The following is a 144,179-nucleotide window of genomic DNA, read 5'->3' as shown; positions in this document are numbered from 1 at the left end:
AATAACTCGAAAACGGAGCCAAATATCGAAGTGGTGTTTCCAAATCTAGTAACTGGTCATCAACTACTACAAGTTCCAAAATATAATCATCGAGGTCAAACGTCAAACTCGAAAACGGAGCCAAATATTGAGGTGTTGTTTCCAAATCTAGTAATGGGTCATCAACTAGTAAATGTTAAAAAGTACTGATCATCGAGGTCAAAGGTCAACATACTTAAAACCTAATAACTCGAAAACGAAGCAACGTATTGAGGTGCTGTTTCCAAATCTAGTAACTGGTCATCAACTATTACATGTTCCAAAAGTACTCACTATCGAGGTCAATGGTCAAATATTTAAGCCTTAATAACTTTAAACAAAACCTGTGTGACCTATTCAGTTTTGTACCAATCAGAGAGAAGTGAAGAATGAATAAATATGACTGGCTTACTTCGAGAAAGAAAGCAAAGATATTTCATTTTTAACTAGCTGAGAATATTAAATCATCTTGTATTATTTAAACAAACGAAAGGATAAATTTTATACCAATGAGAAATGCCATTTTATACCATTTTGTATTACTCCCATAAACGAAGGAATACCAGAAAAAATAAGTGAAGAATGAATAAAATTTAGATGGATTATTTTCTTTTGTACCAACTGGAAAAGAGAAGAAGAGCTACATTAACTAGCTCATTATGTACTGTTTAAACAAACGAAAATTGAGCATTATGTAACTTTTGAACTACTGAAATGTTCTATTTTTGTATCAATTAGAAAAAACCGAAGAAGGGTCATTTTAACAAGTTCATAATTTCGATGTTCTACTTTTTATACCAACGAGAAAAAATGAACTAGCTGAATATACGAAAGAATAAATTTAAGTGACCTATTCAATTTTGTACCAATGAGAAAAGTCATTTAACTGGCTCAGAATTTTACTACTCAAATAAACAATGGAGTATTTAGTTTTGTACCACCGAGAAAAAACAAAGAATATTGCACCATTTTGGAGTATTCAAATTAACAAAGGACTTTTATAATTTGTGTCAACTCTAAAAACGGCCATTTTGTATTATTTCAACAAACAAAAGAAAAAGCAAAAAGGACCATTTTAAACTATTTAAATAAACGAAGGCATAAACATGAGTGAGACCAGAGAAAAACCGAAGAAGGTCCATTTTAACTAACTGAGAATTTCTGTACCTTTTTGTACTATTTAAACAAACGATGGAATAAATTTGAGTGACCTGTTTTTTGTACTAACCAGAAAAATCGAAGAAGGTACCTTTATACTAGCTCAATGAACGAAAGAACAAATTTGAGTGTTCTACTTTTTATACCAAACAAAGAAGAACCATTTTGTACTAATCAAATAAACGAAAGGAAAAAGACCAATTTAACTAGCTCAGAATTTATATACGTTTTGTTTAGGTGTCCTACTTTTTGTACCAGCGTGAAATGTCTTTTTAACCAGCTCAGTAGTATTCAAATAAACAAAAAAAACCGAAGAATGATCATTTTAACTAGTTCAGAATTTCTGTACTTTTGTGCCATTCAAACAAATGAAAAAACCAAGGAGGAAAAGAAAAGAATTTATACTGACCAGAAAAGGCGAAGAAGGGTCATTTTATACCTTTATGTGCTATTTAAATAAACGAAGGAATAAATTTGTATGACTCGGAAAAAGCAAAATGTACCATTTTATATCATTTTGAACTAGTCAAATAAACAAAGGAATAGAGAAAAACCGAAAATGGATAATTTTAACTAGCTGAGTATTTTATACCATTTTGTACTACTCAGATCTTTATACCATTTTGTACCATTTAAAGAAATGAATATATACATACGGATGTTCTATTTCCTTTTGTATCAACGAGAACCATTTTTAACAGGCTTAGATTTTTATGCCTTTTTGTAATATTGGTACTAAACAAAGGAATAAATTTGTAATAACCACAAAAAGCGAAATCTCATTTCCAGGCCATGTTTTTACTATTTAAACAAACGAAGAAAGCGAACATGAACTCAGAATTTTATATCATTTTGTAATACTCAAATTTGGATGGATTATTTAGTTTTGTACCATGCAGAAAAAAGGAAAACAAAGGTATAAATTTGCACTGATCAGAAAAGCTAAGACATTTATTGGGGTGTCCTATTTCCTTTTGTACCAACGAGAACCATTTTTAACTGGTTTAGAATTTTAGGCCTTTTTGTAAAATTTGTATCAAATCGAAAAAAGCAAGGAAATACCATTTTTAAATAGCTCAGCATGTTATAACTTTTTGTGTTTTTGGTCTACCCAATTTAAACAAACAAAGGAATAAATTGGTGTGACCTATTCACTTTTGTTACAAGCAGAAAAAGGAAAGAATAAATTTCGGTGACCTAATCAGTTTTGTACTAAGCAGAAAAAAGCGAAGAAGGTAAAATTTAAATAGCTCAGTATTTATAACGAAGGAATAAATTTGGGTGTTCTACAGAAGAAAACGGGGAAGGGCCATTTTATTTAATTTTGTAGTACTCAAAATATACAAAGATATAAATTTGTGTGACCCATTCAGTTTTGTACTAAGCAGAAAATTTGTTGGTTTTTTATGCTCTACAAATAAACAGAGGAAAAGCAAAGAGAGACCATTTTATGTGCCTTTTGTAACGAAGAAACAATCCTGCTGCGAGTAGATCAATATGGCATTATTGCGACTTTCATTTTCGAATACATACGGATTAAGCCACTATGGCAAAAAATACTACTCTCTCCTTATGCTTTAGAAACCCGCTAGTAGGGCATCGATTCAGTAATCCATATTGGAGTATACCTTTTATACAACAAAACAAGCTTCTTAGCCCCACTCCAGAAATTAGAAAACAAATTCTTTCTTCTACGGTCTTCGGCAGCAAGATTCGATTCTCTCGATCTTCTGCTTTATCCTGCAACTCCAATAAGCATCTCTAAATATTCTTTGATGTGTAAAATTGGATCCACTCATCAGTATAGTGGTTAAAGATAATTGCTTCCCATCTCGTAATACCCTGTAAACGCTTGTGTGGACAATGAAGAAAATCAATTAGATAGTTGTCATCCACGGAATCATCGTTATTACAAATAGTGTTAATAGGCATGTTTGTAGATGTTCTGAAATTTTTCTATTGGCACATCCTAGTACTTCTTAATTATATCTTCCAAATACTGTACACCTCTTGCCCAATTAATTTAGCCTTAAATCTGAGAAATTGGATCGTATAAATGTGTTCGTAGAATGGCGGTGTAATTGTTATCTTTACTTAATAACTTTCTTAGAGATCATTATTGCTGGTAGACTACAATGCACCTTTAAAACCTACTCTCATTGGAAAAATAAACTGCACTATTACAGACTATTATAAGTACAGTATCGAAGTCTACTCCAACTAAGCACAAGGAGAAAGTAGTATTTTTTTGCCATAATGGATTATTCTGTATGTATAGCTTTATTGTGAGAAAAACCATTTGTTATTCTTTTTCACCAAGTTTCCAAATACCGCGAGGTCCAACAGATAGGTATCAGGAGATACCGCAAAAAGGCCAGTTTTACCACATCGTGTAAAGCAACCAAGTAAATCTGCAATCTGGATACTTGGCCTGAACTCGCACACATGATTCCAGAACTTTAATAACTCATCCAAAGTGTCCTGCGTTCCCCCATAGCGAAAGAAAGCTGTCACAGTATAACTATTACCCTTAGTTTTCATGGCAAAAAAGGTAGCTGATTGGAAAAGTGAACTGTGTGCAGTTAAACGAGTAACCAACGACAAAAAGTCTATCTTAATATCTACCTGCGATAAATGCTTAACAAATTCTATCATTTACCATTTGTTATAGCGACTATTAAACAAATATCTATCCATCAAATAATTGTCTACCACATCGTTATAGTGGGCATTGTGCTCAACAAAACATGGGTGTATACCATTATTCAACCGAAAATATCTAACTGTAGACCTAGAATAAGCGGGGCGACCATTACGTTGTACCACAGGGAAATGAAAAACTTCGGCCATTGTAATGCACACAACCAAGTATGTGTTAAAGGTTTTAGTCGTTAATACAAAATAAAGAAGCCAACAAAACTAAATATTCTACACCTTCTCGGTGGTACTAACTAGTACAAAATACTTAAATTCCCAGCTGGTACAAAATAAAATATTCGGTACAAAACTAAATTCCGTACATATGCCACTCAAATTCATTTATTCTTCCTTTTGACCTCTAAAATAATAATAATAATAATGATTTAAAATTTAATTTTCCATTTTTTTCACTCTCTCCTTATCTCTACTTAATTAAAAACTTTCGTTTCTACTACTACAGTATTTACCCATATGGAAATGTCTCAAAATTATCTATTCGTTTTCTTTTACTAGATGTGGATAATTTCCAAGTAAAGTTGCCGGATAAAGCAGAAGATCGAGAGAATCGAATCTTACTGCCGAAGACCGTAGAAGAGAGAATTTGTTTTCTAATTTCTGGAGTGGGGCTAAGAAGCTTGTTTTGTTGTATAAAAGGTATACTCCAATATGGATTACTGAATCGATGCCCTACTAGCGGGTTTCTAAAGCATAAGGAGAGAGTAGTATTTTTTGCCATAGTGGCTTAATCCGTATGTATTCGAAAATGAAAGTCGCAATAATGCCATATTGATCTACTCGCAGCAGGATTGTTTCTTCGTTACAAAAGGCACATAAAATGGTCTCTCTTTGCTTTTCCTCTGTTTATTTGTAGAGCATAAAAAACCAACAAATTTTCTGCTTAGTACAAAACTGAATGGGTCACACAAATTTATATCTTTGTATATTTTGAGTACTACAAAATTAAATAAAATGGCCCTTCCCCGTTTTCTTCTGTAGAACACCCAAATTTATTCCTTCGTTATAAATACTGAGCTATTTAAATTTTACCTTCTTCGCTTTTTTCTGCTTAGTACAAAACTGATTAGGTCACCGAAATTTATTCTTTCCTTTTTCTGCTTGTAACAAAAGTGAATAGGTCACACCAATTTATTCCTTTGTTTGTTTAAATTGGGTAGACCAAAAACACAAAAAGTTATAACATGCTGAGCTATTTAAAAATGGTATTTCCTTGCTTTTTTCGATTTGATACAAATTTTACAAAAAGGCCTAAAATTCTAAACCAGTTAAAAATGGTTCTCGTTGGTACAAAAGGAAATAGGACACCCCAATAAATGTCTTAGCTTTTCTGATCAGTGCAAATTTATACCTTTGTTTTCCTTTTTTCTGCATGGTACAAAACTAAATAATCCATCCAAATTTGAGTATTACAAAATGATATAAAATTCTGAGTTCATGTTCGCTTTCTTCGTTTGTTTAAATAGTAAAAACATGGCCTGGAAATGAGATTTCGCTTTTTGTGGTTATTACAAATTTATTCCTTTGTTTAGTACCAATATTACAAAAAGGCATAAAAATCTAAGCCTGTTAAAAATGGTTCTCGTTGATACAAAAGGAAATAGAACATCCGTATGTATATATTCATTTCTTTAAATGGTACAAAATGGTATAAAGATCTGAGTAGTACAAAATGGTATAAAATACTCAGCTAGTTAAAATTATCCATTTTCGGTTTTTCTCTATTCCTTTGTTTATTTGACTAGTTCAAAATGATATAAAATGGTACATTTTGCTTTTTCCGAGTCATACAAATTTATTCCTTCGTTTATTTAAATAGCACATAAAGGTATAAAATGACCCTTCTTCGCCTTTTCTGGTCAGTATAAATTCTTTTCTTTTCCTCCTTGGTTTTTTCATTTGTTTGAATGGCACAAAAGTACAGAAATTCTGAACTAGTTAAAATGATCATTCTTCGGTTTTTTTTTGTTTATTTGAATACTACTGAGCTGGTTAAAAAGACATTTCACGCTGGTACAAAAAGTAGGACACCTAAACAAAACGTATATAAATTCTGAGCTAGTTAAATTGGTCTTTTTCCTTTCGTTTATTTGATTAGTACAAAATGGTTCTTCTTTGTTTGGTATAAAAAGTAGAACACTCAAATTTGTTCTTTCGTTCATTGAGCTAGTATAAAGGTACCTTCTTCGATTTTTCTGGTTAGTACAAAAAACAGGTCACTCAAATTTATTCCATCGTTTGTTTAAATAGTACAAAAAGGTACAGAAATTCTCAGTTAGTTAAAATGGACCTTCTTCGGTTTTTCTCTGGTCTCACTCATGTTTATGCCTTCGTTTATTTAAATAGTTTAAAATGGTCCTTTTTGCTTTTTCTTTTGTTTGTTGAAATAATACAAAATGGCCGTTTTTAGAGTTGACACAAATTATAAAAGTCCTTTGTTAATTTGAATACTCCAAAATGGTGCAATATTCTTTGTTTTTTCTCGGTGGTACAAAACTAAATACTCCATTGTTTATTTGAGTAGTAAAATTCTGAGCCAGTTAAATGACTTTTCTCATTGGTACAAAATTGAATAGGTCACTTAAATTTATTCTTTCGTATATTCAGCTAGTTCATTTTTTCTCGTTGGTATAAAAAGTAGAACATCGAAATTATGAACTTGTTAAAATGACCCTTCTTCGGTTTTTTCTAATTGATACAAAAATAGAACATTTCAGTAGTTCAAAAGTTACATAATGCTCAATTTTCGTTTGTTTAAACAGTACATAATGAGCTAGTTAATGTAGCTCTTCTTCTCTTTTCCAGTTGGTACAAAAGAAAATAATCCATCTAAATTTTATTCATTCTTCACTTATTTTTTCTGGTATTCCTTCGTTTATGGGAGTAATACAAAATGGTATAAAATGGCATTTCTCATTGGTATAAAATTTATCCTTTCGTTTGTTTAAATAATACAAGATGATTTAATATTCTCAGCTAGTTAAAAATGAAATATCTTTGCTTTCTTTCTCGAAGTAAGCCAGTCATATTTATTCATTCTTCACTTCTCTCTGATTGGTACAAAACTGAATAGGTCACACAGGTTTTGTTTAAAGTTATTAAGGCTTAAATATTTGACCATTGACCTCGATAGTGAGTACTTTTGGAACATGTAATAGTTGATGACCAGTTACTAGATTTGGAAACAGCACCTCAATACGTTGCTTCGTTTTCGAGTTATTAGGTTTTAAGTATGTTGACCTTTGACCTCGATGATCAGTACTTTTTAACATTTACTAGTTGATGACCCATTACTAGATTTGGAAACAACACCTCAATATTTGGCTCCGTTTTCGAGTTTGACGTTTGACCTCGATGATTATATTTTGGAACTTGTAGTAGTTGATGACCAGTTACTAGATTTGGAAACACCACTTCGATATTTGGCTCCGTTTTCGAGTTATTAGGTTTTAAGTATTTTGACCTTTGACCTCGATGGCCACTATTTTTGATATTTCTAGTAGTTGATGAACTATTACTAAATGTGAAAACAGCATCTCAATATTTGGCTCCGTTTTCGAGTTATTGGGTTTTAAGTATGTTGACCTTTGACCCCGACGATCATTATTTTGGAACTTGTAGTAGTTGGTGACCAGTTACTAGATTTGGAAACAGCACCTCAATATTTTGCTCAGTTTTCGAGTTATTAGGTTTTAAGTATGTTGACCTTTGACCTCGATGATCATTAATTTTGGAACTTGTAGTAGTTGATGACCAGTTACTAGATTTGGAAACAGCATCTCAATATGTGGATCCATTTAAGAGTTATTTGGTTTTAAGTATTTTGGCCTTTGACCTCGATGACCACTAATTTTGGACATGTAGTAGTTGGTGACCGATTACTAAATGTGGAAACAGCACCTGAGTATGTGGCTCTGTTTTAGAGTAATTAGGTTTTATGTACTGTGACCTTTGACCTCGATGACCACTATTTTGGAACTAGTAGTAGATGATGACCAGTTACTAGATTTGAAAACAGCATCTCAATATGTGGCTCCGTTTCTGAGTTATTAAGTTTTAAGTATTTTGACCTTTGACCTCGATGATCAGTATTTTAGAACTTGTAGTAGTTGATGACCAGTTACTAAATGTGGAAACAGCATCTCAATATGTGGCTCAGTTTTCGTGTTATTAAGTTTTAAGTATGTTGACCTTTGACCTCGATGGCCACTATTTTGGAACTTGTGGTACCTGATGACCTATTACTCAATGTGGAAACAGCATCTCAATATGTGGCTCAGTTTTCGTGTTATTTGATTTTAAGTATGTTGACCTTTGACCTCGATGATTATTATTTTGAAACTTGTAGTACCTGATGACCAGTTACTAAATGTGGAAACAGCACCTCAATACGTTGCTTCGTTTTCGAGTTATTGGGTTTTAAGTATTTTGACCTTTGACCTCGATGGTCAGTACTTTTGGGTCAAATGGTAGTTGACGACCTATTACTAAATGTGGAAACAGCACCTCAATACTTGGCTCCGTTTCCGAGTTATTGGGTTTTAAGTACTTTGACCTCGATGGTCAGTATTTTTGGAACTTGTACTAGTTGATGATCAATTACTAAATGTGAAAACACCACCTCAATATTTTGCTCAGTTTTCGAGTTATTAGGTTTTAAGTATGTTGACCTTTGACCTCGATGACCACTAATTTTGGAACATGTAATAGTTGATGACCAGTTACTAGATTTGGAAACACCACCTCAATATGTGGATCCATTTTCGAGTAATTAGGTTTTAAGTATGTTGACCTTTGACCTCGATGGCCACTATTTTGGAACTTGTGGTACCTGATGACCTATTACTCAATGTGGAAACAGCACCTGAGTATGTGGCTCCGTTTTCGAGTTATTGGGTTTTAAGTATGTTGACCTTTGACCTCGATGGCCACTAATTTTGGGACATGTAGTACCTGATGACCAATTACTAAATGTGGCTCCGTTTTCGAGTTTTAATTTTTGACCTTGATGATCAGTACTTTTTTGATGACCAATTGCTAAATATGGAAACAGCACCTCGATATGTTGTTTCGTTTTCGAGTTTGACCTTTGTTCACGATGGTCAGTAGTTTGAGGACATGCTTATGTCATTTCTGCTATGTTAAAATGTTCAAATAGGGGTTGAAAAAGTAATCATAAAAGGGAACGAGTTCACCCCCTAAAAAGTGTTCATAAAAGGGAACGATTCTTATGTATTATCTGCTCTCCTATGTAATTTCAATTAGAGGTGGAAAAAATGGTCATCAAAGAGAATGAATGAATACACCCTCTAAAATGATTATCTGTAGACCGTGGGGTGTTCGATTGTAATCTTTGCTAAATAAGGGTTGGAATGAGTTACGTATTCTTATGTCATTTCTGTTATGTTAAAATAGGGGTTGAAAAATATGCTCATAAAAGAGAACGAGTTCACCCCTAAAATGGAGGCCTGCTATGTTATGTAGTCTTCTGCTCTTATATGTGTTCGTAATCTTATGTTACCTACTATGTTAAAATAGTGCTATGTGTTATCTGCTATGTTCAGAATAGGGGTTGGAAACGAGTAAACCTTTGCTATGTTATGTGTTCGTAATCTTATATGTTATCCGCTATGTTAAAATAGTGTTATGTGTTATCATCTCTTCTATGTGTTCGTGATCTTATGTGTTATCTCCAATGTTAAAATAGGGGTTGAAAAATATGCCCATAAAAGGGAATGAATACACCCTTGTTATGTTACGTACTCTTTTGTGTTATCTGTTCTGCTGTGTGTTATGTAGTGTTATGTGTTATCTTCTCTTCTATGTGTTCGTAATCTTATGTGTTATCTCCTATGTTAAAATAGAGGTTGAAAACGAGTACACCCTTGTTATGTTACGTACTCTTATGTGTTATCTCCTCTGCTGTATGTTACGTAGTGTTATGTGTTCGTAGGGGTTGAAAATGGAGGATGTTGTGTGTTACGTAGTCTCAGTGTAATTTCTGAAATAAACCATGTTCTTTTATTAGCTGTGCTATGTGCTATGTTAAAATAGGGGTTGAAAAAGAGAACGAGTTCACCCCTTAAAATGTGCTCATAAAAGAGAACGAGTTCAATTTGCTCTTCTGTATGTTCGTTATGTTACGTAGTCTGATGTTCTGCTGTTTGTTCATAGGGGTTGGAAAATATGCTCATAAAAGGGAATGAGTTCACCCCCTAAAATGTGCTCGTAAAAGAGAACGAATACACCCCCTTAAAAGTGCTCGTAAAAGGGAACGAATTCACCCCTAAAATGGAGGTCGTAAAAGACCGTGGGCTCACGGTGCATGGTGGTCATTTTCCCAGGGGCTTGTGGGTTGGCTAAAACTGGCCCAGGTCTGATCCAGATCGATCCATTTTCTACTACTGGCTGTCTAAATGGACGTCGTAATGAGCGTGAAAAATGAAGGAAAAAAATCGCCTGTGTAATACAGAAAAGCTACCCGCACGATCGTGCGGGTTCGGGCGGAAAGGGATAGAAGCAAATTTTTCACCAAAAAAGTGAAATGTTCTTTGGACACTATTTATTATTATTATTATTATTATTATTATTATTATTATTATTATTATTATTATTATTATTATTATTATTATTATTATTATTATTAATTAGTTTATTTTTGTTTGTTTCTTATTGCTATCAATCTTGTTACAAGTGGAGTGAGATTTTCTACCGTACTATGGTGTAGAACATTAATGAGAAAACTATGGCCCGCAAAACAGACGCGGTCCCCCGAAAGTTGTATCCGACACAGTACAGGATTCCTAACATTAAGAATGAAGACACGGGCTGCCATGTTTCTTATATTGGTTCACTTGAAGTATTTTCTTTCTTCTATGGCTTTTTCGTTAAAAAATGCCCTTAACTTGTATAGAGTAATAGCAGAACCTCATGGGGAGAAAATGTTTTAATAAATATAAATCTGGAAACTTCCATATTCAAGTAATTGCTCCATTTCCCTCTTAGGAAGTGGAATTATCGGAAACGCTGAAACATGTGTTCGATCATTTTTAATGAAAAGTTTATACACCGAATTTCACGCTATCAACTTTAGCAAATCTTCACATCTGGCATTTTCTGAATAAAGAATTGGAAAATTTAACATTGAAGCAATTGCTCTCCTTTTACAATTTAGGAGAGAAATTTTGAAAACTCTAAAACAGTTGTTGATGAATTCATTCAGTTTTTAAATCAACGCTTTTATGCACTGAACTTGGCATCTCCAACTTATAATACAGTCCCTGTCCATAAGACCCGTAGGAAAGTCATGTCTGACGGCTGTTCTCTTCAAATCCTGTTAGTACATGTCTAAACAAGTGTAAATCACAAGGGTAGACTTTTTGACTTCTGGGCAGTTTTTTTCTACAGGGGCGTAATCCTAGGGGGACTGCGCCCCTTTTGAGTTGTTGCCGACTTTTCTTAAAATGATTGTAGCTGCCATTGAGATTGTAGCAGAACAATGAATGAGGGTTGTTTTCTTTCTAAATAGTCCACGATATAAACCTAGGTATAGATTTTTGGCGTAGCCATACAAATAGAGGGGTAAGAGGGGGACAAAGTCTAATTTTGGTTATTTTTTTAAAAGCCTGTTTTTATTTTCTTTCCATAATGTCCGAACGGTGATATTTCGTGTGACAACGATTTTTTGGCCAAGACTTACAACAATCCTCTATACAAGGACGCAATTTTTGACAAAAATCTTCCAATAGTTATCTCCACAAAAAATGTAATATAGTCAGATGCGCGAAATTTTTCAGAATGTAAACTTCCGTGGTTTCGTGTTTGCTTCACTACACACGTTGCAATTCTAATAGAAGTAGAAAATTATTAACATTTCGTTGTATAAACAACACTGATAATGTTCTGTATGATATTCCTGCTCCAAAAAGTACATTACGTACAAGAATATTTCTATGTATTAAGTGGCTTTATTTGTGAAGCTCTTGCTAACTATGGACAACTTTGTTTTCATTTGGTGAAGTAATAATGAGTTTCAATATAAAATGTCTCGAATTTTACCTCTAACATAGAAATTTTGTCGTATGTGAATTTTTCTAGGTTTTCTTTACAGCAGCTACTAGAAAGGATGGAGACAAACATACTGATTTAGTGTGCCTTACTGCCTGCTATCTCCACTTTAAAAATTCTGAACTAGTTATGGCATCAAGTGTGAAAAGTTCTTTACGTGGAGTGAAATTAACACAAGGAACTAGTGGTGATTTTGACCTTACAAAATGTGTGATTTCCCAAAAGATAGACAAAGATCACAAGACTACAACTTTAGTAATTTGTAGAAATAATATAAAAATGCTGCTGAAATCAGGCAAGATGAAGTGTTGCAGAGACTTCGTTCAATGGATTCTGAAGTGGAATTTGTGTATCATTGCGATAATACCTGCTACAAGTCTTACACACTGAAAAATCTATACTTAAATTACAAAGAGATAGTGACGCTACGATTCATGACTGTGAGGATGAAGAATCGGCAATTAAACAATCTACAAAAAAGCTACGTTCAGACACACTATCCCGTACAGAACCGTTATGTCAAAAAATCCAGTATGTAGTAACATGCGTAGTGTGTGTGGTCTTAATAAACACGCAGGCGTCAGGCAGAAGCACAGGATTTGTGAAAGTAACCGAGCTCTTGTCTTCCTCGAGGAAGCAGTGTTTTTTAAAGGCGATGTGTATACTGAACTTGTGATCTAGAAGATGAGTCGTCAGTTTTTAGAGCAGACATATTATCATAAAATATGCCTAGAAACATACCTTACTAAATTCAGAAGAAGTTCACAGGAAAACAAAAGCACTGAAAGAAAGTCACCTAAAGAAGAAATGAAAGAACTTTCACCTGTAATCAAAGAACTCCTGGAAGATGGCTGCGGTGTGACTTTGTCATAAATACGAGATTACTTAAACAGTAAAGGGAAAGGAATCGTGAGAAGCAATAAAGAGGTCAAGCATTTTTTCTGAAGATTTTTGGAACTACGATTAAATTTTCTAAACCTACAAAAACCAATGTGTCTCTTACTGCCTATTCATCAAATTTGACTACCGAGAAACTAAGACAGATCGTCCGGAACCACAATGCTATAAGACATGCCGGAAGATTAATAACAAACGCCTTCCAGTGTTTCACGTTTATGATAGAATCAATTACTTGAGGTGGGCATCCATGTATTTAGAGCAGATGCGAAGCTTGGAATTTCAACATCCACAAGTTTTTGAAAAATTCATGAAAGGATCTTTGTAGTCCAAAGAACCACAGGAAAATTCAATGCGGTTGGCTTGGACATGGCACTGGAGCAGACGATAAATAGATCCCAAAAATCACAAGGAGGAATAATTGGCCAAATAAAAGAAAAGAGTACGTTGTTGAATGGCAGTTAATCTACCACGAGATTCTTGAAATAAGAAATGCTTTTCGGTCATTAATAGGCGTTGCAGTGGATGACTACGATCTTCAGATACATTACGAATTAGTAGGGAAACAGAGTGAGGAGATTGAAGCAAACATCCAGATGATGTGCTCTTATATTGAGGATACACAAAATCCTTGTGATACCACTGGAACGATGAAACTCCAAAATCTATCGACAAATGAACTTGTACCGCCACATAATGCAAAATCAATACTTTCCTTTGCTGCAAATGGGAATGCACTTTATCTTGAATTTAGGAATGAGAGGTTTGTTTCCAAATCAAAAGCACTATCTACCCCAATACAGCAAGTGAAGTTGCCATCTTTCAATTCTGTTGGTTCACAAGATGCAAAAAATGATAGGTCTAATTCAGTTATAGATATCATCCATGCGCAAAGACTTGTTAATATTTGTAAGGAGAGAAGCATGTTATTGAGTGACATTTTAAGTTATGATATTTTACCAGTTACAACATTGGTGGATAAAAACAGTGCAGCCATTAAACAGCAGAGATCGGATTTGCTGACTGCTTTGATAAGGAAATTATACGATTCCGAGTGCAGTTCTACTTTTGAAAAAACATCTACCGACGTGTTTGATAGTGGATGTTATGGACCAAATCCACAGGATGTCTCTAAAGGAATTTAATACTTTCGGTGAACTTTCAGCTGCCCTCGTTAAAAGCATTGTTCTTGATTGTTCTTGAGTTCCATTCATCAAGAACAATCACGAACGGATTTTGTCTTTGATAGCTACGTAACAAACTCGATTAAGGACGGAGAAAGGGAACGAAGAGCTGCGGTTCAACCAATAACTGTATCTAACATTTCAGCTTCTACTCGATTACCGGTTCAAATGAACAAATTTTGGGCGTCCATTTGGGCGTATGCTTCAGAGCGCTTTGCGATATTATCTACAAGAACATTTACTTCCTTTGCAAGGAACTACTGTTCTGAGTAATGAAGTACGTGATGGAGGACCAATTCAGACTATAACAATCAAATCTGGCAACTGCAATGAAGTTTTGGATGACAATTTAATGAGCTATTGAAGAAGCAGATTTGAGAATAATTCCACATATATATCACACACTTAAAGAAGGCTACCAGCAAGTAATCGTAGCATCAACTGATACAGATGTACTTGCCATTGTTCTTTACTTCTTGAAGTTCTTTCAAACGAAAGGTCTTCAGGCTCTTTGGCTGCGAAGATCTTCAAACGAATGCATACCAATTCACACGTTAGCACGAAAAATTGACACATTATATGACGTTATTCTATCATTTCCTCACAGGTTTGGACGTCACTAGTAAAGTGGGGACCAAGTTTTCGGCCTTGAAAGCAAATCCTGAAAAGTACCTTCTATATTTTGTCTAGCAATTACCTGCAAATAAGGATACATTACGACTAGCAGTAAACTATCTTGTACATGTGTTAAAGCCTGGGAGTCCCTCTGCAACGTTTGATCAGCTACGGCTCGAACTATTTTCATATCCAAAGACTACAAATCTGCTATCACTACCACTAACAAGCTTTTCATTAAAGTACACATCTTCAGCGTAGCTTCTTTATGGTTAACAATTGCTCTTCTGTATTGAGTTAAAACGCGTCACTGTTACCAGAACATTAGGTTGGTCAGTGGATGACAACGGTACGATAATTCCAAACTCTCATTTAAACTTCCTCCCAGAAGATCTCTTGATTACTTATGGCTGCAAAATGAAATGTACAAAACGTTGTCGCAGTATCTCCAACTCTAACGAATTTAAGAGAGGTGGGTGATTACGTAAACAAAAATATAAAATTTTAAATACTGTATATATATATATCCCTCTCGATTAATGTCTCCTTGATCCCAACAACATTATCAGTGCCATATAATATTTGCCGTTGCGTAAGTACGTATTGGTTTTCTTCCTGTTAAGTTAAGAAAGCCACAAGAATTGTCTTTTAATTGCCACGGAAAATAACCCAAAAATTGACCTATTGGAGCACAACAATTCCAGCATTCAGGGATATAGAAGTAAAACTTGTTAAATCCATTTTTCAATTTTCTCAGGAAACGAAGAAGTGACGCCTTTTTGTTTCAGAATTGTTGAACAGTTTCTTTTTAGTGGTCACTACTTAATACAAATGAGTGAAATCAACAAAAAAAAAAAAAAAAAAAAAAAATTGTTCAACAATTCTAAAAACATGAGGGCGCCACTTTTTCTTCGTTCCCAGATAAAATTCGAAATTGGGTTTAGCAGGGTTTGCTTCTATACCCCTTTGTTACAAGGACTCGATATGTTAGTCAGCCGCTTTGAAACTAACTGAAAGAACGTTTCGCAAAAAAAAAAAAAAAAAAAAAAAAAAAAAAAAAAAAAGAAAAAGAAAGTATTTCACAATATATTTTTTAATTGCATATAAAATGATACAATGAAATTTAGTGAATTCAACACAATTTTAGGTTTTAGGATTATTTTCTAGTGGAGTGATGGAGTGTGGAGTGATTCTAAGTATTATTGTGTTTTAATGTGTTCCAAGAAAGTGAAAACTGCACCTAATGGCAACGAACATATTTCGGGAAGCTACAAAAGCAAATATTGCTTTAAATGTCGTAGCATATGCTTGTAGTATTTACTGTCTTTCATTTTCTAAGAGTAATAACGTACATTTAATAGCCTGTGTGGAATTAAAAATTAAGTTGTTCATTAATCCCCAGTTTCAATATAACTTCTACAAAACAAGACTCATTATTCATTACTATGTTTAATATTATTCTTTCTATTTATTTGTTTTGTAAATTTGTTATTAAATAATCTGATTACACAATTTTCCAGACAAAATTTTAAGATGTTCATGAGCATGGAATCAAATCTCGTCTTACACCTTCGTTGTTTAAGAGTACAAGGGGCTAGTACCTCCTTGCGTTGCTCTTGTCTATTTACTTAATAAAATATGAAATGCGATATACGGTATTTTAACCGAAAAAGATAGTATCCTATTAGTTATACAACCTTTCGTCAAACAAAGTGTTAGAAATAACCAGAGAAACTAACCATGATATACAAATATTTAGATCATGTCTTGCCCCCCCACTTTTAACGTCCAATCGCCGCCACTGGTTTTACGTCCCACGGTTATGTCGGTTAGGCTAAAGGAGACGGTGATGATGAAAGATGAGTGAAATGGTGGAATGAAGAAAGTGGGAGGAAACGGGAGAACTCCGAGAAAACCCACGAGCACGGTGTTTGTGCACCACAAAGTCACTTGGCGGGGGCTGGGATCGAACCCGAGACCCCAAGCACCAGAGGTGAACGCTCTACCACTGAGCCACCGCGCCCCCCTTATTTTAAAAAATTCTTCCTTGTTTCTTGCTCTCGTGAAAAATGGATGTTTCATTCCTTCTTTCTAATTATACTGGTATGGATAAATTACATGTCATTATACGAAAATGTTTTAAAACGGATAGGAGAGAAAAGGACACTTCTATCCAGCATCCTTCGTAGGAAGGCCAATTGGATTGGACACATCTCGCGAAGAAATTGTCTTCTTCACACCACCATAGAAGGAAAGATGGAAGGGAAACAAGGAATAGGAAGAAGAAGGACACAGTTGATCGATGATTTGAAAAATAGAAGAAAATGTTGGAAGTTAAAAGAGGAAGCTGAAGATCGGGAAACGTGGAGAAACATTTCCAGGCCCAACTCTAAAATTGAAAATAATAATAATAATAATAATAATAATCCTCATCAGTCCCAGAACCTGCCGAAAGACAGAATACTTATGATACTACTTGGTCTTTCTGACAGCCCGCTGCGCTCACGTGGTGCTCAATGCTGTGTTGTCAGCTTTTGTGTTGGATATTGAAACAGGAAATAGTTCACTGCTAGTAAATTTCAGTTTTATAAAATTAAATGACCCAAAAGAGAACTAAAAAGAATGCTCTCAATAACCAGCAGGTCCACTTCTCAAGTTAACATTCGACTAAAAAAATGTTCATTTGTTTATATTCAAATTGGCAAATGTGTGGAAAGGATTGAATGCTTACCATTGCAGAGCGAGAGAAATGAGCCACTATAATTGGCTGAACGTGCTGTTACCAAAGAAACAAGTTCAAACTTGCCTGATCGTTATGATCACGTGCAAGAAGGAAAACAGTGGAAAACAACTGTCAGAAAGGACAAACAAATGGAGTGTAGAGTACCGAAAATAGAGAGGATAAAATGGGGAGTGGTCTATGTTTAGTTATGCAAGTTTTACAAAATGCATCTTAACTCAAAGCGCGAGATTTTAGGTGTGCGAGGTTTGACAATTAAGTTCGTGAACTCGACACTGTATGTAACTCATAAGCCTGCCATATTTTTTTTCATGAGAATACAGGACACCTTCGATCCTCCTCTCCCCCCCCCCGAACTTTACAACGCAATAAATTTTTTAGAAATACTTTCACTGCATTATTTGAAATGGATACGAAAGAAGTAACGAACAATCTGTAACGCAATCTGTTCTCGGGAAACTTTATGCTTCTGGAGTGTTTTTAATGTATTCTACATGAGATTTTTTTATTTGAAAATGCTACCCAAATAATGTTATTTAAGAATCCAGCAGACGAAATAAAACCATGAACCTACAATGTCCTACATGGACACAATAGTGCGCATTCTAGAATGACTCAAGAAAATTAATTGTTGTCCTTATGATGATGATGATGATGATAATGGGTTTTTACACAAAGAATATAAGTACATGAAATTTTATTCATATATTGTACGAAATATAATTTCCTTTCCTTAAACACTGAACGTTATATCTTGCTGATATTGATATCGATAAGCTGATATTGAGAGCAGAAATGGACGGAACTAAAATACGGGACAATTGCCTGTCCCGACTAAATTGACGGGGACGTGGGACACTTGGGTCCAAAATCGGCACTGTCCCATTTTTACGGGACGTATGGCAGGCTTAGTGACTCAGGACAGCTGTACAAGCAGCTTTGTATTTTTCCAGAAACCTATTACTTCAGTGTCTCACACTGACTGCTCCAGTAGATCGAAGCAAGTGATTTTGTGTTAAAGCACACACTGGCAAGTTGCCTGAATTTGGCTAACTCCAGTCAATAAGTTACAAGCAAAGAAAGAAGCATATTGTGTTTCAACTCTGAGTAACAACGTTTTGGTAGGCGTGGGCGGGGAGGGGGGAGCTGAAATGAAACTCTACCTATGTAAATAGAGTTTCAATTTTCATTAGTATAGTGTCATCCTAACACCCACTTCATTTTACATCGCACTTCTGCAGCTATCGCCTATGGGTAACGCTGTATTACCTCATAACCTGTGATTTTCAACAGCAGCTTTGTAAACTAAAGGAATTGAAATGGCAAGGGATTACACAAAGCAAACCAAGATCATGGAGGAGTATTCAAATTGTATACTCATCCAACTCCTCATACTTTCCACTGATTCTGCACGCTTTAACATAGAATTAATACAAAGTATTTCTAAATGAACTTAAATATGTTAATTATGAATCAAATATTGTTAAATGCACAATATGTATTTTTATTTAAGTAATTTCTTCCAATTTGTGAATTAAGAGAATTCAGATCTTAATTCAGAGATCGCATTAGTGCAACGCCGAAGGCGTAATGGCGCACTAGTAAGTCAACCTCAATAAACCTATGAATAAAGAAAGAAGGAAAAACATTACTAAATATGGGTTAACTGCTGTATCGCCGGACCAATTTTAGAAAATTTACCGGGTCAATTGGAGAATTTATTTAATTTTATGAGGAAGAGTGATTGAAAGTCAGGTAAGGGGAATATTAAAAGCTCAGAAAGTGATTGTATTTGCTGGTTGTTTTTGATGTTGTAAGCGGCACTGTATGTGGAGGCGGATAGACTACTTCGCGGAGAGGTACACTTGTTTTACTATACGGATCCATAGATTGTAATATGTACAGAAAAAAATTGGGCAAATCTTTAATTTGCCCATTTCATGTCGAGAACAGAACCCAACCAACCCCTGCGAGGCTTCTAACCCATTCCTAATACTACTACTACTACTACTACCCCTACTCCTACTCCTTCTGCTACTCCTACTACTACTTATACCATGGATTCGTATAGTAAAACTGCGCACCAAATAACATATTCTAACGTAACTTAATGTAATCCAACCAAATATAACCGAATGCAGTATATTTTGCTCCATTTTTTTCGATTTTCAAATTGGCCCGGCGATACAGCAGTAATGCCCTAAATATAATGCAAATTCGATTAGCTCAAAGTAAAATCAGAATGAAATCATATGAACCATGATTGGAAGAAATTTCTACCTAATACCAGTATTATCTTTCACGTTCATGACCAGCTGACTTGCAGTTTATTTCCTAAGTAACCATAAATATGATTCTGAATTAATGTAGATTAAATCTCGTATCTATTGTTTTTCCAATACGACACATCTGCTTTAAATTTTAAAATATATAAACAAGCAAGATCGAATGCTGATGTCTGGTGACCGTATCCAAGATGAAATTTGTAATCCAAATCGATTACGTGTAGAGGGAGAGAGAGCAAAGAACGGATGTAATTGAATAGTAATACCGGCTGAATAGCATTGAATACAAATAGAGGACAGTAGTCTTCGAAACTTTTCTACTTGTTTACGAGGTTGAAATCCTGGTGGATTATTCGTGCTATATATAAACGCCCGATATGTAATAGACTTGTTTTGCTGAGAGATAGATTACGTTATATTTGTCAGCGTTAAATCATTTTGCCTTCGTGCGCATGTCTTCCTCTCTGTTAGAAGTGAAATTGTGCATACAAGAATAACCTGTTGTTCAAAGAGATTTATTCCCTGATAGTGAATCCTCGTAAAGTGTGTGCTGGTCCCATGTCGTTGATTAGGCATCAGGAAATTCAAGTAGGTTTCTGAAACTTGTTGTAAGGCTGCCGAGTATTTGGAAAATTTTACAAATAATTTTTCCCCATCCCCAATCTAGAGAAAGGTTGGGCGAATTTTTGCAAAATACATTTTGACATATTTTTCCTGGAATAAATGCCAGCCGTAAATGGTAAATAGTTCTTGAATTGGGTCTCACATCTTTTCTTTTATTGCATGTGTTAATTATCATGGAAAGATATGAGATGAGATAGAACTCTTTCAATAGAAACTTTTCGAGACGAGACAGTGCTTTCACGGCATCTTTTTGAGACGAGACAGTGCTTTCACGACACCTTTTCGAGACAAGATTGACCCGAATCTTGTATTGGGGCACCACTACTTTTATATACGACCGTTCATATTAGACAAACTTTAAAATTTAACTCTTTTTTTTTTTTTTTTAAAAAAAAAAAAAGGAGAACATAAAACTGAAAGTATGATTTTAAAAATGTCAATAAGTTTAAAATATTTAACAAAATTGTTAATAACTTTCGAACAAGATACTGATCTTTCAGAAACTTCAAAATGCATGTCGCTATCATCTGAGTCTTCTCGTCAACACATGTCGCTTCATCGTTATTATTATTATTATTATTATTATTATTATTATTATTATTATTATTATTATTATTCATCGTTTTTATACAAAAACTTATCCTGACTTTCAAGGGCCTTAGTGATGCGACACATATAAAAAGATTTAATGCTAGTCTGTTTGTATACTTTTGAGAACGTGCAAGACTTTGAACGAAAATAGGAACAACAAAATGTATGGTCTCGCTCAAAAAGACCTGGGCACCCACTTTTCTCTGGAAAACCCTGCACCTTTACATACAGGTGAAATTTAATCAAACAAATGTAGATTTTCTTTCGCCAATTGAGATCTTTATTTAGAACCAAATAATCAAAATTTCCTACGCATGATTGCCGCAATGTGGCTTTCTAAATCAAGATAGATGAAACAAAATTTACACTATCTGTATGTATGTATAAAACGTGCCCTATTTTTAAGGCTCATTTTAAGAGCTAAAAAGTGCGTACGCAGGAAAACACAATAGCTTCATTTTGAATTTCTGATGAAATTTAAAAGCAGAACGATTTTGTATTACGTAGAAGATTGTGATTGGCCTGACGACTTTTAGTGAGAGATGATTGGTCAGCACATCAGATCCCTCGGCGTTATTTCTGGAACGTAAGTCGTAATTAATTTCCCAATTTCCTCATTCTGCTTCAATCCTTCTGTGTTCAATCCTTGAGACGAGATCATGCACACGAACTAATCTAAAATTGCCAATGATAATAATAAAATGAGCACTACTAGTTCAGTTTTAGTAAGTTAAAAATAAATCAAATTTTAATGTTTACCAAGTACCGATAAAATAAAACCATTCCACAAAACACGATTACAAATGTTTATTAGCAGACCCAACAACTGATTACACTGATTAGCATTTTGAAAAAAAAAGTTTCGATTGTTTACAAACTAATAGGTGATCCTAAATGATCTTTGGGCGCTGATTACAGAAATGGTATCCATTTATGCCTATCACGTCAGGTTTTCCTACATTAACAATCTTTATTTTGAACACTATCACTATTTCAATATACGTATATAGTATTATATAATTTCGGAAGGCACGAATAATACTGCAGAACAATTCAATAAAACAATTTAAACAAATAAAGTAGATTGCTTTGGTTACACTAAACAATGCTATACACACATAATACTATCATAAACTTTATTTCCTACGGTATAATGTTGAATACACTTACTTGCGCTGGTTCTCAAGTTCACTGAGAAGCCACTTACTCCTTTTTAAATGCACGCCTCTTTGTTTTCCTATAACTTCTGTCGTAACTGTCACGATCCCTCTTCATCATCCAACAATAGTCTGCCAACATTGTGATATTCCATCTGCTTTGATATCTGCTCTCCATTTCAGAAATATCTTTGTGAAATCTTTCCCCTTGTTCTTCGCTGACCTCACCAAGATTGACAGGAAAAAAGTCGAGATGAGAATGTAGGAAAAGTATCTTGAGGTTCATGTTACACCCAAGTGCGCGAAAGGGGGGCGCGGTGGCTCAGTGGTAGAGCGTTCACCTCTGGTGCTTGGGGTCTCGGGTTCGATCCCAGCCCCCGCCAAGTGAACTTTGTGGTGGACAAACATCGTGCTCGTGGGTTTTCTCGGGGTTCTCCCGTTTCCTCCCACTTTCTTCATTCCACCATTTCACTCATCTCTCATTATCACCGTCTCCTTTAGCCTAACCGGCATAACCGTGGGACGTAAAACTCAAAGATTTCATTTCATTTTTCCAAGTGCGCGAAAATGGGTTAATATATCTTCTACAATTGTTACATAGTCAGGGTGTTTCTTGTCTCCGAGTATGTTACCTACAACATTTTTGAAACTTAACCAGGTGTTCTTTTCCAATTCGGTGATTGAATTTTCAAATATGTCATCTACTAACAGCTTTCTAATTTTTGGCCCTGTAAAAATGCCTTCCGAAAGTTTTGCTGCACTCAGTGATGAAAACACTGCCCATTCTTGTACACAGCTTTCACAAATTGATTCATAAGTCCCAGTTTCAGATGAAGTGGTGGTAGTAGCACTTTATTGCGATCAATTAGTGGAGTGTGCATTACACTTTTCTTACCTGCATACAAAGCACAGCGCTGAGGCCACTCTCTCGCATTCCAGTGCTTGTCTCAGGCCCTGTTATCCCATTCACATAAAAAGCATGGGTATTTTGTATATCCTGGCTGCATTCCTATTAGAAGATCTATGACTTTCAAGTTCCCGCAAACAGACCAACCGTGTTCTTCGTATTTCAACTTAGAAAGTATTAATTTCAAGGTATTGTACGTTTCTTTCCATGTAACAGAGTATGCTACAGGAATTGATCCAAATTTATTTCCATTATGCAGAAGAACTCCTTTTAGGCTGGATTTCGAAGCATCTATAAAGAGTCTCCAATCGGATGCGTTATATGAAGCGCCCAATGCATCAACAACAGCTGGAATGTTGTTGCAGAACACTAACCCGTTTTCTTCAGAGAAATAAGTCAGAAATTCTCTCTCTCGGTGTCTATACCATGAGTAATGTGTCCCACTGGCCAAAAGGTTTTTCGAATGAAGTCTAGACCCAAGAACTTCCGCACTCACCTTTGGTAGATTTAAATCTTGAACAAGATAATTAAGTTCTGATTGTGTAAACGGCTGCGGAATCGTGCTAGGATAGTTGCTATCATCCTCGCATGGAACATCTGCTTCACTACTATTAGATGATGATAAAACATTCATAGAGGCTGGTGGACTGGGAATCGGTAGACTTTCACCATGAGGAACGGGCCGAATTGCTGAAGCTATGTTATCCGGATACAGAATACCATTCTTGTTCTTTTTATTGTATCCTTTAATATTTATTGCACAGAAATAACAGTCATCATGATGGTTTCGAGGCTCCCTCCACACCATAGGTATTCCGAACTGCATTCCTTTCTTTTTACCATTTGCCCAGGATCTCAGTGCCTCTACACATATTCTGCACACACTGTGAGGTGCCCATGATTTATCTTGATCGCCTAATTTGATACCAAAATAAGCCAAGTACACTTTCTTTATGAACTTGTAATAGGGAGTCTCTGTTTGAGCACAGTGTAATTACCACACACATAACAGAAAATATCAGGGTCATTCAAACATTTACGCGATGTCATTTCCTAACAATTGAGTCACTGCACTAACCAGGAAGACACAACACTATAATGTACGTGCAGACCAATGGAAGGATATAAATATGATTTTCTCTAGCTATATGATATGGATAGAGTTTTAGGTAGTCGGTGATCAAACTAAAACAAGTGAAATGTAATTATGGTGTAATTAGAACTTTTAACTAAGCACTGTTTTATTCTAATGTGTATGCCACGCCTAAGGTTTAAGAGGAACTACTACTGTTACTGAAAAGTTATCAGTTATATTTAATGTCAGTTACAATTTGCTTACATGTGTTGCTGAAACGAAAACTTTTACATTAACTTTATAAGTAACCCAAAGACTATGAAAAACGTCGTCTTTTGAACATTCTTGCACCATGAAACAAATTACGAGTAATTTAAAAATATTTTGCAGTTTAGCTAAGTTATTTGAACTATATTTAGAATGATATTTAATAATTTCTTTAAGTTGGCAACACTGATTAAAATAATGTTATTTCTACTTGTTGTAATTAAAACCACCAAAAACTTTTGTTGTAATGTTATAAACGCAAATTAAAGCAATGATCATTATAAAAATTTAATATAAATACATCATTTTAAGCAGTATAACAATCACTACTCTGAAACGGTTTGAAATAACAATCGTTGTAAATGGCATTACGATCATTTAAGTCTTTTGAAAGCATCTACATGATGAGACGTGATATGTCAGCACGTTTTCGAAGTAAAACTTCAGAAAAAGTTAAATTTTCCATTTCTTGTAACTTTGTTTCTTCATTGATTCGAAATACATTATACATGATCATAGTATTTGACGCTAAGATACAATCAATGCATATTGCACCGTCCATGTCATTTGAGTTATTAGATATCTCCAAAATGTTGATGTTAGTGATATTGTATTGTTCTTTGTTAAACTGAATAATATGTATGGTATTGCGGTTATTTTAATACCCAAATTAGAAATACGTAATGCCTTACGCAGGCAATTTGAGAAAACACTTTTTGTTGCGTTGGCAAACACTGCTTATTTATCTAGTGGTATTGCAGAGTATCTAAAAGAATTTCCCCTTCAATATATATATAGGCATGGATCCAATTGCTATAGCCCCTTTCGAAATAGGTGTACACTGGAGATTTCAATCCTACTACAATATATATGAGAGAGAGAGAAGGCTATATACATCAACAGTGGATTTTGTTTCGGGAGGGGCTTGAGCCCAATAGCCAGTCCCTAAACACGCCACTGCACATCAGTCAATCGTCCTCATATATTCTAACACAGCAACGAAACAAAGGCAACTCTTTACTTTGGGCAAGGCAGTGATATGCTGTCACTGTTAATATTATTCACGGGTTGTCACTGATTCTTTGTTGTTCCTTATTCACATAGATATTCGTCGCTAATGTCAGTGCCGTTCCTGATACACATAGTATTGCCAAGCGAGCGCCAGCGAGTGAAGGCGGGTTAGAGCCCCACAGGGCACGTTATTTTCTGTCTTTCGTTCTTGGGAACTGTAAGGAACCCGTTCAGATGAATCGCGGTTATAGTTAAGGAGCCGTACTTCCCATTTAGGAAGGGACGAGAAACGCCATACTTTCAGGAATTATTCATTGACTATCTAGGATGTTAAAAAGTAGGTAATAGACTGAGTTCTTGCCCTTGTACTTAGGGTGTTTAGGTAGTGCAACAGTAAGATGTATCCTCGTGCACGGGAGATGAGAAGTAGCTGTTCTTAACTATTACTGAATCACTTATTGTCACTGCCTTGCCTGAAGTAAAGACTTGCCGAAACAAATTCTGAGTAAAGGCAATTTTTAATAGCTATCAGTATTCGAGAGAGACCGAGACTTTCGAGACTGACCGAAGTCTGGTCTCGTTCTCGTCTCGCTGTTCTGTCAACAAGGAAGAACGGAGCACATGGCTTGAAAGTGAATAATTTGAATTATTTAAAACACAAAAATTGTTGATTTATTGAAAGTATTCAGGCTTGAAGTACCTTGCATAGGATTTGAATTATGTAAATATGAAATTTGCATACAAGTTTTCCAACTTACTTGGAGCCGTTTATCGTAAAGGCAATCTTCTTTTCTCACCAGATGGAAACAGCGTCCTGAGTCCGGTAGGAAACAGGATTACAATATATGATCTCAAGAAGTACGTGGTTATCATGATATTTTAGGTTTAGGGTTGATTTTCTTCATTAGTATTTGCTACCTTAACCGTTTTCTGACTCTTCTCGTAAATTGTAATGTATCATTAATTGCACAATGTATTACTGCGCGGCTCAGCAAACAAAACAAACAAAAGAAAAACGAAAATACTCAGGGTTGGAAACTTCTTTACACGGAGCATATTGAGGTTACATTTCGATTCGATCTATCGAAACCAGTATGAGTGCTTGTAGTGAATGTCATAAGAACGTTCAAGACAGGATGTAAGCTCTAAAGTCGAGTGTGTAGACTGTAATAACCTGTATCATATCAAGTGTGCGCAACTTAAGAAAGTAGATGTACAATTAATGAAAGACGAAAACAGAGAATGGCGGTGCAAAGTGTGTTTAAAAGAAAAGCGGAAAAGCATGCAGAGTGGGGATGATTTAAATCGCGAAACTCCTAGTTTAGCAGACATGTATAAACTCTTGCAGGATTTGAAGGCAGACATTTCTGAGTTAAAGAAAGATAACGTTAGAATTGAAAATGAGTTGGGCAAGTCCTTAAACCTTACACATGAAAAACTTGATGAGAATGTTGATTTGGTAAAAGAACAATCCGTGAAATTAGGGGAGTGTTTAGAGAAGATAGAACAATTAACGTCTGAAAATGCACAACTGAAAAAACAAGTAAGGGAACTGCAAGCTCAGTTAGATGAACAGGAACAATATGGGAGAAGAAATGCTGTGGAAATTCATGGTGTGCCCGAACAAGTGAACGAAGATACTTATGAGGTGGTTAAAAATATAGGAAAGGCGTTAGATGTGGTAATCAGGGAAGAAAACATAGAAGCATGTCATAGGTTGAAGAAACGACCTCATGAGAAAACTGCAGGCATAATTGTAAAATTTGTTCATCGTAAAACTAAGGATAAATTAATGGAGAAACGAAAAGTCAAAAGGGATTTCAATGCATGTCAAGTTGGTTATGCGAATAATGAGGTTATATATATCAATCACTCTCTTACGTCATTTCGCAAACGTCTGTTTGGTCAGGCAAGAAAATTGCAGAGAGAAAAACAATATGCATTCTTATGGGTTGATCATTCAGGTGTAATTAAATTGAGGAAAACTAGGGATGATAGGAATGTGTTTGTAATTAAATCAGAGGAAGACATTTTGTCACTGATGTAAAGAATGTCTGAAGGTAGTTCGATTTCTATTTACTATCAGAATGTTAGAGGACTGAATACTAAGTGTGATGAATTTAAGGAAGGTCTTTTAGTAACTAGTGATGAATATAATATAATCATTCTGACGGAAACTTGGTTAAAGAAAGGCGTATATGATGCAGAATTATTTAATAATCAGTACAAGGTATACTGAAAAGATAGGATTGAAAAGGGAGGGGGAGGCGTATTGATTGCTATAAGGCGAGAGATAATATCCAGTGAAGTGAAAATAGCAAATAATTTGGAGCTTTTAGTCATAAAATTTGTAGTTAAAGGGAAAATTTATTTTGTTGTAACGATATACTTCGTGCCTGATTCTAGATTAGATGATTATTATGATTTCTATAGAATATTTGAGGAATATAAAATTATGAAAAATTTAGCAAATGATAATATTTTTATAGTAGGAGATTTTAATTTACCGAAAATTAGGGGTCCAGATACGAACTTACTGGAGAAAGGTTCGTTATATAAAGCGTTGGCTGACTTTTTAAATCTCTACGATTTAAAGCTAATAAATAATGTTAAAAATAGTGAGGGAAAGACCCTTGATTTAATTTTAACAAATGTAAAACTTCCTATTGAAGTAAATAAAGAGGAGGCTCTTGTAAAACCTGATATTTATCATCCGGCTTTACTTGTAGATATAAAACTTAAATCAAAAGTGAGTGGTAGCCTTAGTGAACCAATAATTGCATACAACTTTCGAAAAGCAAATTTTTATGAAATGTATAATAGAATCCAAACAGAAGATTGGAGTAACTTAGAGAAAATAGATGATGTAGAGGAGGCAGTTGATTATTTTTACAATAGAATACGGTCAATATTTAATATAACAATCCCTAACAGCTCTTTAAATAAGGAAAAGAAATATCCACGTTGGTTCTCGAAAGAAATTATTGAATTAGTAAAATTGAAAGAATATTATGGGAAGCATAAGAAAAACTCAGTATATAAGACCATGATGTATAAAAATGTAAGATCAGAACTGAAACAAATGATCAAAGGAGCGTATAAAAAATATGTAAATGATTAAGAATTAAATATTAGAAATGATATAAGTACATTCTGGTCATTTATAAAAGACAGGAAAGTGACGAAAGTAGCACCCAATGTTATGACTCTAGATAACAGGGAATATTGTACTAATAAAGATATTGTTAATGGTTTTGCAACTCATTTTAAAGCTGTATATCTGGGGGTTCCATCAACTTATAGAGTGAATGACAGAAACAATTATTCTCAATTATATAGTACACTAAAGTTAGATCCTGTAAATGTGACAGAATATCAAAACGCTATCCGTAATTTAAAACCTAAGAGAACATGTGGAATAGATGGAATACCACCTTATATTATTAAGGGTTGCTCGGAGGTTTTAATGCGTCCTTTCTGTTATATATATAATTTGGTGATTAAAAAACAGATGTTTCCAAATACCTGGAAGGTATCTCGTATTAGTCCAATCTTTAAGAGTGGAGAAAAAAATAAAGTTGAGAATTACCGACCGATATCAATAATTTGTGCTCCAGCCAAGGTATTAGAACATATACTCTATATACGTATTTTTAATCACGTTAAATCTTTTATTTATCAGAACCAACATGGATTTTTTACAGGTAGATCAACTGTTACAAATCTAATTAATTTTGTTGAAGATGTACAGGATGCATTGCATAAACAAAATAGAGTGGATACTATATACTTTGACTTTTCAAAGGCATTTGACAAAATTAATCATGATATTTTATTGAATAAATTGTCAAATTTTGGTTTGAGCTTGTTGTTTTTAAAATTAGTGGCATCGTATCTTGAATATAGAAAACAATATGTTTCATACAATTGTCATCAGTCTTCTTTTTATCAAATGAGTTCTGGCAAACCGCAAGGCTCTAACTTAGGACCTTTATTTTTTCTAATATATGTAAATGATTTACCGTCTAAAATTAAACATTCGAACTGTATAATGTACGCGGATGATTTAAAATTGTATAAAGAAATAAAAAATAAGAATGATGAATATATGTTACAATCCGATATTGCGGAAGTCTACAATTGGAGTGTTGAAAATATGTTGTATCTAAATTTACAAAAATGTCAATTTATGATAACTAAAAAGCGGAACTATATTGATTGTAAATATTACTTAAATGGTGTTGAATTGGAAAGGAAATATGAAGTTAAAGACTTAGGTGTATATTTTAATAATAGCTTGTCATTTAAAACTCATATTGATAATATAACGAATGATGCTTATCGAATGTTGGGTTTTATCATAAGAAGTACAAAAAATATCCATGATTTATCAGTTATTGAAATATTATATAATTCAATAGTTCGAAGCAAATTAGAGTATGCATCAATATTATGGTCACCAAGTTGTAAGTCACAAAAAAATGAAATTGAAGCAATACAAAAGAAATTTTTAAGATACTTATATTTCAAAAAATATTCTGTTTCATCATATCAGAGAAAAAAAAATCGTATATGTGGTTATTAAAGGAATTTCACTATGTCAAATTAACAAACAGAAGGATTGTAGCCCAGCAAATGTTCCTATATAAAATTATCAATGGATTAATTGATGATAGTACGTTTTTAGAAAGAATATGCTTTAACGCTACCCCATGTAAATTAAGAAATAGGAATCTTTTGGTAAATAAAATACCCAAAACAGCGGGATATAAAAATTCACCATTATTTGCAATGTGTAAATTAGTAACAAATTAGTAAAAATATGTGATTTGGATTTTAGTTGTAAAGTGAAAAATTATTGTAATTTGGTGGAAACTTATGTAAATTTGGAGTATATGTAAACCCCTGTCTGTAAATTGCAGCACATAATAGTAGGTAGTAATGGTAATAGGTCTCGACACATGAATATTTATGTATGTTGGCATTCTTGTGCGTGTTTGTATTTTTTCTTTTTGTGTTTCTTTCTATTTTTTTTTATTCTAGTGTTTGTTTTAAATTGATAACATAGATGTAATATTTTATGTAAGGCTCCTGTAATTGGGATTCTCCTGTTGGAGTCACCGGATTTAAATAAATAAATAAATAAATAAATAAATTTATAGAGGTCTATCTCAGTCTCGGTCTCGTCTCGGTATATAAAAGTCCGTCTCAGTTGTCGTTGTCGATAGTCTCAGTCTCGGTACCATCCTTAAAATGAACGAGTGAGTGAAAGAAATAAAGTGAAATGTCAAACGAGAAACAATAAATTTCCACGACGTTCCTCACGAATTATATGTAGACGGTGATATTTTCGATTAGGGAAAACTATCAAAAGCTATTTCATAAGGATGGAAGATCAAAAGTTAGCGATACAGTGATTCACTCACATATTGGGAAAAGTAATATTAGTTTCGTTCATCATATTATATCATCATTGTAAGAGTACTATAATACGGGAAATTCAGAAGCAAAATGGGAATTTTGTGTCTCGAGATGGGATTATAACACGTCAAATTGGCATCACTGGCTAGAATTTGTCGTACAACCGTTTGGTTTAGAATTTGTTTGCTGCATTTGTTTCGTGTTTCTCTGTGTAGGTCCTGCGGGACAAAGCATAACTGCTGGTGCACTTTGTGTCACGATGAATATACGCTGTGCAATACGGTTATGACTACTCATTTGTTCAGCACCTATAACGAAACATTCGGTTCATAAAAAGGTTGCATAACTTTTTGAACACGCTGCATTATGAGTTTCCTATTATAATAATTTAAATTTCCATATATAACCCAGCATTTTTCCGGAAATCATTTAACAAACAGCTTCTAAATTTGTTGAATAGATGGTCATTTACCAGAGAGAGAGCAATATCGTACACATACCACCTTACTTTCTTCTATAGTGACGGACCTGAATGTACTGCATGTAGTTCACATTTTAGTTTATCTTATAGAATTCTTAACTATCGGCCGATGACTTCATGATCTCATGTTTCGCGTGAAGCCACTCCTCAGCATTGGTCTTTCTGAGTGGGATCACATTCACCTTTCTGTATTTGGAATGAAGACTTGGACTAAAGGTACTCCTACACTTAAGAATTAACATAACAGCATCACGTGGATATGCAGTCAAGATTCTAACCAGGGAACCCAACTTAAGGAGTTTGTATTGCCCAGCCTTTTTTTTTTTTTTTTTTTTTTTTTTTTTTTTTTTTACCGTACTAACACACACGTTATGGGATGAATACCGAAAGTGCGTTATGTACCCTGTTTGAATTCTTTGGCTGGTTAGCGGACGATTATATATAATTGAACTAGTGTTCCAGCCGCTCCCTCAACAGAATTTCTTGAAAAATACCAAAAACACAAATATGTTTTTACTCTTTAAATTGTGTGAATAGTTCTAGTTAAAATGGTGCCATGATTTAAATAGCTTTTAAACAAATGAAAAAAAAAAGAAACTTAGCAGCACGTGATTTCGAGTATTGGGTGAGGAAAAATGCTTTGTGTGGATTTTCGTGCCCAGTAGTCTTTTCAGAGTTTGATCAAAGAGAAAGTTCAAGCTTAGAAGTTCATATCTTTTCAGTATTTTACATACCTTATTATGATAAGTAATATCTTTTTGAAGGGGAGGTTAAAAGCAATAACTCTTTTGTATATGTCCAAAGCCTTGCCGTGGAAAAACAGCGCCTGGGGCGAGAGTATACGACGGCGCCCCCATGCATATATTCCAAGTAACTTTTCCTATCTTTTTTCGTTTTTTCTCCCGAATTTTTAGCCCCCTTACTTCGGACACTGTGCGTTTGCTGCCTACCAGTGTTCCTTCTAGGCATTCTTTCGTGGGGAGGGGCGCACGATGGCTCAGTGGCAGATCGTTCACCTCTAATGCGTGTGGTCCCTTGTTCGATCCCAGTTCGCGTCAAGTAATCTTTGTGTTAGACAAACATTGTATTCTGGGTTTTCTCGGGTTATTCCGTTTCACTTTATTTCCCCCACTTTATTCATTCCACCATTGCATTCATTTCACATTATCCCCGCCTCCTTTGCTTAGCCGGCATAACCATGGGACGTAAAACTGAAAGATTTCATTTCTTTCGGAGGAAGAGGGCTTTGTCCCTCTAGACTTGGCTAACCCCGTCCATGGAGCTGTTTATGTTCTTACTTTTTTTAAAAAGGAGTTTGGTTTATCAAAACTCTTTTATATACTTTTCAGGGCGTTGGCTTCGCATTCGGGAGGTCGTGGGTTCGAATCCCGCTGCCGACCATCCTGACTAAGGTTTTCCAGGGTTTCCCTCAGTCCTACCAGCCCAGACAGCATGTTTGCTTGCCGCAAGCTTGCCTGTCGCTTTTATTTGATTTTATTTCGCTTTGGCTTATACACAAAAGCTTATTTCTGCTTAGCGCAAGCTGTAGTGCGGGCAATCCACACTTCACTTGCGAGACGCTTTTCTTTAGATTGAAGTAAAAAGCCAGCGCGCGTTCGATTTTCAGTTGTTCTCAAAAACCACGTGACGCTGACCTCTTAACTTTCGGCGACAAGGTAGTGTTCGCGTTGTTAGCGTCTCGTTAGCATTCAGCTTGAATAAAGGACAAACCTAATTATTTTTTATGTGAACTATCCAAATATTCATGTTTCACAATCCTACGATACTTCCGAAACAATTTTTATAAAGGTAGTTGGTGAGTACTTTATATTATATGCCTGTAGCCAAACTCCCTCTTCAAAAATTTTTGTGTGAATACGGCAGGATTCTGAAACATGCATTTTTGGATAGCAAACATAGTTCCTAAGTGAAGTCTTGATCCGACTACGGTAGGTCCTATAGTTTTGGAACTATGGACCTGTAAAATTCATTTCTTTCATGTTTCTCGGCAGCCTATATCTCCGAAAGGAAGCATTTGTGCACCCAGGTTGGTCTATACTTTTTGTCTTATCTTGGTGTCAGGAATCACCTTCCAAGCGTTGTCGGTGTTGTTTTGAAATACCCATACCCTATATATATATATGCAATAAATCATGCAAATAGCAAAAGTTAAGAATAATGCTATTTGCATGATTTATTGCATTCAGAGAATGGTGAATCAGCCATATATTATTGGAATGTGGAATTGCAAATAAATACACTGGAAGAGAATGCACAGGATGGGCAACAGAGAGGAAAATCCATGGGTATGGGAAAATTCGGAAATAGACTAATGTGGTTTTCGAGGGTTAAGCGTAAGATACAGGACATCAATAGTGAGTGTGATCGCCCCGCACTGCAACACATGCACCGCAACGTGATTGCATGCTGAGAATGAGATTATCAAGAAGTGGCTGGGGTATGTTTTGCCATTCCTGTACAAGTGCCTCCCGCAGCTCAGGAATGGATCTTGGAGCCATTTGACGACGTGCAATTCGCCTGCCAAGCATGTCCCACGCATGCTCCATGGGGTTCAAGTCCGGTGAGCAACTGGGCCAATCAAATCGTCTGATATCCTGGTGCTCAAGGTACTCATCCACTATGGCAGTGCGATGGGGACGTGCGTTATCATCCATTAGAATGAAATCAGGACCCATTGCGCCCCGAAACAGACAAACATATTGGTCCAAGATGTCATCCCGATACATTGCACCAGTGACGGTACCCCGTGGGAGACATGGAGAGGTGTACGAGACCCCAGGATGATCCCACCCCATACCATAAATACGCCGCCCCTGTACTGGTCTACAGCAGTCATGTTAACTGGAAGGAACCGTGTTCCTGGTTCTCTCCAGATGAACACACGTCGAGACTCACTGGCGAGACTGAACCTGGATTTATCTGTGAACAAGACATACCTGCATTGTTCCGGGGTCCATGCGTGATGTTTTCTATGTTCTCTGGACCAATTCAACCGAGCTCTTCTTTGTTGTGGGGTCAATGGAACACACCTTGCTGGTCTTCTGGCATACAAGTGTCCCTCAGCTAACCGTCGGTACACTGTAAATCTTGACACTGACGCTCCTGTATCAGCTGCAAAATCTCTAGAGATATCTGAGGCGGTGCTGTGTCTGTTGCGCCTGGCAGTTAGACGTAAGTAACGGTCTTCCTAGTCACTGATGCTACTTGGACGACCTCCGCCGAATCTCCGAGAGACGTTTTCAAACCTTTGGAATCATCGCCAGATCCTCGAGATGACACTTTGTGGGACACCCAATTCACGAGACGCGTCCATCTGGTTCTGACCCCTCTCGAGGAGCCCAATGATTCTTACACGCATAACATCATCAATATGGTCTCTTTGCGCCATTCTCCTACACGTACACTGGCACTATGTCAAGTAATGCAGCTTTGACTCATAAGTCTCTAACGTCTCGAAAACAAGTGTTTGCGTGTTGAAACAGCGCTCATCACCAACCATCGTTCAATGGGTGTATACAGCATCACCAAGCGGCAACACCGAGAGTTACGCGGGTCAAGCAGTCAGGTATATGTAATAGGATAAATAATGTGCATTTACCATACTCTCCAAAACTGTTGTCTATGTATTTTCACATTATTTTTAAGTTTTGCACATGAGTATATATACGTGGTCAGTCCAGCACTAACGGTGATGATAAGAAATGAATGCAATGATGGAATGAATAAAGTGGAAGGAAACAGGCAAACTCCGAGAAAACCCATGAACACGGTGTTTGTCCACCACAAAACCTACTTGGCGCGAGCTAGAATCGAACCAGGGACCCCACGCAGCAGAATTGAACGCTCTGAGCCACCGTGTCCCACTTAGTGTTCTAAGAATAGGTACGTCAATCTTCTCTCGTAACCTTTTATTCAACCCGGAAGTGGCAGAAATTAACTATTTTTAATTTTTAACGATGACCGCTATAAAGTAAACACAGTAATATGTAGCGAGAAGCTTTTTTTTTCTGTAATCAGTTAAACGTCCCAAGAACATCTCCACCCTTAATATTTCTGTAAAACCTTGAACTCCGGGCTATCGGGCTTCTTCCAGCATATTAGGCCAGGTAATCGACGGTCTACTGTATTTTATCTGCAATCATTGTCTGTTTTGCAGTCTATAGGGCATAAACATGAGTTGTTAAATATTTTATTTCGTTTTAGCAAAGAAACTATTAAGGAATATAACAAAAATATATTTACTTTTAAATAACTAATAAGATTTGCCTTTCTAACAAACACCGTGCACGTGGGTTTTGTCGGGTTCTCCAGTTTTCTCCTACTTTCTTTATTCTTTTATTTCATTCATTATCACCATTTCCGTTTCCTTTAGCCTCAGTGTATAACGTGCTACGTTAAATTAATGCATTTATCACATTTCATTTCAAAAGTTACCTTTAACTAACATTTTATTGATCTCAGTGCTAACAAAGGAGAACATGTCAATCAGTTCTGTAGACAATTCATAGACGTGCAGTATGTGTAGAAATGTAATATAGCTTGGCAAACACGGTTTGTTTGGATTTGATTATACAATTGTGACTTGGCGAAGTTGAGTTTTATTTTTTTTCTTTCTTTCTTTCTTTCTATCCAATCTGATGCATGGGATTTGTAATTTGCACTGCCTATTGTTTAGATATTTGTATTTCGTCTTCCTTCACTTATCAGTAAAGTGCATACAAAAGTACAGTACATGCACAGAGACACTTAGAAGTAGTTGTTAAATTGATAATAGGTTCAACGTGTAAGAAGAAGACGAACACGGCTCTTATAACAAACACTATTCATACGTCACTGACAAGACTGACGTTTTTGACAATTGAAGATCGAAAAACGAGGAAAATACGAAAGAGGGAAAAGGTGATGGTATAAATACTCTAGAAACTTTTTTTTTTCGAATAGGGAGGGATTGAGAAAAGGGAGAAGAGAGCGGGGTCGTTGAACGGACTACCGCTGGCGGCGCTGCCGAACGCATAACAAACAAGAATTCAAACCCGCCGACTCCAACACCAATTCCGCACCGTACCTGCCTGCGAGCGGTCGTGTTGAATTCAGTGTGTGTGCGTAGCCAAAGCACACACAAACAGAGCAATGTGGTGTTCAAGGCAAGTTTGGCGACAACGTGCTTCTGTGGAAGAAATTGGACGACGAGCGCGTTCAGCAATTAGTGAACTGGTAAAGACACCGAGTGCGGAAGTTCGTGAGTTCGAAGACCTTCCATCTCCCAAGGGCATTCCTTTGCTTGGCACCACTCTGTCTCTGTTATCCGCCGGCTCGACGTCCAAGTTGCACGTGTATGTGGATCAAAGACATCGTGAACTGGGGCCTGTTTATCGTGAAAACATTGGACCTGTGCAAGCGGTATTTATTTCGGATCCCGATGAAATTAGCCGTGTCTTCAAGCAAGAGGGCCGCTACCCTTCACATATTGTTCCTGAGGCATGGATCCACTATAATAAACTATATGGGTGCAAGCGGGGACTATTTTTCATGTAAGTATCGAATTTTTATTTAGTATTTCTGTAAATATTTACTAGAACACTAAAAAAGTTAACGATATAAAGTGTGTGCTTATATGTACTATAGTAGTGAGTTAGAAGGATAAGCGAAAAATTATCCGAAAGAAATGTCCCGATATTGTTTACACTCTTAAATCAAAACATCCCAAGTTAATAGCAATTCATTCTTATTAATGACAACATATTGTCATGCCTGTTGTGCTGTATAGAAATATGGTCACTTAACTTTGAGGGTGATCACAAACTGATTTTTGAAAATATAATCCTAAGGCGATCATTCTGATCCAAGAGGGATGGGGAATGGCAGAAACTTCATAGCGAGGAACTGCTTAATTTGTATTATTTACTTAACATTGTTAGGATCATTAAGTCCAGTAGGGTCAGGTGCGTGTCCTTTGTTTACATGAGTATTTCGATTTGTTGAGTTGATTTTGAGTTTAACGTCCTTTTCAGCAGCGAGGCTATATGAGACGGGACCTACTGATTAACAGGGAATCCGGACCACATGAGCTCCCGCCGGGAATCTAACCATAGTCTCTCACAGCAAAGGCGCGTATTTCGATTTTTAGTGGGAGGTACGGCGTCTCAGTGAAAGTGCGCTCACCAGGCCCGTATCCACGGGGGGCAAGGGGGGCCGGACTCCCCCTAAACTTTGGCTGGCCCCCATAAAATTTCACGGTAGGCTTGCAAATGAACTATAATATGGTGATGAAGTATAATATGATTGGGTCGGGGCCCCCTAACTTCTACCGCCCCCCTAAGTTTTTGGGCTGGCTACGGGCCTGGCGCTCACCTCTGTTGCAAGGAGTTCCTGGTTCAATCCCAGACCATGTAAATTTATGGTGGACAACATCGTGCTCATGGGTTCTCCCGTTCCCTCCCACACTCTCAGTCCAGTAATTTTTTTAATAACCATTAACGTTAGCAAGGGCGTCGATTTCTCTGTAAATTTGGGAGGGAAGGCATTCAGATGCAGAAAGCAAATATGAGGATTTTAAAACAAATTGCATTCAAATTATGCCAAATATTGTAAGTTTACAAATACAATGAGGGGGGCCCATGAGCTTTCTTTGGGGGGGGATTCCCCTCGGCCCCCCAAGATCGACTCCCTTGAACGTTAGTCATCCTTGTTTTTAGCCTAAGGGGCATAACTTCGAGAAGTTAAGCTAGGAATTTCATTTTATTTCGAATAATATTAGTAGTAGTATACGTTTGGTGCTTTTGGCCTCTAGTATACATTTATTTGGGTTGGTTCTAGGTTGCAGGTCCGCATACGAGAGGTGAAGGTGAGTTAGTAGCCAGGTTGATGCCTTTCTTTATCAAAGTTCAATGCTCAATTCACATATTAATTCCGATAGGGCCATACCTACGTGGGGTTCCCCCGGGTCCGGACCCCCCTAAAAACTCGGTAACTGAGCATATATGTATGCACTTCCTTAAAAAAAAAAAAAAAAAAAAAAAACAATACTTGTTTAGCAGCGAAATTATTGCTGTACCCTAGAGATTATGATCTTACGCTTCATTTGTACTCTTTCTTTCCTTATAAAAACAATATCTATAATTTTTTTCTGAGAATATACTTGGCAGTATTTAACAATTACTTATCGTCTCTGGTAAAATAACACTGGTTGAATACTACATAAACGTGCATTGTAGTCGACCCTCTCCTCATAACTTTGGACCCCTCCCAAGGTAAAATTCTGTGTGTGCGACTGAATGCTGAGCCAGCGATAGCGTGTGAAGGCGGGTTAATAGCCAGGTTGGTTACTTCTTTTATTACAACTCAATGGATGCGAGGGGGCGCGGTGGCTCAGTGGTAGAGCGTTCACCTTTGGTGCTTGGGGTCCCGGGTTCGATCCCAGCTCCCGCCAAGTGAACTTTGTGGTGGACAAACACCGTGCTCGTGGGTTTTCTCGGGGTTCTCCCGTTTCCTGCCACTTTCTTCATTCCACCATTTCACTCATCTCTCATTATCACCTTTAGCCTAACCGGCATAACTGTGGGACGTAAAACTAAAAGATTTCATTTTATTTTTTCAATGGATGCGAACCAGTGTTATAGAACCCTTCCCATTTATTAGAAATCCCATCCATTAGAAATGTAACCTTAAATGCAACTGTATGTGATGCAATTAATTGCGTACGCAAAGAGGCGTTCCGTTTTTCAACTCTCCCTGAGTAAGATATTATGCAAAAATAAAAACTTTCTCTGTTAAGATATGTATAGAAACACCTGAGATGATAGGAACTTGGGCGATTGAACTTTTCCCTTTGACAGGACTCTGCGAACCCTACTGAATGTAATTATTTCACGCGCAGTTCAAATATCCCTCTTACAACACTAATTCTGAATATTCTCATGCTTGTAATTGTTTTAAGAGAACGTACTATTTTCCTTTATAACTAGATTATCAATCCAACTCAAACAACAGCGTTCATATCTGGTGCATGGGGTCCTTGGTTCGATCCCAGCTCGCGCTAAGTGAGCTTTTTGGTGGACAAACACTGTGTGTGTGTGTGGGGGGGGGGTTCTCGAGTTCTCCCACTTTTTTCATTTCACCATTTAGCCTAGCTGGCATATCCGTGGGACGTAAATCTTAAAGATTTCATTTTTGCAATTCAAACAATTACTGTTTTGAAGGAAATTTGAGCGATGTATATAAGTTTATGTAAAGGTTTTAGAATTCGGACCACATGAGCAATGAAATGAAATTCCTGGGATTGCTTCGTATAATTGTCATCTTTAGGCTAAACAAAACTGATAATTAATAAAAGTAAATTATTATGGAATATTTTGTAGAATGGGAATGTGGGAGGAAACTGAAGAACCTCGAGAAAACCACACAGACACGATGTTATCCATCACAAACTCGCGTGACTGGACATCGAGCATCGACTTTCCGCATCAAAATAGAGAACGCTAAACCACTCAAGTAGAAATAAAAAAATATGAAGTATGACTGTAATAGGACTTCCCTCTCCCTAATACAGATGGCGCGTCCCTCTCCCTGCATGATCCACATCCGTTTGCTACGAGGGTCACTACGAAAGTTTTGAGATGTGAAATAACTTACATATTTAGAATCAATTTAACACTTACATTTTCTCAAAGTATTCATCATTACACTGTACACACTTTTGCATCCTCGAAAACCACTTTTGGAGGCAGTGTTGCCAGTCTTTTTCTTCAAATGTTGAAAGTTCATTCTCGTGAGCCACTACAGCTTCTTCAGGGCTGCAAAATCTCTTCCCACGTATGCGATCTTTGATCCTGGGGAACAGAAAAAAATCACTTGGGGCCAGGTCAGGGCTATACGGCGGATGAGTCATAAGGTTGACCTCCGTAGATTCTAAAAACTGAATTGTGATGTTCGCCGTGTGTGCGGACGCATTGTCATGATGAAGTAGGATCCCACGCAACCCAGTTCTTGGACGCCGTTCCCGAAGCTTCTGAAACACTTTTGTTAGGCAAACAGTGGTGTACCACTGAGCAGTAACAGTCCTTTGTTCTTCAAGTGGAACAGTTGCAACATGGGCAGATTTGGAGAAGAAAGTTACAACCATCTTCTTCCCCACACTTCGCGGTCGCTTCACTTTCGTGGGTGGATTTTCGTCTGGAAAGATCCAAACTGTAGACTGGCGTTTATTTTCAGGGTCAAATTGATAGATCCAAGTCTCATCACCAGTAACAATGCCAGAGACGCGTCGAGAATTCCCTCCATCAAATTTTGCAAGCATTTCTTCACACCATTCCACACGCATGCGATTCTTCTGTTCAGTCAAAGTGTGAGGCACCCAACGAGATGAAACCTTCCTGAGCCGAAGATGATCATGAAGAGTTTTTGTTACTGCTGGCGATCCAATGTTCACTGTAGATTCAATGTCCTTGAAAGTTGTTCGAGGATTTTCTCGAATCATTTGTTTCACAGCGGCAATGTTTTCATCTGACACAGCTGTTGCCGGACGTCCAGCTCTCTCTTCATCTTTAAGCGATGTCTGGCCTCTTCTGAATTTACCAAACCACCGAAAAATTGTAGCACGGGAAGGAGCAAGATCCCCCAATGCCCACTGCAAACGGTCAAGGCTTCGTGTCTCGTTCAAACCCCTTTGAAATCGTAAAGGATCATTACCCGATAATGTTCCTTTTCGAGCTCCATTCTAAACAGCCGAATACTGCTCACGTCAACAAACAAATGAAGGCGATACGGCCACGCCGATAAGCGAGGCGAGTTGAAACTTGCTTCGCTTCTTCGCTCTGAAGCCACTACCAAACGCAATTGCTGGAATTCAAATACTGTGCCACAACAATGCGTATCTCGAAACTTTCGTAATGACCCTCGTATTGCTCAGCCAACGATTCCATGGCGAAGGAAGTCTGGAGTCCGCTATGGAAAGACGTCTTCAACTGCACGTTGCACCACCACCCACCTGGTCATCCGGTGAGGTTTTTCCCTCCCAAGAAGAGATAGAAATGCTGGAAGAGGTGAGAAAGATTTCGGCGAAATAGGATGGGTAAGGAAGTGTCTCATACTGAAATTCCTGGAGAGTCTGCGCGACATGTGGGGAAACCATTGTCGTCCAATATCAGAGCACTTTGTTGATAAATGCTGGATATTTGCGGTTTATTTAATGGACTTCAATACTTTGATGTTCTGCATTAATGGTATCAGCTTACCTGAGAAACACATGATGCCTCACTCCCACGATAGACCACGATACCAGCAATAATACCTGTAGCTGGAGAAGTGGTTTAAGTAATTTTTCTGATCGCGATGTAGCCATTGTGCTGGCAGTTTGTGTCATGTAACAGATCCACTTTTTACGATAACTGACAATCTGATACAGGAAACTTTTCTGGTTATTCTTTATATTCAAAGACCAGTACACCTACAGGTTGCCCGCGGTCAATTCATGCAGCGTCCATGCGTACATCTTTTTTTTCAACTTACCGGTTACACGAATTCAAGCAGTGACAGTAGTATTGTGCGTGTCGATTGTCTGCTTACACAGTATTTCTAATAAGCTCTTCCATACATAATGTTCATCAATGTTCATGGGGCTTATTTTGCAATGCTATCTCCGCTCACCAGGATAAAATTTGACAAAGCAACGGCAAGTTCAATCGCTGTTCATGACCTAAATGCACTGTTAATTCTTTTGTAGCTTATTGCGCAGAATGTACCACTTTAAATTTGTAAAGTCACTCGCTTTCTTCATGGTGCATTTTCACACGACTCTATTCGACAAGTTCGGCCATGTGTTTTGTTGCTCAAGTGAGTTTCCCCACCAGACGTCAAAGCGGATATTTCATTCGAATCGACCTAATATAAGAATAGTGTGTGTTAAATACGGTCATACAGCAACAGCGTCTCTTGACATATTCCTTGTTGTTTAAGAGAATTATTATTATTATTATTATTTTTTCAGTAATACTTCGGAGGAAGGCGGTTGCTACCTTCTGGAGTTAACACCTTTCCCTGGGAGCTAATATAAATTAGGACTAACTCAGGAGAGTGATGCTCCCGGAAGTAGGAACGAAAAACACAGTTCTGATTGGTTGGCGTTATCCATTTCTTGCCACGTTGCATTCAAATAGCAGAAATCAAGCTAGTGCTATGTGCTAGTAACGAAAATCTCTTTTGGCGTGAGTTCAAACCCGGCCCGAGGAAAGTTTTTTTTTTTTTTTTTTACATTTTTATAACCCTTTTTAAATTAAAATAATATGAATATAATACTCAAAAAGCGATTTACTTACTTTTGTTCAGATAAGTAGTAGTAAGAACGGGTTAGAAGCCCCGCAGGGCTCGTTTTGTCCCCTTCTACCCCATGATATAAATTTTGTGACCAACTTAAAACAACTGGCTAGGATAGCGCGTAAAACAGCTGGCTAGAGTAGCGCGCTAAAAAAAACGTACTTCCGGGAGCATTACTCTCCCGAGCGGGTCGTTATAAATTAAATTGTACTACTTACTATTGTTCTATCCATTGTTATACAGATCACGTTCTTGAGCAAATAGTTTCTCAGAGTAGCCAACTCGCATTTTGATTTTGCTTCCCAAACATTTTCTGTATTAAACATAGAGAGAGTAATGTGATTTTAAGACATTGTTATAAGTCTTACGAAACAGTGCATAAATTCTTGATTTTACCTTAACTGGGGTCAGTAGCGTCGCCAAACATTGGTTTTTGTGCGGGGTGGACTTTTTAAAAGTCTTGAGTGACTATAGGATTAACAATCCTTATGATTGAAAAAAAAAAAAAAGTTCGACTCCCAAAATTACAATGTATTGCTTTCACAAATTTCGTGCACTCTTTTCTTTTGGATGCCGTCTATTCTGACTGGTGGCACTAACGTAATGGAAATTAAGCTTATGGTCACGCGACCAGATTGATCGACGTGCTCCTCAACGTTTTCTGCAGAACTAAATTAATTGCAGTAGACTAATATGGTGAAATGTGTACTACTGTTAATATCTATGCGACAAATTTTATTGATAAATTTTGGAAGCATTCCAGGGATAACACGGCTCTTTGTACTTGTGCTACATATAAAATCAATCGTCTGTTCATCCTTGTAAGGGCAATGTAGGATTTTAAAAATGTGCCTGGTACCACCTTACACCTGTCAAATATTAAAGACAGGAAATATTCATGTTCTGTTCATTGCAAACACACACACACACACACACACACATACATACACACACTATATATATATAAGGAAATACTTAGTTAACGGTTCTTATAGGAATTCTTCCACACTGCCAATGTGTGAGAGAAGATAAAATAAAATTAACGTACTAACTATAGTCATGTTTTCAGGTTATCAACCTCAAACAACTTGCAGAGATTGTTTCGTTTATTTATTTATTTATTTTTTTTTTTCCATAAGAGAAATTCATGGAAGTAGAAATTTTTAATGGTTTTCGTGTTGTTATAATTAAACTGTTTTGCAGGCAAATTACTGGAACAGCGCTTTATTTCTGGCAAAACCATGACCAGCACAAACGCTAAGAAAGGACTAAACGCTTGTAGATAGTAACAAGAATCATTCAAAGTTTCCATCAGTGATGCCAGCCGCCATCACCTTACAAAAATCCCATCTCGAAAGGCAGAAATTCCTATTTTTCTCTTAAATTTCCTACGCGTTGTACTAGTTACAAAATTTATAAAATATGGAAATTGAAATTACTGTGTGTCACTTACTTTCTTCAATATTTCAGTGAATCATTTGTAAATTCAGATTTTCTAAATTTGTAATAAGTATTTTCCTTAATTAAAAGGGACTATTGAAATTGCTGATAAAAACAAGTATATTTTATCAGAATTTACTATTTCCCTCACGCTTTTGTGCCATAATCTACTATATGTAGTGAATCTAGACAATCTTCATTCTTCAGTTATTTCGTGTGGGACGTTGGTGCGGGTCCCTGGTTCGATCCCAGATCGCACCAAGTGGGCTTTGTGGTGGACAAACACCGTGTACGTGGGTTTTCTCGGGGTTCTCCCGTTTCCTTCCACTTTCTTCATTCCACCATTTTCATCCATTTCTCATCATCACTGTCTCCTTTAGCCTAGCCTGCATAATCGTGGGCCGTATAACTCAAAAATTTCATTTCATTTCGTGTATGACATTTTTTTAGAAATTGGTTGTTTGTAGTTTGGTAAATTTATTTTCTTGATTTTCTTTTAAAATTTTAGAGTACGATTAACGTTCCTTAGTGCTTATTTTATGAGATTCAACTATATAAATCACTTTCACACTAACATGCACTTTCCAACAATAGAATTTGACAATTAGCACTGATTTCACGTTTGTCCAAGCATGCTTAGTCTACTTCCGCGCTCATAAAGAATTTTGGTAGCGTCGATAAAGTAAATATATGAAAAATTCCATAGATGTTGCCAATTTTGACGAAAATTCCCATTATCTCTATTTGAAAAATTAATGTTACAATCCCACAAAATGGGATTTTTCTCACGGGTTGGCAGCACTGGTTTCAATTTCGTTCGGTAGATGTCAACCGTTGGAGAATGTTCACTGCAGTTCAACGGCGAGATGTCACTTCTAGCACTTTTATTTCAATAACAGAAAATGGATATGCCTAGTCATAGGTTCCGTAAAGATGTTAAGATTTTGACTCCATTAAACAAGCTCATACGAGATAATAGCTCTGTCTATTGCATAAAAGCAGAATTCAAATGTTAGCTTTCATTCAAGAAGTATCGTAATATGTTAATAATATAAGAACCCTTCCGGCATAAATTTGTTGGAACTGAGAAAAAAATATTAGAATGGCTGTTGACCGGATTCAAATCTACAATTTCATGATTATGATTCAATAACACTTGCCTGTACACCTTGGTAAATATTTTATTTCTGATTTTCTGTATATGGTTTTGCATTTAAAGAAAAAAATAACGAAATTGAATTTTTAGTGTCACGTTTCTGACTTTATACACTAAAAAATAATTAAAAAGGTAACATAACAAATGAAGCAGTGAATGATAAAATTGGTAACAGGGGAATGCAGAATATGAGACAACCTAATCCGAGGAAGGGAAGGAAAGAAGCGCCCTGGGACCTGTATGTTAGTACCATCCCGGCATTGCCTGGTATGAATGAGGAAAAACCTCACTCAGGGTAGCGGTTCTGAAAAAGCCTTTACACTTTTTCGACCGAGTGTCCCTAATGTGCTTACCGTTTTGAACATTTTGCTTTCAACTTACATTCGCCGCACTGGTCGTATTGAGAATCAAGTGTGAATCCTCTGTTGCACTGAAAGTTGAAATAAATAATTTTGACTATAATCAGTGGCGTGTCCAAGAAGGAGTGGTGGTTCCGGGTTTCAATCCCTTCCCCTCTCCAGGGGCGGATCCAGGGGAGCGATCGGGGCGATTGCCCCCCCCCCCAGAAGAGGAAACTTTCTTATTTTATATATATATAAGTAAAATCCATCCCAGAGTTTGGAGCCCTTAAAAGTAGCATTTTGACAACCCAACGCCCCCCCCCCCAGAAGTCGGTCCTGGATCCGCCCCTGCCCCTCTCTTCAGCAAGATATCTTACAAAAATAAGCATTTACCATTTTGAAGATAAGTACGCAAACGTCAGTAATGATATCAATTTGGTATCTTGAACTCCCCTGAAATTCTGCATACGCCATTGACTATAATGATTTACGTAATGAAGAGAATAATTTTGACGTCGAAATCCATATTTCACTGTACATTAAATTTTTACAAGGTCATGAATCACTGTTGGACAACTAAAATAATAGCATGACGAGGCCCTTATCAGCCTCTTATTTTTTTTCCGCTTTAGGATTTCGCGTTGCCAAGATAAATTAGAGTGCATTTATGAATTACCTAATCTAATTGTTAGTTCACCATTAGATTTATATTGATATTTGGCACATTTTCAATGAAGGAATAGCATCATTACGTTATCGTCTTATTGATACTATGCCAACCATTAGATTAGCATGCCATTTTAGTTTGTTGATATTGGCTACTACACTTAAAAAAAAACAACTTTAGAATGAACTGTTGTTTTTATTTCTTATTGTCATTTATTTATAAAGGAAAACTGAGATTTGTGTGCGATTATGTACGTAATTTAATTTTTTTTTTTTTTTTTTTTTTTTTTTTTTTTTTTTTTTGCGCTGCTGTATTATAAACACAACCAAGAAAGTTCTATAGTTTTTGTGGAGGTCTGTGTTCAATTGGCTCTCTCACTGTGAGTTGAATGCGAATGGAGATAAGGCGAAGGTCAGTTGTTGATGTGGATATATCCAACATACTACCTGATTGTGGCAGTTCAGTTATACCGTGAACATGCGTAAGAACAGAGTGAACATGGGACCTCCACAGAGCGTTATAAGGTTGTGTATGCTCTACGAGTTCAAACTGGGGTCAAACGCAGTTGCAGCGGGGCGGAAGATATGCCAGACTTTTGGTGAGGGTGTCGTCATGACCTGGACAGTGGAGCGCTGGTTTAACAAGTTTAAGGACGGTGGCGAAACAGTCAAAGCCGCAGCACGTGCCGGAAGACCAACACATGTACAAAATGATGCATTTTGTAAGCCATAAGATTTTCAGGCAGCGATTGAGGCAAACAGTTGCCAGACATGTGAGAAACTAGGACTATTATTCAATGTGAGCGGAAAAGCCATTCCACAGCACCTCCATCAACTTGGAAAGCACTACAAGTTGAGTCGATGGGTCCCACATGATTTGACTCCAGGCCAGGGGGCAACGCGAGCAGACGTCTGTGTTTCTTTGCTGTCTCCTATCAGGAAAGAGCCATTTCTGGACAGTGTGTTGACATATGATGAGAAGTGGGTCCTGTACGAAGCTCCACGGCGACGTCATCACTGGTTAGCATCCCATGAACCGGTTCCAAAATAGTCGAAACCAGCACTGCAGCAGAAGAAGGTCCTTGTGTGTCTGGACTGCTCGCGGTATCATGCATCGGAGACTGCTACCAGCTGGTCAGAGCATCAATGCAACTGTGTACTGTCAGCAGTTGAGCGGTGTTCAAGGAAAACTCAAAACTCTGGAGCCAGCAATTCTGAATCCCAAAGGGGGCCTCTTGTTACAGGACAACGCTAAACCGCACGTGGCTAGGATGACCTTGAACACCATTCCACGCCTTGGATGGGAGACATTATTGTATCTGCCATACTCCCCGGTCATTGCACCGGCCGATTATCACCTGTTCCATTTCTTGGAAAATCACTTTAGAGGACGCTAGTTCCAATCCCTTGTAGAGGTGCAAAATGCACTTGATACCTTCTTCGCTTTACGGCCCACAAAATTCTACCACGGTGGAATCTATGGCCTTCCAGAACGTTGGACGAAGATCGTCGATGTTGATAGGGACTATGTTGGATCTTCAGGTACGTCTTAGGTGACTATCGACGAAGGTGATGGGTGAAAATGCAACAGAACTTTCTTGGTTATCTTTATAACTTGTTCACAGATTAGACTTCTACCAGAACGACGACGATATAAAACTTTTTGGACACAAGCTTCTCTGAAGCCGAATATCTCACGCTGAACATATGTATGTTAACCATGTAACTACCAAGGAGCTCAAATGAGTTCTAGGTTTTATGGGTTAAAGTACTTATGTGAATGGTGTTTAGACCCAAACGTGGGCTATTCTAGTAAATTGCTTGACACTACAACGAGATACTTTGTATCGGTTGATAATTACTTGTATCTTGGGCAGAAAGTGCTTCTACACAAGCACTATACCTGATATAATGTTACTTAAAAAAATAACAAAAGAAGAATGTTTTTAATATGTAAGAAATATACATTATTATGGTATAGTTGGTTGCTAAGTAGTTGTTTATAGATACATAATTAACATGTATGATTGCAAGACAGTTTGTGTGAATATACGTTAAAAGAGAATCAACGAATAAATCATCTAATACGTATCATGGACTTGTAATTTCAGTAGAAAAGGTGATAATACTAGTGAATATAATTACGGAAGATATTTTAAGGTGTAAACGATTACTGCCACTAAAGTTATACTTATATTATTAGCCGAACCAGGGTTGATGACTACCTTTGGTGAGTCGTTGTAAAATTTTTGGTTTACCTCACCCGGGATTCTTGTAAATTCATATCCCGAAGTCTAAAGTAAGGGTGAATTTACCTCAGTAAGAAGGTTCATGAATACGAACTCAACTATTCTCAGAAGTGGCAGAGTAATCACAAGAAAAATTATGATCGGTGAGATAGTAGAAAATGAAACTGTTGACAGTGTTAACAACGAGCAAAATATAGCTCCCATTACACCCGAAGTGTTGACATTAGAAGACAAAATTTTAATGGCATTACAGCGACAGGAACAAAGCCGAAAAGACGATTTAGAAGCCATGAAGCAAAATTTGGCTCAGATGTCCAACGAATTGAGTAGAGGATTGGAACAAATAGATCAAAAATCAGAAGAGACGAAACAATCTGTTATCCAGGCGGTGAGAGACATCACGTTACAGTTTGATGAAAAGCTAAAAAGATTATCTGAAGATTGCCAGGATAATTACAACCATGTAATCCAAGAAGTCAATTGTGTAAAAAAGGATTTGGAAGTAATAGAATCTTCTGTTCGTCAGCAAAAGATTCAGGTCACAGATAATTCTAACCAAATACGTGCAAATACTCAATTGATATCTACCTTACAAGAGGAAATTAGGACATTACAGATTAAGGACAACGCATATCACAACAACATGGTTAATGATCGTTTGGAGTTCCCTTGTTCACAAGAGATGACCTCGCATTCACCCGCAGCAGATCAACGTGGACCTTACGTTATCTCTTCTTCAAGTAATCCATCCGATGAGGACATTATTTTGGAAAGAATTCATCCAAGGAATACAGATGGGCGGAAAAGAGATGGTGGAACCACGCATAACACAGTAGGTAGAAATTGTCACTCAACACGAACACGAAATGGTGAAAGGAATGTAAAGTTAAGTGTAAAGATGAGCGAAATACGTGCTATGAGTAAGTTTAGTGGTAAATGTAATGAAAATGCTACTTCTTTCCTAGAAAAATTTCAGGATGAGTGCAATATAATGTGTATAGATAAATCGCAATATATGAAACTAATCCCTCATTTATTACTCCCACCATGTTCTTTATGGTTTAAAGCAGTACGGGATCACGTCAATACATATGAGGAATTCAAAGCAGCGCTGATTGCAAATTACGAAAACGACTTTTTACTTGCAAACAGAGATGCCACGATTAGAAACCAACCTTTTAATCCTCGTTTGCACAAATCTGTTGTTGATTTTGTTGTAAATACGTATAACGAATTAAAAGTCGTAAATCCACTGCAATCGGAATCTAGAGTGATTGCATCTATTCGAAATCTACTACCGTTTAAATTACAACAAATCCTGTTTTCTACGCAATGCATGAGTTTTAATCACCTATTAATGCTTGTCCAATGTTATGAAACTCAATACCATGCACAGAATCATCAAGCGGGATTAGGCAAAATTAAAAATAATTCAGATCACCTTGTACCTGTTCGGACAATACCGAACATAACCTAAATCGAGCAAATTTAAACAATCAGAACGATCAAAATAGGCAAAGATATGATGGGAATCCACCTAACCTAACCAATCGTGACAATAATTATGTCAGATCACTTAATCGAAGTAGACTCAAAAACAGTCGAAATACATGGCGAAATTCCAGAAATACAGTAAACTACATGGATAGACGTAATCGTAATTCAAGAGATGGCACTTCGTATCAAAATCAAAACAATGACGCAATTCATGTACAAAATAATGCGGAACATAATCACGATTGTGCAGTACAATGTACTTTATTAGAATCATATGCAAGTACTAATTTAAACTGATTGCAGTTGATGTAGTAAGGGTTAAGCCCATATCGGTTATAGATTCTTATGAACATTTATCTTCAAATTTATGTGTTAATGTCAATAATGAAAACAACCCTTATGACTTTTAGATACTTTATCACGTTTGTTTCAACAAATGATAATTTTCAAATGATTTTAATTCTTTCTTGTTAATGTGAAGAATTATAGTTCGATTCATAATTGATTAAAAGCAAAGGTTATTTATATTATATTGATTTGTGTTGAAACTTAATTATCAAGGATTATGTTAAGTATAAGGTTCATTCTACTAAGCTAATTATCCGACGACTGTCTACATGCGCCACCTTATATGTTACTCGAATAAGATTCTTCTGTATTATGACGCCTTATTGATACGATGTATACTGTAAAATATCATCTAAAGTAATTACTATATAATGCGCCCTAGAAAGATCAAACATTGTTATCATCACCGTTTTTAATAATGATTGAAACTGTTGATCATTGTAATGTGTTTTAAAATGAAATTATTTCTTACGTTTTTGACTTCGCACCCTTCGTTGATTATATTAGTAAGCGACGACGTTTTTATAATAAAAGATAAATATTAAGGAAATAAAAGACTTATTATAAATGTATTTATATGAAGGAAACTTAATGAAGTTATATACGAGGGGCGATCAAAATGTAAAGGACACGATTAATATAATATCATTATTATAAACGGACCAGTGGTTCTTAAATATAAAAGTCAAGCTCGCTTGTAACTTTTATATCTAGTCCCATCATCGGGCGACATTTTTATACAACGAGATACTTTGTATCGGTTGATAATTACTTGTATCTTGGGCAGAAAGTGCTTCTACACAAGCACTATACCTGATATAATGTTACTTAAAAAATAACAAAAGAAGAATGTTTTTAATATGTAAGAATTATACATTATTATGGTATAGTTGGTTGCTAAGTAGTTGTTTATAGATACATAATTAACATGTATGATTGCAAGACAGTTTGTGTGAATATACGTTAAAAGAGAATCAACGAATAAATCATCTAATACGTATCATGGACTTGTAATTTCAGTAGAAAAGGTGATAATACTAGTGAATATAATTACGGAAGATATTTTAAGGTGTAAACGATTACTGCCACTAAAGTTATACTTATATTATTAGCCGAACCAGGGTTGATGACTACCTTTGGTGAGTCGTTGTAAAATTTTTAAATTTTTAAATTTTACAACGACTCACCAAAGGTAGTCATCAACCCTGGTTCGGCTAATAATATAAGTATAACTTTAGTGGCAGTAATCGTTTACACCTTAAAATATCTTCCGTAATTATATTCACTAGTATTATCACCTTTTCTACTGAAATTACAAGTCCATGATACGTATTAGATGATTTATTCGTTGATTCTCTTTTAACGTATATTCACACAAACTGTCTTGCAATCATACATGTTAATTATGTATCTATAAACAACTACTTAGCAACCAACTATACCATAATAATGTATATTTCTTACATATTAAAAACATTCTTCTTTTGTTATTTTTTTAAGTAACATTATATCAGGTATAGTGCTTGTGTAGAAGCACTTTCTGCCCAAGATACAAGTAATTATCAACCGATACAAAGTATCTCGTTGTAACACTAGCAGTTTTACCTGAGAAAGTAACTGGGATTTTTTTTTTTTTTAACTAGAAGGTTGCTATTTCGAAAGTTCCTTCTATTTAAGTATCATTGTTGTCCTTAAGTACAAAAATAAAGGGAGGTACAGTATCCAGTGCAAAATATTGCAGAGTTAACATTGTCCATTATGTAGAACTTACTTAATTATTGTTATAATTCTGTCTGTAGCACATACGTAACCATTCCCTCGGATGAATTGGGCGGACCTAAACATTTGTAGCGGGATATTTCATGATAAGAGGAGCTACTTCTTTCTAAAACTGTGAGTTGTTTAATGAGATTTTGAAAGTATGTCAGAACATTACAGGGGGCATTTATCCCTTTGCTCCCTCTACGCAACGTCTGGGTTGAGGATGGATAGGTTTGTTTCTGCAGGACATCTCCAACTCGCCAATGTGTGACGTAGGATGGGGGTGCTACGACCAGAGCGAAAAAAAGAGAACAGATTGAGCAAAAAAAGAAATGAGGGAACAAGGTAGATGGATGAATAAAACAAATGTTGGCAGTGTTTGATTAGTTACGAATCGACGAATAGTGTCTCTGTAAAATCAACTACTCCTTGTTTCGTACCAGCGTAAGGTTTGCTGTCTTCCCTTTGCATTCTGTGTGTTTTCTACCAGCGTAAGGTTTGCTGTCTTCCCCTTGTGTTCTGTGTGTTTTCTACCAGCGTAAGGTTTGCTGTCTTTCCTTTGTTTTTTGTGAATAGTTACTGAGAATCCGAACAGCAAACTGTAACGTTACGGATAATCCTGCTGAAAATAACTGCCATAAGTTAACACTTGCGTATAATTCTTACTTTATAATTGAAGATTCTAATAAATTCTTCTCAATATTACTGGGCAACACCATCTGACAAATACTCCATCTGTATTTGCAAAAATTTCTGACTTCTTTCCTCAAAGGAAAGTTAAAAATCGAGAAGCGGAGTATAGGTTATTTCTGATGTACGAAATCCAAAATTATCGTGTAAGTTCTACAGTTTTCATTCATCTGGCAACATTATTCGTGCTCGAGATAAAGAATGTTATCATTCTTTACACTTGAACAAGTTGCATAATCGTATGTTCGCTTTTTTTTTCTTTTTTTTTTTTTTTTGTTCTCTTTTCTTTGATGCATTCAAAGTTTGCTGAAGATTTGTAATGTCTTTTCTTTCTCTCCCTCTCTTTTTTAGACTTCTAAACAATGGTATGCATAAATGTTGGAACTCGTAAAGAACGGCTATGTCCGTCCGTACGTCTGTCGACAGGTATCAGAGCAAACACTGTAAGAGAGATCGAAAAGCGATGTTTTGCAATCAACTCAGCGTCCCAAAAATATGTTCCATCTTCTCCATTAACCTTTTATTGTACGAGGGGGAGTCAAATGAAAACCATAATTATTTTTTTAAATATTATTTATTGGTCACACAGGGTACAGAAGTAAATCACTTTTCAACATAGTCCCCTCCTCGTTCATTGCAAGTCCGCCAGCGCTACGGAAGAGCCTGAATACCTGCAGAAAAAAGTATTTTGGGCGACGGCGTAACCACTCGTGCACCGCGTTGCGTACCTCTTCATCGGAGTGGAACTTCCTGCCGCTGCAATTTCGTCTATTGTCTCACGGCGGTTTTCCAAAACGATGGCTTCAACGGCTGCAATGGTCTCTGGAGTCACTACGCGCCGAGCCTGGCCGGGGCGTGGAGCATCGGCCACAGACGTAACACCATTTGCAAATTTCCGGCACCATTCATAGATTTGTGGCTGTGACAAACACGCATCTCCATACTGAACCTTCATTCGCCTAAAAATGTCAATCGGTTTCACACCTTCACTTCGCAAAAACCGAATCATAGAACGCTGCTCCTCGCTGGTGCATGTGGCTAGTGGGGCTGCCATTTTGGAACTGTTGTTGCGCCGGTGTTTGTGCATCTGCCGGCTGGTGCCACCTAGGAGACATCCGGCATACTATCGTAAACAGGCATGCCAACTTACAGCTCACTGGCGCCATATGCGGATTTTTATTTCTACTTTTATGGTTTTCAGTTGACTTACCCTCGTAACCAAAAGTGGTTCAAATTAACCATTTCCGGTTTCAACTTTTGTCACCATAGAATGAAAACTGTAACAGGTAGCGAGAAATGGTTTCTTGCTATCGATTCGGCGTCTCAAGAGAACTTAAAATTCCCCATCGGCGATATTCAACAAAAACCAGAAATGGTCGAAATTTACCAGTACTTCTGGTTTGAGTACTTATTTTCATAGCAGAAACGTGGTAAGATACATCAGAAGGCAGTTTCTTCACAGATTTAGGGCCCCAAGAATGAGTTTTTTTCTCGTCCCTTCCAATCTAAAGAGATGAAAAGTTACGATCTCTGGTAACAACAATGATCACATAATGGATAAAACGGAAATAGATAGCGATAAGTAGTTTTTTTTTATGGATTCAGTACCATAAGAGTATGTTCCACCTCTGATTGTATTTTTTTCTTGTGCATGGAGTCCTTGGTTCGATCCCAGCTCGCGTCCAAGTGAACTTTGTGTTGGACAAACACCGTGTGCGGAGTTCTTCTCCCGTTTTCTTCATTCCACCATTTCTCATGTCTCATCATCACAGTCTCCTTCAGCCTAGCCGGCATAACCGTGGGACGTAAAACTTAAAAGATTTACATGTAATTTATTCTTTTATTGCAACCTGAAGTGACAATTAGCACTTCCGGTTTCAATATTAATGTCCATAGAGCAAAAGCAGTAAGTAAAAGCAAGTAATGGCTTTTTGATAATTGACTCAGTGTGAAACTACGTTAGATTCAGCGTCCAAGGAGCAGATTCTATCTTTGATCTTATTCCTCTATGCAAGTCCGTTATAGGTGTGCCACTTCTAGTTCGAATATTCGCATAGTTTGAAAGTCAACCGTAGTTTTACACTTATGAAATGAAACTCACGTGTCTTTCTATCTACGATGGCTTTTTGTTGACATTTCGAGTGGAAGTTCTTTCGCCTGTCATAGGCGGCGCTGCAGTGGGTGCAGCTGCACCCACATTAATTTCGATTTTCAGTTCTTGTTTCCTATGTTTGGATATATTTGAGTGACTTCTTAAGTCTCTCACAAGTTACTTGCTATCATACAGTGTTTTTCTAGTTTTTTTTTCTATTTGTAAGTAAGACTTAAGGATTATTTTTGAGCTCTTAAAAGACTCAATATTGCAAAGCGTTCTGGCAACAATGTTAGGATGTGTTGTCTCTTCGCAGCCTGCAGCCATATTATCAAAATCCTGGTGCCGTCTGTTAATGACTATTCGAGAAAAGTAAAAGGAAGCTTCATAATCAGAGCTAATGTCTCCATTTACAACCTAGGACTGGCATATTTTTAAATCACGCTCGACCCTAGCCATACGAGCTAAATCCGCTGTTCTGATTTTTCTTTGAAGTTACCAGTTTCTCGCCACGTAGCCTACATATAGCAGAAATCAAAGGTTCAATGTTGTCGGTTCTCGTAGCCGAGCGTGTTCGCAACAGGCTAATAATAATGATCGCTTTTGGCGTGTGTTCAAACCCGGCCCAAGGAAAGTTTTTATTTTTAAAAAATAAATTCATAACACTTTTTCATTAAAATAATACTCAAAAAAGTGATTTACTTACGTCACGCATGCAGTTTTGCTATACGAATCCATAGTGTAAGTAGTAGAAGTAGGAGTTGGATGGAGTAGTAGAAGGAGGAGGAGGAGGAGGAGGAACGGGTTAGAAGTCCCGTAGGGCTCGTTTTGTTCCACCTTGACCCTATGCAACCATTCAGAAACGTGAATTTACTTCCTATGGCTAGGGTCGAGCGTGGAAAAATGTGCCTAGTACTGCGAGACAACTTCTAAAGGGAATGAATTAAAAGAAAAGAAGAAAAAGGAATAGTTATAAAAAATCAACTTTCCTGTTTAACAGTTATGTAAAATACAGTAAATTAATAAAGTTTTAATGATAAAATAATGTATGTCAGTCATCAGATTTTCGCATAGGAAATAATGATCTCGAGCCATCAAATTTTACAGATTTTAAACCAGATCTAATCTCGTACCGAGAAAGTTTTTTTCTTCTTTTTAATTTTCGGCTTCGGGGGCAGGGGGAGGATTGGCTGCTGGTCAGAATATACAGAAGTTTGTATGGTTCTAAGAACGCCTTGTCTGTATGCAACCGAAACTGCATGTTTGTTACGAATGTTTGCATAACAACACAGGATAAATACCGGAGCAATGAAATTAATGTGGGGGACATTCATTTCAGGACATTGTTTTTTCTTTTTATCCAGGTTTTATCGATGACTAGACACATCTAGTAAATAAAATAAATAAGTACATTAGCATTCAAACAATAAAATAATTGTTATTATTGGCAACAAACTGCATACTTTTTGACCCTTCACATGCGTTTTTCGCTTCATCCTTCTTACGTAACTTTAGATTGGATTGTTTGTTTTACTGTTTTGTTGTAGTTGTATAGTATCTTACATAAATGTACTGCACTTACCAGTGTATAATAGCACCTTCTTTTTTGTCTAAAAAAAATGCTTGTGTCCTACGATTATGCTCTAGGAAGTAAATTTTTATTGCTCCTCTATCACCTTTTTGTCTGGGAATAAGTGCAAAAAAAATTGGATGCGTCTTCTATGGCGGTACAGAATTTTTCACCGTTTCAATGTCAATAAGTTTTCCCGATTATTTTGTGCTGTCTGATGTCTCTGTTGCTTACTTTAGCGGTGCGTAACAGCATTCCCGTTACATACGATTCAGTAGCTCACAACAAACGGGCATGAACCTGTTATCCGCACATCCGAATCAAACCTAGTCAATTCGGTAAACATAACAAAGATGATGTTCATGTTATGTTCATGTACAAAAAGAAAAAAAATAAATAATTACGTGCCATGGGCAACGGAGTAAGTCTGTGACCCATTAACCCTGTTAGTATAAAGAAAATCGTAGACTTACAGTGAAATAGGTACTGCATCAACATTATTCATTGAAAAGTCATGGTTTATAGTTCATTCTCTTCAGCGTAAAACAAGCATTCCAGAGATGCTATGTATTGGCGCCCATAATACCTGAACAAAGAAAATTGGAAGAACGTCGGGAAAACTCCCTCCCTTCAAATTTGGACCCCTCTGGAGTGGCGCCGGGTAGAAGCACACAATTCAAATGAATCTTGAAAATACTATAGAGCATAAGAAATGTCTATACCAAGTTTTGTATTGCTAGACCGAGTAGGCACGGGGAGAAAGTGTACATTGGTATACCAAGCTTTTCCCTCATATCTATTCCGTCTATCAATACAAAATTTAGTACAGTCATTTCTTATTCCTTATTTCATAGTTTTTTTTTTTTTTTTTTTTTTAGATACATTTGAATTGTGTGCTTTTACCTAGGGCCACTCCCAATTTTCTTTGTTCATCAAGTATGTTATGGGCCCAATACATAGCACCTGTGGAAAGTTTGTTTAATGCTGAAGAGAATGAACTATAAACCATGACTTTCCAATGAACAGTGTTGATGCAATAGCTATTTCACTGCAAGTCTACGAATTTCTTTATACTAAGAGGGTTAATAATGAGTCACAGGGACTTACTCTGTTGGTCCATGGCACCTAACTTTCCGTGCATTAACATATCCTTGTTATGTTTATCGAATGGATTAGGTTTGATTCGGATGTCCGGATGACACGTTCATGTCTGTTCCTTGTCAGTAAATGCAATTTAGACACAATAATTCTGTTTACGGTTCGATGCGTATGCATTTCTGTATCCGCGTATGAGTTACAGACATTTTCAGATGCGCATTTATATTACTCTGCCTGGAACCGGAAGAGCGAATTTCTGGAATCTTATGCCATATCACCCTTACCTTAGGGCTTATAATATAATTATTTTTTTTAGGTATATTAAACATGATGGGAAAGCTTCTGGAACCCCTATTTCTTTTATACAGGGATGTAGTACACAATGTACAGTAAATAGCAGAAATTTGAAGTAACTGATTTCCATTGACTAATTTCATTTTGTTTAAGATACGAGGGCCATTTCTTTAATAACGCACAGCCTAACAGCATTATCTCACGAATGATGCAATCGTAGTAAACCTTGCATCACTCTGAGCCTCAGTTTATCAGGCAGTACAACGTGTGTTTTTGGGCTCTGTAGTGTTCATATCTTTGCTATGATAAGTGTTGGAAAAAGAAACTACAGATATTTCAGGAGCTGTGTCTATTAACTATCAAAAGTCGTACAGTAAGACTGAAACTTTACGTGACAATAATCTAACGGAAATCCACAGCGCTTTACGTGAAATTTGCTGCTATTGAATCGAATTATTCTTATTGATGCAATATGGATTAGAGAATTTGAGTCGGAGTTAATATTAGTTTGAGAGCTCTATCGTCCTTGCGACGAACAAAATGTCTAAGAGTTCAATCAAGGCTCAATTGCTTACGATCACCAAGAAATCATGTGGAAGAAGTGTCACAGCAGTGTACAATCGTGACTTCCTCCTGAAAAATGGACAAAATCCAACCTCAGGTGCTCGAATATGGGCCACTCATTCTCCACGAGAACGCTCGCCCACGCTTCAGGAATGTCGTAAATGAAAAGCAACGCGAATATGGTTGGAAAGTGTTGTCTTATGCTCCCTACAGTCCCAACATCAGTCAACCAGGCTTCGATCTGTTCCGTAAGTCAAAAACAATATATACGTGGTCGTAGTTTTCCATCTTGAGATAAGATTTCTGCCACGATACCCTACTATTATAATTTTTCATTACTATTGCAATATTTCGCTACTATTGTAATTTTCCCCACACAATTGTAATTTCCCTCTAATATTGTAATTTCCAATACTGATGTAATTTTTCCCCTACTATTGTAATGTTTCTTCTTTTTTATTTCGGGCTGCTCGGACTCGTGCTCTAATTCTTTAGCAATATATAGGACTCGCACTAACATCTTTTCGCACTGAGTTCCCGAATTTGGACATTTCTTTGTGCTCACAATCGTAGTTTACTTTTTTTTTTCTGCATCATTAATTCAATGTGCAATTAGGGACCTCAAAGCAATGTGTGAAACACGTAATCGGCTGCACACGAAGGATTTATTTTCATAAAATGCTCTGGAAACTATAATGCACACATTACATTACAAAATGTGTGATTTATAGTCAAGTAAAAGAAGCATTTCTGTAGTAGAAACCCTTCAATCTTCCAGTTTATTTTCAGTGCAGGGTTTAGGAAAGATTTTGCAGCATTGATGCTATACCAATAGCAACTGCTTAGAGTCATAGGGTTATCACGTGACAGCCTTTAAAAAAAGACTTTTTTTTTAGATTTCGCAGAAGAACTTATATAAGATATACCTAAATTAAACGTACCTAAATTAAATTGTTATTGTTATATATCCAGTATAAAATGGCATCAGAGCTGTATCTGGTAATTGTTAAATAAATAAATAAATACCTAATACTGGTTATTACCGTAGCTCAGTGGTAAAGCGCTCATCTTGAAACTAGGGTTACATGGTTTGATCCCCAGTCACATGAGTTTGGGGTGAGCAACATCGTGTTGTGCGTGTTTCTCGAGATTCTTCATTTCCTTCCATGTTCTTGTTCACTTCTAATAACCACCCGTCTCCTTTAGCCTAAAAGACATAACAAGGCCATAACTCTAGAAACTTCATCCATTGACAATATCGATTACAGAAATATTAAGTGTTTACTTCGCACTTGCAGCTAAATGTGTTGTTCTTCCTTGGAAATTGAACACTGCAACAACATTATCAACAATTTTATATATATAATGTATGTGTGTGTTTAGGGATGCCCAAAATTTTTTGGATCCGAGAAATGCGGATCCAATGAGATCCGGATCTCAGATATTGATTCGTATCCAAACCTAATGTTTAATTGTGATGACAAACTTAAATATTTAAAATTCGTTAAAAGCAGTTTCACGAACTCCTGACAGTGAAGAAAGAAAGAAAAAATTAAGAACGAATATTGACTCGTCTATTTGTCTCCCTTAGTCTACTCAAAAGATCATAGGTATACCTTACTTTTAAAAGATCTGATTCAATCCGGATATGAGTCCAGATGTCGAATCTAGGTCCGAATCCGATTCCAGATCAGAGATCCGGACCCAGATTCGAAATCCTAATTTTGAATCCAGATCTGAGATCCGGACTCTGAGGATCCGGATCTTCGGATATGTCTATCCCTAATTATACATATATTATTACGAACCTGGACATTGTAGTAACTGTATCCCCTCCCCTAAAAAAAAGGGGGGGGGCATTTCTCTATTTTCCCCAAAACCAGCCCCAGTCATCTTTATGGCTCTGGGTAAAAGGTTAACTCCATATCCGAACCGCTAGTCTTAGTTGTATCCGAGACAAGAACCCCAACGGTAATCGGACCCGAGACCACGGTTACACCAAACATGCCTTGTGTTAGCCATTTAGCCTGTAAGGATTACATGGAGGATTTTTTTTTTTTTTTAAATTTTAGTTTGCCATGATGCACTAAGAATCTCTCTCTCTCACACATTTTAAAATAATAATAGGAGAGAGTGAAAGAAAGAAAGAATAAAAACTAATAGAAGACAGTTGTTCGTGTTTTTAAGTAATTTTAATAATCGTTTTGAGCTAACCAGACGCGACGCGCTTTAGTTAGGAATCTCTAATGACAATGTCAACGATTTCGTAACATCGGTTTCAAGGTTGATAATAAATAAACGCAGACACATACTCAAATCTGTTTACTACACACTTTCTTTTTCTTCTTTCTTTTTCGTGTCGTATTCTCTGTGTATATAAATGTTACGTACAACGCTGCTGCAGGTGTTTCAACTCTGGTTGATTTATACATATAAACATAATAATAGCCGACACAAAACACTCAGACATAAATAACTTCCTTTGTTGTGATTGGAACAGCCAAACCTCCCAAGTTGCTTGAAATCGAAATTTAAATAAAGAAGAAAAAAGCTTAGAGGAAGAGCGGAAATGGCATATATTATAGTGGTTTTATCTGTTATTATAGGACCTGTGTATTCAGGGATACATACGATTCTATTATGTTAAATTAAGGGTGACGCCAGACTAAATAAATAAGGGCGTGATACAGTGGCGTAACTGGTTGTTTGGAAAGAAAAGACCGTATGTTTCTCTCACCTCTACCTGAACTTTTAAAAGTGACCATATTATAATTAATGTTTCAAGTGTCAAAGACGGTTATTACAAGATGAGGGAGAATTAACTAAGCAGTAAATAATCGCTATAGGTTTTGTAATATTAATACAATCATATTGAAAGTTCAATGTGGGTGTGTGTACACCCCGTATATAATATACAGCAGCAGCTGTGCACCAATGACCAGCAATGTTGCCAATTTAGTGGTCAAGTCGCTACATCTAGGGGATTCGATTTCCATTTTGAAATCAAATACTATTAATACAAAGCAGTTTTGATATGTTCTCTATGTGTTTTTAAACTAGCTCAAGCGACAGGGAGCTGCGCAAGTACGCAGCTGATTATCCCTCCATAATCCCACATTTTCGGTTATCTCTTGACCTTTAACGGAGAACAACTCCAACTTTCAATCTTCGTTAACTTGCACAGCTTCCGTTGATGCGCAAGGAGTAATACTGAATTAATAGTAAGCAGATTATAATGTCAGTACTTTGTAGTGTTACCTAAACTAATCTTCGGCTAGTTAGGAGCTTGACTTCCACAATCTCGCAGCGAATCTTTTTTTGCTAGCATTACTTCATTTTCGTTAAAACACGATTAATAGTAAGGAAGTTTTAAATTTTAAAATGGCTGCCATTTTGAAACAAGATGGAGTATCAAAAATGATGGAAACAAAAGTTATATAGAGATCCTTACGATAATTAATAATTACTTTTATTTTTTTCTTCTAGCATCAATATTAAGGAAGGTACGGATCTTTAATAATTTCAAACAGGGTGGAAAAAAATCATGATTTTTTTAATAAAAATCATTTTTGTTGATTTTTTTGATTTAAATCGATTTTTTTGATTTAAATCAAATCTTTCTCCTCGTATAATACAAGTCGCGAACTGGAGAAAAAACATTAGGAATTAATATTAAATGACAATTATGCCATTTAAGTGAAAGTATTTTGGTTTAATTTCGAATTAATGTTCAATCGTTAATATATTTCAATCCGAAACAATATTTCTTAAGCATTAAGGAAAAGACGTACAGCAACGTTTATCAACATGACACTTTTCTTTTCACGAAAGTTCCTGATATTTGGCAGGAGTATATTTTTAAAAAATCAAAACTAGTCAGCGGCACGAAATACATGTAAAGTACATAAATTTCGCCCAAAATTAACTAATTAACTCTATGGCCTATGGAACCCGGAGGTTCAATGCCGCGTTCACGGAAACTCTCCACTGACTTCTATCCTTAGCCAGCTGGATCCAGTTTCTATTTTGTATTCCTATTTCTGTGAGATTCATCTTAATATTGCCATCCCATCTGCGCCTAGATCTTCCTAATGGTCGTTTTCCGATTGATCTTCCAGTTAAGAATTTGAAAATGATCCTAATTTCTTCCATCCTGGCTACATGACCTGCCCACCTGAGTCTCCTAGACTTGATAACCCTAGCAATGTTTGGTAAACCGTATAAATTATGTAGTTCCTCGTTATGAAATTTCCCCCATTCCCGCTCCTCTTGGGTCTGAATATTCGTCTCAGGATCTTGTTCTCAAATACTTTCAGTCTACGTTCTTCCCTCATAGTAAGCGACCATGTTTTGCAACCATATAGAAGCAGGGCGTCTACCAGTCAGGGAAAGTCAGGGAATTTGCAGGGTCAGGGAATTTCATTGTGTGTCAGGGAAAAATCTTTCCCAGGCTGTGACTGGTGAAGGGATGCCACTAAAATAGTCATAAATTACAGGTTAATGAATTGGTTCGTTTGTACGTATGTAGAATATTGTATAAGCATATAAACAATGGTGAAAACTTACAGTTCACTTTAAATATAAGTTGGGGGCGCCGCGGCTCACTGCTAGAGCGTTCACCTCCGGGGCTTGGGTTCCCTGGTTCGATCCCAGCTGACTGTGGTGGACAAACACCGTGGTCGTGGGTTTTCTCAGGGTTCTCCCGTTTCCTCCCACTTTCTTCATTTCATTCATCACTCATCACCACCGTCTCCTTTAGCCTAACCGGCATAACTGTGGGACGTAAAAATGAAAGATTTCATGTTCATGATTTAAATATAAGTTACTTTTCATGAGTTACTAAGAAAAAAAGAATGACAAGAGTCAGGGAAAATTATAATTTTGTCAGGGAATTTTTTATTATGCTTGCTTGTTAGACACCCTGAGAACAACAGACATATATATTTTCATCTTCAAATTCCTGGACAGAATTCGTGACAAGAGATTTTGAACTGAATAATACGAATTCCCTGCTTTTTGTAGACATTTAATTTCTTCGTAAATATCGTTTTCGTCTGTTAATATTGATCCTAGATATTTGAAAGAATCCACTTTATCAAAAGTATTATTCGATATTTTAACGCATCCAAAATTTTGCACTATTACGATCCCGAGGAACTTCTATGCTATGTATTTAGTACATAAATTTCGCCTAAAGTTTTATTTTTATTTTTATTTTTTTAATTTTTTTTATTATTATTATTTTTTTTTTTTTTTTGTTTCGGAAAGTGGATCAGACCCCTCTAAATACGCCCCTATTATCTGGAAACAAACAAATAGACGTGGACATAAAAGAATTTTCGTCTTAAATGTCGATGGTGATTTCTCCGTTGGAATAGTTAACGATTTAAAAACCCTATGTTACGAAGAGAAGAAAGCAGGATTCTCCCGTTACCCGTTCAAAAACGGGATTTTCCCTAATCATCTGCATGATACTCGTTTTCATACTGTGCTCTACATACATTTGAGTTTCATTGTATTATGATTATTATCTTCCATAATCGAAATAACAGAACAGAAACGGGATTTTACTTATTTTCACTTTAAATTAATTTATTTCGGAATTTGATTTAAATCAACGATTTTTATTAAAAAAATCAAATGATTTAAATCTTGATTAAAATCGTGATTTAAATCAGACTGATTTAAATCAATCCACCCTGATTTCAAATGACCTCCATTTTGAATCAAGATGGCGTAAGTTTCTGAGAAACAAATGAAACCAAGTATTCCTAAGAAACAAATGCACATAGCGTGTAACGTCTTGATACAATCAAAATTGTGAACGCTGTAATCTCAACAAGATCCGTTATACACATTTTTCTGGAAGGTATGGAGACGAATCTTAACAGTCTCAGTCGTAGGGATGGGCACAAGCGAGTTCGGGCAAGTTTTCCTTTGAAACTCGACTCGACTCGAAACAGGCATCTTTGAGCTCGACTCGAAAACTCGGCTCGAAATATTTCCTCCAACTCGACTCGACTCGAAACAGGCATCTTTGAGCTCGACTCGAAAACTCGGCTCGAAATATTTCCTCCAACTCGACTCGAGTTAAGGTAAATGGCCTACTCGTTCAGCTCGTTTTAACTTTTTTGAAATAATGGCCTAATTAGACTGGAAAGCGAAAACCATGAAAAATGTAAGCAGTAATGTGGAATACTTTTAGTGTTTCTCACGACAGGAGACACTACTCTTATCTCGTCTCGTCTCGATAACGAGACAATAAATTTTTATAACGAGAAAGCCTCAAATGTCGTGAGTACCAACTGTGTAGTTCTTACCATCAAGGTATATACTGTAGTTCTAACCTTCGAGGCTAAGACCTGGAAGGTTAGAAGCCGAGTCAAACTTTTTAGATCAACACAAGTCCTACCCGGGTAATGATATCAACCGGCTAGGCTTAGTTCAACTGAGCGAACAGCTCAAGCTAGGTCCCTTCGGATGAGTCTTCGGCTAAACTCAATTGACTTAAGCCGGTTCAGTAGGAACGAGATATCAACTCGGCTTGAGCCAATGGCTTGAGCTAGGGATGGGTACGAGTGGAGTTAAAACTACTCAACTCTACTCAAAACTCGAAGCGAATTCGAGTTGAGTTTCGAGTCGAGTCAAAGGTAACTTCCTCGAATCGAGTTCCGAGCCTAGTCACTGTTTTGAGGTCGAGTTTCAAGTCGAGTCGAGTTTGATAAATGGCTCGCTCGTTCAGCTCGTTTTAACTCGTTTTGAAATCATTGCCTGATTAGACTGGAAAGCGAAAACCATGAGAAATGTAAGCAGTAATCTGGACTATTTTTCGTGTTGCTCACGAGATTATATTTTTAGTGTTGCTCATCTCGTCTCGATTTACGTGACGACAATGGATCCCTATAACGAGACAGCCTCAAATGTCATGAGCATCAATATAAGAAGGTAGTTCTTATCATCAAGACTGAGACTGCACGGTCAAAGTTTTGAGCCCGAGCAGAAGACCAACCCAGTTATTGATGTCAACCGGCAAAGCTCGGTTCAACTAAGCGAACAACTCGTGCCGGCTCGGTTAGGACGAGCCATCGGCTCGAGCCAGCTCGGTTGGGTGAGCTGTTGGCTCGGCTCGATAGTGAATTAGCTGTGAGCCAAGCCTCTTGAGCCGTTGACAACCCTAAACCTGGGCCAAGCAGGTTTGAACATGTTTGGCCGGCGCCCTATGAACTTTTAATAATTTTTGGCTCGAGCCCGAATACTTGCTCCTCCGGAACTCAAACCCAGCACCTCGTGAACGATATCCTTGCCTCCTAGATTACACGACTACCGAGGACAGCAGTCAACTAGTTTTTAGTATTTAGATACAAACCACATATCTTTCATGTTTATACACGGTGTTAATAATAATAATAATAATAATAATAATAATAATAATAATAATAATAATAATAATAGTAAGTATCATTGATAATAATTGTATTGTTTATGAAGAAAGAAAGTACTTGAAACTAAACAGCATTTGACTCGTTTTGACTCGAGTCGAGTTGGAGGAAATGTTTCGAGCAGAGTTCTCGAGTCGAGCTCAAAGATGTCTGTTTCGAGTCGAGTCGAGTTTCAATGAAAATTCGCTTGTGCCCATCCCTAACTCGAGCCGGCTTGGTTGGAATGAACCCGTGACTCGGCTCAGGTGATCCATCGACTCGAGACAGCTCCGTTGAAACGAGTCCATCGGCTCCGTTCGACTTGGCTCAACTGAGCCTATGGCTCGAGCCAGCTCGGTTGGGTGAGCTGTTTGCTCAGCTCACTTCTCGGTTCAGCTCGATAGTCAATGAGCTGTGAGCCGAGACGCTCGAGCAATTGACAACCCTAATCCCGTGCTGAGCAGTTTTGGACATGTTTGGCCGGCACCCTATAACTTTCAACAATTTTTGGTTGAAGCCGAATACTTGTTCCTCCGGAACTCAAACCCAGAACCTCGTGAACGATGTCCTTGCCTCCCAAAGATTTCACGACGACCGAGATCGGTTGCCAACTAGTTTTTAGTATTTAGATACAAACCGCCTATTTTTCATAGTTATATATGGTATTGTAATAATAATAATAATAATAATAGTAAATTGTAGCGTTGATAATACTGTCTATGCAGGATACTTGAAGAGAGTACTTGAAACTACATATAGGATTTAGCTCGATTTGGCTCGACTCGAGAAAATTGCCTTTGACTCGACTCGAATTCTACTAGAGTTTCGAGTCGAGTCTAGTTTTAGCTCGACTCGTGCCCATCCCTAGTTGTCTCGCGTTTAAAGTATCCGTGTTGTATAGATCTCAGTCTCTCTCTCGAGGGCCAAGTCCGATCTCGTCTGTTTTGCCTCGAAATAAATTGAGAGAGATTAAAAATGTATAAGTAATATCGTATTACCACATAACATGTCTATTATTTTAATTCATTCTTGACTGTACAACTAGTGTAGGTAGAATACTCCTTCTACTTAAGTTGCTAACAGACAAACAACAAAATGTTCATGTTCGAACGAAGTGATGGAAACTAAGATGGGACAAGTGCTAAAAGATTCGAAAGGAAATTACCGCTGCAAATAAAGGAAGAAAGAGTTGTTCGTGGAAGAAGTGTAGACCAGAGTACTAGGAGCACTCAGGAAAATAGCAAGAAAAGTTGTGGGAGAAACAAAAGTAAGAGGTCTCGTTAATAAGAAAGAATGGTGGTGGAATAAGGAAGTTCAAGCAGCTATGGCGGAGAAGGAACAATACAAAGAATGGCAGAATTCCAGCAATTAACAAGATCCGATGGATTGCAAGGAAGCGAAGAACGCAAAGAAGGCAGTTAAGCGTGGTTGTCACGTTACATGAATCTTGTAGCTACCATAAAAAAAAATCTTGCAATCCGATCTTTCTGTTTACTGTTTACATGTTACAACTTTCTGAAAGCAAGAAAGGTATTTCCACAAATGCAGCACTGCACTCTAGTGTACAAATAGTTAACCTCCTCATTAAAAACTTGTATTTTGGCGCATTTCCCCTCCCTGTCCAAAAGAATCTGTTTCGGAAGAGGCGAAACTAGTTTTTCCTCTATGTCAGCGGGAGGGTGATAGCAGGTAGCAAACAAGACGTCCCAGAAAGTTGCACATGGTTCAACTCCTTGCAAGATGAAAAAAATGTTGTATGTCCTTTTTCAAGATTGTTTACATGGAAAAATATACTAGGGTTGCAAGGTTTTTTTAACAGCTACAAGATTCATGTAACGTGACAACCACAAAGCTCATGATGAGTTGTGCAAACTGGAAAGAAAACGGGGAGAAGCAAATTCCAAAAGCAAGAGTAACAAAAGAAATATATTTCGCATGTGCGCTGCATCAACAACGAAAATAACGAGGTTCTGATGAGTGAGAAGATGATAAAGAAGAGGTGAAAAGAGTATTTCCGGAAACTTCTCTATGAAGAAACCCTGACGAGAAACTTGCAAAAAAAATAAATAAATAAATAAATAAAATAAAATAAAATAAAATAAATCTATCCACGAATCAGGGATTGGTTCGGCCTTTTGATTATGGTAGAGGTACGAATTACCTTGATAACGAAAGACTGGATAATCTCCTTATCGGAGCATGTAAACTTTTATGTAAAAGAGTGCAGTAGTTTACTCTACTCATTATTAGGAGATTGGAAACAGGAAATATACGAAAAGAATAAGGAAGCAGCTATATTGTACCGGTTTTTAAAAATACAGATGTGCAAGAAATCAATTTGATTTCATGTAAGGACGATCGACAACGAATGCAATATTTACACTTAGGATGCTAATGGACCAGAAGGACCTTCATATGTTTTTTTTAATCGACTAGAGAAAGCGTTGATAGATTGCCACGGGACCTCATTTTTGTGGGCACTGAAGGAGTGTGTTCCGAACATATATCTATATAATTCAAGATATGTATAATGGATATAGGACAGGAGTGAAGACTGGATGTGGAAATAAGGGAAAAGTTGACAGTTACAGCGGGACTTCATCAGAGATGTAGTCTTAGCCCATAATTTTAGCAATTGTGACTTACGAACTTACAAAGGATATCCAAGTGTTAGCACCTTGGAATATGGAATTAGTGACGACATAGCACTGGTGAGTAAGACGAAGACAGCACTGCAAGAGAAATTAGATGCCTGAAGAGTAGCACTGTAGAGCAAAGAGCTTAGAATTAGTAAAACCAAAGCAGAATATTTAGATTGTCCTTTCAGGAAGAGTGTAATCGAGAATACGAGAATACGACTGGATGAGGAAGAGATAGTAATGACAACTAAATTCAAGTACTTCTTAGGTTCTCTCTCTCTTCTTCCAGTCTTTTCATTCCAACATTTCGTTTGTTGTCATCACTACCATGTCTTTCAACTTGAAGCATAATCATGAAACGTTAAATCACTCGCCATTAAAAGTGCTTCACCAAGAAGGAGGCCTCGTAGGAAGTCCAAATTTGCAGAATGAGTAGTACATGGAATCAAAGCGACAGGGAGTATGAGCACGTGACATAAACAATAAGCTGGTTTCACTGATCTAGTGACTAGCGCACGCGCATTTGGTACACACAATCACGGGTTCGATTCCATGTGGGGAAAGCCTTGAAAAATGTGAACGGATTTCACCTTGAACTATAGGTCGACGTCTCATAACCTCGGTATTGAAAAGAATAGACTGTAATCCAAACAATTAAAGATAAACTGACCTTCACAAGCAGATCATTTTCTTTTAGCTTTGACACGTTCGAATTTACGACTTCCTAACTTGAGTACCGTTGCATGAATAAAATGTTAAGCGACCGTTTTTCTAAGATGGTTCATTTCTTGACATCAATAAAAGTGAGTAATAATAATTTTTGGATTTTGAATGCTTTTATGTAAAACTAGCTGAACCTGTGCTATTTACACAGCGCACAGTTTTAATATGAGCGTGAATCTTCTTCCCACTTCTCATTATATCTGTGCAGGTTTCTTTACAAACACAAGTAAAAGGACAGGGAGGCTCTCAAAGGGAGTGAATTGCTATAGAATATAAATGTATATAGAATATTGGGGGTGAGTTTGTGGCAAAGTTGGATAAGTAATATATGATACCAAATAGAAATATATTTTTTTCTTATAATTCCATATTCGAGTACGCCTCATTGTGGGTTCACAAGCCTTCAATGTTGCCAGCTTGCAATAGGTTTTGTCGTTCAGATTAAAGTGCAGCGCCTGAAATATCCATCAACCCGCTATACGTAGCTCCTTTACTGGTTGCCTTTCACAAGGTATCAATCTTAACGTCCTAGTGGCAATAATAAACTAATAGGCTCAAAACGACACTTAAAATGTGGAATAGAAAAGTAAAGACTTTCTTTTAATGAATAAGAACTGGTAAATTTACTTAAAATTTGGAATCGACTAGCGAAAACGGCATGTTTCTAGCACTTGTAGTTTCAGAGATCTCATTGTCGAAAGTATTGATCATAAACATATAAACTTTTCTTGACCATAAACATGTAGACCTAGCATTTTAATTTATGTAAAATCAGTTACATGTAATACCGAAAAAAGTATAAAGCAACGATTTTTGCCAGAAAAATGGAGTATAGGGTATTTGAACCTTCAAAAGAGTATAATAATCGTATTTACTTTTTTAAGGACATCTGGTCACCCTATGTCGGCAGTATTATGGCTCGCATTTTTAGTGACTTATTGGAGTCATTTCATCTCTTGTTTTATGACTTTGTCAACGTTTTGACAGACGACTGACGACTGACTCCTAGGGGCAAAAGTGTTAAAAATCAGTAGATGGTGGCGTACATTCGGAAGAATGCTGCAATCCATCCGGAGACTACAATAATGAAAGCTTTATCTATGAACAGACAGAAAAAGATTGTAACCGCAGAATGAAATTCCGATGCTCGGTTGGCATAAGGATTGTTCAAAGCTGTTTGAACGTCAGTTTCTAAAGCGATCGAGCCGTTTTCTCTATCTGCGGTTTAGTAAATCAATGGCGGAGAAGTTACAAAATCCTCTGAAAGGACTATATGGTCCCGAACGATGACTAGCCGGCTCAACACTACTCTTTGTATGATACCATAATGCTGCCGATTTTTGCCTTGCAATGCTAGATCATCATATCTGGCTGAAATAATTTTGTTGATTGCTCAACCTTCAGGACGGCAGTTGTCTCACTTTGCATAGACCATGCCTAACTGGTTGGATGCTACCAGAATGTTAGTTACATCTACCAGGTCCTCACGCGGCCTGTAAGAAGTCTTGAGTGAAGGCTCTGTGGCTCAGTGGTACAGTTCACATCCCTGATTCTAGGGGCCCTTTTCCGATCTTCGACCAAATGAGTGGACAATATGGTGTCTGCGGGTTTTCTCGGAGTTCTCCCACATTCTCACTAGACCAATTATTTCGTAATCATTCACTTTCATTAGTCATCCTTCTCCTTCATCCTAAAGGAAGCGATGTATCAAAGATTTAAATTTTTGCAGGTTGGGCAATTATGAACTTTTGGTCAGATTTAGAAACCATTCTATTGGAAATCGGATGAGGATTGTACTGGTTCCCTTGCTTCCCACTAGGAATGGGCAAAACCGTTTTTTATGAACAGTTTCCATTTTCTGTAAAAACCGGTTCGGTTTTCTCCAAAATTTGTTTCGGTTTTCTTCAAAACCGATTCGGTTTTCTTCAAAACCGATTCGGTTTTCTTCAAAACCGATTCGGTTTTCTTCAAAACCGATTCGGTTTTGACCGAAACTGGTTTCGGTCAAAACTTTTGGAAAACACATAAAACTATTTCTGAGGAAACGAATCGATTTCTGGAGAACAACGAAACTATAGTCTGGTCAGAAATAGAACCGATTTTGAAAAAAAAAAATGTTTTGAAGAAAATTGAAACCAGACTCAGTGAAAAACCGAGCCGATTTTGGAAAACGCCGAAACCGGTTTCAGTGAAAACCGAACGGGTTTTTAAAGAAAACCGAATCGGGTTGGGTTTTTAAGAAACCAGTTTCGGTGAAAAATCTGTTTTTTGAAAATTATCAAACCGGTTTCGGTTTTCCTAAAACCGAAAAAAAAGTTTTTTGTGCCCACTACTAGTTTCTACTTCATTACTTCTGAAATTATTGCGTCGTTATTCTAAAGTGTTGTAAAAGGTATGTGAGAAAATTCGGTGAATATTGCATTGAAAGAGTGGTGTCATAAAAACATACTTTGGATACTTGGTGGGGCAGACTGTGAGCGCAGGATGCGGTTTCTTATTGTGAAACGTGTACATTGTTTCTACTCATTATCAAGAAAATGAAACACAGTATCTCACCAGGAAAATGAATGCATTAACTAGCACTAAAATGATAGAAAAATGCACTTAAACAAATAAATAACTAAATGAAGTTTCGAGAAACCAATTTTCCATTAACTTGATTCTTACTGAGAGAGAGAGAGTAGGGGAGGGGGCTCAGACACAAACAGTGACAGCAAAACTACCAGCGGCTGTTACTTCATTTGAAATCGTTCTTCATCTGATTCCAATCGCCATAGCAACAACACATGACCTACAAGGAAGAAGGAGATACATGGGAAAATTAACGCTCAAGAAGTGGAATAGTGGGCGAACTAAAGAGAAGAAAAGAAAAAAGAACTAATCGTTTTCTTCAAAACAGCTGAGGTTTGGGGAGGATAAGATATTGGATAGACTACGACTCTTGTTATTGGTGTAGCCACCGTTGCCTAGCTACAAGGATATTAAATTTTCCTCTGTATTTAACCAAGATAGATTTTTCTTCATAATTGTACATAAAAGATATTATCCTGCCGGCCTTGAATGGCCTTGACGATAAAGGAGTTGCATAACTTAATAAAAGATCCAATCATGTATTCTTTGATAATGTTAAAGCCTTTGATAAATATAGACAAAGTACAAAGATGAAAATTTCCCTTATTTGATATATAAAATTACATCTATATTACACTAGCAGGTGTAACTGACTTGAAAATTAATTATCGTTTGAAATAAGTGGCTAGCCAAGAAAGAATATTGTGATTGACTAGTGGTGGAACGAGAAGTTTCACGTGTATTTCTAAATATATATATCTCAGGCGAACACCTGGTGGGTTATTGTTGTGGCATACTGAGCTATTTTATATTCTTTCACTTCATTATACGAGGAATATGTCAAAAAAAAAGGCTGATATTAAAAAAAAAAGAGGAAATGATAGGGAAGGAAATTTATTATGATCGATATACAAATACGCACTTTCCTAGTTTTTGCCATATCAACATGAACCTCCAGACATTTCTTGTAGCTTTGCACAAGTTTCCATATACCCTTTGTGTAAAAATCTACCATCTAAGAGTGCAGTCAATCCAGAATTGATGTCTTGAGCACTTCTCTGACGTTGAAATGCTTCCATGCAAGCTATTTTTTTTTAAGAAAAAGAAATCGCTGGGGGCAAAGTCAGGTCTGTAAGGGGGATGATTGAATAGTTCCCATCGAAATCTTAGAATTGTCTCAAAGTACGAGCAGCTGTGTGTTGGCAGGCGTTGTCATGTATCAGAATAATTCCAGAGCAAGGCCAGATTTAGAGGGGGTGCAAAGTTGATAGCAGACACAGCATTTCCAGGGCAATTACTCATTCACACCACGGATGCCTATAGGCATTTAAAAAAACTCAATTTAATTCAAATGTCGTGGCAGTTATTTGGTGGAAAAATCCTGGATCCGGCTCTGTTCCAGAGCCTAGCATTCGTCTCCACAGATTTGAATGGAAAGTCACAGATTATTCATTCTTTGGCAATACACATTTTCTGTAATTGTTCGTTCTGGTTCCAAGAGTTCCACAAGTATCACACCGGTTTGGTGACGAATCAATGTTGCCACAATTTTGTGAACCAATGATGTTTGAATTTCTACGCTTTAAGAGAACCGGAGTGCAGCCATTGCATTGATTGCTACTTGGACTCCCCAGTGGCGTGCAATGTCCAGATTTCATTCCCTGTCACTTTCTGAGAAAAGAAGTTTCCCCATCTCCCATCTTCTCCCAGCGGGTCAAAAAATCACGTGCAGCTGTCATTATTCGCTCTTTATGAGCGTCTGTCAGTATTTTTGCATCCACCTCTTCCAGAGTTTATGATAACCCAGCTTGTCAGTCACAACTCGATGCACTGTTTTCACAGACACTTCTGGAAACTCTTTGGTGAGTTCAGTTATTGTGAACCGGCGATTGGATCGCACTTTCTCGTTAACGCGTTCCACCAAATCGTCTGTCTGAACAGTGGGCCTTCCGCTACGCACATCGTCATGAACATTTGAACATCCTTCCCGAAACAAACTGTATCATTGCCTGACCTTCCCTTCACTCATTACTGTCGGTCCGTAAATCGCACACAATCCCCGATGGAAGTCAGCTGCATTTTGTCTTTTGGCATTCAGAAATCGTATAACATAACTCACGTCACATTTGGCTTATACTGCGGTAGCCATTTTACCTTAATGCTACTCGCATGTACGTAACTCCACTCGTACGATTCTTTCTCTGCTACAAGCACAGAAAACTAAAGTGTATTCAACGTAAGAACCACACCTGAGATAAACAAAACAGTTTGTATGCCTCCGCGTCAAGCACGTGCTTCACGGCGCGATTTCTGCTTCGGTCAGCTGTTCTTTTTCCGCCGCCATGTTTTCAAATTGTAAGGTGACTGTTGGGGACTTAAAGTGACTGTTGCAATCTCTGCGTTTCTTAAGGACAGCCATTACACTTTTTAAAAAACGGTTTTTCGTTATTATGGTTGTTAAGAGCAATTCAAAATATATTAAATTTGTACCGAAACATATTATATAAATGTTTATTCTCTACTACATTTACTATCTACCTCTCTCTCTCTCTCTCTCTCTCTCTCTCTCTCTCAAGTGTTTAACATTTGCTGTTATAGATACTTATCGGTTTGCATGTTAGCAACACTGTGACGATTGCTTTTTCTCGATAACAGAAGGTAAAAATCACAGAATATGGCATATATTTTGTCAGTAATTTGTAGTAGTATATTTTGCTCCGTGAATTAATATTTTTTCGTCTCATCTAACAAATGGGTGAAGTTAATTATACGAAACAATGTGAAAAAATAGTTCATCTCTTTAACCAATTACAAATAAGCAATTACGTCAATCACGGAACTATAACTTATTTATAACTCCAGCCAATTACATTTCATTGTAGTACGTCATTTGTTTATCCCAGGTATGTTTCTTACATTGAATACACTTTAGGCACGCTCCTGCGCATGATCAACTTCATCACTGTTGCCAGTCCCACGTAAAAGATATCAGCCCTTTCTTGACAGGTGCCTCTTGTATATACTGTATATTTTGGATTGTGCCTAGCCATAATTTGGTTAATAGAGTATTAATAAAACTCGTAACTGATTTTTTTTTAATAGACTTTAAAAGACTTTGCTCACTAACCTTTCCTTATTTTTAAGTGTAGGCGAAAACTGGGACCGTTAAATCCTAGAAGTTTTATAGAAGCCTTTCGCTCAAAATTTGGTCCGCTAAACATATAGAAACTACTTTATTTATTTTTACAGATATAAGATCATGAAACTTGGAAATTCATTTTTTTTTTTTTAAGATATAAAGTTCAGATCATGAAAGTTCTAAATCCTCAGATTCGATATGTTTTAATGAGTACAATTTTTGATCGCTCTTTTAATTGGTAGAAAGTAAAATGATATGTATCGCTGATAGCATTAGCGACCCTCGACAATGAGGAGGAGGAAGGTGTTAAAGTGGACTTGAGATCTGGTTGTTTTTACTTATAATTTTTTTTTTAAATGCCAATATCCAAGATCTTTCTCACTTTTTTTGTGACGCGAGTGTTGAAAGGAAATCTGCGGTTTAAATTCATACATTAAATCGTCCATCTCGAGACAAAAGGGCGTATCTCATTTTCTTAACTTTTCGAGGAGACAAGTTTAAACCTTGCTTTGTTATTTATTCCATCGTTTTCTTTTAAAATTTAGTTTGATTTCCTTCGTTTCAGGTATATAACTTACAAAATCAAATTAAATTTTAACGGAACACAATAGAATAAATTATGATAAAATCATTAAACTTGCCTCTTGGAAAGTTGAAAAAGTGAGATACGCCCCTTTGTCCCGAGAGGGACGAAATAATTGATACCACTACAAGTAAATCGTAACTCCTAACTTTGTGTCTTGGGCTCAGCTGTAGAGACACTTTAGCGATATTACTTGCGAACATTTTCTCCCCTATTTTCTAAGAACAAAAGCTAGAATGCAAGTGACACATAAGCACTAATGAAGATAGAATACACGTAGACAGAAATCTGTTTGTCCTGCACACAGAAACCAAATGTATTGTAAAAACTGGACATTCTAGCTGGATTTCAAGTAATGTTTCCATCTTCATCATCTTTTAATATGTTTCAAACCCTAACGTTGACACTATAATTTTTTACATTAAAGTGTACGTATACCAACTTGTCTTGTGCAGATGACAGGTAATTCTGGTATGATATAACGATACGTTTAAAAGTTGACACGAGTGATGTATGCACGAGTGTGAGATTTCAGGAAGTGTTCCTTCCTTTGTGATGAATGGAAATGAATGAGAAAATGTATCCTTACCTTTCTACTTGTTCCTTTTAATGCATGTCTAATTCTTTGAAAGATTTCTGTTCCTGTATATCGTTTACAAAAATTGGTTTGTGTTTCTCTGTACATGTTCACCTTTTGCTTCCATTCTAAGTAAAGGACTTTTCCTTTTTTTTTTTTTTTTTCTGAAAGAACCGAAGTTCTTGGACTAACACTATTCATAGACTTAAACTTAGTTTATGTACACTCATGTTCAAGATTATTTTCGCATGTCTATAAATAAGTTGTTGTAGGAATATATTTTGATAACTAATTCGCCCGGTATTTCTTCTAAATGTTAGTATGTCTATAATCGGCAAAGACATGTATGCGGCAAATTTCATGTCAAAAGAGCAATAAATAAGAATAATAAAAGGAAAATAAAAATTTCTTGTCCATTTAGCAATATTTTGTTTTACTCATTCTAATTTTCGTATTTATAATTCTTTTCCTATGAAATTTACCACGAATATACATTTCCCGATTATACACATAGTATCAGTATTAAAAGTACCCTGCAAAATCATTATCAAATTATATTCTTACAAGAAAACAGTTATAGATATGCGACAATCATTTTGAACATGAGTGTACAATATAAGCATAAGGAGCTTTATACAACGACCCAGTGTAAGAACAGTAAGAGATTGCGAAAAATTGTTGTTTGATATGATATTCAGCGTCCCAACAATGTTTTGCTTCAATCTTTATTCCTCTAATCAAATTGAAAGTGGTGGAAATTGAAGAATTGGAAGTATTCACCGTAGATGTTCGCCGTAAAATCATAGACAGCGAAAATCATTTACGTTATACATGAATACAGTACCCCAAGAATTGGTTCCACCTCTGAATCTTACTCCATAATAGAAGCCAAAAGTGCCTTTACTGCCTTACTCGTGGATTCAATAGACTGGAAGTATTATGTTGTAAGTTTACAGTGTAAACCTAAACTCGCTTAAAAAAAAAAAAAAAAAAAAAAAAAGCTATTGGAAACTAACACAGAACTCACTACAGCCCCGTAATAAGTTCTTATTTAAGTCATGCTTATTAAATTTAAATTCTTAAAACGTATCGGACTATAAAAAGTAGCTTAATTGAAACTTGAGCAGTGGCGGCTCGAGGCGGGGGCCTAGGCCCCGAGTTTTTTTGAGTAACAAAAAATTAATTGAAGCTATTATTTATATATTTTTGAAAGTATATAGTAAACTCGTGATATACCTATCATAATCTGGGTTCTGGTTGTCTACCCAATTTTTAGCTTCTAGATCCCCATCTGAACTTGAGGGGTACTGTCGTCAAGAGAACGTAACTAAAAGAATGAATTGGTGGAGGAGAATGTGCGAGAAAACGCGAGATTTCCATGAAAAGCCATGGACACGATGGCGTCCACCACAAACGCACATGCCCTGCAATCGTACCACAAATTTAGCCATCTATTCATCAGCATAAGAAGTTGACAATACCACAAGAAATATTTCAAATTTTGTAGCAATTTTAGAAGTAATGAGTCGGTGAGTCACTGTAGGAACATCAAAAGCGGGTCATTGAAATTTGATTCAGGCGAACAAAACAAGTTAAATAAATTACTTCGTATGTGTTGTAAAAAGAAAAAACATTCTTTTTTTTTTTTAAGTCAGCGCAATTACATCGTCTTAAAGCACATAATTAGATCTTTTTTTTTTTTTTAATATGACGTATGATCTTTTCACCTAAATAATGTTAAAAGATTGACGTGAAATAGTAATCAAGATAATTGCAGTTCTCGGAAAATTATAATCAGTACTTCTCTCTTATCAATTCTAATTATCATGACATATTATCTTCCATATTAAAGTAAAATGACCTTTGAATTTTATTCCAACCTTAATATATTTGAAATCGTCGCAATTCTAGAAATCACCAATATAGTATCAAGTTTAATTTTTTGTATTGATTTACTTATAATACACATATTTAAAACTATTTTCTCCTGGAATACGAAGCAAAGAAATAATTAATCTCACAAGATAGATTGCTTGCATTTTTTTAAAGCTTTCAGAGCTCCTTCGTGGCTAAGCGGTTAGCGTACGCGCCTTGGGTGTGGGAGGCACGGGTTCGATTCTCGGCGGGAGCTCATGTGGTGGAGATTCCACGTTAACCAGTAGGTCCCGTCTCATATAGCCTCGCTGCTGAAAGGGACGTTAAACTCACAATCAGCTTTTTAAACTTTTATCCTAGAATAGTAGCTAACTCCACACCTCAGTAATAACGAGCGGGTTGCATATCTGGTTATGGCGGTTTTATTTACAGATAGTGCATTCCAGGTACTACTGCTAGAATTCTGTCATGAGACGAGAAATAAGGTTTCTTGTCTCAACTCGAAATTTCTGTAGGTGGTTTCGACTCAGTTGTCGAAGGTCTTTTGTCTTCTAGTTTTGTTTTGCAAAGTTTTATGTACACAATTTCTTAATGTAATCTAGAAGTTACCAGAACACTTACGTATCACAACATGTTCACGAATTGTATGATATATGAACATTTAAATCATATTTATTGTTGGAATAGATTGTGTGATTACTTGTATATCTTGAAACTTGGTAAATGTTCTTCATTAGGTTCGTCCAATTACTTTATCAATTCATAATGTTTTATGTGTGAATCATGTAATACTAAAACAGTGTTAAACTACACAGCAAAAAAAAAAAAGTGTTAAAGTGACTTAATTTGTTAAACCACTGTTAAGGTGTTATTTCAACACCATCATCATCACAGGGCTGTGGTTCTGAACCGATGTGTCGCGACACACAGGAGTCACGCACAGGGACGTACGCAGGGGGTGGGTCCTGGGGGTCCGGACCCTCCCCGAAATTTCTACTTTTGTGCAAATTTAACCTTATAATTTTAAGGGCAACTTTAGGAATTTTAATATAAAATACCCTCATATTGAGTTTGGACCCCTCCCGAACTAAATTCCTCCGTACGCTACTGGTCACGCAGTCCTCTAAGTTGTGTCGCGAAATTATAGAATTTTAAAAATCATAAAGAATTTAATAATTAGTTAAAATCGAGACACTGTACTAGTCAACACCTCCAGCGCTAGCAATAATGCTCAGTGCTATATAGTCATTATAAAAACTAATAGGTTTTACTATTATAATAGATATTATTATTATTATTATTATTATTATTATTATTATTATATACTAAAAATATCAAACAAGAGTGTCGTGATGTCCTAGACGTTCAGTAGTGTGCCGTCAATGAAAAAAGGTTAGAAATCACTGCTCTAGGGTATCAAATACCTAATAACTGACAGCGAGAGTATCTATTAGTTCTTATTTTTATTATAAGCAAAGCTTTACGCGGTATATTTCACGTTTATACCAAGAATCAAAAAGCGTTTGTTTCCTGTACTACTTAAAAGGCCTCATCGCGGCGAAATTAAGATACCGCTAATTTTATGGTAATTATGTGATATCTTCAAATAGATAAAAGATAATTGAAATATGGAACAAGAGCGCCTTAGACAATATTATTTTGCGTGAGGTAGCGTTATCACAAGTCACCTAAAGGCTTTCCGTTTTCAGCCGTTTACAACCGCGAAAATAAATGCCGATTTGCAAAATGGTTCGAAATCGAAAGCAGATAAGTGAGTCGTGATAACGGTATATCATGTAAAATGATATTGACTAGGGCGCTCCACATTTCAATTATTATATATATTGTAGTGATATACAATTTTATTATTTTATTTTTGGTAATGAAAATTAATATTTATTTAAATTAAAATTTTAAAAAAATAAATTATAGTAGTAATAAAATGTTGTTATGTTTTACAAACACGTGTATTTGTTATATATATATATATATATATATATATATATATATATATATATATATATATATATATATATATATATATATATATATATATATATATATATATATATAACTAAAAAGGGGGAAAAGGAAGTTCTTCACTAATCTAGGTCGAGTGAAACTTTGAAACACATGTTTACTTGTCTTAAATAAAAGCCTAAACCACAAATTTCATTTCTCTAAACTTAGATTCCGAGATGTAAACATCTTATTATTGAATATTCTATCTAAAAGGAAGTGAAGTGGTAGTTGTTTACAGAATATGTGCTTTGATGATTGTAAAGTTTTGTATATGTAATGTGTTGGTTTTTAAAATTCGCAGAGATAAAGAGCGAGCTAGAGAATTCAAAACGGATCCTTACATTGTTAAACCCTTTTAACAAAACTGGAAAAACCCTTTTGGGTCTTACCAAATTGAATTAATATTATTTGATATTCATGCTTCTTATTTAATTGGAAGAAATGAGAAGAAAATGTATGGCGTATTGTGTGATTGTGGAATCACTGAAAAAGATAGCGAGATGATTTCTAAAAGAGAGAAATATGGCCAATGAAGAAAACAGGAAAAGAGATTGAAGGTTACCAAAATAGAAATGCAACGCTGGATGTGCAGAATAACAAGAAGAGACGGTGAGGGATGAAAAAGTGCGGAGAACGACCAAGCTGTTGGAGATATCTAAAAAGGAGACTGCAGTGGTATGGCCATCTGATGAGAACAAACTACTATGACGTCAGAAGAGTGATAGCAATGGAAGTAGATTTTAAGAGAGGTAGAGGGAAACCAAGAAGGAAACGGTAGTGAATTACTTCAAACAGTAAAGTCTGGAGCATTTCTATTTAAAGTGTGCCCTCGGAAAATATGTAAAACATACTTTGACCCCACCCCCCGCCGCTCTCTTTCGGAGGAAACCTTCACTTTGCTTTGGGGAAAGAAGTAAATGACCTTGATTGTGTTGCCAAATTGTCATTCAGTCGTTTGGTTTTGGCGAGTGAAGATGGCGAAAGAGTCTTGGTTACTTTGAATGGCTAACAAGACAGTGTGCACGGTGAAGTTCGTGAAATAATTGATTGTGGCAATCTTGTCCGCATTCAACTACTGAAATGTCTAAGCCACAATAAATTAATCACAATCAATCGTCTTTCGAGAGAGTTACGGAGAAACACACATCGACAGCAACGCGAGCAGGACCATTTAAAATAGACAGGCTCTAACAGAAGAATAATCCCAGAACAAGGCTGTATGGAGAAGATTCATCGAAGAAGTGGAAAAAGACGAAGAGGAAAATGCCTTATTTAAAATTCGTAACTCCTTAGTTTTAGAGAAATTAAATTTGTTATTTAGACTTTTCACTAAAATAATTAAACTTGTGTTTTATGCGTTTCTTAATATTTGACATAGAAACAGAATGAGGTGGAAGAAGATTCGAGCTCGCGCCGCACCGCCATCTTTAATCGCTCAGCCTAACAGATGTTTGTCAATAATGCGCGTACAGTGGCACCACACGAACAGACACACGTAAACCTTATTCTCCCCGTGCGAATAACGGGAACTTCTGCTAGTAGTATTATCATACGCGAAATATTATCACTTCTTTAATCTGATTATTTTGAAGAGTTAATATTGTAAAGCGTAACGTCACACGTAAACATCCTCTATTATATAACGAGGAAAATGATGTATCATTCTGTTGACATAATATTAAGTCAAGTATTGCACGTGTTCGTGTTAATCTTTACTTTGGATACCATAGTCTGAGAAAGAACAATGGCTTGAAATAATTGTGCATTTGTTATGAAACATAAACGTTAAATGATAACGGATGACATTGTTCTTTCAGTTCCTGTATGTATGTTTACATCAAGGTGAAGGGAAGATCATTGTAATAGTGACTTTACAGAACTTTGAACTAACATCTCCTTTATTTTACTCTTCCATATTACGTTAGACTGTGAAATAATTAGATGTCGGACTTTTCATTTATTTATTTATTTATTTATTTATGGAAAATGCTTATTTTATCTATTCGAACGGCTAAAATCTATTAGTAGATTAGGAGGTACCGTATATCGACATAGAAACAACACCCTTGATCCTATCATGTGTCAAAATCAATCCAGTCGTGATTTGTACCCCCTACTTCACCTTTTATGTTCAATGGCGACTCTCGAGGGATATCAGATCGATAAAAGTTTACATTTTATCGTTAGAAACTAAGGGAGGGAAGATTAAATAATGTACTTATTATAAGTTTGTAGCTGTGTATATATACATGTTCGGTTCGGTTGTTCTAAAATGGCGTCCACGAACAACGGAGCGCTATTCTTCAGGTCAAAATAAAGTAAAAATGCCACGTACAGTATAATAGTATACCCTTTTTCAGCCACTATGGAGAATCGAAAATTTCATTATGTGACAATATCGTAGATTATCTTAAAACCATTAGCATTTCTCTACGAATTCATCAAGCAGTTACCTGGGTTATTACGTTAATAAAGCGTGGTAGTGTCAACGTCTATCGACTTTAACTGCCATCTGGTAAGAATCGATGTAACTAGGCCCCTATTTGGTGGATTGGTTGATTTACTCTATGGTTCCTTATCTGCGACATTGACACATAGTGTGATTCGCGTCTCCAAACAAGGATCCGAAATGCACACACACATATGTATTTTTCACTTTATTTTGACCTGTGAAACAGTGCTCTGTAGTCGTGGAAGCTATTTTGAGAATACTTAATATATATTCGCTCTGCTGTAGCATTATAGATGCCGCAATGTGTGCTGCACACTCAGTTCGAAAAGCGCAACAAAAATACAGGAACTTGATGGCATCGAACTGATGCCACACCGGGCATATAATCCTGACCTTGCTCCTGTTTCAATTCATGGCGCTCTTCCTGAAATCACAATGCTTCACCGACAAGTGGTAGTATCGACGTGAAATCTAGAAACTGGCAGGAAGGTGGCTATAGAAGTCCAACACGAAGAACAATACTTTGAATGTTATTTTGCTCAAATTATACTGTAATAAATAGAACTGTATTATGTAAAATCCGCAGGAAAAAAAAACTGCAACATGAGCATGTATGTTTATTGTGAGACTACGCCTAACAGCGCAGGGAATCTACATAACGTCGAAGTGGCACGAATCACGCCAGAAGAAACCTCGGCGTCCTTTCCCTTGTACACTTATTTTGGAGCAAAAGACTTTCGTCGTTTCACAATAAATTTACATGCTCATGTTGCAGGTTTTTTGCTGCGGACTGTACCATAATGTTGCAAGATTTATGATTCAATCCTGTATTACCGTTTTTGCTTTATAGTGATCAAGGTAAAAAAACGGAAATGGTTGATATCTATCACTTCCGGTTTGAATATCGCCTCCATCAACCACTTTAATTCCTGACTTTTGACCCTCAACCTTCTGACCAAATTTGACGGTATTCAAACAGGTAGTTTTTGAGATTTTTATTGTCTTTCGGTGGACAAACACACGGATAGAATTTTAAAAAATGAAATGAAATCTTTTAAGTTTTACGTCCCACGGTTATGCCGGTTAGGCTAAAGGAGATGGTGAAGATGAGAAAATGAATTAAATGATGGAAACGGGAGAACCCCGAGAAAACCCACGAGCACCGTGTTTGTCCACCACAAAGTCCACACGGCGCGAACTGGGATCGAACCAGGGACCCCAAGCACCGGAGGTGAACGCTCTACTACTGAGCCACCGCGCCCCCGGATAGAATAAATGTGTGTTTTGGTAAACCACACTCCTTAAAATTTGTTCTCCCAAATATTCTCATGGGACCAATATGAGCCATAAAACCCGCTTGTGGAGACCTCTAGCGTTCTATTAAAAGAGTAGGAATGACTATTAAGAACTTCGATTTAACATGAGCTGTATAAACACTTTTCAATGTCAGATCCAGGAAAGCTCAAGTGAACAAAAGTTCGTCTTACTTCTTGTATACAAGATTTAGGACGTAAAGTAAATTTTCTTCTTAGGCTGTAGCAATAAAATTGTAGTTGCTTATCGCAGTGGACCCCCCCCCCTCATGTCCATGACGCACCCCCCCTCAATTGTCTATCCGTAGGTGTTCTTCCATGAAAAAAATCTTTTGGATTAATTTTTACACCCCCTCAAACATATTTATATAGATTTTTAACCCCCCCCAAATATTTCAATGACGCAGTTTGCGTGATAGACCCCCTTGTGGGCACCCCTGCTTATCGACGTGCCTTTCCTCAAGATCCATCACTGATATAAACTCAGAATAGAAGTAATTATCCAATCGAATAACATTCCACCAGAAGAGTATTGCTCTGACCCTACATCTTTTTCTACCATCTATATCCACCAACTAATCTGCATTTTTTTAAAAAGGAATTTATACAGGGCGTCAAAATGATGGACCCGATTTCAGAAATGTATTCTGTAAAATCGAATAAAACATATATAATTGTGAGACATGCATTTCGAAAGGTTAACTTTCAACGTTGTTTTCACGTGGCGTATCGACTTTCTACCGCTAAGAAAAAGAATGAAATGAAATATTTAAGTTTTACGTCCCACAATTATGCCCGCTAAGCTAAAGGAAACGGTGGCGATGGAAAATCGTGAAATGAAGGAAGTGGGAGGAAACGGGAGAACCCCAAGAAAACCCACGCACACGGTGTTTGTCCACACAAAGTTCACTTGGCTTGAAGGGGATTGAACCAGGAACACCACGCACCAGAGATGAGCGCTCTACCACTGAGCCACCGCGGCCCGCCCTACTGCTAAGAATCATCAACGAGAACTTAAGGAAAATGGCGCTGACTGGAGAACATAGATCTTTCTGTATGCTTGATTTATCATGTAAACAAGTCTATGATTAGTGTGCAACGGTATTTTCGTACCAAATATCGTAAAAACCCACATGTTTATGCTTATGTTCTTAAATGTTCGCGATTTACTTAACTGGTAATGGACTGTCTTCTAACAATGGAAACTTCCAATACTTGTTTTTAGTTTTTATTGTACCTTACTAATCGCTGGTTTTTAACTAACACTTAAAATAAACCACAAAGTACATATAATAACTGCACTGTGTTCATTGCACTTAAATAACAAACTTAACTTTAAATTCTGGAAGAAATGTTCGTGCCTCGTGCCTTATGCACAGTCTCCTTTCAACACTTTCCATCTTGAATAACAAATGAAATCTAAATTTCGTAGAAACAGTGTTTCCAGTTCTTAAAAAATATTACTACATAATATAAGACTTAACACCACATATGAGGAAGGCCATTCGTAAGTAGTATGAACATTTCAGAGATTCGGGCCGTGCATCACAGCAGCCATTGCTCATATTGACCGCAATGCTGCAAAAGGTTTTGCAGGAGATAGATTATCGGCTTGATATTACCCGAGGTACTCACATAGATTACTTTGTGATATGTTTGAAGAAAACTTAGACAGTTTGCCTTTCTTTGAACATGTCTCGCAATAACATAGGTTCATTGGATTTCACAGAATAAATTTATGAAATCTGGTCCATTGTTTTTTTTTTTTTTTTTTTTTTTCGATTAGGAAGGTTGTCCACTATGTAATGCTAGAACGGATCACCAGTCAGCGTGTCACTTGGGGACATGAATTTTGTCCAGATCATCTGAGTCCGACCCAGGTGTTCTCAGATATGATCTGACCCGAAAACTCAGACAGATCCGGTAACCTGGTAGAAGCCAAAATATTAGACTATAGAATTTCACAATGGATTAATGATGTACACTGTTCCAGCTCAAACGTTTGTTTAGTTCCTGATATGACTTCTCAACGAAGGTACTATGTGTTGAATATTTCAAATATGACTTCATATTTATTCGTCTTCCAATATTGAAAAAAAAAATAATATAGTTGTTGTCGAGTATGGTCCAGTGTGCGAATTGACGGGGGTTATGCTAGGGATCTTACCACGGACAAAAATGTATTTCCGTTGGAGAACATTTTTTTTTTTAAATCTCAGGCAGACATAACTCCCCCTTTAGAATTCTTTTAAAATGATCATGAAGATAGAAAACAATTTTATGTGAGTTTAAACAGTTTATGAAACATCTTCTATCTCAATCTTTTTTTTTTTTTTTTCGGAGACTGGTTTCAGATGTTTCGTAAAAATGTTTTAAGATGAAGAATTTCTCGTATTAAAGTATATTATGTTTTACATATTCGCTCGATTGAACTTTGACCATCCATCTTATGGAAAGCGTGTAGCTTCTGTAATTCTGACGCGTTTATACTGTTAAACCTTGTAGTTATCTTTCAGTGCAATGTTTTGACATGAAATAAGCAAGAAAATATTATAGATTTAGTGAGAAGGCAGATATTATATTCTGTCTGCGTACCTTCTTACTAAATCTATATTTTCTATCTTGCTTATGTGCGTCTAGTTAATAATCGTATTTGGTATTTTACGTTAGCATCCTCAGAGATATACTTCTCTTATGTAAGACAATGTTTAGTCTTCTCCAAGTCACTCTGGTCATGGGTCTGCCCGTATCTGGTGCGTCATGGATCTGACTGTCTCCGGGTCGCGAACTTCGTGACCGCTTCCGTGACTGCTACTATGTTCAGGGCTCCCATAGTACTTTGGTGCACAACGTGAAGGACTTTGGTTTATGTGATATTTTCCCAACATTGAAACTAGGAAGTAGTTGATTTTCTGCCATTTTCGGTTTTAACAGAGAGATTAGAGTTGAGTTGAAATGCATTGGTGGGACGCTTAATTGAGTGAAGAAAACAGTTTCCCGCTTTTGGTAACCGTTCTTACTTTATAACGATCAACGTTAAAACTGGAGGTTGTTGACGTCTACTATTTCTGGTTTGAGTAAGGGATTAAAAGATGATATGATACCTATTTTTCGAACTTTAAATAGATTCCAAGAAATCGTTTGTCGCCATCTTTTTTTTTTTTTTTTTTGCTCTATGTAGATTAATACTGAAACCGGAAATCGTAGTAGATTTCTACCACTTCCGGTTTCGTTAGAGAGTTAAGGTTGGAAATGAAACTTATTCTTACGATGCTTAACCGATTGTAGAGTACAGCTTCTGCTGTTACCATTTTTGCTCAATGGGTATCAACATAAATACCAGAAATGGTTTATTTCTGCCACTTCCGGTTTGAATATTTGTCTTCAACAAATTTTGTTCCTAAATTTTGACCCACTACATCCTAACTAAATTTGGTGGTGAATCGTCGTAGTTCTAATCTTTTATCGCCCGGACGAACGAACGGATATGGTAAATATATAACTGAGTTTTGGTAAACTTAACTCCTTTATACGAGATATATTCAAAAAGTACGGTGAACCATTTTATTAGAAACAAGAAACAAAGTAATAAGATTCATGGAATTTGATTTAGTCCCCTTCAAAGTACTGTTCTTGGCTTGCAATGCACTTATCCCAACATTGAATCCATGACTGGGAGCATTTTTGGAAGGGCGTCCAGCTGCTCTGTCGTGTCCCTCTCAATGTCAGGAATGATGTCAAAATGTTTTCCTTTAAGCACAACTTTAATTTTGAGGAAGAACCAGAAGTCGCAAGATATTAAATGTAATGAGTAAGGCGGATGTGGACAGACAGAAACACTTTGTCCGGCCCAAAACAAGGTATGGCGCGGATCAAAAGCAAGGTGTGGCGCGTTTTCGTGATGAAGAGCTTAAGCCATTTGTCCATTTAATCGGCGGTTAAAATGTTTTCCATGGACCCATACGAGATGTTTAGTTCTTCGAAAAGCTGTCAAATACTCATTCGCCTGTTTCAAGAAATCATTTGTGCTACTTTTTGCAAGTTCTCATCCATTTTTTATGTCGACAGATGTGTCGATCGTTGCTTGTTTTCAACCAAATTCTTGCCTGTTTTGAATCGCCCATACCACTTGTAAACAATCTTCAATGCCACTGTTCCATCGCCATACACTGATTTTAACATTTTGTGAGCTTCTTTCGCATTTTTTTAAAACCTTAGAACAAAACTTAATGGTGGCGCTCCAGGGCTGGATTAACCCATCTGGAAGCCCGAGGCTAGAAAAAAATGTGGCCCCAGCTGATTTCACCTAATACATTTCTGTGAAAGTACAATGGAAAATTGAGGGAATGTGTTTCATATTTTCGGTCATATTTTATTTTATGACTAGCTGAACCTGCGCTCTCTACACAGCGCATCATTCGCATATGAGCATAAATCTCCTTATCATTCCTTACAGCATCTGTACATGTCCCTTTACAGACACAAGTGAAAGACGTATTGATTAAAAAAAGCCAAGAGGTATCATAAAGGGGAGACTTTTTTTGATTATTTTTTCTCAATATCTCGCATTGTTTGCAAGATTTGAGCCCGCTTCCGGTTGGGGTTTCTAATTCATGTATGACCAGTGTTTTCTTTCTTCTTGCATGCAGTATGTAATAAGAAAATACATTACATACACAATTAATTATAATGTCAGTTATATATAGTGTTCATTGGGCAAAACACTCTCAAAAAAGGGTTCATCGTAGACCGGAGAAATGGTTATCCTTCCTTTTCCATTATTATTTGGCCATGAAACAAACGCCTGAGACATATACAACCCCTATAGACAACAGTGTGGTGTTGGAATGTATAACGCTTAGGATGTGATGCTTTAGTTTTTTTTTTAATTTCAACACTTCCAATGTACCCGTAAAAATGTAATAAAGAAATAGTGCCCATGTTTTTTAAATATTCAATTAGAACTGGACAATCTACATGAAATTTGCAATCGATTAGTGTAAACGTCATCTTTCTAGAACCTCTAGTTTCCGAGATCTCATTGTCGAAAGGATTGGCCACAAACATATAAATGTAGTTTAAAAGAGCCCCAAAGATGGCAGCACAATTCATTTGCATTTATTTCGGAGAAGGCTTATTAAAGGCAAGGGCCTTTAAACAATAATTTAAAAGGATAAACTTTGTGAAAAAATATTTCTTTAAGTAATTTATTTAAAGTACACTCTTTTAAAACTGTTTGTCTTTGTTATAAACGTGAAATCACAAATAACCGTAAATCAAAGGTTTGAAAGCTAATGTTATAGGTTAGAGCTCGGTTGCCCTTAATTGCTACTGTAGCATTTTAATAGGTAGATGATGGTTGTATCTTCATGATTCTTTTTAGATAGCCAGTTATGATTTTGATAACAGTGGAGGACCCTGTCCACCTGGAAGTCCGGGGCTATAGCCTCCTAAGCACCCCCTTAATCCGACCCTGCGCCTGACCGACACTCTTAACACGTCCTCACCCTTCTGCCTCTGAAGCCAACTAACATGTTACAACTCGTTCAAACTCGACGCTGACTGTACCAAAGCTTTAGGCTACCGGAAACGGACTTACTAGTTGAAATAGATACAACATCGATAGATGGCACTGTGCAACTACGTTTACCGTAGTTTTTGATCACACCTTGTAATATGAATAGGCGCTTGCTTCTTCCTGAAATATCAGAATTAAATAATAGGTTAACTCTCACCAAAAGTGAATAACAGTGAGTAGATTATTCTTATCAGTTGAATATCGATTACCAATAAAAGCGGAATTTAGAAAATAACATCGTACAAATATTAACCTACATTTTGGAGGAACACCTGAACATTTGCAGCCTTGAACAACTTTTGGGAGGGTAATAAACTGGGATTGTTCCTTGCTAAACCTGGACGCAGTGATGCCAACCTGTGGGGGGGAAATCCCATATCGTGGGAGTTTTTGACCTTATTTTCTCGGAAAGGGATAATAAGCAACATATATGGAATTTTTCGAGAAGATCGAAATTTACGGCTTTTTCATTTAGATATTGTAAAAAGTGACTAACACAAAGAAATTTAATTTTCAATATTACAACATACTTTTAGTTAGTATAACGTGGGAAATTCACACGTAAAATGGGATTTTTTGCCTCTCGACATGGGATTTCATTGTTTCAGGTTGGCATTACTGCCTGAACGTCTGGGAGTCGTACCTAATGTTTATAATTCTGTATTCGATTCCGATCAGAAGATCTTAGCATGTCAGTGCTTGATAACGAGGTTGGAAGCCAACAAAATTCAATCATGTTTTTAATCATTGACATCGTAGTAAATGACCTGATCATGAAAAGTCAATTTTCATCGATCAGACGAACAAAAAAAAAAAAAAAAAAAAAAAAAAAAAGATGACTTTGGCTGCAGTGCAAGTTATTTTAAAATATAGGTTATGATGCAATTCGGTAAACAAATCATCGCTTCCCAATTCCTCCTTCTTCCCCCTCCCTCTCTCTCTCCCGTTGACTAGAAACTTTCGAGTCGAAACATATCGTTGTCCTTGGCCATGGAGCCAACAAACTCTTGATAATCACACCAAAACTGCGTCAGCGAATTTTTCTTGGAATTCTTCATTTAAAAGATAGGCAAAAAATACTATAGTATATAACATTTTCCGCCTCTGTTGGAGAAAAACATCGGTAGTTATGACATCATCTGTGCCATTAACCTGATTAAATACATCAGGTGCTTTCTGTGCCTTTATCAGCAAGTATTTTCTGCGGAAAAAGACATTTTTCTTTTTTACTTAAAAACTGTTTCTCCATATTTCAGATTTTCTGCCACAACAATATAAGGCGAAATATTCACAAACAAGTCTGAGGAATGACATTTTGTTTTCCTCGAATTACCACGATAACATCGGGGTTGCCAGCCTTGACAAGGTCAGTCTTTTCTTGTATATGGCCTTGTATTCTGGAAGTGCAAGACTTTTGCGAAAGGGTTGTAGAACGAAATTTGTCTCTAAGTTGGTCAACGGCGGACGTGAAAGGTGACAGTTTACTATGACAGCTAGTTATATAATTTTGCAGTCATGTAGCCAAAATAAGCGACCTTTATTCGCTGCCCAACTTAAGTTGTAGTACTATTTTTTTTTTTCTGAAGTAGGGTATATCTAGTCTAGAGATAGCCAATTTATAACACATTGTAGGCGAGAATAAAATATGAACCATATTTGGGAGCTATTTTCCTATCCCCCTTCCCATGAGGTGACTGTTCACTGAATGTCAGTTTGTTACACATTTTTGGAAATCTTTGTTCTGTTCAGCGTAATTCTGCTTCGTGTTTCATGTACGTACGTATCTAGGTTAATTAGGGTCTTGAACTAAAAGCATTTGACGAATGAAATGGAATATTTGTTTTACATCCTACGGTTATGGCGGCTAAGTTAAAGGAGACCGTGATGATGAGAAATGAATGAAGTGGTGGAATGAAGGAAGTTGGAGAAAACGGGAGAACTCCAAAAAAAAAAAAAAAAAAAAAAAAACACGCATACGGTGTTTGTCACCAAAAAGTCGAAGAGCTTTTGAAATTAACTATGTGAAATCTGCATGTTTTTTAAGAGTCAACCAAGTATCGACTGCTTTACATTGCAGAATACACTTGGTGATCAAACGGTGAAAATAAATATTCAAGCCAATCGTCCAATCAGGTACCAGATGTGTTACAAATATAATGGCCAACTACACTCTTCCTCCTATGCATGAAGTTACATATATATGCTGCAAATGGACCGTTTTCAATCTAAAATGAATTTTTATTCAATCACCTCAGCATTTGTGCCTCCACACTGGTACAACTCCCTATGCTAAACGGGAAAGCAACGTTTCAACTGCAGCAGTCTGTTCGAACGGAAGGAAAATGCACGCAAAAAATGACACGGGGAACGTGTACACTGTTATTACATGAAGGAACCTGGAACACTTCGAATCGGTTCCGAATGTTGTTTTGTTAGTATGGCGAAGACAAAAGGGAACAATCTGCCGGATAGGTGCTGACTGCCACGGGTGCTGACTGCCACAGCCAATTATTGGTGCTGACTGCCACGACTGTCGCTGATTGCAAATATCAAGGTGCTGACTGCCACGACGGCGTGCTGACTGCCACGAGCCTGGGAGAAACTGTATTTGGAAAGAGAGGAATTAATCCCTCATACTAAATTTATGATTATTAATTAATTTAGTAGGGATTAATTTAGTAATCATCACAGCAAATCTATGTGGCATCCTATAAGTAACAAAGTTGCTCACTAAGTGGAACGACATACACTTGGATGTTTATAAAGGGATTGTTTTTTCTGTTCTGCAGTGCTTTTTTGATGGAACTTTCAAGAGCTGCTCGAAACAATTTGCACAGCTGTACACAGTTCATGCTGACATAGAGAGTTCAAGTGAGAACACATAAATCGTACCAATTTTGTACGCACCGCTCCCTGACAAAACTGAAAGTACACTCATGTCCAAAATTATTGTCGTATATCTATAACTGTCTTCTTGTAAGAATATAATTTGATAATTTTGCAGAGTACTTTTAATACTTATATTATGTGTATAATTAGGAAATTTATATTTGTGATAAATTTCATAGGAAAAGAATATAAATACGAAAATCATAATGAGTAAAATAAAATGTAACTAAATGGACAAGAAAATTTTATTTTCGTTTTATTGTTCTTATTCACTGCTCTTTTGACATGAAATTTACCACATACTTGTCTTTGCCGATTATAAACATACTAACATTTTAAGAAATACCGGGCGAATTCGTTATCAAATTATATTACTAGAACAACATTTTTATAATCATGTGACAATAATTTTGGACATGAGTGTACATACATAGACCTGTTTGCCTTTGTTAGGTGTTGGTGTGAACAACACGATCCTAAGGTTCATCTAGTTTCTTTCATGCTTCTTGGCGTCCGGTAATGTTACGTCTAGCAACTTTCTCTCAGGCTCGTGGCAGTCAGCATGCCATCGTGGCAGTCAGCACCTTGATATTGGCAATCAGCGCCAGTCGTGGCAATCAGCACCAATAATTGGCTGTGGCAGTCAGCACCCCACCAATCTGGATGCCAAACTGGCAACATTTCTTTTTCATTTATCATAGGGCGTCTTACTACTGTGGAGCCCAAAGAGCTGATGAGATTGGAAAATTTTCATCTTTTATGATTGAACATCTATTTATTTCCAACAATTTTCTTCTCTTTCTACTTTTTCGTATCTTTCCCTTAACGGAGGTGGCCTATGGCCACGGATTTTTGATACACCCAGTATATATTTGCATTTAAGAACACACACACAACAACTAAAACTTAGTTACTTACATAATAATTAAATAGGTAGGTAATTTTGCCCTTGGAACAAATAAATCATACTTTCCCACAATAATTTTAATATTAGCACATTAATATTCTTTATATCGAATATGGTGGTAGGTCAGCAGGAAAGGTTAAGGAACACTGCTCGATGTATAACATCCTTGATTCCAGTATTCTTCTACATCAGTGATGGCCAAATGGCGGTCAGCGGGCCGAATCGAGCTCGTGAATATATATATACATGAGTGTACTTTCAGTTTTGTCAGGGAGCGGTGCGTACAAAATTGGTACGATTTATGTGTTCTCACTTGAACTCTCTATGTCAGCATGAACTGTGTACAGCTGTGCAAATTGTTTCGAGCAGCTCTTGAAAGTTCCATCAAAAAAGCACTGCAGAACAGAAAAAACAATCCCTTTATAAACATCCAAGTGTATGTCGTTCCACTTAGTGAGCAACTTTGTTACTTATAGGATGCCACATAGATTTGCTGTGATGATTACTAAATTAATCCCTACTAAATTAATTAATAATCATAAATTTAGTATGAGGGATTAATTCTGATAAGTTCTAGATGAAATTAAGAAACGAGACGAGACTTCAACAAAATCTGCGAGGCAATGCCTACTCTTGAATGCATTTCTAATTGCATTTTCTGTACTAATTTGAGGACCACGAATTCAATAGAAATATTTTTAAACATATGCGACCATGGAGTGCCTATAAAAATTTATCTAAATTTGGGATTATTTAAGTATACCAACTTTGGTTTAATTTTCCTCGTGACTTCATGGACGAATATGTTTAAAAATAGTTCAATTGGATTCAGGATTCTGATATATAAATCAGTCACCATGTTTGTTACTTAATAACTCGTGAACTACCCGGCCGATCTCGATCAAATTTGCAACATAGATGAGATTCGGGCCTGGGATGGTTTTTCATCTTTCACTTGAGCGATGCAATTTAGAGGGCGAGATATTTAAAAAGAATCGAAAATGACTGATATTAGTGTCGAATCCATAGTTTTCTGGGTCTCTGAGATGAACAGTGACACTTCCGATACCGTTTAAATTAAAATTCAGCCCTTTATGTCCAAAATGAAACGTATTCCCCACGTGCGAAGAACAGATAATCTGCTAGCTATTATTAAAAAAAAAAAAAAACACGATTATAAAGGTATCTAAGCGTGGGCACCTTTTACTAGTAGCATGATCGTTTTTTTTTAAGAAAATATTTCTTTCAGTATCAATGTTACAAAATATTGCTTGACTTCTATCATAGCAGCACAGCTTGTTCAACTGCTGACATTTCAAAATATAGATATCTCAGAAATTGAATTGGCTTTATTTTCTTGCCTATGTTGAAATTTTTGCTCTTTTCTACACATTACCGTTCATTGGGAGGGGACAAGCAAACCTAGGTCATTAGATATTTCTTACTACTTGTGTCAATTGGAAAATCTTTAAGTAAAAAGTTTGGCAACGACTGAAGATTGTTGGAAATCTGAATTGTCGTGAAAGGTAGATGACCGATAAACTGGTCACTACCACCAAAATGGAAAGGCTAAAGACCACGACCTTTTCCATACACTTGTTGTCATTTTATTTATTTATTCACTTTCTTTTTTGTGTTGAACAGTTATATTTATTATCTTGTTTTTCGGAGGACGAGTAAGGTATTGCATACAACTGCATTTTCCATGTAGGGACTGGTTTTACTATAAAGGGTTCTATGTCTCTTGTGGGTAACAGTGTAGTCGAATTCATGCAAGTAAAATTCTGGTGATCGAAGGGAAAAGGACTTTTGTATCGAGATTTCAGATTTGTCCCACACCACCTGCACAACACATTTATTATTATTATTATTATTATTATTATTATTATTATTATTATTATTATTATTATTATTGAAGATTTGACAATTCTTCATGCTATAACTAAAATCACAAAAGTGATCACGTATGACCAACGAAAGAGAAAGTGGGGGCTTGAAGAATACAGGGTTAATGAAGGTAAACAAGATTGGAAACAGGTCCGGACCCTCGCCCCCTCCCCCCCCAAAAAAAACTTTCTAACTGAGCATACATTTGTACACTTGCTCAATAAAACTTTAGCAGGGAAATAATTGATGTAGCATCAACATTTGATTCTACACTTAATCTGTATTCTTTCCCTTATAAAAACAATCCACTTCTATCATTTTTATCTGAAAATATAGGTAGAAGTATTTTAGAATTACTTATCGTGTTTTCGGCTGCTCAATAATACCCGTTCAATACTACATAGATGTAGTGGAATGTAGTATTGGACCCCCCTAATAAATATTCCTGGACGCCCCTGATTGGAAACCTCTGGTATGTTGTTACATTTTTCTTCCAGCCTATATCCCTGTATATGAACAAACTAATCAGATAAGGACTCAGAAAAAATAAAAGAACCTTGTTTATTGAATTATATTCGTATTATTTATTGTAAGTGTTGTTTACGCTGAAACCAGTAAGATCCTTGAACTCTGATTATATTATTCAATCTTTTTAATGTTAAACTTCGAAAAGAGTTGATATACGTATCATTTATGAAACACGATACTACGTAAGTCATGTAGTAAAGGTTAAGTTATGCAATTATTCCAAATCACTTGTTAATTAATTTACTAACGGGCTACTATCTGACCTTAATTAAATGTCATAAGTTTTTTTTCCTGTCTTTTAAAAACATTATATATGATGGGGAAATAATGATTAAACTTAATGAACTTGAAGATAATAGTAAAAACAAAAAGATTCGGGAGATGTATAAAGAAACTGGCGATTTTTTTTAAAAAATGCTGTTAACCTCGCGTTTATATATTAAAGGCGATGAAACAATTCTCAGTGATACAGATACAATTTCAAATAAATTGAAACAGCCAAAAATTAATGTTTGTTAAGAATGGGGAAATGCACACAGCAGAACCGTATATTCCAGAACCTAACCGAACAGAAATAGAAATTGCTATAAGGAAGTTAAAGAAACACAAATCCCCGAGTGTAAACGAAATTTCGGCTGAGTTAATTTTAGCTGGAGGGGAAAAGTTATGGAACAAGATACACGAACTTATTCTCCTTATCTGGAACAAGGAGGAATTGCCACATGAGTGGAAAGAATGAATCATTGTTTCAGTTCACCAAAAAAGCGATAACACTGATGGTAATATCGAAACACCTCTTTTCTGTCAGCATCCTCTAAAATACTCTCAGACATTGTTAGCAAGAACGATCCGATATGCAGATGAAGTAACTGGAGATTATCAATGCGGATTTAGACAAAAATCGATCAACTATCGACCAGATATTTACCACTCGACAAACACACGAAAAAAAAAAATGAGATTGCAATACTCCGGTACATAAATTATTTATTGATTTTAGAGAGGTCTACGAGTTAGGTAGGAGGGAAACATTGTACAACTTTCATACAAAATTTAGAATACCGAAAAAGCTAGTTAGATTAATTAAGATGTGTTTAAATGAATGTCAAAGTAAAGTTCGAATAGCAAAATTCTTGTTCACGAGATTTCATATCAAGAATGGCCTGAAACAGACAGATGCGTTGTCGCCATTATTTTATAACTTTGTTCTGGAGTATGCTATAAGGAAAATCAAAGACATCAACCTCAACCTAGAGCTGAATGGTATTCACCAGGTTGTGGCGTTTGTTAATGATATAAATATAATAGACGATGACAGGAGAACACTAGAAAGAAATGTAGAGGCCTTATTAAACGCTTGCATGGACATGGGCTTAGAAGTAAATGCAGATCAAATTAAATACATGGAAATTCGCCGGGAACGCAATTCTACAGATTATAGATGCGTTAGTGGGGCTGCGGTGGCTCAGTAATAGAGCCCTGTCCCCGCCCCCGCCAAGTGAACTTTGTGGTGGACAAACACCGTGTGCGTGTGTTTCCTCGAGGTTCTCCCGTTTCCTCCCGCTTTCTTCACTCCACCATTTCATTCATTACTCATCTTCACAACTCAAAGATTTCATTTTTATAGATGCGTCAAAATATCAAACAATACTTTCGACAAAGTAGATACTTTTAAATATCTAGGATCAATGTTAACAAACCAAAACCATATCTATGAAGGAATTAAATGGTGACTGAAAGCAGGAAATTCGTGTTATTATTCAGTTCAAAATTTCTTTTCGTCGCGATTCTGTCAGAATTCAAGTTTAAAATATAAAACTATAATCATACCTGTTGTTCTGTATGGTTGCGAAACATGGTCACGTATTGTGAGGGAAGAACGCAGACTGAAAGTATTTAGAATAAAATCTTGAGACGAATAATCAGATCCAAGAGGAACGGGAATGGGGAATGGCGGAAACTTCATAACGAGGAGCTACACAATTTATACGGTTTACGAAACATTGTTAGGGCCATCAAGTCTAAGAGCCTCAGGTGGGCAGATCATATAGCCCGAATGGAAGAAAGTAGAAACGCTTTCAAAGTTTTAACTGGAAATCCAATCGGAAAAAGATCATTAGGAAAATCTAGGCGTAAATGGGAAGGCAATATTAAGATTGGATCTCTCAGAAATAGGAATACAAAATATAAATTTAATCCAGTTTAACTAAGGATAGAAGTGAGTAGAGACCTTTAGTGAATGCGGCATTGAACCTCCGGGTTCCAGAGGCCATATAATGTTACTTAGCAAATGCATTATAGTGTACTGTGGTCTATGAGAGGAGATCGGAATTCTGGAAATGCGTTAGCAACAGTTACTCTCGTTATGTCACTACTTGAAGCTGCTGCCCCAATATGGACAGCAGTGAGTAAGCTGTGGCCATGTCTTTAAAGGCAGACATAATACGTCAGCAATTGGGTTCGGTAATATATGGTGAATCTCTACCGTAATTAGAGGAAGTTCCGTATTGCTTAGATGATCCTACCGGGGGGATGTCAATATACTACTTAGAGGGGAACTGAATGGCGACTCGGGAAAGGTTCCGATCCCAGGGATCTGAGTCAAGGTTTCCGATTCCACTGGAAATCTTTCCGGAATAAGGGCTGGCGTCAAACCCAATTGATGACAGAACATGTACCATTGGATCCAGGATGAGATACGGGAGTATCTCGATGTGTTTGCGGTACCTTTATGCGGAAGGAAATTGCCATTAAACAGTAAAAGTAGACAGGATCGGGAATGGACAAGCCCCTTCGGCCTCGCCTTGGACTCCCGGATTGAGTTGGACTCTGTCGAGCTGTGGTCAAACCGTGGGATTCGGTAGTTAATGCTTACACTAGCGGGAGGTAAGCTTGCCGTATAACATCCGGACACAATGCCTGCAGAGCATGAAAGGACCTGACTTGCTAACTCCTGGCACGAAAGACTTTGATCTGGCCGCGCAATAGGCGTACCCCACTCCCTGAGTGTGAGGCCGAGGTTATTAGCTAAAAGCAAAACCAAGTTGAGGACAAATCTTGAAGGTGCATCTCGGGCATAAGGACCGACACAGTCCAATGATTAAGAAAATACGGGCCAGGTGTTTAACGGTACCGGTGCATTAACAAGCCCTGTAGCCGTAGTTCGTTGTTAGTGAAAGGTGTACACGGCGGTAGACTATCTGATTTCTGAATTCATGAATTCAAGAAAGCAAACCCCAAACGGTGCAGAACTCAAGGAGAAAATTAAATGTATAATCAATGAGCAAGTATGTGAAACCGTTATAATAAATATCATCGAGGAAGTGAAGTCCTGCAGAGCAAGTCGTAGGGAACATATACCGAACAACATGTTTTATTCTCAAATCAAAACCTTTATCTGTTGTAATGATGTAAAAATATTTGTCAAAATTTTGTAAATCCATATCTATATATTATATGGATTGTCCATAATTATGTATGATGTTTCAAAGACTGAGGTAAAGAAACGAACAATTTGAACATAAACACAATACTCTTATACCTTCCCTTACAAGAATTTTAATCTCTTTTCCATGGCATGGTCCACCAATGCACGATAGAAATTGATATATACCTGGAGACGAAGCAACTTGAGAGACCCGAACTGGTATCCTGTGGAACTCTTCTGTAATACTTTCCCGTAGTTCGGCCAAATTGCGTATGTGATGTTGATACATTTTGTCTTTTTAAAAAGTCAGGTGGTTTCAAATTGAGAGATCGAGCTGGACGCTCCACAAACCCACGTCGACTGATCCAGCGGTTCGGAAATGTTTCGTTCAGCCCCACCGTTCTGCCAACCTGTCTGGCATACAATAACGGTTCTAAGTTCAGCGATCGTTATCGCCACTCTCAAGCTACACAGTGTTGCCATATTGAAACTTTTTATCCAAAAATTGCAAATACTACTGTGAGTCAAATATCATATACATAACTATGGGCCACCCTGTTTAGCAAGATTTAGCTCGTGATAGTCATTCCATGAATGGGGCTTTATTCTAATGTTCGATATATGACAATTAAAGAAATATTATGCAAGCTAACAGTTAAGTACTGTTATCAGTGTTGTAAAATCAATAATGGTTAGATATATTATGTGCTGTTTATCATTTGGTTAAAGAATAATTATCTGAAAAATATAAATCATTCGGAATATTAGATTCCACGAATAGCTGTTACACAATTCTTAGAAGTTGTTAATAATGATTTAGGAAAAATTTTAAACTTTATTATATTCATTCCATGTAACTGGATTCAATGCAATATTTATTATGACACGAACCATTTGTTTCTAATTGAGTTTTATAAAATATTTATAGTGTCTTATTTATTTTTTAAAATATTTAAAATTGAAATTATTATTTCATAAAACAGTCAAAATAAAGTATAAAGTAGCTTTTCGTCGCATCTTGTCTGCTTGTTGTCTTCTTGCATTGAACATTAGTTAAAAAAGAAAAATAAGAGAGAGAGAGAGAGAGAGAGAGAGAGAGAGAGAGGTAACACACAGACACACAAAGTATAGTTGAACATCTAAAACAAATATACAGATAGATTACATATATATAACAGATTTTGTAATGTAATAAGGTAAAGATTATGCGTAGAAATCGTAATAGATATATAGATGCAAGGGCGCCCATGTTGTGGTTTCAAAGGGGGGGGGCAAGTATAAGCTACGTTTCAAAAATAGTTTCAAACTTTGCTGTAACTAATGTAAAAATTCTATTAGATTTTCGATATTCTGAAGTACAATTTCCTCTAAGGGGGGTCGAGCGCCCCACCTTACCTCCCCCCTGATGGGCGCCCTTGTATAGATGTATTGCCTATATAAACAAATGTAATTATGTTTGACTGCTAACACCTCCTATAGACAGCTGTACCTATTTTTGGTACAGTCCGCAGCAAAAAACCTGCAACATGAGCATGCAAGTTTATTGTGAAACTAAGCCTGACAGCGCAAGGAATCAACATAACGTTAAGTGGCACGAATCACGCGTGGAGAGACCTCGGCGATCTCAACTGCACACTTATTTTGAAGCAAAAGACTTCGTCGTTTCACAATCAACTTACATGCTCATGTTGCAGTTTTTTGCTGCGGACTGTACATCAGTAAACCTTGACTTAGGATTTTAGCACATTTTCGACAAGGAGGAGATTGAATGAAATGTAAAAATAATCGAAAATTACCAGTATTTAGTGTCCAATCATTGTTTTCCGGGTTGCAGAAATGATTAGTGGTACTGCTGATTCTGTTCGAGTCTAGACGCATCCCAATTGGCATGGAGGTGAGAGTGGGAAGAGATGTCATATAAAAATAATCAAAAACGACCGATGTTAATGTCCAGTCTATATTTTTTTTTCTCAGAGATCAATAGTGGTTCTCCCAATGCCATTTAAGTCCAAATTTATCCCCCGCGTATCCTAAGGAGGAAGGGGTTCAAATTCTTCATATAAACTTACTCTCCCCATGTGAAGGACCAAAATATCAGCTAGTAATAGAATATCATTGATAGGCTTCAGTTATTTTTATAAAATCTAACATGTATGTTTTCCCATTAATACCAATATGAAATTGAGGGAAAATTATATACTATATATATATATATATATATATATATATATATATATATATATATATATATATATATATATATTTAAAAAAATACATATTGTATAAGTATTGTTTATATACAAAAAACTGATGATAAATTTGCTTTTGAAGGGAAGAAGGGTTGAGTGGTCCAGAGAATATTATGATTAATAAAAGTGATTCCCACTTGAGAAACGCTGTTTTACGCCATTCGATCCAGTGGTGATTTCAGGGTGTGGCCTAGGATGGATTGCTCCTGGAACTATAAAATTCGTCCCTAAAGCCATATGGATTACTCGTATTTTACCCCCAACCCCTATATTAAAATTTCCTTCCCTACGGGGAAAATCTAAAATCATCACTTAGTCGACAATGCCAGGCGGTGAGAGAAAAATTTGTACACTGAAGTTGAGCTTGAGGTTTAGAAGTGATAATCCCTTCGTGTGGTCACTCACTACTTTTCCAAATCTTCTTACGCGCAATGTCAACAAAATACCTTTTCCCAGCTCACTTCATTCAAATGTATGTTAGTTGTATGCTCTGACCAAGATAAACAAAGAATCCATTTAGGAAGGATTTCGAATATTTTCTAGACATACAAGGTCACCATTTAAAAAAAAGAAAGAAAGAAACTGTTTGGTTGTTCACTGCTGACTGACCACTGGCAAATGACGTCATAGTTTCCGGAAAACTTTAAAAGTAGCTGTCAGTCGTACACTACATTGATTTCAAGCAACATTTTAGCGGCGTCTATATTTAGCACATTTCCAAAAACTACTCTTAAGTCAGTGTTAAAGGAAAAACATTATTTTTCTTTTTTATTCTTGCAAGAATAGCATTGAAGTTTCTTTACATCGTTGACATTCCAAATAAACGAATAAATATTCTCACGAATTATGTATATTCTAATAAGGAAAACAGAAATAGTATGTTTTTTTTTTTCAGGATTTTAAACTATTTTTTTAAAAAAAACGTGATATACTTCTTTTCTTTCTTTGTCAACAAAGCCTTTGAAGTACCTATATCTGTAAGATATTTAGATTATTTTTTTTAAGGCCGAGAATAATTTTAAAATTAAATGCATGTTGGTTAGTCTTTCAATGTTCTTTCTATCTATACAGGGTGTTTCAAAATGAATATCGGAGGTTTAAGGTTTTGTAGTATTTATTACAATTATAAATATCACATTAAATGAAAGAGTAACTCAGTTTCGTACGCACGCATGTGCATGCACGGTTTCCTCTGTCTGTCGTTAGAAAGCACTAATATCAAAGATGGCGACTAGTGAGCAGAAAGTTTTTTGTTTTACATTTCACAAAGACTGAATCTGTAGTTACAGTGCAACCGTCTGTATGGACAATTTTAAGGAGACACTTTACAACTACGTCCTTATCATTTGCAGTCGCTAAGAGGTCTAAAGCCTAGAGACTGCAGTTTACGAGCCAACTTTGCAAATTAAACGTTGCGGCATGATAATGATATTCTGGATCGTATCGTCTTCAGTGATGAATCGACATTTCACCTAAATGGCGATGTATACACCCATAATGTTCTCATCTGGGAGTCAGCAAATCACCACGGGATGGTACAGTTGCAACCAGACTCCCCTAAATTGAATGTGTTCTGTGCCATATCCCGGCGGAAGATTTATGGGCCTGTCTCGCCTACCGACTCGATATGTGTCGTGTGACGAATGGTACTCACATTGAGCACTTGTAGCAAAAACTGTTTGAGTTGTTCTTTTATTTGGTGTATTATTTATAATTGTACGTTAAATATAATAAATACTACAAATTCTTAAAACTTCGACATTCATTTTGAAACACCCTGTATTATTTATCCTGAAAGATATTCATTTCTCAATTTCTTTCCCCAGGCAAAAGTTCCTAGCCTCGTTAATTACACGAATAAATTAATAATTGCCTAAAATAGGCTTTCTCAGCCTATTTCGTATCATGACTCTTTTGTTACATCCTCTTGCCAGCGACCACTGTAATTAATTTCCGGTTTGTTATAAGCTTCATGATGATTACTGCTTGTCGCTTATTAAGCCTAATGAAATCACAGCAAACTCAGGTTTCACATTAACTTTCAGTTTGAATTATATTACTCAGTGTTCGAAGTGGAAAATAAAAGGAGAGGCGGTATGTTTTATTACGATTTTAACTCGACATGCCGGCTATCTAAATGTTGAAATACAATGAGGGTATGTTGCCTAAAAGATTTCATTTCTATTTACATAATGACTGAAAACCACTAGAGCCTCTCTTTTAGTAACGGGGGAGGCATGGAGAGACTTTGATCCCTTGCCAACAACTTTCTGAAAAGAAAATTTAAAATATTCCCTTATATTGTATTATAAAGAATTATACATGAAAATGTTCAAAAACCGAGTTTTTTTTATTAACGATTTCCTGCGGGAAAGCTCCGGACCCCCCACTCGACTGAGATGTATTCCAAAGCGCCGGAAGAATCATTCCCACAGCAGACAACTCCTAAATCTGTTCATGCTCAAAACACGACATTTGTATGAATTAAGACAAGAAGACACACACGTACATACGAAAGAAAAAATTGAATATGGCACATCAAAATATAAACCAAATGAACCTCTGAAGACACCTACCTCACTTTAAAAACAAAAAGTAAGAAAAAATAACTTAAATGTCGGTGTTGTCAACTTAGAAATTATTTCTACATAAGAAATAAAATCTTTTTACGCGCAAAGCTATTTGTCAATTATTGTGTATAAAAATGGATTTATTAAAGGTGTTCAGCATCTACTCTCCGGTGACGGTATGTTTTGATCACTAAATAACCACAGACGGTATGCCTTCATCACTGAAAAACCAAAAGTGGTATGGCATACTACCGCATACCGTCTCGCTTTGACCATTGCTATTACTGTATGCAGTTTTTCTTGTATTTCTGTTCCTTGTATTATGCTGTTTTTCACCAGTTCTATTCCTCGTTTATTCCATTTTTAAACGATTCTTTGTTGTTTAACATTCTCCGCTGAATTTGGCAATAAGTACCGAAGTATGATGAGCAGGAATTTATTTTTTTTTTTTTACATAGTTCCAGGTTCCCAAGAGTAAATAATATTTCTGGCTCTGTCCTTCTATTGATTAAAAAAAAAAACTAAATAGCCTATTATTATTTTCGATTCCAATATTAGATTCTCATAGTTTGTAAGTCTGCTACAGATTCACACTGTGAAACTAAACCAACTTCCCTTTTCTTAATTAATTATTAATATAAACCATGTGCGTCTTGTTACAAATTTCTACAATGGCAAACAACAGAGACACTAGCGACACACTAACGACGAAGAAACACCATCGCAGTGAAGCAGCTACAAAACTAGGAAGATCACAGGAACTTGACTGGTCACCTCCATTCCTTTAGCTTGCTTGGAGCTCTAGCGGCTACCCAAAACCTTTAGCTTGCTCGGAGCTCTAGGCCTCCTTTCTTGCATACTTAGTTTGTTTAGAATCGTGTAAAACTCCGAACCTCAGCCACCCTAGTTGCATGGAGCTTTGTGGCTTTCAAACGTCCCTCTGCTTTGGAGCATTAGGAATCCTAAATCCACTCCACCTAGCTTGATTGGAACTTTGTAGAGATTCTTCCCTAAGGTGCTTGGGGCCTTGAAATACTTCTTTTTACTCAGTATTAGTAAACTATTTACATTAAAAGAATTGTTATTACAGAATTTATAATAAGGAAATTTCTACAACAAAATTCAATAATAGTAAAATTTCAACAACAACAACAACAACAATAATAATAATAATACTATTATTTCCTTGTATAATTTAACTCTACCTATACCTGCATAAGCAGAACTTTACAATATGCTTATAGATGTATTTACAATATGGCCTATTAAGATGACTTGATTTGAACAAAATTATGAATTAACTTTTCTGCTTTTCCTTTCAGGGACGGAGAAGAGTGGCTCCATTACCGGAAGCTAATGAACCCATTTCTTCTTAAGAGTAATAGTTTTATCTCATCAACAGCCGGCATCCAAAGAGTAGCCGATGATTTTATTTCAAGATGGTGCCATCAGACTATCAATTTAGAACAAGAATTATACCGATGGTCACTGGACAGTAAGTTCAAATTCTATAATTATATTCATTGGTTGTTTTGATACATGACTATTTTAGCGCTGAGCTGCATTTTTAGTATTTTGTAATGGAGTACAAAGAATCTTGTCAAGTTTGTACACATTAAAATGCTATGTTTGTTTGTTGTCTATTCCGTTTTAGTAGGATATGATATCTCGGAAAGTACGAGCTCTAGAAGCATGTAGTTTTCGCTGGTCGTATGCACATTTGCCAGTTGTCATTCAAATTAAAAATAAAAGTACCCTTACTTTTCATTCGAAGTTTTAGGAGTCGTTTCGAACACGCAAAATTTACAATATTTTTAGTGGCTTATGCATATCCTTCAACAATATGCAACACTCATCACTTGAATGTATTTTGGTTGCTTGTAAAACAGGATAAAATGCCATTCTATGGAACCTTTTAACATCCAAAGAACGAGAGTCATTCGTTTTTTCAAGTAACCTCGTATGCAAAAGTGTTTTGTGATTGCTCGTTGCAATGTTTTAGGAATTATATTTCTGAGCATTACTGGCACCTATGATCTATCAAACCTCTCATGTATAAGTGATAACCATCGGTATTCAGACTACCCGGAGAATTGGGGAACGAAGAAGGGAATGAGGAAGGAAGGAAGCGGCCTGGCACCATGTTAAGTGCCATCCTGTCATTTCCTGTAGGAAATCCAGATAAAACCTCTATTAGAATGGATTTTACTATCAAGTTTTATACCTTTCCGACCGAATGTTCCCACCGGGAAACGAACCACTAATACAAAAGGCAAGACCCTCAGCGACTCCGCTACATGGGGCCACTCCTTGTATAATACAAGCTTCATCGCGCTTGCAGACTGTGACTCCTATTTACTCATAGGAAGTGCAGGTTTCACAGAAATCAGTGATAGTTTTCTAGCGAGGCTATGGTGGCTCAGTGGTATAGTGTTCACCTCTGATGCTTGAAATCTCTGGTCCGATCCCAGCTCGCGTCAAGTGGGCATTGTGGTGGACAAACACCGTGCGTGTAGGTTCCCCCTATTCCTCCCACATCCTTCATTCCACTACTTCGTTCATTTCTCATAATCACTTTCTCCTTTAGCCTACACGCCATATCCATGCGACGTACAGCTAAAAGTTTTTGTTTCATTTTTTTTAATTCATGGTCACATATTCTGCAGGCGCGATGTCAAAGCATTTTTGCTTACGATTATACAAAGAATATAAAGTCGATATTTTAATACAAGTAACTGATATGTCCGTCCTTCACTTGTCTCTAAAGGGACTTGTACAGACATAGTGAGGAAGTAGGAAGGAAATTCATGCTCATATTAGAATGATGCGCTGTGTAGAGTCAGCTAGTCTACATATTAAAATGTTGTGGCTAAATTCTTTCGGCAGTGAGATCTCGAAAGCCACGAGTTCTCTCTGGTCAATTTCAAATTTCGTATAGATTGTTAGTTCTCGTTGAAATTTTGGTCGTCTTGAGCCCACAAAATGAATACTGTCGTTGTAGCGTTACTAAGGTTCGATATCCTTGTGTTAGGTAACCAGTAGAAGAGTTATGTATGACGGATTGACAAACATTGCAGGTGTTTTCTTGAATCTGAATACTAAACCTATTGCATGTTGGCAACTTCAAAGGCCTGTAGAGGCGCAATGAGACGTACTCGGTTATAGATTTGAGAGAGAGAATGGAAAGGAGATTCATACTCATAAACATGATGCACTATGTAGACAGCACAAATTCAGCTAAATATTATTATTTTTAAACAAGAAATTTTCGACAGCGTCCTTACCCTCTTCTACAGATTGTCTTCTAGAGACAAGTGGAATTGTTTCAGGAATAAATTAGGTTATGAAAATATAAGGCAATCATAGAATGAATTTACCTACAAGGAATTAGAAAAATTAATTTGGTATGTGTTGAACTGTTTGTTACTCTTTCATTTTAGCTATAATCTGTTGCACAGTTCCGAAACGAACTGTTAGCAGATCGTAATATATATTCAAATTCTCTAAATTTTCAGTTAGGTAGTCATGATATGTACTGTAACAAATACTTGTAATTTTCCTAAGAAAGTACTTTTTATATGTGTATTTATACAGATATAATTATAACGGTCTATTATTTCATTCAATGTCTAAGATGACCCATATCTATATTAAGGATCCTTTTTATATTAGACTAATTTAAGCGTGAACATGGTTCACATCCATGGGCTGCGTTGGCTCAATGGTAGAGCGCTCAACTGTGGTGCTTGGGATCCCTGGTTATATCCTAGTTCGCGCCAAGTGCCCAATCCCATTCCTGCGTTTCCATGAGTGCACAGTGACTTTTGGGACCCTGTTTAATTGTGAACAAGGTACGCACACATACACAGTGTGAGAGGGTTTTCTCAGGATTCTCCTATTTTCTTCATTCCACCATTTCGTGATTATCATAATGACCTCCCTTAGCCTCGGAGTGTGAGTCCTTCAACTTAAAAAAAAAAAAAAAATGTAGTAGTTCACATACAGTGTGTGACGTTTCAATACTATAGCAATATCTTCATTGTTATGGAATTTGGCCAATGCATAATTCGGACTTTAAAAGTTTCTTCTCAAACTGATGCCATCGCAACCCAGAAGCTAAGATATTTTCATCTCTTCAGTGGGGTATATGTTTTTTGATTGTGGTTCTTGTGTTAATCTTTGCGACCTCGATACACGTCCCTTCATATTGGTACACGTCAGGTAGCTTTTTTTTTTTTTCCGAGTGAGACTGTAAAGTCATTTCAGGTTTTGCTTTGGGGCGGCAAACCTTCTAGGGCCATAGGTAGTAGTACGGTTTTTTTTTTCGTTAGTATATTACTGTACTAAAACTCGGGGAAGATGAGTGGGCCTTCCTGAAACTCAAACCAACAAGTCTTGTGATATGCTCTTACAAATCGTAAAATATCGTGACGGAGAAATTCTATAATAATAGTTACTGAAAGTCGCTTATAATTTGTCACGATTTCATTATATATACAATTGTACAATATTTAACATAGAAAAAAATTTACACTAGTATTACAAGACTAGTAGTTTTGAGAAATAAGCCTCTAATTGTTTTTTTTTCTCAATTACTTAGTCAGTAAATTAATTTTAAGAATTTCCTATAAAACGAGGAACTGTCGAAAATTTGTTGTTTGGGAAAATAAGTGCAAATAAGGCATTACAGATCCATAGTAAATGAGTTCTTTAAAAAAATAGTCTGCTTACACTGCCCCCAACATTTTTGGTAAGACAATGAAGAACGTTAAAAAAGTAGAAACTGAGATATCATTTCAACGTTTATTTGATAGGACTAAAAAGTCTGGGAAACATCAGTGAACGTTTCTAGCCTTGCATTTCAACTTTGAGACAATTTGTTAAAATAAGTGTCATATTGATCACATATCTATGCTCATACAAGATTAAAATAATAATAATATAATAATAATATAAAATTTTTCCAAGATTGTCGGATTGAACTTTAAACTCTTCGTTTGTAATATCAACTTGTTACCAATGGCCCATAATACCATGTTTTGCTATACTCAACATGCTTGTTATTATGTGTGTTGAATTTTTTCAGGTCTGATAGCTGTACTTTTGGGATCTGACTATGAACACCTTGCACATCCACTAGAAGCAAAGTTATCTAGATGTTCCGAAGTCGTGCATCAAATATTCCAAAAGACGTCCAAACTGCAGCTAATCCCTGTCAAATATTACGCAGCTGTGAGATGGCCGGCGTGGAATAGTTTTGTAAGAGTTGTTGACGAAGCACTCGAAATTTGTAAGTATTTTGGCCATTATAATGATAATTTTGAACTGTGTAATTTAATATGCATGCTGTAGGTTCATATGACAAAGTGGTTCCTTTTACGTTTTCTAATTTTCGTTTGGTAAAGATATGATATGGCCAAAAAATTAGAGCGCGTGGTCTTAGATTACCTACGGTGTTAATTTTTTCTTGTGGCTTTTCCTTTAACATGAAGGGTTAATTGAATTCCTTTAGTTTACCTAAACTTTATATTGTAAGAATCCATATACCCACACATAGTGAAAGCTACATGTTTTCACTACAAAACACATGTTTTAATAATTATAAACAAATAGTGACAGGCGATTCTCCTCCTCTACACCTCCAAGACGTAACGAAGAGGATTCGGAGAACTACGAAGAAAGCCGACAACCCCTTTACAAGCCCTCCCTCCAAGAGGATGACTATAAAAGAGGACAACGAGATGAAGAAATTATCAATTCAGTGCTGATCGCTCAGGGCTACGGAGACTTCCTTTCATATCTACTCCGGGGCTGCTATGAGCTATGGAGTATAACCAATTCCGTCTGAGACCGCTGTGGCTTTAAGACAAATATCCTTTATTCCTGAGGCCACAACGATAGCCGAGGGACTTTGCACTTATTGTACCCTGGAACATTTAAAGACTTAGAGAAAAGACATACAATAACTTTTTAAAAGTTTTATAAATTTTATAATAAAAAGGTGAAGGGTTAAAATTCTCGAGTACGTTATTGATACTCTACCTACAGAACATTGCAATATATTTGCTCTGTCTGTCCGTTTGGCAGCCAAAAAAAGAATCTTGAACTAATGATGGATCAGAATGAACTTTGGTTGGGATGTAGTAGAGGATCGAAAGTTATAAATAGTTCGTTGTTGGTTATATTCAAATCGGAAGTGGTAGAAATAAACTATTTCCGTTATAGAGCATAAAAGATAATATGTAGCAAGAAGCTGTTTTCTACAATCGATTAAACGTTCCAAGAATATAATTATTCACCATCCTTAACTAGATACTTAAACCGGAAGTGATAAAAATCCATTATAACTTTCGACTTCCATATTGGTTCACATAAATGGAAAACGATAAGAGAGAGAGAGAGAGCGAGAATTGTTTTAATTTGGAATAGATTTAACGTTTCAAGAATAATGTGCAACCTTTTCTTTTAACCCTCTACTTAAATCGGAAGTGGTAAAATTAACCACTTCCGGTTTGAACTTAAATTATCATAGAATAAAAACCATAGTAGATAGCGAAAACAGGTTTTTCTGCAATCAGTTAAGTGTCCCAAGAATATATTCCGTCTGCACTCTAATATGTCTACTAAAACCAGAAGTGTTAGAAATCTACCACTTCTGGTTTCAATATTAAGAAAATATCACGCCATATAAGCCAAACTTCATTTGTTGTATACGTGACACAGTTACTTGTTATTTCAACGCACATGAGACATTTCTATTGTCCCTGCATCCATATTTTCTGAATAAATAAGTATTAATGAAGAACACAAAAGTTTCTTCGTGATCTTATTTATTGTTACGTATTCAGTCGTATATTCCATCCAACGCCATTTAAGCTTGTAGTATCATCATCATCATATTTTTAGTGTTCTCTCACTGACAGATTCCAGCTATTCTTTCCGTATTTGCATTTGTTACAGTATAATCATATGCTATATTATATGCATATCATATCCATACCCACATTTCGAATGCTTCCAGTCCTTTTTCATCACTTGTGCGTAATGTCCATATTTCTGCCCCGTACGGTACAATACTCCACACGAAGCATTTTATGACTTTTTTCGCAACTCTTTATTCACTGTCCTACAAAATAACTTTTCTTCCTTCTAAACGTTTCTTTCGCTATTCCTATCCTTGCTTTTATTACTTGTTCGTACTTCATATCATCCCTAACAATATTACCCAGGTATCAAAAACTAATTGCGTGTTATATTTTCTCCCCTCCTACTTCTATCTTGGACACCGACATCTTCGTGTAATGCTTTTGTAAGTTTGTGCAAAATCCCTCTCATTTACGGAAATACTCACGCTTCAACGGTGTCGGGTATTAAGAGGTTTCAGTGTACTACGTTCTTTCACTAGACCTTCATCTAGCTTTCCATTCTCAAGTTATTACGCTTGATATTATCGTTTTGACCAATTTTCGACGGGCTATTAACTCCGAAATGACGTATTCGTGTGTCCTTGTTGGTCTATAATTATTTTCATGTTTCCGTGTCAGAATTCATTTCCCAAAGTAGCTTGCTCTCTCTCTCTCTCTCTCTCTCTCTCTCTCTCTCTCTCTCTCTCTCTCTCTCTCTTTCTTTCTTTCTTTCTTTCTTTCTTTCTTTCTTTCTTTCTTTCTTTCTTTCTCTCTTTCTTTCTCTCTTTCTTTCTCTCTCTTTCTTTCTCTCTTTCTTTCTCTCTTTCTTTCTTTCTTTCTTTCTTTCTCTCTTTCTTTCTCTCTTTCTTTCTCTCTTTCTCTCTCTTTCTCTCTCTCTCTCTTTCTCTCTCTTTCTCTCTCTCTCTCTTTCTCTCTCTTTCTCTCTCTCTCTCTTTCTCTCTCTCTCTCTTTCTCTCTCTCTTTCTCTCTCTCTCTCTCTTTCTCTCTTTCTTTCTCTCTTTCTTTCTCTTTGTCGCCAACACGCTCCCCTTTAATACGAATGGTCCAGGTTTTGATTCCCGGTGAGGTCCAGGTTTTGATTCCCGGTGAGGACATTCGATCATAATTGAACCTGGGACCATGGGCATCAAACGTACGCTCGCTGCTTTGGGAAGCAAAAAATATTATATACGTTGCAAAAATTCTAATATCAATTGTGACAGAAATATAAAATTGCAATACAAAATGGATCTAGCCTAATCATAGATTTCAGTGTCAACAAATATTGTTGACAAAAGCTAAAATTAGAGCAAGCAGTTGAAATGAGAAGTGAATGGTTGTGTTGCTATGTGTCAAAACCTAAAGAAGTTCGTTCCAGGTGACCCACAAGCATCGATTTTATGTCATTTAAGTGTGTGATGCATTGGTTCGATCTATGCAGCTGCTAGTATGTCAACATAGGGAACATACAGTAATTATGGTAAAATTGTTTATAAGTTAAGAATGGAATTTCCTTTTGCGCAAGAAACGCAATTATTATTTGCCGTCGAGGGACTTTGTTCTCCCTTCTGATTGTTTTATTATTATTATTTATTATTATTATTATTATTATTATTATTATTATTATTATTATTATTATTATTATTATTATTATTATTATTATTATTATTATAACAGTTTATGAATTAATGTTCCTAGACTCTGACAGTTCCATTCTTCCGTGTTTTTTCAAACGTTAAGACAGGATGAAAAGTGAAACTACGGTAGATGGAATAATTCGAAAGTTCTTGTTAGATATTCGAGGTACTTTTCAAAAGCGAACACATATAGTGAAGGAAACTATAGGCCCATAGGAAAGATGTATTGGCCCCTCGTAGCATAGTAGCTAACACTCTTGTCTTTGGTGCGACCGGTTCCGGGTTCGATTCCCGGTGGGAACTCAAGATCAAAAAAGTGTAAAACCTTTTCCAGGCCAGCCATCCTGAGTGAAGTTACCTTGGGGTTTCCTCATTCACACCAGGAAAATGGCGGGATGGTATATAACATACAGGTCCCGCCACTTCCCGTCGGAAAGTGTGATCGCCGAGGGACATCATCTAAATCTTAATCCTAATGAAACGTGTAAAATATTCATCTGGCAACATTTTCAACTTTATTATATTTTACATGTTTTTATTACTATTATTATATTTTGCTTCTGCGTAATAAAGGATTGTTTATCAATTTTCAACTTTGCTGGAAACTTCTGATCAAAAAGCCACTTATTCTTTCTTTATATGGCTTCAGGCATATTAAAAACAAACATAAACTACATTATTTCTGTTAACTTGTAAGAAACAAATTAACATTGTATAATTAACGTTAAATTAGAACTTTTCAGTAAATATTTTCCAACTACAAAGCTGCTCTTTAATATGATAAACATGTATACCTTCAGATCAAATAGCAATCTTTTGTGTTGTCAAAGCCATAGCTTTCCACACCTTTCCTCTCAGAAAAACATTTTTTTAATGTTTAGTTTGTTATTTTACACGTGTGATAACACTTGCATATTTTTATATTCAATTAATATTTTATAATTGCTCTTTGAGAGAGATGTTAATTACAAGTTGGTTGTTTTCGTTATTTCTATTTTTGTTTCATTTAGAGAGGGGGGGATGTTAATTAAAGTTGGCTCTTGATATATTATTCTTCACCCATATTCAGTGTTAAGTTGCTCAGGCTCATAAAATATGGATTCTTCTAAATAAGTGTATTCTGTAGTGTATAAGACGTATTGTTGAGCTCATTCGTGGATAAGCCGTTAGCGTACGCGCCTTTGGCATGGGGGGATCCGGGTCGAATTCTCGGCGGGAGCTCAAGTGGTTCGGATTCCACGTTAATCAGTAGGTCTCGTCTCATATAGCCTCGCTACTGAAAGGAACGTTAAACTCACAATCAATTCAACTCAAGACTTTGTTTTCATTATAGTAGACCGAATATGTATCACATGCTGAAAAATTGGGTATCTCATGATCAATTTACTTGTATTAATTTAGTTTTCTTCCCCCTTTTTCTGGTTAGATTGAAAAACTCTTGGCTGTAGATAAAACTAAGTATATAAATTCATTTGAAATCAGCATGTGCGTCCCACCATCTTTGAAAATTCCCGTTTTGAGGGAGAAATGCATCCTACAAAAATTAATGTAACAATGCCTAGGTATTTGTTCGCTAACTTCTCTTAGCTGCACCGATTTTGATTATTTTTGGTGCATGAGTGGACCTGGCCGAACTCTCGTAGGTTTTAGTTATATTTTCGGAAAGGGGAGAAGGTGTGAGGGGTGACTTAAAAAAAATCAACCGATTGATTAGTAACCAATTTGCAGTTTTTAGAGTTGCTGAGATTATTAACTAGTAACACTCCGGACGCCGTTGAAGTCCCAAGTTCAACCCCATCGGTATTGGCTGGGCTGGGAAGAGGATGACATTTTGTAAAAATAGTAGAAAATGTTCGAAATTAGTGACCATTGTATGAGATGAATAGTGACATTGCCGATGCCATTTCAGACCAAATTCACCCCCTTGAGTATTCTAAAGCGAGGAAACGGTTCAGATACTTAACATGTTCTTCCCATTTGGAAAACTGGCATTTTAGTTAGTATATACAGTCATTGTCAAAAGTCTGAGTACACCACTGATTTTTCAGAATCTCTCCCTACCCCCGCAAAAAAAAAAAAAATACATATCCATACGAAACCCAGTTTGTTGGACTCGTTCTGTGAAATAAAGAAGTCATTCCTCATATAAAGAAATTAACCCAGAGTCACTGGCACCTGTTAATGTGACTTGAGCACTAGCGCCTAGTCTCACAGACCCATTTGTTAAATTTTAAACCTTTACCTAATATTTTTTGTTTAAATTTTTTGTTGATAATTTTATTTTGTATTACGCATATTAAACAGGTCTATTGCGAATTTCAATACAAATGTTACATTTTAGTGTATCTTTGGAAAAATTGAAGAGTTATGAAAAATATGGTAGAATTACAATTATTATTTAGTAAAGAGTTCAAAAGCTTCATCAGAAGTGTCCATTAAAAAAATAAGATTTGTAATTTGAACCCCAATCAGAACCAGCTGCTAGTAACAGGCTACAAAAAGAGGTGGCACTAGTGTGTGAGGCTTGGTACCAGTGCCGCCGGGTTAAAGCATATGGTCTTATTTTCCCTCGAGCAGTTTGGTTCTCATGCTTATCGCGGGGTCTTTTCCCAAGATGGCTTCGCAACAGCGAAAGGCACTCTCTCTTTCAGCGTTGTCATCAGACACAGGATCGACCAGAACTCTTGCTTTGCATAAGCGAACTGTTAGTACTACCGCCTACTTATGATATTCTTGTGTGTTGGGTTTTTCTTAAAACCCTGCATGAAATTCTCGTTGCACTGTAATCCAGAAAATGGAGTACACAGAAAGCTTTTGTTTTCTCGACTCCATCTTGGAAACCGGCCCCGCAATAAACATGAAAAACGAGCTTCTGGTAGCGCATGAGAAACTTTGAGATCTGCCACTGATTATGGTTGCCCCATTTTTGAAACCACACTATCTGTTAATCTTAATGTACTTTTCGTACTCTCTTAAAAATCCTCAAAACAGGTTAAGGATAATTACATTTTACACTTTGAAATATATAATGAGCCTGACAAAAAGTCAGATATAAGGAATGAAAGTTGGATCCCTTACTATCAATATTTTAATTTTTATTTGATAGTATCAGATGAAAATTAAAATACCGGACACACATGCAGCCTCACTGGACTCATTCACAAGAGCAATATTATTCGTAGCTCTGCCGGTAAAATACTGGCATTTGGAAGACCCTACTTCGACTCTCGATGGAAGCTAATGCGGATCGGATTCGATGTTAAACTAGAATTAAAACATGAAAGACTTGAACATTTGTTGATAACAAATAATATTAAAACCTGTCTATTTCAGGTGTGCTCTCGGAAAATATGCGAAACATATTTCAGCCCCACCCCTACCATCCTCTGATGGAGGAAATCTTCCCTTTGCTTACGGAAAAGAAGTGAATGACCTCAGCTTTGTTGCCTATTTGTCATTCAATCGTTTGGTCTTGACGAGTGAAGATCGTAGGCTACTTACGAGGAAACGGTCTTAAGTGTAAACAACCGATTTGGCTGGGGTCCGGATATGTATTACGGGAAACCAAAACAGGACACAGTATTTTGGTGTTTGGGCCCATACGCAGAAACTTCCGAAATACGCGGCCCCAAAATGGCCCTACATGCTATAACTAGGAAGCGAATGACGTTATTTGTACATAACCCATTTGGCTGGTGTCCGGATATGTGTTACGGAAGACCAAAGTAGAAGACACGTATTTTGGCGTTTGGGCCCATACGCAGAAACTTCCGAAATACGCGGCCCCAAAATGGCCCTACATGCTATAACTAGGAAGCGAATGACGTTATTTGTACATAACCCATTTGGCTGGTGTCCGGATATGTGTTACGGAAGACCAAAGTAGAAGACACGTATTTTGGCGTTTGGGCCCATACGCAGAAACTTCCGAAATACGCGGCCCCAAAATGGCCCTACATGCTATAACTAGGAAGCGAATGACGTTATTTGTACATAACCCATTTGGCTGGTGTCCGGATATGTGTTACGGAAGACCAAAGTAGAAGACACGTATTTTGGCGTTTGGGCCCATACGCAGAAATTTCCGATATACGGGACCCCAAAATGGCCCTACATGCTATAACTAGGAAGCGAATGACGTTACTTGTACACAACCGATTTGGCTGGGGTCCAGATATGTGTTAGGGAAGACCAAAGTAGGAGAGACGTAAGTACGGGGCCGCAAGTGCCCTACATACCATAACTAGAAAGCGAATGGCGTTACTGGTGCAGAATGTTGGCATGGGTTGGAATATGTTATAATATATCCAAAGGTATGAGACGTGTTTGTTGTTAGGTCCCACAAAAAGGAATGTCGAATGTACAGGGTCCGATATTGGTAGATTTTCAATAAGGCCATGAAGTTGGCGTATGTGGTACCCATGCAATTCTGAACAGATGTTCAGCTGGAACGAGCCGTCGAGGGGATCTGCTGACCACGAGAGTGTCAACGGCACGAAAGAATGTTTGCGTTTTTCGCTTGTATTACTATGGCTAGGATGTGTGGAAACCGGGCGGTACACTTTTGTGCAAGAGATTGAACATTAATATTTAATCGATACGGCGTGTGCTGTCAGGAAACCGGGCACAGTGGCGGAAGTAAAGTTTGCCGCCCTGTCAGGTTTTGTCGGAAGATAAACTACATGTCTTCGACTTGGGCTTATAATAGCCATATCCGGATCCCAGCCAAACCGGTTGTGTACAAGTAACGTCATTCGTTTCCTAGTTATAGCATGTAGGGCCACTTTGGGGTCCCGTATTTCGAAAATTTCTGCGTATGGGCCCAAACGCCAAAATACGTGTCTCCTACTTTGGTCTCCCGTAACGCATATCCCGACCCCAGCCAAATCGGTTGTTTACACTTAAGACCGTTTTCTCGTTAGAATGGCTAACAAGATAGAGGACAGTGAAGTCCGTGAAATAATTCATTTTGGCAACGCTTCCGCATCTAACAATTGAAAGATCTCGGCCGCAACAACTTGTCCCTTGTATTTCGGAAAAACACACATCGACAGTACCGCCAGTTTTTTTTTTTTTTTTTTTTTTTTAAGTATAAATATTCGAAGTAATTTCAGTGGTTTCCCGATCAACATACTTAATTCGAATGTCGCACAAAGGGGAGGGAGGGAAAAAGAGAAAAAGAAAGAAAAAAACTATAAATGGTACACAATAATTTAAGAAAGAAAAAAAAACATGAGCGAAACGAAATGTCGTTTTATGAAAGAAATTTTAGAAGACTGATTTATAACTGTGAGTATTTCATTGTGTGTTACAGAGATATAATGCCGAACGGAAATCTAATGTGATTTTTTTCTCTCTCTCTACAGCAAGTTCCGTAACAACAGAATTGATTGAAAAAGTGAAGACGAATGGTGGAGATGGTTTGTTATCGAAAATGCTGCAGGCTAATATGGCAACAGAATTTATTATTCGGATTGTTGCAGATCTCATGCTGGCAGCTGGCGACACGGTAGGAGGGAGTACATTATATGGTATATTATATTGTTCTGATTAGAGATTATATTTTGTTGATTGCCGGCAGGGTTCAATACGTATTTAGGTGAATATTTATATACAGTGAAACATTCTTTCACATTCTTCGATAAGCTTACCTTTGCTTTATATATATAATTTTACTGAATGACGGACTATGAAGAATAGGGCTTACGTAAAATGTAGAAAGTAAGCTAGACAGTTTTTACAGAATAATATTAAATACACTAATAGGTTTTCAATTTGCAGTTGGGGGCCGCGGTGGCTCAGTGGTAGAGCGTTCACCTGTGGTGCTTAGGGTCCGGGATTTGATCCCAGCCCCCGCCAAGTGAACTTTGTGGTGGACAAACACCGTGTCCGTGGGTTTTCTCGGGATTCTCCCGTTTCCTCCAACTTTCTGCATGCCACCATTTCATTCATTACTCACCATCACCGTCTCCTTTAGCGTAACCGGCATAACCGCCGGACGTAAAACTCAAAGATTTCATTTCATTTTTTCCAATTTGCAGTTCATGACGTCATAAATTTATGGCACTATACGAAAGATCCTGAAAGCAGTTATTAGTTCGTATTGTTTTGTAGAAACTATCTAACTCACTTTTTTACATTTTCTATATGTTTCACTGTCTTTTAAGTAATTGACTAAAATTCAGAATAGTGGGAGTGAGCTTAGCCTAAAGCTTTAAGGCTATCATCTACAGTTTTCAGCTACGAGAGCCGCTAGGAAAGTAATCTCCGCTTGGTTAAAAAAGAAATACCAAAGTAAATAAGAAGAATTTATTATATACATCTGAAGATACGTACTGTGCTCTACTTTTTCAACATAATTTCCATAAACATTCAAGTATCTTTCATATCTCTGCACTAGCCTAGAAATTCCATCAGCATAAAAATACCCTGCCTGTGTGCCTTGAGCCAGCCTGTGACCACATCTTTTAGCTTATCACCACCAAAGCGCTGAGATCCACGCCACTTCTTCATAGCTCTCTCAGTGCACTGATATTGTGAAACGTCGATTTTCACCCACTTTTCCAGCAATTTGCTGAACGAGTTCCTCAGTGGACCACTGATAGCCTGCCACTCCTCTCTTAGTCATAAATGTTTGCTCGTCCAATTTTAAATGAACGAACCCATTCATGAATATCTCCTTCACTCATCATAGCTGGTTCATAAACTGTACAATGAATACCTGCTTCCGAATATTGTTTTGCCGTAAGAAAACGTATAACGGCTAGCACCTCGCATTTGGCGGGGTTTTCTATTGCAGCATACATTTTAAGGCGCTACACAAGTGGAACTAGTGTTCAGACAACCCTCACTCTACCTCGGCTGGATTCAGGCTGATCTACCGCGCACGTCTGTGCACAGATGGTAGCGCTACCCCCACTACTACACGCTCAGTGTGCAATCGGAGGTTATTTTCCGAACGCACCTCGTAAAATATGTTAAATCCATTATCCCAATTTATATCATACTACGAGCCAGGGCATATTAAGAAACTTGCTTGGGGGACATGTATAACACTATAACGTGTTAAAAAGATCAAGTAAGAAAATTAACCATTCATTTACTTGTTGCTCATCTAGTGATTTCTCTGAGATTGCTTTTGTCAAGATAGCATCAGAATATCAGATTATACCATGGACATTCAGTTTGGTTTCAATTGAGTTTCAAAATGCATCTGTGATATTTTCTCAAAATATTCTTGATATGTCATGTATTTAATTTTCGTTACATAATTTAGCATTTTTCACAATAGGCTCAGACACTGCTTTTAATTATCTGAAAACTTCAGGTTCCCTGCCGCTAGTCTGGACCAATTTGAGCCTGAGGTATTAGACATTTAAAAATAACTACAATATCTTAATTTATTTTAAATTGGCCCGGTATCAATGACCTAACCTTACGAAATGTATTTGGTAACGAAAATGCTAAAGACCATACCACCGTTAAAAGAAAAAACACCGATGTAGATATACTATGGTCGTCAACTGCTCTCTCCTTGTACGCAGGGAGATAAAGAAACATATCATACCTTTTGGTAATTTTTTATTCACTGGCCGGATGAAATATACTCGCGGGTCACCATTTGGCCATCACTGGTCTAGATTAGGCTTTCTCAACATATTTTACATTCAGATATCCCTTTTATCACATCCTCTTGAAAGCGAATTCCATACGAACATTTAGAAGATGCTATGAGAATTTCAAAACTAGAGGACTCAAATCTTATTAACAGCACTGAGAGACATAACCAGAGATCCTAAACGAAAAAGGAAAAGATGTCTTATTTCCAATATTTTTTCTAATTGAAAAAGTAGATATAATACAAATAGTTCACACAACATTCCAACTTTACTAAAAGAACTATTAGATCTGGTAGACAAAGTATTCAAAAGAAGGAACAAGATATTTATTAGACCTTAAATGTGTGTACGGACAGTATGCAAAATTATATGAACGTGTGGCTGTTGATGTTGCTGATTTTTGAGTTCAAGTCCCTTTCAGCAGTGAGGCTATATGAGACGTGAACCTACTGATTCACGTGGAATGCGAACCACAGAAGCTCCCTCTGGGAATCGAACCCGGATCTCTCACGCCAGGGTCGTGTACGCTAACCGCTTAGCCACGAAGCTTGATTAACGTGTGGCGTTCGACTCGGACACCATATCCTAAATGTTACCTGGTAATACATTATCCCTGATAAAAAATTAAGATGTTGCAATTGAATGCCATGCGTTCCAGAGATGTTATGGACGAAATAAGGCGACTAGCAGAAGAAAATGAAACGCATACTATGCATTCAGGAACCATATTGCAAAAATAAAGCAATAGTTAATATACCACTAAATACAAATATAATAGTACATAGGAGAAGAAGAATTAAAATCTGCAATACTAATATCGAAAAAAAATATAACAGCATTAAAAATAAAACAATTATAAGACGATTGAACAGTGTATGGATATAAAATGAAAATCTCATTCAACGTTCATTCTAATAAACAGTTACTTACAATACAGTTCTCCAATTGAATCATTCATTGAAATATTCAATGAAATCTATGACATACATAAAAATAAAAATAAAAAATATTCTGTACACACAGAAACGCAGAATCCATTTTGAGGCATTCGGAAGCAACTGATAGAAAAGGAGAGCTAATGGAACTATTGATACAAGAGTGTAATCTATACATGAAGGCAATCCAATCAAAACAGTGTAGGTGACGAAAAAAGAAACATTGATATAACTATGTCGACAAAAAACCTGACAGATTATGTAGGAGGAGGCCAAACCATGAGTGATCATCAAGTAATAATTTTCAGATTAACAAAGGATAAAATTATGACAAAATCAATGGTAGAATATAATTTAAATGTCAAGAAAATAGATTGGAAAACATTTTGAACAGATTAAAATTACCTCAGATTGAAGCAAAATCGAATATAACAAAGAAAAAAAATAAAGACGACAGTTCAAACAGCAATTCCAGGGGGAAGGGGAAAGAATAGAAAACTATTCAAAACAAAATACTGGACAGAAAAACTAAAGAAGCTTAAAATAATTTACAGAGCAAGAAGAAAGAGTTATTAGAGAACAACGGATCCTATATTAAGCAGAAGAAAATTGGAAATGTATATAGTGTTGCTAAAGTCCAATCGGAGCTCAGAAAAATAAAAATTATAATCTGGGAAAATTTTGTAAAGAACAAATTAACTAAAAATACATAGACTTTTGTATAAGATTATTCAGCAAAAGGTATAGAGGCATAAACAACTGTTAAAAAGGAAAATGGAACTTTTACAAACAATTGGAAGAAAGCATTTTTTTCGTTTTAGGTTGTCTACTTCCAGATTACAATGTATACCCTACTAACGGAGAGTGAACATAATACAATAACTGGAAATGAAATAGAAAAAAAAAAACTAGATGTGATCGTCATAGTGATAAACGGTAGTAGATGGCGAGAAACAGTTTTTTTTTTTTTTTTTTTTTTAATGAATGCAGTTCCGCAAGAGTAGATTCCATTTCTGACATTATCCCAGTATTGCAACAAAAAGTGCAAGGGTAAGAATTCAACTCCCAGTTCCGATTCCCGTAGGGCGAAAAGTGTAAAAGAAGTTTATTTTTTATATAAATATAGCGGATAATTCCAAGAATATATTTCATCTCAGCGCTTACTCTTCTGCTAAAGCATGAGATAGTAAGAAATAGTACAACTTTCGGTTTCAATCATGTAATGTATAATGATCGTAAAAGGTAGCGAGATTTCTTTTTTTATATGGGTTCAGCGTCCAATGCAGAGGTTTCACGTATCTTTCGAATTATTCCTATAGGGTGGGCCATGTGACGTTTGACTGACTGTAGTATTTGTAAGTCTGGAGAAAAAGTTTCGATATGGCAACACTATGTGGCCTGAAATTGGCAATAAAGGTCACTAAACTTAGAACCGTTAATGTATGCCAGACTGGATGGCGAAACGCTGGGGCTGAACGAAACATTCCCGAATCGCTGAATCGGTTGACGTGGAGTCTGTGGAGTGGCCATCTCGATCTCCCGATTAGCCACCACCTGCCTTTTCCTTATGATGTGTTTTAAAGGACAAAGTATATCAACATCGCGTAAGCAATTTGGCCGAACTACGGGAAGCTATCACAGAAGAGTTCCACAGGATACCAGTACGAGTCTGTCAAGCCGCTTGTGACATTACTCTTCGTCTCCAGCCTGTATCGATTCGGAACGTGCATTAGTGGACCATACCATGGAGAACAGAGATTAAAATTCTTGTAAGGAAAGAGAATAACGTATTTATGTTCAATTTATGTTGGTAGCTTCTTTATCGCAGTCTTTAAAACATCATATACATAATTATGGGACACCCTGTATATTGCAACCGGAAATTACAGATCTTCTACTTCCGGTTTTAGTCTCGAATTCGCATAGTTTAGAAGTTTATCATAATCCCACAATCTGAAACTGAACTTATTTGTTTCCCTTTAGCTTTAGTTGCAAATGGTTATGCAGTTTCTTCGACAGGGATTTTATCTAGTTTTCTTTATTGGGATCATTGCATGGTAATCCATTTGATTTAGTGGTCATCTAGAACCAGTAGTTCTCAACCGATGTGTCGCGACACACTAGTATGTCTCACAGTCCCCTAAAATATGTCGCAAATTTTTAGAATTTAAAAATCCTGAAGTACTTAATAATAATTAGTTAAAATCAAGACAGACTGTACCGGTACCAGTCAGCACCTCCAGCCGTAGCAATAGTGCTCAGTGCTATATAGTGATTATAAAAACTAATAGGTTTCACTATTATTATAGATATTATTATTAATAATAATAATAATTATAATAATAAAAATATCAAACAAGTGTGTCGCGATGTCCTCAGTAAAGTGTGTTGTTAATTAAAAAAGGTTGAGAACCACTGATCTAGACCCAAAGTCCTTAGTTATTTATTTAGTAAATACGGGCCTTATGCAGAATCATTTTGACGTATGATTAACACCATACTACGGGTTTGACTAACGGATGGTTATCAAAATTGTATTCAGAGTCTCTGATTAGGACGTTGTATTTGACGAAGTTAATCACATCTGACTAATTAATCTAAAGCAGAGAATAATTTTTTACCCACGGTTTAGCGTGCGACACATTTCGTATTTCATGTATTTTCATTTTTACAGACTACGCATGCGCTCATCTTCTTTTCCGTAGTTGCCACATTTATTTTACTCACCGATACATTGAGGTTCTATAAGTTAATCATACTCAAATCATCATTTTTGTTGTACTAAAAGTAGACTCTGAATACCAAAAAGGTCACCTTCCTTAGTAAAGAGTTAGTGTGCTTACTAAGTAGTCGGAGTCTAACCTTCGATTAACGAATTCTCTCTGAATACCGCCCTACACGTTTAACGAATCTGTTTATATATATTTGATTTTGAAAACTGAAACCTGTAACTATTATTGTATAACCAGAAACTTTTCTTATATTGTTTTTTCCAGACTGGTTCCACAATGCAGTGGATCCTGTATTTATTGGGTAAATATCCTTCATATCAGGATAAACTCCTGAACGAAGTACAATCACTGGCGACAGAAGAGCGATCTAGCGAGAAGGTGGCACAATTACCGTTATTGCGAGCAATCCCACGAGAGGCATTACGGTTATATCCCGTTGCTCCATTTATCACACGCTTCCTACCTGAGTCATTCCAAATTGGCGGATACAATATTCCCGCAGGAGTAAGTTGACTGACTTGTTTACTTCCAGCATTATTTCATTTTTCTAAGAAAAAAAAAGTTGTTTACAAAACTAGTTTGTATCTTGCAATGTGAAGTGATGTTTACTCCCTTGTATGTAATAATAAAGAGTGAATACTGGTGGCAATTAGGGGCATATGGGACAGTGCCTCCACACCATTACCTGATCACATAACCCGTCACTAATAGAAATCTTTTGCATTTGTGCTCCCCTAAGTGCTCACACCCAATCGCTGCTACTAAGAATGAGAATTATTTCGTTAACATTGAAAATATACATTATAGGTAGGCCTACAACCATTAGCTTTCTTTTCAACAAGCCAATTTCAGTAAAGCCAAACATAATTGAACATCATCAATGTCGTTCCCAAATAATAATAATAATAATAATAATAATAATAATAATGAGTGAAGGATTAGTCTTTTAAACAAAAAATAAATAAGTAAAGACAATTGAAACGGCCTAAGTTTTCATTTGAAAAGTATATAATGTAAACTTGAAATTTTCGTGGCAGATATTTGTGACCCTCAATACTCTTACCCTGGGTATGGTGTGATATAGTATTGAGCACAGGGCCGGCTCTACCATATGTGCAACGCATACATTTGCACGGAGCGGCAAAAGCTGTCATAACTATATTATTTAAAATAAATATTTATTGTTGGAAATAGACTTCTTGATTATGATAGTTAAATTTACTAAGCCGACATCCTATTTGAATACTACGTTCATAAACCATGTTTATAGATCGCATTAGTGTAAGGTCACATGGACAGTGCTAAAGCAAATGGTCAAACAAATCCCAGCATGAATTGGTTGATTGTTGAACAGTAGCTAACACCAGTTTCATTTAGTTAGTTATTACAGTTTTGATATGAAAACTAGTCTTGTCTTTGTCACAAACAAGTTCCGTATCATTGAAAGTGGAAACAAGTTTTTTTTAATTTTTTTTAACAGATGTAGAAAGAAACTCAAAAAATAAAGATAAACGAGCTAGTTGCACTGGAATTACACACTGATATTGAGATTGAAGCTCGATATTAAATTCTATAAAAAGGATTACTATCTTTCCTCTGCAGATGTGTTTGCTTTATTATTTAAAGAAAAAAAATAGATACAACGATATTGTATTTCTAATGCTTAGGCCTTTCTGGAGAAAGGGGGGGGGGGCGACAGATGACGTTATTGCACGGGGCCGACCCTGATTGAGCATCTTCGCTTTTGAGCTTCATTTTGACTGAATGGTTATCGATGTGAGAGATCTGGGTGGGATTTTCAGAAGGAACTCACGTGGTTTGGATCCCACCTTATGCTGTAGGTGTATGTCTCTCATATAGCTACACTGCTGAAAAAGAACGTTAAAGTTAAGGCATCTCAGTCGGTCTGTCGTTTGAAAAATTGTGTCAGTTGGATATACCATACAAGGTTACATCAAAAAGTTTCACACACATTCATATTACAAAAACTCGCAGTGGGATAAATAAGGATGATATGACTGACCGTGCTCAATTCATTTATTTAAAAATTTTCGTTTCGCGCACAACAAGTTACGAGATATAATTTATAATGATACAAGTTTTCAGTTGAATTGTAAGTGAAACAGGAGTAGACCAGATAGGAATGAATCAAGTAGCTAACTGTTTGCAAAGTGTGACGTTAGTTACATTCAGTATTCCTTTTTCTTTTTTTTTCTTTCTTTTTTTCTTTTTTTTTTTTTTTAAGTAATCTTAGGACTTTGCTCAGACACAGTTTGGTTTAATTTTTATTGTTCTTCTGTAACTACGGTCATAATGATTTTTAATCTACTTTCTTTTTCTTCTTTCAGGCACTGATGATTATGTCAATTTACACAAGTGGAAGGGATAGTCGCTGGTTCCCAGATCCAGAGAAGTTTTGGCCTGAACGCTGGTTGAGGGATGAAAAAAGCGCATTTAGTTCTTACAAAGGAGTCCGTAATCCATTTGCATCGCTACCTTTCGCTTTTGGAGCTCGTTCCTGTATCGGCAGAAAGATGGCAGAGTTGCAGATGAGTATTACCTTATCAAGAGTAAGTACCATTGTTTTGATTTTTTTTTTTTTTTAAATCGTTCTGTTCACATTCTTTTTCCGTAAAAACAGCGCACGATATTCATCATCCTCTTTAGAAAATGAATTCATTTCACCCCCCCCCCAAAATGTCACCAATTAGCATTTATCTACACAAAGAGTACTTGAAGAACAAGCTTGCCAACCATACGATAATGCTCTTGCGATAATAGTTAAATATACGATAAGTTTAAAACGCATACTTTTGTGCAGTTTTTGAGTATGCAGATAAATTGTAGATGTGCATTAAATAATTATAAAACACAGACACTGAGGTTTTTAACATTAACAGCCATTACCGCTAAAATAAATCAATAACATTTTGAGAATTGGGAAACGGCAACGTTATGTCTATTCTTTGAATTCAATTACGTTTACGAGGGGGTGGAAATAATGTTAGTCAGGAGTAGTGTTAGTAAGAATTTAAAAATGGCGATTACAGTTAAGGCGATTTGGAATTCAAATCTGAAGATTACTAGATAAGTTGATTTAATTATTAGTAGTATTATACTTGCTTCTGCAATTATCACATGCATAACAAATATACGATGTTTTTTTTTTTTTTTTTTTTTTGTAGTATACAATAATTTTAAAAACTATAATCAATAATTTTGTTTTCTGCGATTGGCAACTCTGCTTGTGGGCGGGAAAAGCTAATATTTGGTAAGAAACTGACGTTTATAATACATGAGTGACAGTAAAGCAAGTATAAATAGTAATGGCTTGAATTTGAAGAGAATTTTAACCAGTGACGACGCCAGAGAAGAGGCAAGGGGACAGGTGCACCCTTAGTGGCAGCATTTCCCCCTCCACCGACTGTCACTCCAAACATGTTATATTGTATATTAAGTAAAAAAAAAATTAAAAACTTCTTTCCAGTATACAAAAAAGAAGTTGAAGCTGCTGAAAATTTTCTGTACCCTCTACGAAATTAAAGCTGGCGTCGTCACTGAGAAAACATATTGTGTCGATTGTTGTCTGTCTTTTAATAATAATCCATACTTCTAATAGTGATGCGCGTACTACTTCTAAATACATTTATTACTAGTATTATCTTTTGTACTAAAGTTGAATCATATCATTCGAATTTCGATAAATCCAAATGGTAATAAACTCTACTAAATATAAGTAAAAAAGAATCACGCGAAACAAACATTTATGAATGAATAGGCTTGCCCTTATAATAAGGATTGTATAAATATCTCCGGGGAGCACAGTGGCTTAGTGGTTGGCGAAGTTTGTGGTGGGCAGCATTGTGTCCGTGGGTTTTCTCACACTTCCGTTTCCTCCCACTCTTTCATTCCACAAATTCTTCGATTATCATTCACTTGCCTTAATCTTTGTCTTCCTTAGGCTCAATCGTGGGAACTTAAGAGGCCTAATCACTACGAAATTAAAATACCGCTAATTTTACAGTAATTATGTGATATCTTCAAATAGATAAAAGATAAAATCAAAAGGTGAAACAAGGCCGTGCTAAGCAATATTATTTTGCATGAGATACCGTATCACGAGTCACCTAGTAGCTTTTTGTTTACAGCCATTTAAAAACACGAAAATAAATGCCGATTTTCTAAATGGCTGGAAATCGAAAGCAGATAAGCGAGTCGTGATTACGGTATCATATGTAAACTAATATTGTCTAGCGAGCTCTTGTTCCATTTTTCTATTATCTTTTATCTATTTGAAGATATCACATAATTATTGTAAAATTAGCGGTGTTTTAATTTCGTCGTAATGGGGCCTCTAAAACTGAATTTTTTATTTCATATTAATATTTTCGCCTAGATGTTTATACAACCCGAAACTCTTACATGTTTTGGGGGTGCGTATTAGCGTTACGCGAAAACATATCATTGTATGGCTAAATGAAATATGGATAGATACCGTTAAAAATCGCCGTTACTTGCGAATATGTTAACGGATTAACGTACTTGACCAGTAACGTACTCGGCCGAGATAATCAATCTAGCTGTCTATTACTCACAAAAAAATCTTGTTCAAGAACGGTCGTGTGGAGTAACGAACGGACGTACATATGTACGAACATGACACTCTTATAAGGCCCACTAACGTGATTTTAATACATTTTGATATTTCCTTCTGAAAAACGTGACAAATTTTAGAACTTTAATTTTTATCCTTTTGTTACTTGTTTTTCTTGTCATTCTTATTTCATTGAGTCAATTTTCAAGTTTCGTTGTCTATTTATTAGCCACGAACGTGTTTATTATTCTGACCGCAGTTAACGCGAAGATTGGAATGTTCCAGCACTTTTACTGCTTTAAGAAGCTGGCGAATGACGTAAGAGAGGTTTTTTAAAATTCTACTGTGCACACATTCCGTACGGTGTGTTAATTGTCCCGTTTGAAAGCTGGAATCAACGCAAAGAGGTTTGTTTTTGCATTTGCATTAACCCTGCCTACACTCAGGCGTCAGCAATTTCTTTGCTGCTTATTCACAATGTCGTGCGCTCAAGTTTTCAACGCAATTGAAATCGATTCTTCACTTTTCCTTTTTGCAGAATTTTTGTAGATTGTCTGCAAAACAAAAATCTACTTGTTTGAAACGGTAACTTGTTGCTATTTTTTTTTTTTTTTTCAAGCTTGTTAAACAGCATACCTTTATATCGTAAACAGAACAGGTATAGATACGTATAATGAAATAACGGTTTGTGTTAAGAGTGTGGATGGGATCAATGAACAAACAACACGTTTGGTTAGATATTTTCTTTTTAAGTTCCATTGAGGAAATAGCAGAAAAAATTTCGTAGTTGATTAAATGAACGTACTATCATGCTTCACAAATGGCAAATTAAAAATTACACGAAGCTGAAATGGTCCTTCTTCGCACGAAAGTAATAAATTCGTTTATGAAAAAAAAAAAAAAAAAAAAAAAAAAAAAAAAATTGAAAGATATATTTAAACCTCCTTTCCACTCTTAGGAACGGAATCTTCGAAAATGCTGCTGCACGTGTCCGCTTGCTTTTAATACGGAATTTTGTAAGTTGCGTCAGGTATTTGAGAACATACATTATCCGGTACGTCATGGTTACAATCCTTACTTTTGCAGGTAAACATGGAGGAACATAAGTTAACAGAGGAAATAAAAAGGGATGATGGAATCGTCGTCTTAGCTACAGGTTATTACGATTCAGAGATCGTTCCATTTCTGAATGTAGTCCGGTCATTCGTCTTGAAAGTTCGGAGAGAACTGGGGGCTTTCCGTGATGATTTGGCAATCTTTTACTTATTTATTTATTATTTTTGACCGGAAACGACATGGTAGGCGCTCGGGCACTATCAGGATACTGGAGTTCATCCATTTCTGTCCAATCTGCCACCGATCAGGATTCTGGGAAGTCCATGCGAGCGCACTCCAGAGGGCTACAGATTGAAGAGGCTACTATTCGACGTGTTGCTCCTGAGGCTACTATTCGACGTGTTGCGTCGTTAAAAGTCGTACGTAATGCGGAGAGGACAGTTCTTGAGGACGAAAGGAGTAGGGCGAATTGATTGACTAGAACTAAATACCTCCTGAACAAGCTGGAACATCAAGAGAAGTCCGGAATCTCTCTCTCTCTCTCTCTCTCTCTCTCTCTTTTCTTTCTTTCTTTCTTTCTTTTTTTTTTTTTAACTTTATCTAGGACCAGAAGATGAACCGCATAAATGGTAGGTGGCTTGTGAAAGACACGAAAAGATTCTGGCTGTCATCTGCACCAAATTTCTAGCCTGTGATTCTTCTGAGGATTGTGAGCAGTGAAAGGGACATGATTCCTTTAAATTTCTATCGTAGAGGTGATGAAGTTAACGTCCTTGCTTACACCAAGGAACTGAATACAGTTGTGAAGCTCTGGATTACTATTGTAGCGTGAGAGAGGCTGTATGTTTTTCAGCTGAACTCCATCCATTCCGTACAGCACCTATGATCCAACAGTTTTTATTTCCATGTCACTCGCAGCATGTGGACTCCCAGCTCCCCAGATGTGACACCCAATGGACTATTAGATATGGAAAGTGATTGAGAGTGAATCCAGTGAGCATCCACACAACAACGTTGTAGCCCTCAGGACGCCTATTCTGGATGCAATGACAAACGTTCCCACGTCATTACTGCCAGCAGGCGGTTTCGACAGCGTGTTGAGGTTGTTGTTTCGGATGACGGCGGTTTCATTGAATGCCGTCGTCCATCGTGGATGTGATCGCCTATACAGAGCGTTGAAAAGTAACAAATGTTCTCTCTCTCTCTCTCTCTCTCTCTCTCTCTCTCTCTCTCTCTCTCTCTCTCTCTCTAGTGTCTGTTTCTTATTGGCTCCGAACGTAACTGTTTTTAAATATCTACCACACTCAATTTTTCATTTCCCTAATATGAGAGAGCTCGTGAAGTGTACTGTTTTAGGCATATGTTTCGATCTTTGCCTCCACCGTAGGATGCAGCTTAATGAAAATATCATACAAGTCCGACTCCAGGATGGTTGACTCAAAAATTCACGATTCAACCATTTCCTTCCTTGTTATAATGAGATAGGCAATATCGATTTCAATATAGCGGAAACAAATTACAAAAATTGCCATAACGTGGGTTTGGTGAGATACATACCATTTTTGCACTACATTTTAAAAACCCCTTCTTCCTCTTAGGATATATATTTTAATCAAAGTGACATAATAAAAATCCACTTTATTAGCTATATTTAAAACAATCAAACTGTTTAAACGTTTTCCTGTGATGCGATCACAACCAAGTTCCACACCACTTGCTTTTTTTTTAAGACCATCATCCAAATGGGGTATATAAGATTGTGTTCTTAGGTCGTATGTCCGTTACTCCTTTTTCTTTCAAATGTGACCAATTTAATTTAAATACGATTTGTCCAAAGCGACGTAATACCACTTTAAAATATGATAGTATTTTTTATGAACACTCTGTATTTCCGTTCAGCACGTTCGAGTAGCAGTATTCTTAACTTGCGTTTTGTTTTATATTTTGCAGCTAGTTCAACAGTACCACATGAAATTGTTGAATACAGATGACGTTGAAATGGTATTACGTATGACAGCAGTACCTGCAGAGCCAATCAGAATGCAGCTTATTCCACGGTAAAACGCCAGAACAAGCAAATATACCTCGCTGATGATGAAGTCAAACAAAAAGCGTACCTGTTTACCATCATATTTTATACGTAGTAATGTAGTAGAAGAAACACGAGACTCTCAGAGAAAGAGTTCTGCCGTCTTAAAACGTAAATGAATATAAGTTCCTTTACCAATGTTAATGTGCCAAAACGTGATCATCGTAATCATAACAAAGTTTAAATACAAATTTCTATTTTAGTCTTACTTGACACGTTGTTTACTGTTTTTTTCATTATTATACGTAAACATAAAAAATATGTAATTGCGTTTATGTGTTCACACAATACGTACGTCATATATAAGTATTTGAAAAAAAAATGGACATTGTTTTGACTTTGCTTTGAATCACATGAAGCATTTTTTTATAAAATGATGCCCGTCCAAGGTTGCAGTCTTTAATTCTGTTTGATGAAAGTTATAATAAACTGATAATTTATTTTGTTCGTAAGTTATGAACAAAATTATTATTATTACTTTGTTGTGTATGAAAGTTTGTATGTTTTTGAAATGACTGAAATGTAACATGAGTACAAATAATATTTGTTAGTTTATATATGAATGTCAGTACAATTAAGAGTAAATATGTATGTCTGAATGTTTTTAAGTACAAGAGTAATAGGAGATGATGTGGTAAATAAAATTATTCCAGTATTTTATACTGTATTTAGTGCTATGTCTTATATGTTAAACTGTTAATAAATTACAATTTCCACACAATATTGAGATCCTGATTATTTCTGTGCCCTATTTTAACAATTTATCAGCGTTAATTAATAGAAAATAAATAAATAAATAAATACGGTGTATTTGCTGATATTTTGGCTTCAAAAGTACTCTGAAATAAAATGAAAATGTGGCCTAGCTGAGAAAGTTTCCAGATGCTTCATGCTTTTCAGGTGAGCATTGGCTAATTTAGCTTTACTGGGTTTAAAAATGTTCTTTCTTCTTATTTGAGACTAGCTGAAATGTTTGTTCTTCAAATGTTTATAGAAAATATTTGTTGTACCCTCTCCCCCTCTTCGGATGCGCATTTGAAGGGAAATAAAATGACAAAAACCCAGCTTAACCCAAGTCCTCATAACTACGTTCAAAATTTCATTTCAAACGGTATAGCAGTTATTCTTAGCAAAATATTTGCTCCCCCCTCCCCCCTTGGATATTCATTTTGATTCAAAGTGTAATGATAAAAATAAAAGTTTAATCGAAGTCCTGACTATGTTCAAAAATGTATTTTAAATGGTGTAACTGACTTTTTTCACTTTCGCCATGTCATGAATAGAAAGTGGAAAATTGAAATACAGAGATTACACCCATAACCTTGCTCCAATAGAAGTGAAATTTTCTTCTTAAAGGTTGTGGCATATGCCCACTTAGTTTTTTAATAATTGGTTTACGTACAAGTTTTTCTCTTTCTTTCTAACAAGAAGGGCTCGTGATATCCTCTATTTTTGGCATGAGTTTTAAACCTACTTCCTTCCCTTTTAGGATACGCGTTATAATAAAAGTAATATAATAAATGGTTCCAAACGGTTCAGTCATTTTTCTGTAAATAACATTCCCTATAGAATACGCATAATAAAGTTCTAAATACTGGACGGTCCATCTCGAGATAGATATTACGTTCCAGTATGTTCGATGGAATGGATTTGTACAGAGGATAAACAAACGAAAACATTAAGCTTTTATAAGATTAGTTGATGTTTTGTTTTCTCACAATCAGGCTCGAAAACGCTATTGTTGTGGAGTTGTATACAATCACAATTAATTAAGGTAAAGATTGTTCTAAAACAGTGGTTCCCAACCTACGGGGCATGAAGAGTGACCAGAGGAGACGCAAGGTACTGACAGAAATGAACTGTGAAATTATAAATAAAGCACCAATTAATGACCACCTACAAATTAGCTAAGTTAGCAAACTTCACAGACACTATATTTTTGATATTTTGTCTTTTCTATTACTATTCAAGATGTCTACGTTATTGACAAGTAAATAATTACGCAAATTAAAATTCTTGATAAATTTATCAAAAATGAATACAAAATGTTATTTCTGTGTACAACGTGGCCTTGGAGAAACTCATCAAGTAAAAGAAAACATTATTTTTATTTGTTGTCATTATTGAAAATTTGAGAAATCAATGTTGCATCTGAAATCACAGTGGAAAATATGGCTGACCTTTTTTTTTTTCATTCCACTGACAAGTTAATTGAGCTTTTCTTTTCATCTTTAAAGTTATGAAAGATGGAATCTACTATTAACAAGCCACGTCCGGAGCTTAAATCGGTGTAGTTGGTGGGTGTACAGTCAGAAATAATATTAATTATAGATTGGAGGTATGAGAAATGATAGCTCAAACCTTTACGTAATATTGTTTCTGACTGTACAGACCATTATAAAGATCAACCCTCATAGTATAGGCTGTTCCTTATCACACTATTTTCCTCCAAACAGAGTTAGATTATGAACCACGCCATCGACCCCGGCTAATAACGTTAATCTTTGTAAAATCTAGAAAATGGTATAGGCCTAACAAGTTTTATATAGAAATTTTTTTCTAAAATCAAAAAAAAAAAAAGTTTGATAGAAAATTTTCCTAAAATCCAGAAAATGGTAAAGGTCTAAGAAGTTTTAGAAACAAAATCTTTGCAAAAATCGAGAAAACGGTATAGACCTAACAATTTTTATATAGAAGATATTTTTAAAGTAAAAAAAAAAAAAAAAAATGGTATAGACCGAACAAGTTTCAGATAATTGTAAAATCAAGAAAATGGTATACGGCTAACAAGTCTTAAACAGAAATATATTAAAATACCCCTGAGCATCGGGGAAAAATCATTATAGTACTAAATGTGTTGAATTAATATCTTCATTGTATTTCGTTTTATTACTTCATACCATTTTATGTTAAATAATAGTAATTTAAGTAGCATAATTGCGAAATTCATTTAAGATTCATTTCAATTACCCTGTAGCCTAATGAACAGTGCACGCGACCTTGCGGTTCCAATTCTAATTCCGGTGAGAGGCTACAAGAATTTTCAGTGTAGACCCAACACAGTGAGTAATTTAGAATCTACTTGAATAAAAAGAGTAACAAACTTAGGGTCCAGAAAGCCAAGCATAATAGCGAAGGCAGTCAATACGTAGATCATACATCACTCAATTGAAAGCTGTTAGGCTGACCATAGAAATTCGTTCAGGGCTACAATCCAAGTTTGATTAGCGATGTGTATCGTATTATCCTTATTTAATGAATTCAGTTTTTTCTTGTTTAAATGTTTTTTTTTTTTTTTTTTTACTAAACAGCGATTTAATATATAAAAAAGTGTGCATCATATTAATATTTGTAACATAAGATTTAGACTTTAATATTTTTAAAACACATTTTGTATTTTTTTAAAACACTAGATCTGAGTGGTTTTGATTTGCACTTTTAAGGATTATTCATTTAAGAATATGACAAAATTAGCATATTTAAATAAAACTATAAAACATTTTGCTTCGAACAGGTTATTAAATGATAATTAACATCTTTTTTTAATGTTTACACTATTAGTGTTTACATTATCTCAAAACTGAAAAATACTGTACTGAAATTCAGAGTAAAAATTATCAAACATATATCAAAGAAAAACTAACAAAAACTTGGAGAAAAAGAACCGCTAACCTATCGAACCTAGTGTCAGTCGATTCTGTATAAACACTTTTTTTTGTCGATGACTACCGAAATATCCATGTTCCATGTACAAGTTGACTAATAGATTCGAATAAATATGGTATCCCGTAAACGATGTATATCAATACTTTCTACATTACTAATGATGTTTCTTCTTTTTTTCGTTAAATGAACAAAATTTATGTATTATGTCTTTCATTATTATTATTATTAATCTGTGCATTTAAGTGCATTATGTATACAACGTTACTTTTAGGGACAAACTTAATCTTCCATTGGATCTAGAAACGCAAAATCAAAGTTACATAGTATATTAACTATTGACGCTTATGTTAGTTTAGTGACTATTGTGTTAAATTGACTTTTAAGAACTATCCTTCTATATCTTATAAGCTAACGTTTATCAAACTGTGGTTCTCGTATATTAAATAGTATTAGTGAGAATCTCATGTATAAACAGTGTTCGTAGGTTTCCTTAAGAAAATTTCCCTCGACTGACACACAACTTTCCCTTTCTTATAGTTTTTTTTCCCTAGTTTGTTGAGTTTTCAATTCCTATGATAGATGTTATGTGATAAGATTAGTTTAGCTATATTAAAGGAAGTGCCAGCCACATTTGTTTTCTTTATTTGCTTTTTGCTTCTTTTTTTTACTTCGCCTTTTTAAACAAAAAAAAAACACACACACACACACAAATCAACTTAACAATAGATCCAAATTACACACACACAAATTATTGTATTGTATTCCTTCATTTCTGAAGAACAAAGAAAAATCGATTATCGAATCGAAATCGATTATTAAAAAGGAAAAAAATATATCGATTAATCAGTCAGCGTGAAAATTTCCCTGGATTTACCAGTTTTATCGAAAAATTTCCTTTTTTCCTATCTTATATATAAAAGAGAACGCACAAATCCTTTGTTCCCTCATCACGCTAATACGGCTGAACCAATTTCTTTCATTTTTGGGGGGTTATTAGGATTTGGACCCTAGATGGTTTTTATCATATCACTTTAATTTTTAATTACCAGTGTCTTGAGATAATTGACCATTCAAGTGTCCATAACGTACAAATCCTTTGTTAGTTCATCATAGGTAAAAATAAACGTATTTATATGCAACCCGCATGACCGTGTCACTCGGCGGGTTAACATAAATGGCAGGCGATATAATGTTAACATTTACTGCAATCTACTATGGTTTTTATCATATCACTTGAAAGCGAAAAAGTAAAAATTATCTAAGTAACAACGTTTATTGCGTTCCGGGGTGACCGCAGCGAAGCGGGGCGGGTTAACATAAATGACAGGCGATATAATGTTAACATTTACTGCAATCTTCTATGGTTTTTATCATATCACTTGAAAGCGAAAAAGTAAAAATTATCTAAGTAACAAAGTTTATTGCCTTCCGGGGTGACCGCAGCGAAGCGGGGTGAACGCTGCTAGTTTGCTATATTTACCTATGAAATTTCCGTAGATTAGGGAAATTTCCCTCAAACTACGAACACTGATAGATTATAGAAATTCTTATTACTTACGTAGATGTAAAATATTCTTGATTGCGTTCAATTGCAGGAAGTATGTTATTCTATTAGCATTGATATAAAATTAAATTAATTTTAAGTAATATTACAGTATTTTGAAAAAATAAGTTTACTTGTGTAAGTGCTAAAAAGATAACAGTGCTCCCCACTTGAAAATAGTTTCAAAAATGCTTCTATCTAACTACAATAGAAGTTTTCATTATATTTTTCTTTTTTCGCATGAGTTTAATACATTTGGATAAACACTTTGAGCTCCGTAGAATTCTGCTGTGATAGATTTTACATTGAACAAAGTCATGTTACGAATGTTAAAATATACAATATATTGCATCAGATAATACCTCCTCTTCAGATGAATATGCTAATAATCCTTAGTTAATTAAGCTGACCAAGACACTGGTGCCACAGATAAGGTGTGTCATCGACGTCAGAAAATAATCTGCAGACTTTATTAAATTAATCCCGCTCAGAACATCTGTTACGGAACATTTTGCGATAGAAGTTAAGTTCGATATTATCTTAGTCAGAGACAGTATAGCTACTCTGTAAACAATTATTCACACAAACTATTTCAAGAATCGGAAGACTTGGTTTTGTGAGAAACTGGTTGGTCTAGATCTTAAAAGCAGTTAAATCTAGATATGATGGAGGAAACTCATAAATGTGAAGAAGGTGACGAACAGAAACTCGAAAATGAAATTATAACTGTAACGACTGCAACAGAAGAACCAAATAACATTGTGTTAAATGGCAATATTTTGCGACCCACGGCCGGAAGATCATACTCGGAATGTAGTCAGTTGTTGGAACACATCCTTAGTCAGCTAGAAAAGGGTGAAAGATCCAGATCCTCATCGATTGGTTCAGTTTCTTCAGCGGAATTACTAGCAAGGCTCGGAATTGCACCTCGCCCTAGTTATTGTCGACAAAACAGTGAAATTGGTCCACCAATTGAAAAATTACCGCTGCTGGACTTGGTTCCACCTCGTGACTATGTCTATGAAACGCCATCTTCCCCTGCAAGAAGCTGCTTCGGTATATTCTTGGCTGCGTTGTCGGGAGTGTTTTTTACTCTTTTATCTGTTTTGGTGCGCTACATGCAACATATTCACCCTTTAGAAACCTTGTTTTTCCGCGTTCTCGTTCAAGTGTTAATTGCAATACCTTACATTTTTTGTCAAAAGTTATCCGTTTTGGGAACTGGTGAACAAAAAGCATTAATTGTGTTACAAGGATTTTTGGGAACAGTAACTCTTGTAACTATGTTTATTGCTTTCCATCGGTTACCGGTCGGCGATGCTGTAAGCATTATTTTTAGTTGTCCAGTGTTTGTTGTGGTGTTGTCACATCTTTTTCTGAAGGAAAGATGTGGCTGGTACAGAAGTTTTGTTGTGGTAATAATTGTAACGGCTGTTGTCTTCATTGCAAGACCCCCACTGCTCTTCCGAGAACCCGGAGAAACGTATGACGTCACTGGATATGCAGCTGCAGTATCTTCCTCTGTGAGTATGGCTATGAATTTGGTGTTGATGAGAAGACTGAAAGATGTCTCAAGTATTGTTATTCTTTTCTCGTATTCAGTGGTGACATTAGTGACAACTAGCTTGTCTTTCCTGGTGATAGGGTTTACAGTGCCTCACAATTTATTCCAGTGGATTCTACTGTTCTTAGTCGGACCGATGGGAATTCTGGGACAAGTTTGTCTCTCTGGAGCGTTGAAACGAGAGGACGCTGGGCCTGTTTCTGTGGCTCGATCTTTGGACGTTGTTTTAGCGTTTGGCCTTCAAGTGTGGTTATTCGGAGAGATACCAAAATGGAGCAGTATATTTGGTGCTGCATTGGTTGTGTTTTCTGTCGTAGCTATTGCACTGGAAAATGTTCTATGTTCATGTGTGGGAGGACGATCAGAGAGAACATATTTACCATAATTACGATAAATCTGGCAATTCTGATCAATAAATTGATTTAATCAATGTTTGAGTTTGTATACTTCAGTTACAGGGTCAAATGAAAGTTCTGTTATTATTTATTATTTTCAGGTTCAGTAAAAAGAAAAACTGAATTATGTAATCGAATTGTGAGTTTTACGTGCCACTAGACTGTACCGTAATTCTATCTTTATTTGGGACTTCCTTCTACTCTGTTGTATTTCAGAAGGTAAGTTACCAGAGTCGATACAAAATCCAAAGTATCATGATGAATAAGGTCTAATCATATCGCATCAATCATTTCTAAGTGGTCAGTGTATGACATAGTAGTTGGGTTCTATGATCAGAGGCAGGGTAGAGATAATGACTTGCGCAAAGAAAGAGAACGTGCGAGGGGAGAGGAATGGAATAAAACGTGTTGGCAGTGTACGATTAATCATGAAACCATAAGTAGTGTATCTGTAAAACCATCGGATATATGTATCTTATATATATATATATATATTGCCTGTTACCACTGTCTTCTATCAACAATACATTTGTGTCTTCCTGGCCTCTCTGTGTAGTTTACTAAGAATACGAGCAACAAAATTATATCACAAAAACATACAGCTGGAAATGGCTGCCCTAGACAACCCACATGGATAATTCAAAGGCGTTATTTAGACCTCCAGGATACATGTACATTCTAATCAATAAGGTAGCAATCTCTCTATTTATAAGAAGTCGTCCTGACTGATTGGTTGATCAACGCTCAGGCCAAACCACTTAAGCTAGAAACTTGAAATTTGAGCAGGGCATAATATTTGTTATGTAAGGTGGCAGTAAGGAATAATTTTTGGAAATTCGACAAGTTAGGGGCAAAAAGAATGATGGCGATTACGTATATTATCTTAAAATAACGATATCTCGGAATCCCTTAAGAGTAGAGACATGCAATTTGGTATGTGGACTTCTTATTTAAAATAGACACGTGTTACATTGTTTTTTGTTATTTACCCTAAAGGGGAAGAAAAGACGGTAGGGTTGCAATTGTTATAATTGGATGCCCATATTTCGAAATTTACTAAGTTTATTTGGTATTTAAGACTTTTTATTTAAAATAACTAAAGACTGTTTCAGCGTTTTATTATTATTATTATTATTATTATTATTATTATTATTATTATTATTTCACCTACAAGGGAAGAGAGAGAGAGAGAAGACTCGAGGTTGCAACTGTTAAAATAAGATGGCCATATCTCTAAATCTCTTAAGATTAGAGAAATGTTAGAAGTACTAATAGTGCGAGGTTTTAGGCCGAGGAAATGTTTTGGTCTGGGGCGAAGTCTCCAGCTGACCGAAGGCTAGTAAACTAATAAACAACGTTGAGTTGAGTTGATCTTGAGTTTAACGTCCCGTTCAGCAGCGAGGCTATATGAGACGTGGTCCTACTGATTAACCTTGAATCCGAACCACATGAGTAATAAACAACGTGTAACTACTTACATAAGAGAGTTTCTCTCTCACCCAAGCAAAATGTGAAATGAAGCTGCTGCAATAATGCTGTGCAGTTTTCAGCTATTTCATAGAAATAGGGCCAGGGTTTTTGAAAAATGCATATGTAAATTCATATTTTGAAGAGTATTGGCATATTTTTGCATATATTTAAAGCAAGGAATCATTTTAATATTCTTAACGTCCTATATCAGTAGTTTCACGTGTATTGCACATCCTATTCATGTGGATTGTATTTTTTCTATCCTCTGTCTAACGTCAATTAATTTTTGTACATTTTTCGACAACTCTTGAAACGTTTCGAAAACTCAAGGTGCATTCTTCTACGAGCCACTCGAACTTGTAAAGAATAAAATTTGTTGTTTTTCTAGGCTAGTTCTATTATCTTTAAGTTCTACCCCAGGCGAAACAAACAAACAAACAAACAAAATTAAAGACAGATGTGATAAGGCGCTTCGCTCAAATCAAAGGTCGAGTGAGTCAATAAGTGTAGGTGTAGGTTCAGTAAATCTTACATGTTAGCCAGATGAATATCCTGAACCTCCTATGTCATTATGTAAATGCAGTCAGGGCCGGATTTAGGGGAGCAACGGTGCACGTGCACCCCTTTAGTTGTAAATATACACAATGAGAAGCTATTAGTGAAAATAGCAACATTTTCCGAAACTTTCTGCCGACATGTTTCCGTTTGGGGCTTAACAGAAAGAGGAGTTTTGCAAAAAAAAAAAAAAAAAAAAAAAAATAGTTTAAGTCGATTTTCTAAAGATTGAAGGAAAAGGATTCACCAACCAAAGCATTATAACATTTGTCAAGTAGGGAAGAAAACAGAAGACAGGAAGAGAGAAGAACAATTTTTACTGCATATCACTTGCGACTCCCTTTAAAATACTGCCCATCCCCTCCCCCATCCGTTCTATGAATCAGCGTTGTCATCTATAAAGAATATTGTGACATTTAACTTTGAAGAGTTACACTGAGACTGGTCATTTTGGTAGTTATGGTGCACCCCCCTTCAGAAAATTCTGGATCCGACCCTGAATGCAGTTGTTGTAGAAAGGATATTTTCGATTTAAAAACTTACTGTAGTAGACATAAGCGAATCAGAAAGGAATAAGCTAATTTTAAGTGCATACTATTCCATTTATACAGAAGTAGTGTGTATTTTCTAACTTTCTGGTGCATATTTGCAGGGGTTTTTTTAAGTGCAAATAAAGCCGGAATCTACACAGTATTGTCAGCTAGACTTTTCAAATAATAGTATTCCTGATTTATGAAAGCAGTTTTAATTTTAGATGTAAACAAACTTTTAAAATATTGGAACAATTAAGTTTCGAAAGATTTTATTTATTTATTTTTTTAGTTCGTGGCTCCAATTAGTAGCTGTTATTGGCTTGCTTTTACACTAACGCCATCTGTACGGTAAGTTCTACAAAATATTTGGAGCCAAACACTTTTTAAAAATCTGAGTTCTCTATATTGATACGGAACAGGCCCGGGTCTAGGGGGGCCGCCCCCTAAATTTTTGGCTGGCTACCGGCCTGATACGGAATTCAATACTTTCTGCGTATTTACTCTCATAGTACAAAATTCCATGGGCGGCCATGACAAGTTTTGCTCACAAAATGTTCTAAGTTCAGTTATGAATAAAACTTTATTAAAAATATGTATCTGGATATTGTTCCTCTTTCAAATTTATATCCGAAGATAGTGCCTTGTATTTCGATGGCTATATCTGAAAAGCCAAGTAATAAGTCCTATTGCTATTATTACAATCACAATTACAAATATCAATATCCAAAGGTGTCTGATACGCTCATCTCAGGTAAGTAAATAGAAACAAATGAAAAAGGAAGAAAAACGACGGAGGCCTTGAATGTAAAACGTAGACAAATTCACCAGTGTTCAGAAGATGCAGTCTACAATGCATTGAACAGAGTGGATCGGTGAGTTGTAATGGGTCACAGTGGGTGGGTGGACACAGTAGGTCACGTCCTGTTGACGTACAACCCACTGACTCACTCCATCTCTGCACTATTCATCTCGACGACCCTCCACCCTACTCCAAAAATCCTCTGGATTTATCACTAATATTCGTAGCTTTTGATTATTTTTACATGTCACCTCACCGGGGATGTGGCACAGGACCGACACTTCACAGGATCGACACGGCATACGACCGACAATTCAGCTCAGAAACCTGTTTCGGTCCTGTACCGTGTCGATCCTGTGCCGTTTCGGTCGTATGCCGTGTCGATCCTACGCCGTGTCGGCCCTACGCAGTGGGGTTACATGCGTAGGATCGAAACTGCGTAGCATCGAAACTGCGTACGATCGAAACTGCGTACGACCGAAACTGCGTACGACCGAAACTGCGTACGATCGAAACTGCGTACGATCGAAACTAAAACCGGCGTAGGATCGAAAACAGATAAGGTCTTATGATCGAACAATAAAAAAACAATTATTTTATAATCACAGAATATTAAGTAATAGTATTTTTTTGAAGTTATATAGGGAAAAATCGGAGTAGGATCAAAACTGTATACGAACGAAACTGCGTAGCGTCGAAACTGCGTACGGTCGAAACTGCGTAGCGTCGAAACTACGTACGATCGAAACTGCGTAGCGTCGAAACTGCGTAGGATCGAAACTGCGTACGGTCGAAACTGCGTACGATCGAAAGTGCATAGATACGAAACTGAGAAATAAAATAGTGACAAATATAATTAAATAATCATACAGGGGTGTACCCAGGAAGTTTTTCTTGGGGAACTATGACTTATTCAGGAGGACCAAAAAAGCTAAGTCTTGTCTCAGCAGGGAGAAAGGAGAATCCTCCCCCCAAAAGCCACTACTTCTGACCAAGTTGGCAAATTCCTTGTTCAGAAGATTGCCGTTAAGTTCAATTGACTTAGCTTAACATTTTCTTAGTTACCTAGTTGCTGTGAATTGTCACTTCTTTTATAGACTTTGCAGGTGGCACAATCGAAGGTTCATGTAATTAGTTCAAGTTTTTGCTAGTTTGGGCTTCGTCCCAAATTTACTAACTTCCAGGGTTGTTTTGTTTAAAACAAAATATTTAAAACAAATGATTAAAACTTTTTTTTAACAATTGATTTTGTTTAAAACAAATTTTGTTTATGTTTTAAACATTTTGTTTTAAACACGTTTATTTTGAAGACTTGTCTTAAACATATGTTTATTTGCATTTTATTTTATGTTCGTAAAAAAAAGAAATCTTCCAGAGCAAGAGAACTGTCCAAAAGTGCTCCCCAATCAGAAGACTATTTTCTTCCCATGTGAATGGTTTGATTTCTCGTGGCTACAGCAGGTCAATGTGGTGATCTACAATTCATTTTGTCTCTTTTCCCCCTTATTTTTAACGTATATTGTATTGTTTAAATGCTTCTCAGTTAACTTGCGAGAAAGTGTCGTAGTCGAAGGTTGGACTACTTATAGAACTGATATTAAAAAATAAATAAAATAATTATCACGGAAACAAACTGTTGTGTTGTATTCATTGCGACGTTGAGGTTCTGAAATTAAAATATCGCAAGCATTCGTTTGTACAGTACATGTTAGTTCTGTCTCCGTACAACATGGAATCGTTTAACATGGATTATGCGTGAAGAAAAGAAGGACATGATTTGATACAAATTTATTAGAGTAACTCAAACTCAATCAGGTAAGTAAACGATCAAACGAGTTTGTCACAAAACGTGTAAGAAAGAAATGGGTGGTTTAGTTCCAAGAACGAAAATCATTATAAAAAATGCAATGCTTGGTAAAAATGGAAACCCAAACAAATGGTAAAAATGTTGATCCGAAAATTGCTTCTGATGAATCTAACGTCAGTGGTGTGGCTGAGATGCAACTGGAAACTTCAGGTAACAACTAATTTTGTATCAACAATATCTTTTTCATTATATTATGAAAATTTTATTTCGTACCTCTTCCCCACCACAGTTCTAAATTTTCTTTGAAACTTTACAACTTGGCATAGCTTGTATGAAGAGACCAGGTGAGAAACGCAAGGTATGGCAGTCGATCACGTAACTAACCAAGTGTGATACTTATTATAACGTTAGTGCTGAACGTCAAGGTCTGGGACAATTTGATCTCAATTTGTTTGTTTGTATGTATGTACCACGCTACAGGGTGCAATATTCAGTCTTTTAACATTAATTTTTGAGGATAGAGACACGAGGCGTCGGAATTTGCTGTATAGATTTTGACTGCGATCCCACGTAAAATTTCAAAATTAGTGGGTCAGATCCCACTTTAAACAAAAAGCCCTGTC

General features: G+C 36.4%; 3 protein-coding genes across 3 annotated transcripts; all 3 read left to right on the top strand.

Annotated features, from left to right (window-relative positions):
- The first annotated feature begins 26,593 nt into the window (after nt 1–26,593).
- LOC145660876 (uncharacterized) lies at nt 26,594–27,358 on the top strand. The gene has a single exon (XM_081726306.1). It carries the CDS (start codon nt 26,594–26,596, stop codon nt 27,356–27,358), a length of 765 nt encoding a protein of 254 aa, XP_081582432.1.
- An 8,777-nt stretch (nt 27,359–36,135) lies between these two features.
- sad (Cytochrome P450 family protein sad) lies at nt 36,136–131,945 on the top strand. The gene is made up of 7 exons (XM_081771363.1): nt 36,136–36,765; nt 104,980–105,152; nt 108,744–108,947; nt 117,566–117,708; nt 123,750–123,989; nt 125,834–126,055; nt 131,086–131,945. The coding sequence occupies exons 1-7, from the start codon at nt 36,365–36,367 to the stop codon at nt 131,194–131,196; spliced, it is 1,494 nt and encodes a 497-aa protein (XP_081627489.1). The 5' UTR covers nt 36,136–36,364; the 3' UTR covers nt 131,197–131,945.
- Nucleotides 131,946–137,098: 5,153 nt separating this feature from the next.
- LOC145660875 (solute carrier family 35 member G1-like) lies at nt 137,099–138,382 on the top strand. The gene has a single exon (XM_081726305.1). The coding sequence runs from the start codon at nt 137,099–137,101 to the stop codon at nt 138,380–138,382; it is 1,284 nt and encodes a 427-aa protein (XP_081582431.1).
- Nucleotides 138,383–144,179: the final 5,797 nt, after the last annotated feature.

Source organism: Thermobia domestica, chromosome 9, assembly GCF_964235325.1.
Source record: "Thermobia domestica chromosome 9, izTheDome1.hap1.1, whole genome shotgun sequence".
Lineage (NCBI taxonomy): Eukaryota > Metazoa > Arthropoda > Insecta > Zygentoma > Lepismatidae > Thermobia > Thermobia domestica.
Note: the sequence above shows the minus strand (reverse complement) of the source record. Positions and strands in the feature narration are given on the sequence as shown.

Coding starts and splice junctions, on each gene's coding strand:
- LOC145660875 (XM_081726305.1), top strand. CDS start 137,099: ATGGAGGAAACTCATAAATGTGAAGAAGGTGACGAACAGAAACTCGAA.
- sad (XM_081771363.1), top strand. CDS start 36,365: ATGTGGTGTTCAAGGCAAGTTTGGCGACAACGTGCTTCTGTGGAAGAA. Junction 108,948..117,565: donor TGACGAAGCACTCGAAATTT/GTAAGTATTTTG, acceptor CTCTCTCTACAG/CAAGTTCCGTAACAACAGAA. Junction 117,709..123,749: donor TGCTGGCAGCTGGCGACACG/GTAGGAGGGAGT, acceptor TGTTTTTTCCAG/ACTGGTTCCACAATGCAGTG.
- LOC145660876 (XM_081726306.1), top strand. CDS start 26,594: ATGCAGAGTGGGGATGATTTAAATCGCGAAACTCCTAGTTTAGCAGAC.